Raw genomic sequence first — 144,179 nt, forward strand, 5'->3', positions numbered from 1 at the left:
AAATTGATTGTACTATGCAGTAATAGAGAATCAAGTACATTAACTTATATTTATTGTGAACAGAAATGTACAGAAAAATGAACAAGAAATTGTCATGAACATCTTAAATAATATTTAGTTTAAAACTAAACACATTGTGTCAAATAAAGTAATCAAGATGCATAGACAGATTGGTACGGGGTGGCTTAATGCCTCCGTGTCCATTGGCCTTTACAGAGCTGTTGTGGTGTGTGTGTGTGTGTGTATTTGTGTGTTCATTTTTTTCCCTTCATCAGCCAGCATGCAATGTGTAACAAGGCATACATAATGCAACTTGTTTAAAAAAGATAATTCATTTTTTTGGGAAGTTATCATTGTACATAGACTTCCACCAACATGCACAGATACATATACTGACACCAATATAAAACACACTGTTCTCGATTTTTTGAACATCATAGAATCAGAAGTTGAACTTAACTTCGATAGCAAATATTTGATCCCATAGCCAAACTTCTATTTACATGAAAATAAAATTACTAACCTTTCGAAAAGAAAATTACAAATATTCTGTTATTGTCTAAGCCTTAAATCTCCAAAGGAGTAAACACTTGATATGGATTCACTTTTAACCTTTCTTAAATAATACCATCTGAACAGTTTTGAGATTATGCTTAGCCACTGATTTACACATCTTGCTCAAATATTTCTGGTTTAAATTAAATATATTTTAAAATTGTATTATGACAGTGGAAATTTGTAAAGAAAGGACCTACTACTTTAATTAAATGAGTTAAAGGAATTAACAGCTTAATAGATGATATATTTTCTAACTTAAGTTAGGGTTAAGGTGACAGTATGAAAATTCTTTTGACAGAAATTACTGTATAGCTTTACATCTTGCCTGAAGAAGGGGCCTGAGTTGCCTCGAAAGCTTGCATATTGTAATCTTTTTAGTTAGCCAATAAAAGGTGTCATTTTGCTTGGCTTTTCTCTACATTCATAATGGCTAACACGTACAACAACCTAGTATAGCTTTACGTCATTTTGAGTCTGATTTTTCAATATCTTCATTTGGCAGTTTTCATCTATGATTCTTTGCAGATTGTTTTGTAGGCAGTTGAAGGTTAATGTTAAGACATAGAACTTTAAACAATAAGGCTTCTGATTCAACTACCACCACTAATTCATTAATAAAGTTAAAGGCCATGTCAGATTTCTTGACTTTTCCAGTGATTTTCAGTTGTAGACTTCATTACATAATCTTAGTTAATCAGGGGCTGTCATTATACCCTCTTGTGACCTTCAGTCAGTGAGTATGATATACCCGGTGACTCAGCCGAACTAGTCTGCAACTGGACTTGAGAAGAGCAAACAGGTTTAATTTGGTAATAAGTCATAGGAGCAGCTCTATACTCATGAGAAATGACAACCCACAAGCACTTACCTGGAAGTACAATCCAGATAATGCAGTGACAAGGAATAAGCAATGCAGGTGTTTTGTCTGTCTAATCTCTCATGTTGTATGTACCACAATAGAATGGAAAAAAGAAAAAAAAAATGTTGAGAGTGCAGCTGAACTTACCATAACTTTCAACCCTTTAGATGCCCTCCAGCTCTGACAGGCAGCATGATATTGCCTGTCAGAAAAAAAGTATGAGCTTGAGATACTTTGAAAATGCGAAACTGTGCTGGAAGTCACCACACAGTTGTATATTTTGACATACTTTGCAATTATTAGTAAGGTAAATTGACATACTCGGGTGACAAGATCAGCAAATCCAGTATTCAAGTTTGCCATCTACTCCAGCTAGAAGTTGTGCAATGTGACATCAGCTTTACTTAACCTGTCTGTACTCTATCTATAATAAAATTTGTAATTATAAGATATTATATGTTAAACATGTGCACTGCTCTGGCAAAGTTACAATTGTTCTTTATATAAAAAGTAATATTACTTTTGTGGTATATCCACTAGACTTTCTGTATTTGATAGACTAATACCTCCACAGGCCAAAGGAGAAGGTAGTATTGGTAGGTGTTGATTGGTAAAGCAATTAAATGTTGTTGGCATTTTGTATTTTCATGTTAAAAGGATGAAGAATACTTCTAGTTTCAGTCATGGGAATGTGCTGTAAACACATGTTGAGGAACAAAAGATTAAAAAGGTAACAATGTACCTAGCTGGAATGGTGTCTGCTGCCATACCTGGAGTACTTGCTCGGACTGTAGACTCTCAGTCTGGCTTTCACTTGCCAGTCTTTTGTATGCATTGCATCTTTGAAGTACTGCACTTTACAGGTACTCCTATTCAACTGACAATACCATTGTAGTTCTATCAGTTGCTTATTCAGTTCTTCATTAATTCTATGAACTAGGTCCTTCTTGCCCAGTTGTTCGTTTTAAAAGGCATTTTACAGAAAAAAGGTTTTTGTGATTCGATTTACTTTTCATATCCTGATGGTAAACTTGCCTAAGATCTTTGTTTCCTTGTAATTTTATCATCCTCTTTGGCCATTATATTTAAATGAATTCTCTTGACACATCTGTTAACCGCTTATTAGAATGCAAATAAGTGTATTTCTTTTAGAATAATGTGAGCTTGTTCAAGTAATGACTTACTCACTTTTTAAATGACAATTAATGCTTGATGTAACTGATTCCTGTTAGGACTGGAAATATCAACATAGTAGATTTGATAAAAACTTATCAACTTGTGATGTTTTTGTTTTTTGTAAGTACTGTACTTGTTTATTTTGGTACTTTTTAAATGTTAATTTGCCTCTTGAGCTTTGACTATACAACTGATAACACCAGAAACAAAATTTATTAGCAATATTTCAGAGGAAAAAATACTGTAGCATTTGATAATATAGGAGAAAAACATTTTGAATGTGCAAAAAGAGTGGAGGTTCTGTGGGAAAGTATTGTGTTTCAAGTAAATCTATACTTATCCAGTGGCTACTGGTAACAATGGCTGAAAAAAATGGTGGTTTTCTCAAATCCATCCATCTAATGAAGAAGGCCTTGCAATGAAACTTGATAATAACTGTCATCCCTTTTAATGGCTAAATAGCTTTAATATGTAAATTGCTAGGTACTGCACAGATTGGCTGCTTCCAACAATTCACAGTAATTCTCTATGAATGCATTAACAGCCCTGTCAGTATTTTAACCTCTTTGGATTTGTTTTGTGTAAAAGAGTATTTTAGGCCCTTTGAATGTACAGTTTTAATAGTTTGTTCAAAATTAAGGTTTCAGATCACTTTGCAGACACCACTGTGCTCCTTGGTTATCAGTCTTATTACAGCCAATAGTAGGCTGGAATGTTTTTGATATTCAAGCAATACAGTTTTAAAATAAACTGTATATGATATATGCAGTTACCTGATTGTTTTGCTGTCATATCATAATGTCTGTTCTGATTAAATTCCACAATCTAGTTTGATATTAGCAATTTATGTAATGATTTTTATATGGTATTAGAACTTGTTAATCAGTACTGGCTTTCAGAATTTAGAGCTGGTACCAAACAGCAAATAACGGATAACTCCAAGTTCTGATCTTGTTGACGTAATAAGGGAGGGCAGTTCCCACTGTGAAGTCTCAATCTTGAATGTGTCAAAGCCTGTGGTTTTGTTTTGTGAAGTCTACAGAATGAACGTATTTCTACCTATGCAATTAAGAGGAAAGCTGATGTTTACTTCCAATACCCTAAACCCCAAAATGCTGGTACCACATTTTAAAATGTGGGTTTTGGTACTTTTCCAGTACTGGTATACTGTGCAACCCTGGCACCATTACTGAAGTTTAATGTGCTACAGTGCAAGAACCTTACCACACCTTCCCAAGCCTTTTTGTGTGTATCTTTTACTGTATTTTTAATGATAGTAGGTATTCCAAAGAAAGCAAATTGTTCATGATCTTTGATGTATACTTAAGCACCTCAGATTCCACTATAATTATTATTATTATTTTGCAGGAGGTAGAAGTTATATCAGGAGAATATGGAAAAAGGAAATTATGTATTCAACATGTGTCATCCCAAGAAAGTTACAATATTATTATAGTAAGTATAAAATCATTAAGTCAGAAATGTACAATGCAATTTGCTGGTATCAAGATGGGTTTCATTTTGCAGTTATTTCTGTCAAGTTAGTCTTAACTCCTGGCAAACTTGGAATTTAATGAGAAAGTTAAAAAATACAGATGAAGATGATATTGTGCATATCAAGCATATGCATGATTATTTACATGAAAAGGTATTTGTTTGGCATTTCTTTTTTGTATATTTAAATCTGTTTGTTCAATTGTTTTAGAGTTTACCTCTTATTGTAGTCAAAGATGAAATAGTCCTTGAGAATTGCTAGAGCAATTTTCAGCTAATTTAAAATGCAGAGCAAAGATCACTGCCACCAAAATACTTTGGTTTTTCCCCAAACAATTTCAAAATAGTTTTCCTGGAAATGTGTTTCTGGAACAGCTACATAATAATTTAGTTCTTAAACTTACTTTGTGCAGTTTAAATATTATATGACATTTTTCATTAAATGGCTTTTCTTTTATTTTGGTGTGCATGTTTATTTAAAGTATGGATGTTAATTTGTGTATCTACAATAATCTTATTGATATCAAACAATTAAGTTACTATAGAAAACAGGAACAAAATTTGAATATCTGAAGCAGCCAAACAACATTGATGGCATTTGCCAAAATGTATCAGCTTTTGTTTGTGTCTACTAGTATAATTGTGTAGCAGCCAACACTATGTCTTCCTTTCTTTCATGGACTCACCAAGGCATCAGCATGCTTGGAGATGTTTTTGACATGTGGATGATTGTTGCTGAGGTCTAGTTTCTGTGTTACCTTTTCTTTCTTCTTTTATCTCTGACACGGGTCAGTCATTAAAACGTTAAGAGTTCTGTTATCTTCCCCTTATCTTTCCCTCAATCTTTTTATCTCTCTTATTTCCTGTATCTGCATGTGAAGCCAGTCTCCAGTCTGTGCTGCAATACATAAGCCAACATATTCAGTTTCAATGGTTCCACAAACTATTTTGTACACTCCATAAACATTATGGCTACTGACACTTACTGACACTTTTTCTTTTTTGTTCCCCTGGGACTTCTCTCCATATGTTTTGGAACTGTCCCTTGTCTCCTTATTGTAGTCATTTTCTCAATCTTCCTTCTGGTGATTGCATTCCAACCAGGCAACTTTCTCCTCCTAGATTCCCTCTGTTCTTCCTCTCAATTCTGTGTACAGTATGATTTGGGCATAATAGCTGTTAACTTGGCACTGTCCCTTGCTGGAAATCCCATGGTTTTCTTTTTCCATTTTAAATGGTCCTGTTGGAAATCTCTGTGTCTTATGTGTTAGATTAATATGCTTTTCTGTTCTAATATCAGGAGGTTGTCATCTGTTGCCAGGTTGGTTGGGAGCTGAGCTGCCATTGCTCAGTGGTATAGAAATCTATTATTCCTTTCACCATTTCCCATATTTCTTTAGTTTCTGGCTCTTTGGTTGGGTTGCAGTATAATTCAATTGTACTGATTAAATGACAATAAAGGCTTTCTATTCTATTCTCTCATTTAGCTGTCTTGATACTTCTCTCTTCCCTTTTTCACACAGGGCTAAATTGATCTAGAAAGGACAACAGTGGGGTGTTTCTATTTAATCTGTTTGTTTTAAAATTACATGAAATTATTCACTTACTATACACAGTAAAAACTGATTTCACCTTCTGTAATTCCGTCACAGACTAGCCTCTCCATATGATTGTTTTTCATTTGTTATTTTTTTAAAGTTCTTAATTTACCTTTCTACTGGCTCCTTTACTTTGCAGTGAAAAGAACATATAGTTATTTCCGAATATTTCTGTTTCTTATTCACTATAAATGTGTATTAAGGACTGACATTTGACCATGTTAGGAATTACTACAGTCAAAAACACCAGAAAATATTAACGTTTTTATTGCTGAAATTGTCTCACAAGAGCAATTACTGAAAGATGGAAGAAACGTTACACTTAATATTGTGCATGACAAATATTTATACTTCATCCTGGACATATGATGTTCATTAATTATTGATTGAATAAATGTAAACTTAAATTGACAAGAAGAGGTTTGTAGACTTTGTGCATTACAAAAAAAGTAAATTGCAGGTTTTTTTTAGCTTGCGAAATGGCTATGTTCAAAGGATCTTATACTGTACATATGCTTAGGAATGAAACAAACCTCTTCATTAAATGAAAAAGATAACACACACTATATCAAACAAAAATGTTTTCTTTGCTATTTAAGGCAAACTTTAATACTCTACACTGTTGGGATTTGTTTTGTAAGTCATTAAAGTGCTTTAGCATAAAATTATTTAAGCAAAACGACATGCATTCATTAATTTATCATAGTTACTGAAGGGCTTTGATAATGTAGAGAAAAGAGGCCATGTTCTGAATCTCTCCTTGAGTCTTTATATTATTAATGGCACTATAGGAGGTGATTCCCTAGGTGGATATAGTTTTCCTACAATGGTTTTGCAGAAAAAAAAAACAGATGTCAGGGAAGCACACACTATTTCACAATAGTTAATGCGAGTCTGAAAAACATATACTTACCTTTCTTTTTAAAAAAAAGTGCATAAGTAATGTATATCTGTCAGTAGATTAATTAACAAAGCATACAAAGAGTATTTCATTCCAAAAATTAAACAGTCACTGGAGTTTATAAATCTCCTGAAGGTGCAAAGGAATGAAGTAAGCAGAGCTTGAAGAGAGAATGCTGAGCAATTATTTATCTTTCACTATGCCTAAACAACAGATTACAGATGGACCAGACCCTTTCAATTTCCTGGCATGAAACATTCTTTTAATATAAATGAATTTACAATAAATTTTAAAGATGATTGTTAAACTAAGTATGTTAAAGAAAATGTTCAAAAATGGAATTGTATCAGACCATAAGGACCAAATATAAAGATTATAGGCCTCGGTGACTGTTATTTGATTGAGTTTGGGCTGTGTGCATTGGTGAGCCATTCCATTGACTATCCTTCTGTCTGAAGTATATTCCATCATTTTGTTCAAGGCTGTTGGATAGCCTCCACCATTTCTTTGTGTTTCTAAGCCTGGTAAATGTGGATTGAAAGATGCATGGATAGAATCTACACCATTAATATCTGGTTGTATTATTGGAGCTGAGTAATATAGTCCAGTGAGATAGGATTAATCATTTGACAGTAAACATTAACTTAGTTACTTCTCTGTAGTAGTTTTCACAAAATTATTTGTCTCTGTTAATGTTGAAGTCTAAGAAGTCTACCATCGACCGCATCCTGGCACTGAGGGTTCTCATGGAGCGCAAATGCGAATATCGGCAGAGTTTCTTTGCAGCGTTTGTCGATATTCAGTAAAGCGCCCGACTCAGTTGATCGAACTGCCCTGTGGGACATCCTGATGGTTTGCGGAATCCCCTCGAGGTTGCTGAGTTTCCTGGCCAGCCTATACACTGGTACTGTGAGTGCTGTGCAGAGTAGAGGTAGAACCTTTGTGTTTTTCCCAGTTGATTCTGGGGTTCGTCAGGGGTGTGTTCTTGCTCCTACTCTGTTCAATGCTTGTATGAACTGGGTGTTGGGCAAGGTCATGGGGTCCAGCGGCTGTGGGGCATATGTCGGTGAAGAAAGATTCACGGATCTTGACTTTGCTGATGATGCTGTGATCTTCAATGGAGGCTTTGAGTGAGGAGTCTGAATGCCTGGGCTGCGAATGTCCTGGATAAAACCAAGATCCAGGCCTTTAATGACCTCTTGGGCACAGCAATCAGCAGTGTGTCTGTCTGCGGAGAGAGTGTTGACCTTGTCGAGAGGTTTACTTACCTTGGCAGTGACATTCATGTCTTTGGTGACTCTTCCTATGAAGTCAGTAGACGGTGTCACACACGCAGTGTGTTTAGGAGACAACTAAAGGGCTCGAATACATGTGATTCCACGCTGGACCAGCAGGTGGCGAAGTGCACTAATTTTCCCTCTCGATCTTTTGCAGACCATTCTAGGGAAATCCCGGGGGCTCTGGGGCAGCCAATGACGTCACTTCTGGTTCCAGTCCTGATGACATCACTTCCTCCACTGACCTTTAAAGCTGCCATCTTGTGTTTAGAGAGGCAGTTCTGTTTTGGACTCGATCTTATGCATTAAAATATGTTTTTGCAACTGTTTTGCAGCTAGGAAAAATGATACGGGTGGCTGCCCCAAACCATCGCAATGTCTAATGGTCATTCTTATTACAATGGATTGGGAGAGCATGGGGGGGTCATAAGGTCGCTGGAAAGGGATGTGGCGCTCCGATATCTATGCAAAAGGACGAAGGTCCAAGTCTTTAGAGTCCTGGTGCTTCCTGTCTTGCTGTATGGTTGCAGACCTGGGCGCTATCCAGTGACCTGAGATGAAGACTGGACTCCTTTGGTACTGTGTCTCTCCGGAAAATCCTTGGGTATCATTGGTGTGACTTTGTGTCGAATGAGCGTTTGTTCACAGAGTCCCGAATGAGGCACATTACCTGCGTTGTGAGGGAGCGTCAGTTACGGCACTACGGCCATGTGGCGCATTTCCCCAAGGGTGTAAAAATCCTTATTGTTGGGGACCCGAGTGGCTAGACCAGGCCAAGGGGTGCGCCCACATAACACCTGGCTGCGCCAGATAGAGGATCATTTCAGAGGGTGGGACTGGACCGCGTTTCTGCCTTGGGGTTGCCAACTGGGATCCTGAGTTGTTTCAGTTGTGTAGTGGAGTGCGGCAACACACTGTACCAGTGCATGCTCCCCATCTTGACTTGTTAATGTTGCTCTAAATGTGGTATAAGTATCACTGATTATTCCAAAATTACCATATACTTGAAACAACAGTGTCCTTGACCCAACATTATCTGGAACTGATTTTAGATTTTGCTGTCATTTGCTCAAGGCCACTGATGGCAGCTACATGTTAGTAAAAGAGGTGCACCTATGTGCCAAACTGTATTGGGGAAAGAAAAGAGCTTTGAGAAAAAAGAATGCAAAAATCAGTTTCACTTTATACTAGAGATACATGCATTGAATGAGCAGAGATCAACATCAGTTTTGTTTTTTCTAAGTATACATTATGTTTATACCTTTATGATTTGCTTTTTTATTTTTAGAAAGGCAGCCAGTGGTTTTCTGTGACTACAGGCTATACTCCAAATCAGTTTTTTAGTCATATTTAAATTATATGAAATCTATGTATATCTGTGGTGGGCTGGTGCCCTGCCTGGGGTTTGTTTCCTGCCTTGCACCCTGTGTTGGCTGGGATTGGCTCCAGAAGACCCCATGACCCTGTAGTTAGGATATAGCGGGTTAGATAATGGATGGATGGATGGATGGAAATCTATGTACATCAAGCTCCTGTAAAATATTATTTGGTTTCTATTGTCCTGCAATACATCTGGCCAATCAACTTTAAAGTTTCTGTCATTAGACAGGAATAATGTCAAAAGCACACAATTGCAAATTTTAAACAAAATTTAGAAAACTGGTTTGCTTAATAATTTAAAACTCTAAAGAGATTTTTCATGCTTAAAAGATATTCTATGTACCTGTATGAATGCTAATAAAAGGGTCTTTTTATTTTTGGACATCCTTGTATCCAAGCAGCCTGTTAAGTGCGTGAGTTAAAAAAAACAAAAAATCGTATTTCTCATGTTGCTGAGACAACATATTGGGCTCAGGAGATAGTTTAACATGCACATGAAAATGTTTTGTGCTCACTATACATTTTGTGTGGGCAGGATAAAGTTTGAGGTGAATAATTTTCTTAGAAAATCAGAAATTGACAATATCATACCAACAGTCTGAAAATGGCAGGTAATGTTAATGTTAAAAAATGCATGCAAGAATTCAGAATGAAAGTAAGTAGTTCATTCCAGGTTTCTTACTTTGATTTCATAGTTCACACCTTATAGTTAACAAGGAGATAATTAAATAATTCACTCCATGTTCGCTTTATCAATCATAAACAGAACAAAAGGTGCACTTAGAGAAAAAAAATGGTGCTCAGGCACTGTCAAACTTCTGCCCACATGTGTCTAGTGTTCAACTCTGAATTCTGCTCCATTAAAATGTCAGCCATAAATGCAGTTGTTCTACATTTGTGCTTTCTGTTGGTTCATCAATGGCTGGGAATGTATACAACCAATCTGACTGACTACTGATACCAATGTGTACTTGTTTCACAGATTCAAAAACTTTATCCATCAATTTATCACTAGTAAACACCGGAAAAATGCTTATAACACATTTATTTTAGTATCTTTACATCAGTGAAGGCTTTTTGTGCATTACCAGTGCTTTTTGTGCTAGCAGCTATTTCACTTTAGATCAGACAGATCTTTTGCTTTTAACTGAATTTCCACCTTCATTGTGAAAGCTGTTTCCCAGTTTCTGCCTTTTTATGTCAAACCGAAAATTACAAAATGGTTTTTCTAAATTTTGATTGGAATGTAATAAACATTTTTACATTATACTGAGGTGAGTTTATTTATTTATTTTACTTTTTAATAATTTACTTATTCTTAATGTTGAGGTTATGTTGAAGCCTTATCTTACTAATTAGCACACAAATGAACATAACACAGAAGTAGCTGCCGTCCTTTTGCTTTGTCATTTGCATCTGAGTGTGTACCCCTTGTCACTAATAAAGTACTGTACATATGTAAATACAATAAAGGAACATATTCATCAGAAAAAGGTGAAATAAAAATAAGGTAGAAGAATGTTAAAAATTTAAACTTGTGACAATAAATACAAATTTGAACAAAGACACAGAGTAGATGACAAACTAGAATGTCATAAAAAATGTAAAAACGTTGGCGAGATACACATGCATAGCAGGTTAGAGATAACGAAAGTACTAAAATTCTCAAAAAATAATAGTAAAGATAGCATTAGTGCAAACAAATGGAAATTATTAAATTATTACTTTCGGTGAAATAACAGAACAGTGAAAAGAGATCGAATATATTGTTCAGATTTAATCTTTAAGTCGGAGACTTGTAGATCGTCTAATTCGTGTTGCGATCAAGGAAAAGTAGTGTTTCTTCCCAATGAAGAGGCGTATCTGCGAGAATTAAAAGAGTTGTCGTTTGGTGAAAGTGAAATCCACATATGCAAGTGGCAGAGGCGTGAAGTGGCTGGTGTGTAGCACCGCGGGGTTGATGAGCAAAGCGAGCAGGGGCCAAAGCTCCCTAGTAACAGAAAATGTCAAGATAGATTAATCTTAATACAACACTAAAACACTTTACCCCACTGTGGATTTTCAGTTAAAAAATAATATGAATTTAAATGATTGAGTTTAATTGTTTGGAATAATAATACCAGAATGAATTCGGTTCAAACATATCATAGATAATTCCATATCTTCTGTAGTTAGAAGTATGCTTTTAACTGACTTAAATTGTGTGTACTGCGGTGGGTTGGCACACTGCCCGGGGTTTGTTCCTGCCTTGCCCTGTGTTGGCTGGGATTGGCTCCAGCAGACCCCCGTGACCCTGTAGCTAGGATATAGCGGGTTGGATAATGGATGGATGAATGAATTAAAGTGTGGGTATGTTTGTGAGTAATGTAGTAAGATAGTTAAAATATCCTAGAGTGAATGAGGGTGTGCATCTTGTTAAATTATGTGAAGTATGAAAACACGCCCCTGCCCAGCCTAAAATATTTGCTCTGAAAATGTTTTGCTTCCAGGTCATTGGCCTCTGATGTATGAGAATGTTGTCCTAGCTATCTGTTTTACCCGGTATCAGTAGGCTAATAAAATGTCTGTTGTGTGGAAACGACAAATAAAAGAAGACCTCAGCAACATTTGACTTAAACTTGACTGCATGTTCTTTCTGCCTATCAAATTTCACTGGATCCTGTGCACATGACAATACTACTACTACTGCTGCTGCCTTTTCTTGTAACAACACATAATGTAGCTCAAAATGGCTCTAATTATGTACAACATACGAAAAAACAACAAAATCATCACTACCTCAACTACTCTTCAACACATTATTTTCAAAGAAAATGGAAGTATAACAGATATCGCCAAAATAAAGTGATACAATGGGGACCCTTTTAAATGTGAGATTTACTAATTGCCAGTAGTTCAAAGATCCTGTCTTTTATATTCCTACGTTTGTTAATTTGTGCACAATGTAACTGCATTTACAGAGTTTACCCAAAGTGGTGATTTAGAAGTGTATTGTAGTGGGAAGTCAAAATGTCACAAGGTGGGTGACACAAAAAGGGAGACAGTTTTGACCAGGAAGGAAAGCATGGTGAAACACAGATGCTATTTTCCCTTCTCAGAACACTGGCTGAGCCCCAACTATAGCTCAACCATCTACAATTAAAGAGTTTAGTATGAATATGCGGCGTTAGCGATATAAGGCACCGACAATCAGAAATCCTGAAGGCTGACTTCGCAGCTTTGATTAAAGACACGAAGGAGAGTACCCCATCGGCAAAGATCTTCGTTTCAGGTCCACTACCTGTCGTCAGACGATCCAGCGAGTACTACAGGCGTCTGCTAGGTTTGAACAACTGGCTACAGGGTTTCTGCAAGAAGAAGGATGTCGGTTTCATCAACAATTGGAATCTCTTTTTGGAAAGGCCGCGTTTCTTCAAGCGTGATGGCCTGCATCCGAACAGTTTGTCGCCCGGGTCCTCTGCGAAAACATATCGAAGGTAATTCGTTTATCTTGACTATCTATCTCTGCTCTTAACCCCTTCGAAATAATACTGTTGTGCCAGGACATGATGAATGTTTAATAGAGTCTTCCGTTAAAGTGCACACATTAATACTGTAATAAGCAATCTCAATGCACGTAGAAAACCTAGGAAATACGGCATAAACTCCAATAATCTAATTATAATCTAATTATTTTAGAGGAACAATGTATTGAAACTATAAAAACAGATCACAGATTAAACAAAAATACACACAGAGCGGGCTAATAAAATAATTTAGTTCCTATTCCAAATATCAATAGCACATAGTATTCATCTCTGCACCTCGAAACATTAAATATGGCACTATTAAATGTTAGAGCTTTAACTAACAAAACGTTTTTATCAACGATCTTATTAGTGATAAAAATAGATTTTATTGCACTAAATGAAACGTGGCTTCAACTCAGATGCGCAGTTTTAATCGAATCTGCCTCGGATTACAGTTTTACTCATGCAGACCGCCAGGAAAAGGGGCGGGATTGGCTAACATTTACTCGAGCATTAAAATGTAAAGATGTCAGTTTTGGTAAGTTCAAGTCCTTTGAGTATCTCACGTTGTTATTCATGGAGATTCTCAAGTTCTAGTACTATCCGTGTATAGGCCTCCTAAATATAACACGTCGTTTTTGAGGAATTCTCTGACTTAATGTCAATTTTAATTACTATGACACACTCCTAATAGTTGGCGACTTTAATTTTCATATAGATAATCAGTGTGATCTAAAAGTAAAAGAATTTATGAACCTCCTGGATTCTTTTGATTTGAGACAACTCATAAATCAGCCTACACATAAAGCAGGTCATACGTTAGACTTAGTGATTACTAAAGGACTGAAAGTTGATATAAAACAGATCATTGATATTGGTCTATCAGACCATTTTCTTCTACTTTTTAATATAGAAATAATGATAAAAAACACTCATGAGAAGCATATTGTTAAAAAACGCTTCTTTGACTCAGCAGCAGCTTTAAAACTTACAAACATTTTAAGCAATCAGTCCGTTTATAGTGCCAGCTATAATAGCGAGGATAATGTAAATAGTAAGGTGGAAAGATTTAATACTAAAGTGAGAGCTGCTGTTGACATAGTTGCACCTGAAAAGACAGTGAAAAATCTTCTAGCATTGTTATACCATGGAAGACCCAAAGAGTGTCTGATTTAAAGAGAACATGCGAGAGCTGAGCGTCAATGGAGGAAGACTAAACTTACTATCCACCATGAAATATTAAAAGTCAAAATAACAGAATACAATAACACTGTCCGTCTTGAGAGACGCTGCTATTTCTCCAAGATTATAAATAACAATGCTAGTAATCCCAGAGTCTTATTTTCTACAATTGATCGCCTACTAAACCCAGGTAGCTCAAAGGAATGCCTCCTAAGTGCTTCCAGTGAAACCTGTGAGGCTATCGCTGTATTTTTCAATCAAAAAATTAATGATATTAGAAATAACATAGTATATCCCTCCAACACTAAGGATCCTCCTAAACCCCAGCATCCTGTTATAAACAAATTAAACTCTTTCACTAGGATAGATTTACCTGATTTACAAAAAATAATATCTCAATTAAAACCTCCACCTGGCCCTTGACCCAATACCAACAAGGTTTTTCAAAGAAGTATCAGTGCTAATTGATAATGTTCTTGACATAGTAAATTGTCATTAGATACGGGGGTCTTCCCAGACTGTCTTAAGACTGCTGTAGTTAAACCCCTACTTAAGAAACATAATCTTGACCCTCGCTCTTGAAAATTTTAGACCCATCTCTAACCTGCCTTTCTTAAGTAAAGTTCTGGAGAAGGCAGTCATTATGCAGTTAAATGACCACCTAAATAAACATGCTATTCTTGATAAATTTCAGTCGGGTTTTAGAACAAATCACAGCACAGAAACTGCACTCGTTAAAGTAGTAAATGACTTTGGTAAATGTAGACAGAGGCCATTTATCTGTTCTCATCCTCTTAGATCTGAGTGCTGCATTTGACACCATTGATCACAATATTCTTAGAAATCGCCTTAGTCAATGGGTGGGCCTCTCTGGCAGTGTCTTAAATTGGTTTGAATCCTACCTGACAGGGAGAAATATTTTGTTAGTTGTGGTAATTACAACTCAAGACACATGATATCCATATGGTGTTCCACAAGGCTCTATCCTGGGTCGCTGTTTCTCAATCTACATGCTTCCGTTAGGTCAGATTATCTCAGGGCACAACGTGAGCTACCACAGCTATGAAAGTGTATTATAAAGCAGATGAATTTTATTATACCAAATCTGATTATCCTAAATGATATAGAACTTTTCTAAAAAAGGGAAATGAATCTTATATCATAATGGAAAATAGGCTTTAGAATAAAATGTACATTAGATAAAAAAGATAGGAAAGTTAGGGAATTGTTGATTAACTGAAAAATCGCAATTACGGGATCACTGCACTTTTTCATTAGAACTAAAATTGCCTTTTATATAAGGCTAAATATTCACCATTTTTTTAGCTCACAATTAGTAACCCTCCCAATAACCAAAAAAAAAAACTTAAAAATGTGAGATTCTGCTAGACTAACTGGAAAGCTGAAAATTATCAGTTTTATCATACACTTAACCGTACAATTACTTTAAATTGCTTTTTAAACTTAATAACTAATTTAATTAATTCTACCTTATTTCAATTCCTACCAAATTACTCCTTAAATCCAAGACCTGACCCCGCCCTTTTTCCTGGGGTTTCTTTCTGTCCCACCTTTTTGGCCCCCAAAATTTTTGGATTCTCTTACGGTGGCTTAAATGTGACCCCCCCCCTTTTTTTTTTTTTTTTCCACCTCCACCCCTAAAAGCTTAATGATGCTCTAACAATGATGGATGGATTAAAGGCAGAAATCTCGACCATCATCATCAAGCCCTTCATGTGCTGCTGGATTATGTGAATTTCCCCTTGGGATTAATAAAGTATCTATCTATCTATCTATCTATCTATCTATCTATCTATCTATCTATCTATCTATCTATCTATCTATCTAACTTTTCAAGACTCTAAGATGAATTAATCTGGTTAAAAAGGGAATTGGTAGATTGTAGAAATAAAACCAGAAATATTTTAAGATATTAAGAATGGCATTATAGGAAGCACCTCTTTTATACCACCTGCTGCAGCCAAAAAAGGATGCAATCCGATCAAATGGTTCCTTTTTCACAACCCTTCCTCTTTTCCATATACAGTAATTTCTGCTAAAGAATGTTCTGTGTGAAGGTTATATGCATGTGAATTAGAAAATTAAGGGTTACAATATGTTTTGCTGGGAGCAAATCTTTGCTTTGCTTTCCTTAAAATTTACAAAACAAAATGAGAGACAGCTGTTGGGTTTTGCATTAAATTTTCTTTGATACTAGGGATGAGAGGATTTGCCAGGTATGAAAAGTTAACATAGGACAGATATAGAATCTCAGATCTCAGAATGGACAGGTCTTTCTGTATAACCTATCATGTGCCAGAATGGTCCTCACGCGTAATTTGAATAAACCTGGAGGCTTATGAAGGTTTAATTATCTGTACATAAAAGCACACGGAGGGAATCTACTTTCATATGTAAAAAAAAATTTTTTTTGATTTTATTTTTATTAAAATTAGCATTAACCGTAAAGTTTTTAGCAAAATTGGTCCCAATATTTATGGAAGGAATATTAAAAAATGTAACATATGCAATGTTGTCAACTTCTCTATTATGTCAGGAACAAAACTCTAAATTTGAGAGGATCATTGCTGGTTGAGCTGTTTCAAGGAATCAGAGCTCACCTTGTGTTCTTATGGGAAGTTGTACACTTGGAAACAGTACCACTGGTAGAAACTCCAAACCACGGTGGTGAAAATATCCATGCAAGTATCGGAAATAAGTGCAGAGCAGGAGGCTCACTCTTTCTTGGACCACCAGTATTAAAGACTGAAATATCAAACGATGGTAAATGCTAATGTCTTTGAGACTATACGTAGGATGGAAGAGACCCAGAAAGAAATAAGTTTTGGCTGTGGAAAACTCATTTATTGTTGGATTTGACATCTGAATAGGCTGCTGAGCAGAGTTGAGAGGAACCAGCTTCCATTACATGTATTGGAGCAAATGACATAGGTAAAGGTAGGCTGTCAATTCTGTAAAACCACATTTAAAGAGCTTAGTGAAAACCTCAGGGGCAGAACTGACAAGGTGGTCTTTTTCTGAAGGTTTACTTGTGCCACTCACTAATCCAGGTAGAATTAAGGAGATCCAAAGGTTAAACACATGAATGAAATTTATGTGTAAATTAGAGGGGATAAGGTTTATAGGTTTTTTTGGAACAGGTAGGGCCAGATGGGTAGGTACCAATTTACAGAAAATGTGTACACACCAATAATTTGAAAGTAAGAAGTTGGAGGTTAGGCAAGGTTTTTAAGATTTAAGAGTATGACAAGTCCTAGAAAGTGTTATTATTAAATTAATATGTACACATCCAGAAACCTCATGGCATATTGGAATATAATAACCAGCAGGGAAAATACATAAGAAACATACTTTTTTTTAATAATGAGTAAAATGTAGTTTTTCATAATAGGAATGAGTATAATATTAAAATAATTAACAAAAGACAGGTAGGAAATGGAAGAGTATAAGTTAAATGTATACATAAAGCATACACATCTGTAAATATATGAAAAAGGTACTAAAGTGAGATTATTTTGCACATGTCAGATGAACTAGCTTAAACATGCTAAACTGGACCATAGATCTCATATTCATTTTTTAAATTGAAAGTTAATTTCGCCTCATTAAGGATATACTAAAAAACAAAATCCAATTTTTTTTTCCCCATTAAGAAAAAAAATATATACAGGACCAAGGTTTCAACAGTTTTCCTCTTGTCACCAATATATAAGACTACCTAACCTGCATGTCTATGGACTGTGGGAGGAGACCACAGCACCCGGAGGAAACCCACGCAGACACAGGGAGTACATGTAGACTCCACACAGGGAGGACCTGGGAAGTGAACCCTGGTCTCCATACTGTGAGGCAGCAGCTCTACCACTGCTCCACCTTGCCGCCCACTAATTGTAAATCAATTCTTATTATTATGCTTGGATATGCAATGTACTGCACACTGTTAAATATAACACACTGAATTAACCCAAAGAATCAGTATGGAGGTCTTCCAAGTAAATTTCACTTGATACAATAGGACATTACTAAAAATTGATTGTACTATGCAGTAATAGAGAATCAAGTACATTAACTTATATTTATTGTGAACAGAAATGTACAGAAAAATGAACAAGAAATTGTCATGAACATCTTAAATAATATTTAGTTTAAAACTAAACACATTGTGTCAAATAAAGTAATCAAGATGCATAGACAGATTGGTACGGGGTGGCTTAATGCCTCCGTGTCCATTGGCCTTTACAGAGCTGTTGTGGTGTGTGTGTGTGTGTGTATTTGTGTGTTCATTTTTTTCCCTTCATCAGCCAGCATGCAATGTGTAACAAGGCATACATAATGCAACTTGTTTAAAAAAGATAATTCATTTTTTTGGGAAGTTATCATTGTACATAGACTTCCACCAACATGCACAGATACATATACTGACACCAATATAAAACACACTGTTCTCGATTTTTTGAACATCATAGAATCAGAAGTTGAACTTAACTCGATAGCAAATATTTGATCCCATAGCCAAACTTCTATTTACATGAAAATAAAATTACTAACCTTTCGAAAAGAAAATTACAAATATTCTGTTATTGTCTAAGCCTTAAATCTCCAAAGGAGTAAACACTTGATATGGATTCACTTTTAACCTTTCTTAAATAATACCATCTGAACAGTTTTGAGATTATGCTTAGCCACTGATTTACACATCTTGCTCAAATATTTCTGGTTTAAATTAAATATATTTTAAAATTGTATTATGACAGTGGAAATTTGTAAAGAAAGGACCTACTACTTTAATTAAATGAGTTAAAGGAATTAACAGCTTAATAGATGATATATTTTTCTAACTTAAGTTAGGGTTAAGGTGACAGTATGAAAATTCTTTTGACAGAAATTACTGTATAGCTTTACATCTTGCCTGAAGAAGGGGCCTGAGTTGCCTCGAAAGCTTGCATATTGTAATCTTTTTAGTTAGCCAATAAAAGGTGTCATTTTGCTTGGCTTTTCTCTACATTCATAATGGCTAACACGGTACAACAACCTAGTATAGCTTTACGTCATTTTGAGTCTGATTTTTCAATATCTTCATTTGGCAGTTTTCATCTATGATTCTTTGCAGATTGTTTTGTAGGCAGTTGAAGGTTAATGTTAAGACATAGAACTTTAAACAATAAGGCTTCTGATTCAACTACCACCACTAATTCATTAATAAAGTTAAGGCCATGTCAGATTTCTTGACTTTTCCAGTGATTTTCAGTTGTAGACTTCATTACATAATCTTAGTTAATCAGGGGCTGTCATTATACCCTCTTGTGACCTTCAGTCAGTGAGTATGATATACCCGGTGACTCAGCCGAACTAGTCTGCAACTGGACTTGAGAAGAGCAAACAGGTTTAATTTGGTAATAAGTCATAGGAGCAGCTCTATACTCATGAGAAATGACAACCCACAAGCACTTACCTGGAAGTACAATCCAGATAATGCAGTGACAAGGAATAAGCAATGCAGGTGTTTTGTCTGTCTAATCTCTCATGTTGTATGTACCACAATAGAATGGAAAAAAGAAAAAAAAAATGTTGAGAGTGCAGCTGAACTTACCATAACTTTCAACCCTTTAGATGCCCTCCAGCTCTGACAGGCAGCATGATATTGCCTGTCAGAAAAAAAGTATGAGCTTGAGATACTTTGAAAATGCGAAACTGTGCTGGAAGTCACCACACAGTTGTATATTTTGACATACTTTGCAATTATTAGTAAGGTAAATTGACATACTCGGGTGACAAGATCAGCAAATCCAGTATTCAAGTTTGCCATCTACTCCAGCTAGAAGTTGTGCAATGTGACATCAGCTTTACTTAACCTGTCTGTACTCTATCTATAATAAAATTTGTAATTATAAGATATTATATGTTAAACATGTGCACTGCTCTGGCAAAGTTACAATTGTTCTTTATATAAAAAGTAATATTACTTTTGTGGTATATCCACTAGACTTTCTGTATTTGATAGACTAATACCTCCACAGGCCAAAGGAGAAGGTAGTATTGGTAGGTGTTGATTGGTAAAGCAATTAAATGTTGTTGGCATTTTGTATTTTCATGTTAAAAGGATGAAGAATACTTCTAGTTTCAGTCATGGGAATGTGCTGTAAACACATGTTGAGGAACAAAAGATTAAAAAGGTAACAATGTACCTAGCTGGAATGGTGTCTGCTGCCATACCTGGAGTACTTGCTCGGACTGTAGACTCTCAGTCTGGCTTTCACTTGCCAGTCTTTTGTATGCATTGCATCTTTGAAGTACTGCACTTTACAGGTACTCCTATTCAACTGACAATACCATTGTAGTTCTATCAGTTGCTTATTCAGTTCTTCATTAATTCTATGAACTAGGTCCTTCTTGCCCAGTTGTTCGTTTTAAAAGGCATTTTACAGAAAAAGGTTTTGTGATTCGATTTACTTTTCATATCCTGATGGTAAACTTGCCTAAGATCTTTGTTTCCTTGTAATTTTATCATCCTCTTTGGCCATTATATTTAAATGAATTCTCTTGACACATCTGTTAACCGCTTATTAGAATGCAAATAAGTGTATTTCTTTTAGAATAATGTGAGCTTGTTCAAGTAATGACTTACTCACTTTTAAATGACAATTAATGCTTGATGTAACTGATTCCTGTTAGGACTGGAAATATCAACATAGTAGATTTGATAAAAACTTATCAACTTGTGATGTTTTTGTTTTTTGTAAGTACTGTACTTGTTTATTTTGGTACTTTTTAAATGTTAATTTGCCTCTTGAGCTTTGACTATACAACTGATAACACCAGAAACAAAATTTATTAGCAATATTTCAGAGGAAAAAATACTGTAGCATTTGATAATATAGGAGAAAAACATTTTGAATGTGCAAAAGAGTGGAGGTTCTGTGGGAAAGTATTGTGTTTCAAGTAAATCTATACTTATCCAGTGGCTACTGGTAACAATGGCTGAAAAAAATGGTGGTTTTCTCAAATCCATCCATCTAATGAAGAAGGCCTTGCAATGAAACTTGATAATAACTGTCATCCCTTTTAATGGCTAAATAGCTTTAATATGTAAATTGCTAGGTACTGCACAGATTGGCTGCTTCCAACAATTCACAGTAATTCTCTATGAATGCATTAACAGCCCTGTCAGTATTTTAACCTCTTTGGATTTGTTTTGTGTAAAGAGTATTTTAGGCCCTTTGAATGTACAGTTTTAATAGTTTGTTCAAAATTAAGGTTTCAGATCACTTTGCAGACACCACTGTGCTCCTTGGTTATCAGTCTTATTACAGCCAATAGTAGGCTGGAATGTTTTTGATATTCAAGCAATACAGTTTTAAAATAAACTGTATATGATATATGCAGTTACCTGATTGTTTTGCTGTCATATCATAATGTCTGTTCTGATTAAATTCCACAATCTAGTTTGATATTAGCAATTTATGTAATGATTTTTATATGGTATTAGAACTTGTTAATCAGTACTGGCTTTCAGAATTTAGAGCTGGTACCAAACAGCAAATAACGGATAACTCCAAGTTCTGATCTTGTTGACGTAATAAGGGAGGGCAGTTCCCACTGTGAAGTCTCAATCTTGAATGTGTCAAAGCCTGTGGTTTTGTTTTGTGAAGTCTACAGAATGAACGTATTTCTACCTATGCAATTAAGAGGAAAGCTGATGTTTACTTCCAATACCCTAAACCCCAAAATGCTGGTACCGTACCATTTTAAAATGTGGGTTTTTTGGTACTTTTCCAGTACTGGTATACTGTGCAACCCTGGCACCATTACTGAAGTTTAATGTGCTACAGTGCAAGAACCTTACCACACCTTCCCAAGCCTTTTTGTGTGTATCTTTTACTGTATTTTTAATGATAGTAGGTATTCCAAAGAAAGCAAATTGTTCATGATCTTTGATGTATACTTAAGCACCTCAGATTCCACTATAATTATTATTATTATTTTGCAGGAGGTAGAAGTTATATCAGGAGAATATGGAAAAGGAAATTATGTATTCAACATGTGTCATCCCAAGAAAGTTACAATATTATTATAGTAAGTATAAAATCATTAAGTCAGAAATGTACAATGCAATTTGCTGGTATCAAGATGGGTTTTCATTTTGCAGTTATTTCTGTCAAGTTAGTCTTAACTCCTGGCAAACTTGGAATTTAATGAGAAAGTTAAAAAATACAGATGAAGATGATATTGTGCATATCAAGCATATGCATGATTATTTACATGAAAAGGTATTTGTTTGGCATTTCTTTTGTATATTTAAATCTGTTTGTTCAATTGTTTTAGAGTTTACCTCTTATTGTAGTCAAAGATGAAATAGTCCTTGAGAATTGCTAGAGCAATTTTCAGCTAATTTAAAATGCAGAGCAAAGATCACTGCCACCAAAATACTTTGGTTTTTCCCCAAACAATTTCAAAATAGTTTTCCTGGAAATGTGTTTCTGGAACAGCTACATAATAATTTAGTTCTTAAACTTACTTTGTGCAGTTTAAATATTATATGACATTTTTCATTAAATGGCTTTTCTTTTATTTTGGTGTGCATGTTTATTTAAAGTATGGATGTTAATTTGTGTATCTACAATAATCTTATTGATATCAAACAATTAAGTTACTATAGAAAACAGGAACAAAATTTGAATATCTGAAGCAGCCAAACAACATTGATGGCATTTGCCAAAATGTATCAGCTTTTGTTTGTGTCTACTAGTATAATTGTGTAGCAGCCAACACTATGTCTTCCTTTCTTTCATGGACTCACCAAGGCATCAGCATGCTTGGAGATGTTTTTGACATGTGGATGATTGTTGCTGAGGTCTAGTTTCTGTGTTACCTTTTCTTTCTTCTTTTATCTCTGACACGGGTCAGTCATTAAAACGTTAAGAGTTCTGTTATCTTCCCCTTATCTTTCCCTCAATCTTTTTATCTCTCTTATTTCCTGTATCTGCATGTGAAGCCAGTCTCCAGTCTGTGCTGCAATACATAAGCCAACATATTCAGTTTCAATGGTTCCACAAACTATTTTGTACACTCCATAAACATTATGGCTACTGACACTTACTGACACTTTTTCTTTTTGTTCCCTGGGACTTCTCTCCATATGTTTTGGAACTGTCCCTTGTCTCCTTATTGTAGTCATTTTCTCAATCTTCCTTCTGGTGATTGCATTCCAACCAGGCAACTTTCTCCTCCTAGATTCCCTCTGTTCTTCCTCTCAATTCTGTGTACAGTATGATTTGGGCATAATAGCTGTTAACTTGGCACTGTCCCTTGCTGGAAATCCCATGGTTTTCTTTTTCCATTTTAAATGGTCCTGTTGGAAATCTCTGTGTCTTATGTGTTAGATTAATATGCTTTTCTGTTCTAATATCAGGAGGTTGTCATCTGTTGCCAGGTTGGTTGGGAGCTGAGCTGCCATTGCTCAGTGGTATAGAAATCTATTATTCCTTTCACCATTTCCCATATTTCTTTAGTTTCTGGCTCTTTGGTTGGGTTGCAGTATAATTCAATTGTACTGATTAAATGACAATAAAGGCTTTCTATTCTATTCTCTCATTTAGCTGTCTTGATACTTCTCTCTTTTCCCTTTTTCACACAGGGCTAAATTGATCTAGAAAGGACAACAGTGGGGTGTTTCTATTTAATCTGTTTGTTTTAAAATTACATGAAATTATTCACTTACTATACACAGTAAAAACTGATTTCACCTTCTGTAATTCCGTCACAGACTAGCCTCTCCATATGATTGTTTTTCATTTGTTATTTTTTTAAAGTTCTTAATTTACCTTTCTACTGGCTCCTTTACTTTGCAGTGAAAAGAACATATAGTTATTTCCGAATATTTCTGTTTCTTATTCACTATAAATGTGTATTAAGGACTGACATTTGACCATGTTAGGAATTACTACAGTCAAAAACACCAGAAAATATTAACGTTTTTATTGCTGAAATTGTCTCACAAGAGCAATTACTGAAAGATGGAAGAAACGTTACACTTAATATTGTGCATGACAAATATTTATACTTCATCCTGGACATATGATGTTCATTAATTATTGATTGAATAAATGTAAACTTAAATTGACAAGAAGAGGTTTGTAGACTTTGTGCATTACAAAAAAAGTAAATTGCAGGTTTTTTTTAGCTTGCTTAAAATGGCTATGTTCAAAGGATCTTATACTGTACATATGCTTAGGAATGAAACAAACCTCTTCATTAAATGAAAAGATAACACACACTATATCAAACAAAAATGTTTTCTTTGCTATTTAAGGCAAACTTTAATACTCTACACTGTTGGGATTTGTTTTGTAAGTCATTAAAGTGCTTTAGCATAAAATTATTTAAGCAAAACGACATGCATTCATTAATTTATCATAGTTACTGAAGGGCTTTGATAATGTAGAGAAAAGAGGCCATGTTCTGAATCTCTCCTTGAGTCTTTATATTATTAATGGCACTATAGGAGGTGATTCCCTAGGTGGATATAGTTTTCCTACAATGGTTTTGCAGAAAAAAAAAACAGATGTCAGGGAAGCACACACTATTTCACAATAGTTAATGCGAGTCTGAAAAACATATACTTACCTTTCTTTTTAAAAAAAAGTGCATAAGTAATGTATATCTGTCAGTAGATTAATTAACAAAGCATACAAAGAGTATTTCATTCCAAAAAAATTAAACAGTCACTGGAGTTTATAAATCTCCTGAAGGTGCAAAGGAATGAAGTAAGCAGAGCTTGAAGAGAGAATGCTGAGCAATTATTTATCTTTCACTATGCCTAAACAACAGATTACAGATGGACCAGACCCTTTCAATTTCCTGGCATGAAACATTCTTTTTAATATAAATGAATTTACAATAAATTTTAAAGATGATTGTTAAACTAAGTATGTTAAAGAAAATGTTCAAAATGGAATTGTATCAGACCATAAGGACCAAATATAAAGATTATAGGCCTCGGTGACTGTTATTTGATTGAGTTTGGGCTGTGTGCATTGGTGAGCCATTCCATTGACTATCCTTCTGTCTGAAGTATATTCCATCATTTTGTTCAAGGCTGTTGGATAGCCTCCACCATTTCTTTGTGTTTCTAAGCCTGGTAAATGTGGATTGAAAGATGCATGGATAGAATCTACACCATTAATATCTGGTTGTATTATTGGAGCTGAGTAATATAGTCCAGTGAGATAGGATTAATCATTTGACAGTAAACATTAACTTAGTTACTTCTCTGTAGTAGTTTTCACAAAATTATTTGTCTCTGTTAATGTTGAAGTCTAAGAAGTCTACCATCGACCGCATCCTGGCACTGAGGGTTCTCATGGAGCGCAAATGCGAATATCGGCAGAGTTTCTTTGCAGCGTTTGTCGATATTCGTAAAGCGTTCGACTCAGTTGATCGAACTGCCCTGTGGGACATCCTGATGGTTTGCGGAATCCCCTCGAGGTTGCTGAGTTTCCTGGCCAGCCTATACACTGGTACTGTGAGTGCTGTGCAGAGTAGAGGTAGAACCTTTGTGTTTTTCCCAGTTGATTCTGGGGTTCGTCAGGGGTGTGTTCTTGCTCCTACTCTGTTCAATGCTTGTATGAACTGGGTGTTGGGCAAGGTCATGGGGTCCAGCGGCTGTGGGGCATATGTCGGTGAAGAAAGATTCACGGATCTTGACTTTGCTGATGATGCTGTGATCTTCAATGGAGGCTTTGAGTGAGGAGTCTGAATGCCTGGGCTTGCGAATGTCCTGGATAAAAACCAAGATCCAGGCCTTTAATGACCTCTTGGGCACAGCAATCAGCAGTGTGTCTGTCTGCGGAGAGAGTGTTGACCTTGTCGAGAGGTTTACTTACCTTGGCAGTGACATTCATGTCTTTGGTGACTCTTCCTATGAAGTCAGTAGACGGTGTCACACACGTGTGTTTAGGAGACAACTAAAGGGCTCGAATACATGTGATTCCACGCTGGACCAGCAGGTGGCGAAGTGCACTAATTTTCCCTCTCGATCTTTTGCAGACCATTCTAGGGAAATCCCGCCGGGCTCTGGGGCAGCCAATGACGTCACTTCTGGTTCCAGTCCTGATGACATCACTTCCTCCACTGACCTTTAAAGCTGCCATCTTGTGTTTAGAGAGGCAGTTCTGTTTTGGACTCGATCTTATGCATTAAAATATGTTTTTGCAACTGTTTTGCAGCTAGGAAAAATGATACGGGTGGCTGCCCCAAACCATCGCAATGTCTAATGGTCATTCTTATTACAATGGATTGGGAGAGCATGGGGGGGTCATAAGGTCGCTGGAAAGGGATGTGTGGCGCTCCCGATATCTATGCAAAAGGACGAAGGTCCAAGTCTTTAGAGTCCTGGTGCTTCCTGTCTTGCTGTATGGTTGCGAGACCTGGACGCTATCCAGTGACCTGAGATGAAGACTGGACTCCTTTGGTACTGTGTCTCTCCGGAAAATCCTTGGGTATCATTGGTGTGACTTTGTGTCGAATGAGCGTTTGTTCACAGAGTCCCGAATGAGGCACATTACCTGCGTTGTGAGGGAGCGTCAGTTACGCACTACGGCCATGTGGCGCATTTCCCCAAGGGTGTAAAAATCCTTATTGTTGGGGACCCGAGTGGCTAGACCAGGCCAAGGGGTCGCCCACATAACACCTGGCTGCGCCAGATAGAGGATCATTTCCAGAGGGTGGGACTGGACCACGTTTCTGCCTTGGGGGTTGCCAACTGGGATCCTGAGTTGTTTCGTTGTGTAGTGGGTGCGGCAACACACTGTACCAGTGCATGCTCCCCATCTTGACTTGTTAATGTTGCTCTAAATGTGGTATAAGTATCACTGATTATTCCAAAATTACCATATACTTGAAACAACAGTGTCCTTGACCCAACATTATCTGGAACTGATTTTAGATTTTGCTGTCATTTGCTCAAGGCCACTGATGGCAGCTACATGTTAGTAAAAGAGGTGCACCTATGTGCCAAACTGTATTGGGGAAAGAAAAGAGCTTTGAGAAAAAAGAATGCAAAAATCAGTTTCACTTTATACTAGAGATACATGCATTGAATGAGCAGAGATCAACATCAGTTTTGTTTTTTCTAAGTATACATTATGTTTATACCTTTATGATTTGCTTTTTTATTTTTAGAAAGGCAGCCAGTGGTTTTCTGTGACTACAGGCTATACTCCAAATCAGTTTTTTAGTCATATTTAAATTATATGAAATCTATGTATATCTGTGGTGGGCTGGTGCCCTGCCTGGGGTTTGTTTCCTGCCTTGCACCCTGTGTTGGCTGGGATTGGCTCCAGAAGACCCCATGACCCTGTAGTTAGGATATAGCGGGTTAGATAATGGATGGATGGATGGATGGAAATCTATGTACATCAAGCTCCTGTAAAATATTATTTGGTTTCTATTGTCCTGCAATACATCTGGCCAATCAACTTTAAAGTTTCTGTCATTAGACAGGAATAATGGTCAAAAGCACACAATTGCAAATTTTTAAACAAAATTTAGAAAACTGGTTTGCTTAATAATTTAAAACTCTAAAGAGATTTTTTTCATGCTTAAAAGATATTCTATGTACCTGTATGAATGCTAATAAAAGGGTCTTTTTATTTTTGGACATCCTTGTATCCAAGCAGCCTGTTAAGTGCGTGAGTTAAAAAAAACAAAAAATCGTATTTCTCATGTTGCTGAGACAACATATTGGGCTCAGGAGATAGTTTAACATGCACATGAAAATGTTTTGTGTGCTCACTATACATTTTTGTGTGGGCAGGATAAAGTTTGAGGTGAATAATTTTCTTAGAAAATCAGAAATTGACAATATCATACCAACAGTCTGAAAATGGCAGGTAATGTTAATGTTAAAAAATGCATGCAAGAATTCAGAATGAAAGTAAGTAGTTCATTCCAGGTTTCTTACTTTGATTTCATAGTTCACACCTTATAGTTAACAAGGAGATAATTAAATAATTCACTCCATGTTCGCTTTATCAATCATAAACAGAACAAAAGGTGCACTTAGAGAAAAAAAATGGTGCTCAGGCACTGTCAAACTTCTGCCCACATGTGTCTAGTGTTCAACTCTGAATTCTGCTCCATTAAAATGTCAGCCATAAATGCAGTTGTTCTACATTTGTGCTTTCTGTTGGTTCATCAATGGCTGGGAATGTATACAACCAATCTGACTGACTACTGATACCAATGTGTACTTGTTTCACAGATTCAAAAACTTTATCCATCAATTTATCACTAGTAAACACCGGAAAAATGCTTATAACACATTTATTTTAGTATCTTTACATCAGTGAAGGCTTTATTGTGCATGACCAGTGCTTTTTGTGCTAGCAGCTATTTCACTTTAGATCAGACAGATCTTTTGCTTTTAACTGAATTTCCACCTTCATTGTGAAAGCTGTTTCCCAGTTTCTGCCTTTTTATGTCAAACCGAAAATTACAAAATGGTTTTTCTAAATTTTGATTGGAATGTAATAAACATTTTTACATTATACTGAGGTGAGTTTATTTATTTATTTTACTTTTTAATAATTTACTTATTCTTAATGTTGAGGTTATGTTGAAGCCTTATCTTACTAATTAGCACACAAATGAACATAACACAGAAGTAGCTGCCGTCCTTTTGCTTTGTCATTTGCATCTGAGTGTGTACCCCTTGTCACTAATAAAGTACTGTACATATGTAAATACAATAAAGGAACATATTCATCAGAAAAAGGTGAAATAAAAATAAGGTAGAAGAATGTTAAAAATTTAAACTTGTGACAATAAATACAAATTTGAACAAAGACACAGAGTAGATGACAAACTAGAATGTCATAAAAAATGTAAAAACGTTGGCGAGATACACATGCATAGCAGGTTAGAGATAACGAAAGTACTAAAATTCTCAAAAAAATAATAGTAAAGATCGCATTAGTGCAAACAAATGGAAATTATTAAATTATTACTCGGTGAAATAACAGAACAGTGAAAAGAGATCGAATATATTGTTCAGATTTAATCTTTAAGTCGGAGACTTGTAGATCGTCTAATTCGTGTTGCGATCAAGGAAAAGTAGTGTTTCTTCCCAATGAAGAGGCGTATCTGCGAGAATTAAAAGAGTTGTCGTTTGGTGAAAGTGAAATCCACATATGCAAGTGGCAGAGACGTGAAGTGGCTGGTGTGTAGCACACGCCGGGGGGTTGATGAGCAAAGCGAGCAGGGGCCAAAGCTCCCTAGTAACAGAAAATGTCAAGATAGATTAATCTTAATACAACACTAAAACACTTTACCCCACTGTGGATTTTCAGTTAAAAAATAATATGAATTTAAATGATTGAGTTTAATTGTTTGGAATAATAATACCAGAATGAATTCGGTTCAAACATATCATAGATAATTCCATATCTTCTGTAGTTAGAAGTATGCTTTTAACTGACTTAAATTGTGTGTACTGCGGTGGGTTGGCACACTGCCCGGGGTTTGTTTCCTGCCTTGCGCCCTGTGTTGGCTGGGATTGGCTCCAGCAGACCCCCGTGACCCTGTAGCTAGGATATAGCGGGTTGGATAATGGATGGATGAATGAATTAAAGTGTGGGTATGTTTGTGAGTAATGTGAGTAAGATAGTTAAAATATCCTAGAGTGAATGAGGGTGTGCATCTTGTTAAATTATGTGAAGTATGAAAACACGGCCCTGCCCAGCCTAAAAATATTTGCTCTGAAAATGTTTTGCTTCCAGGTCATTGGCCTCTGATGTATGAGAATGTTGTCCTAGCTATCTGTTTTACCCGGTATCAGTAGGCTAATAAAATGTCTGTTGTGTGGAAACGACAAATAAAAGAAGACCTCAGCAACATTTGACTTAAACTTGACTGCATGTTCGCTTTCTGCCTATCAAATTTCACTGGATCCTGTGCACATGACAATACTACTACTACTGCTGCTGCCTTTTCTTGTAACAACACATAATGTAGCTCAAAATGGCTCTAATTATGTACAACATACGAAAAAACAACAAAATCATCACTACCTCAACTACTCTTCAACACATTATTTTCAAAGAAAATGGAAGTATAACAGATATCGTCAAAAATAAAGTGATACAATGGGGACCCTTTTAAATGTGAGATTTACTAATTGCCAGTAGTTCAAAGATCCTGTCTTTTATATTCCTACGTTTGTTAATTTGTGCACAATGTAACTGCATTTACAGAGTTTACCCAAAGTGGTGATTTAGAAGTGTATTGTAGTGGGAAGTCAAAATGTCACAAGGTGGGTGACACAAAAAGGGAGACAGTTTTGACCAGGAAGGAAAGCATGGTGAAACACAGATGCTATTTTCCCTTCTCAGAACACTGGCTGAGCCCCAACTATAGCTCAACCATCTACAATTAAAGAGTTTAGTATGAATATGCCGGCGTTAACGATATAAGGCACTGACAATCAGAAATCCTGAAGGCTGACTTCGCAGCTTTGATTAAAGACACGAAGAAGAGGACCCCATCGGCAAAGATCTTCGTTTCGGGTCCACTACCTCTCGTCAGACGATCCAACGAGTACTACAGTCGTCTGCTAGGATTGAACAACTGGCTATAGGGTTTCTGCAAGAAGAAGGATGTCGGTTTCATCAACAATTGGAATCTCTTTTGGAAAGGCGCGTTCTTCAAGCGTGATGGCCTGCATCCGAACAGTTTGCGCCGGGTCCTCTGCGAAAACATATCGAAGGTAATTCGTTTATCTTGACTATCTATCTCTGCTCTTAACCCCTTCCGAAATGATACTGTTGTGCTAGGACATGATAAGTGTTTAATAGAATCTTCCGTTAAAGTGCACAACATTAATACTGTAATAAGCAATCTCAATGCACGTAGAAAATCTAGGAAATACGGCATAAACTCCAATAATCTAATTAAAATCACTATTTTAGAGGAACAATGTATTAAAACTATAAAACAGATCACAGATTAAACAAAAATACACACAGAGCGCTAATAAAATAATTTAGTTCCTATTCCAAATATCAATAACGCATATAGTATTCATCTCTGCACCTCCAAACATTAAATATGGCACTATTAAATGTTAGAGCTTTAACTAACAAAACGTTTTTTATCAACGATCTTATTAGTGATAAAAAAATAGATTTTATTGCACTAAGTGAAACGTGGCTTAGCTCAGATGGCGCTGTTTTAATCGAATCTGCCCTCGGATTACAGTTTTACTCATGCAGACCGCCAGGAAAAAGGGGGCGGATTGGCTAACATTTACTCGAGCCATTAAAATGTAAAGATGTCAGTTTTGGTAAGTTCAAGTCCTTTGAGTATCTCACGTTGTTATCATGGAGATTCTCAAGTTCTAGTATTATCCGTGTATAGACCTCCTAAATATAACGCTTTTTGAGGAATTCTCTGACTTAATGTCAATTTTAATTACTATGACACACTCCTAATAGTTGGCGACTTTAATTTTCATATAGATAATCAGTGTGATCTAAAAGTAAAAGAATTTATGAACCTCCTGGATTCTTTTGATTTGAGACAACTCATAAATCAGCCTACACATAAAGCAGGTCATACATTAGACTTAGTGATTACTAAAGGACTGAAAGTTGATATAAAACAGATCATTGATATTGGTCTATCAGACCATTTTCTTCTACTTTTAATATAGAAATAATGATAAAAACACTCATGAGAAGCATATTGTTAAAAACGCTTCTTTGACTCGCAGCAGCTTTAAAACTTACAAACATTTTAAGCAATCAGTCCGTTTATAGTGCCAGCTATAATAGCGAGGATAATGTAAATAGTAAGGTGGAAAGATTTAATACTAAAGTGAGAGCTGCTGTTGACATAGTTGCACCTGAAAAGACAGTGAAAAAATCTTCTAGCATTGTTATACCATGGAAGACCCAAAGAGTGTCTGATTTAAAGAGAACATGCGCAGAGCTGAGCGTCAATGGAGGAAGACTAAACTTACTATCCACTATGAAATATTAAAAGTCAAAATAACAGAATACAATAACACTGTCCGTCTTGAGAGCTGCTATTTCTCAAGATTATAAATAACAATGCTAGTAATCCCAGAGTCTTATTTTCTACAATTGATCGCCTACTAAACCCAGGTAACTCAAAGGAATGCCTCCTAAGTGCTTCCAGTGAAACCTGTGAGGCTATCGCTGTATTTTCAATCAAAAATTAATGATATTAGAAATAACATAGTATATCCCTCCAACACTAAGGATCCTCCTAAACCCCAGCATCCTGTTATAAACAAATTAAACTCTTTCACTAGGATAGGTTTACCTGATTTACAAAAATAATATCTCAATTAAAACCTCCACCTGTCCTTGACCCAATACCAACAAGGTTTTTCAAAGAAGTATCAGGCGTGCTAATTGATAATGTTCTGACATAGTAAATTGTCATTAGATACGGGGTCTTCCCAGACTGTCTTAAGACTGCTGTAGTTAAACCCCTACTTAAGAAACATAATCTTGACCCTCGCTCTTGAAAATTTTAGACCCATCTCTAACCTGCCTTTCTTAAGTAAAGTTCTGGAGAAGGCAGTCATTATGCAGTTAAATGACCACCTAAATAAACATGCTATTCTTGATAAATTTCAGTCGGGTTTTAGAACAAATCACAGCACAGAAACTGCACTCGTTAAAGTAGTAAATGATTTGCGTAAATGCAGACAGAGGCCATTTATCTGTTCTCATCCTCTTAGATCTGAGTGCTGCATTTGACACCATTGATCATAATATTCTTAGAAATCGCCTTAGTCAATGGGTGGGCCTCTCTGGCAGTGTCTTAAATTGGTTTGAATCCTACCTGACAGGGAGAAAATATTTTGTTAGTTGTGGAATTACAACTCAAGACACATGATATCCATATGGTGTTCCACAAGGCTCTATCCTGGGTCCGCTGTTATTCTCAATCTACATGCTTCCGTTAGGTCAGATTATCTCAGGGCACAACGTGAGCTACCACAGCTATGCTGATGACACACAGCTGTACTTATCAATAGCACCTGATGACCCGATTCTATTGATTCACTAACACAATGTCTGACTGTATCTCAGAATGGATGAATAGTAATTTTCTCAAGTTAAATAAAGAAAACTGAAATCTTAGTGATCAGCAATAATGGATACAATGAGGCTATTAGAAATAAACTGGATACATTAGGATTAAAAGTCAAGACGGAGGTAAAAAGCTTAGGGGTAATTGTTGACTGTAATCTGAATTTTAAATCACATATTAATCAGATCATTAGGACAGCATATTTTCACTTAAGAAACATAAGTAAAGTTAGACCTCTTATATCACTGAAAGATGCTGAGAAATTAGTTCACGCTTTGTTTTCAGTCGACTAGATTACTGTAACGCACTCCTCTCAGGACTACCCAAAAAGACATAAATCGTTTGCAACTAGTGCAGAATGCAGCTGCTAGAATCCTAACTAGGAAAAGAAAATCGAACACATTACTCCAGTTTTGATGTCACTACACTGGTTACCTGTGTCATTCAGGATTGACTTTAAAATTCTGCTTATGGTTTATAAAGCCTTAAATAATCTCCCCATCTTATATATCGGAATGTCTGACACCTTATATTCCAAATCGTAACCTCAGATCCTCAAATGAGTGTCTCCTTAGAATTCCAAGAACAAAACTTAAAAGAAGTGGTGAGGCGGCCTTCTGCTGCTATGCACCTAAAATCTGGAATAGCCTGCCAATAGGAATTCGCCAGGCTGATACAGTAGAGCACTTTAAAACACTGCTGAAAACACATTACTTTAACATGGCCTTTTATAACTTCATTTTAACTTAATTTAACTTAATCCTGATACTCTGTATGTTCAATTCATCATAATAACTATTCATGGTGGCACTAAAATCGGTACTGACCCCTACTCTCTTTTCTGTTTCTTTTTCCGGTTTCTTTGTGGTGGTGGCCTGTGCCACCTCCACCTACTCAAAGCTTCATGATGCTCCAACAATGATGGATGGATTAAAAGGCAGAAGTCTACGTGACCATCATCATCAAGCCCTTCCATGAGAACCCTAAATCCAAAGAGGACTGTTTCATTTATGTTAGGTAGAATGCCCAGAGAGGACTGGGCGGTCTCATGGTCTGGAATCCCTACAGATTTTATTTTTTTTCTCCAGCCGTCTGGAGTTTTTTGTTTTTCTGTCCCCTGGCCATTGGACCTTACTCTTATTCGATGTTAATTAATGTTGATTTATTTTGTTTTCTTATTGTGTCTTTTATTTTTCTATTCTTTATTATGTAAAGCACTTTGAGCTACTTTTTGTATGAAAATGTGCTATATAAATAAATGTTGTTGTTGTTGAATTAATTTTGGTTTATTAAGATAATTACAGTAGGTTTACTTAATAGTTCATTTTGCATGTAAGGCACATTTTAAAATGCTGTACTGTTTATATGTGATCTTTCAAACTTACAGTATATCCATAATAGTTAATTAGACCATGGAATCATTTAAATCATTCATTGGTTACTTATGATTGGGATGTCTCCTGAAATCCATAAGCACATTCCTATTCCTAAGCACAGACCTATCTGATCGAAATAAACTGAAATACAATTAACAAAATATTTATTTACAGATATTTCATGCCATATTTCTGCAGTATGTTGTTATTATCTAAAGATATAAAATTGTTTTGTATTTAATTCTGTAGGGGCCATACTACCTTTCTTTTTCTAAAAACTAAATGATGGATAGTTGGCTGATGGGCTAAAGATATAATTCACTTTTTACAATGCTTTCACAAATAATTATATTTATTTAAAATGCACCCTGCACAGACTTCATATTCTCATAGAGTTCTGAACCATAACATTTTTGCTGAATCTACTCGATCTTGCAAAGACTGTCATTGCAAGTACAGCTTGGAAGATATATAATTTTTACCATTATATCTAAGAAAAGAAAGGATAGTCAGTCTTAAAACACACATAAATATAAAACACTAAATGTGTACATATGTTTGCAAAACACAAAAGTTTGGAAGGATTTGTTACAGAATTAATAGCATCTCGCTATGTAAAAGAATTACAGCATTTTATTCTTAGATTCTTAGATATATGCATACTGTATATTTCCAATGTAAAAATAATTCTGGCAATAAAAAGTGAAATTAAAAATTATATAAAACTTAATTAACTAAGACAGAAAAAATGTTTTAATTAGGATTTGGTCTTAACTTTGTTTACCACATTCTAGCAATGACAGTAGATGAGAACAGTGGCTATTAACATTCCAGAAATGACATGGTGACCAGAGATGGGTTGTCTAACATATCATCATACTGGCAAGCTTTTTAGTATATAATTGGACATTTTGTGATGTTTTATTATCTGAGAAGAGAATGCTGAACACAGCTGAGGGCAAGAATTGGTAACTAGTGTCAGGATGAGTGGTCCAGTAACTATGAAAGTGGACTGCAAACCAAATAATATTTGGTTTTGTCTGCGTATTGAGTGACACTGAGTAGTTTAACCAGCTAGTGCCTGTGATGTAGAAGTATGCAAGGAATTATATTATGTATTGTGATTTTCTAGTTTTTTAAATATGTAAATCAATTATGTTCAGAAGAAATGAGGTCTGCTAAATACAAATTGATCATATTGAAGATAATTATGAAACAATAACAACTTCATCAATTTAATCATTGCAGTTTAAATACTATTTCTCTTAAACATTTTGTTTTTCTTCAAAACAGATTGGTAATACAGAACTTCAAGAAAAACAAGAAGTAATAGATGTGATTGCAAATTCAAGTATGACATTATTGTACCCAGTGGTCCTAATCCTGGTAAGATTTTGTTTTAATGCTAACCATATATACACATATAATTATAGACTGTGCCATAATATTATTAGTCATTAGCCTGGAATGGAAAAATAGTATTATAGTTTTAACAGAGAATCTTGTTTAACGTCTTTTGCAGCTATGTGTGCTAAAGTCACAAATTGCAAGTTAAACCAAAACAGTTGTATACCTGCTCTAAGCTTGTTGAATGCTATTAACAATGAAATTATTCTGTTTCAGTCAAATATCATTTTGAGTAAGGAACACATGCACAACCCATTTAGACAGTGACCTAACCAATAATGAAATCAACAGTGCATCCGGAAAGTACTCACATCGCATCACTTTTTCGACATTTTGTTATGTTACAGCCTTATTCCAAAATGGATTAAATTCATTTTTTTCCTCCGAATTCTACACACAACACCCCATAATGACAACGTGAAAAAAGTTTACTTGAGATTATTGCAAATTTATTAAAAATAAAAAAAATTGAGAAAGCACATGTGCGTAAGTATTTACAGCCTTTGCCATGAAGCTTAAAATTGAGCTCAGGTGCATCCTGTTTCCCCTGATCATCCTTGAGATGTTTTAATTGGAGTCCACCTGTAGTAAATTCAGTTGATTGAACATGATTTGGAAAGGCACACACCTGTCTATATAAGGTCCCACAGTTGACAGTCCATGTCAGAGCACAAACCAAGCATGAAGTCAAAGGAATTGTCTGTAGACCTCTGAGACAGGATTGTCTCGAGGCACAAATCTGGGGAAGATTACAGAAAAATTTCTGCTGCTTTGAAGGTCCCAATGAGCACAGTGGCCTCCATCATCCATAAGTGGAAGAAGTTCGAAACCACCAGGACTCTTCCTAGAGCTGGTCGGCCATCTAAACTGAGCGATCGGGGGAGAAGGGCCTTAGTCAGGGAGGTGACCAAGAACCCGATGGTCACTCTGTCAGAGCTCCAGAGGTCCACTGTAGGGAGAGGAGAACCGTCCAGAAGGACAACCATCTCTGCAGCAATCCACCAATTAGGCATGTATGGTAGAATGGCCAGACGGAAGCTACTCCTTAGTAAAAGTCACATGGCAGCCAGTCTGGAGTTTGCCAGAAGGCACCTGAAGGACTCTCCAAAGACCATGAGAAACAAAATTCTCTGGTCTGATGAGACAAAGATTGAACTCTTTGGTGTGAATGCCATGCGTCCCGTTTGGAGGAAACCAGGCACCACTCATGACCAGGCCAATACCATCCCTACAGTGAAGCATGGTGGTGGCAGCATCATGTTGTGGGGATGTTTTTCAGCGGCAGGAACTGGGAGATTAGTCAGGATAAAGGGAAAGATGACTGCAGCAACGTACAGAGACATCCTGGATGAAAACCTGCTCCAGAGCGCTCTTGATCTCAGACTGGGGTGACGGTTCATCTTTCAGCAGGACAACGACCCTAAGCACACAGCCAAAGTATCAAAGGAGTGGCTTCAGGACAACTCTGTGAATGTCCTTGAGTGGCCCAGCCAGAGCCCAGACTTGAATCCGATTGAACATCTCTGGAGGGAGATGCTTCCCATCCAACCTGATGGAGCTTGAGAGGTGCTGCAAAGAGGAATGGGCGAAACTGGCCAAGGATAGTTGTGCCAAGCTTGTGGCATCATATTTGAAAAGACTTGAGGCTGTAATTGCTGCCAAAGGTGTATTGACAAAGTATTGAGCAAAGGCTGTGAATACTTATGTACATGTGATTGTTCCGTTTTTTTATTTTTAATAAATTTACAAAAACCTCAAGTAAACTTTTTTCACGTTGTCATTATGGGGTGTTGTGTGTAGAATTCTGAGGAAAAAATGAATTTAATCCATTTTGGAATAAGGCTGTAACATAATAAAATGTGGAAAAAGTGATGTGTTGTGAATACTTTCTGGATGCACTGTATGGCTCCTGCATTTGGTCGTGGTGTGGAATTTCACAACATTTGGTAAAATAATGTATTTCTCTGCATTTTCTGATACATAGGAATGGAAAAATATTTTTATGACATTACATCTTAAACCCCCTCATAAAATGTCTTTTAACTTTTATAGCACGTTTTTAATGAAACCTCTTGTAATGATTTGATAATGAAATTAAACATGATTATTGTGTATATAATAAATTTGCTGGTCAGTAAACTCTAGTTTGTCATGGAGGCTCTTAGCTCTTAATGACTCTAAGTTTCTGTGTATGAAGAGTCCAGTTAAATAGCATTAGTATTAATATTCAGATTATTCATGAAACCCAAAATTGACAATTGTTATTTTTATTTGAACTTGTACTTCTAGGTCAATTACCTGTTTTTAATGTGTAGACTGTTCCAGACTGCGATTTTAGACTTCTTTCAATGATCTTATTTTAGCCTTTGCGGTTTTCTTTTGTAACATGCTCTGTTATAGTAAGGGATTTGTACTTGTTGAACAATAAATATACCTGTTTCAGACAAAAGTCACAAAATAAACTCTTCATACACCCAATTTATGGTGATGACCATAGTCTTACTTTAGTTCTTCTTATGCACTTCTGTCTGCTACTGATGAACAAAACATACTAAAACATTCCTTAATTCACTCCCCACATTGGTATCTGTAAATTTAACAGTGGTGTCTCCATATTAATTATGCCAGGTAGTAAGAGGCAAAGAGATATTTTAAGAAAGAACCAGGAGAAGAGACAAGTCATTTATCAAAGCCAGAAATCTAACCCATCAATCAGTCATATCTTTCGCCAAAAACCAAAACATTAATCTAAAATCACATTCAGGAAAACAAATAACAATCTCGGTTATTTATGGTCAATATTGAAGCAAAACACAGACTAAAAAAATTAGGTTTTATTTGCAATCTCAGATAACAAAGAAGTGCACAACACTGACCGTAATAACATTACACACCATACACTTCCAGACATCTGTGCACACTGTAGCCACATCAGAGCATTTTCAGGGCAATGGACACAAAATGGTGGTGTTCATATAATAACAAATGTGGTGGCATAATAAAACGTGAGAATATTTAACAGTCTTAAGTAATTTTCTTACATGAAAATAAATGACAAAATGAATTCTGTATATCAATAAAGTCTAAAGAGAGAAATCAAAGCTAGAAATAAAATCAGAAAAAAATTAAAGCAAATTTAGACCATAACATAGCCCTGTATTCTAAGGTACAGTTCCTAAATGCCCCCATAGAGACCGAGAGTGTTTGTATTAAACAATGAAAATAAAGAAAGAGGAAGTTTTTTGTATGGTTTGTCTCTGGCCTCTGTTTAGCATTTATGTGAAGAGATTGCAGACAGAACCATGGTAAGGCTTCCATAAAATTGAGTGTGTCTCCCTCCCAGTGGCAAAAACCTTTGTGGCTGTTTTAAAATTTCAAGGAAGAACATATTGACATCCATATTGTCACAAACTTGACTCAGAGTCATAGAAAGTTTTGGGGCAGCCACCCGTATATTTGGTATCCTGGCTGCAAAGTTGCAAAAATGTATACAGCACTGATGTGCACAAAACCGAGTCCAAAACAGAACTGAGGGAATAGGGAAAAGGTGGAGGCTTTTAAAGAGAAAGACAGGAAGTGAGGTCAAAGGGGTCTGGCTCATAAGGGTCTTCAACCATAGGCTCGAGCCCGGACGTGACATCACAAGAGCTGGAGCCGGAAAGGTCCTCTTCCATAGGCTCAGACCCAAAGTGATGTCAAGAGGGCCAGGTGAAATCTCCCGTGAAAGGTCTGCAGAAAAAGGGAAAAAAAGAGGCAGTGCACTCTGCCACATCCAGGTCAGATTCGGAATTGCCCTTACTCAGTCCCTTTAGCTGCCTGCCATGCACACGTGTGTGACACTATATATATATATATATATATATATATATATATATATATATATATATATATATATATATATATATGTAAACCATTATCCTAGTTCTATAAGATTCATGAATATTTCACTAGATGATAATGCATAAAATATGGGTGGTTCCTATAACCCCCATGAATAGAATTGGGTTGGTATTTTTCTGCCATTTCTAACAGCTTTAACTAAAACAATAATCTTCAGTTAGTGACAGCTTTGCCTTGTGTAAGGAATGGAAGGCTTATGGTTTCAAACCGTGCCTGGGCACATTCCTATGTGCCAATCGCCTTACGGGCCTTTTGAGTATGTGAAGTAAATATGTAAGAAAATAGCACTTAATTCACGTGCTGTGCCATATTCTTAAAGCATACAGAAGAAGAATCTAAGAATCTTTAAGTATATAAGAATTTAAGAATTTTTAAGTAGAGAAGAAAAGGTAAAGAACTTTTAAGTACAGAAATAACTAAAGTTTCTCAAGAAAAGCTAAGTTTAAGAAAGATAAATTGTTCCCTTTTTTTGCCTTTTATGTGTGTAACTATTTTTTCTTATATTCTTGTGTGGGTTATTTGCTTTTAACTTTCACTAAATATTTTCAAAACGAACTTTTGGACTGTGAGATTTCTTTAGACACGCGTTTTACCCGTGCTTGACCATACCTTATTTCGGCAGCTACATACACACACATATATATATATATATATATATATATATATATATATATATATATATATATATATATATATATATATATATATATATATATATATATATATATATATATATATATATATATATACATATACTAATAAAAGGCAAAGCCCTCACTCACTCACTAATTCTCCAACTTCCCGTGTAGGTAGAAGGCTGAAATTTGGCAGTACATAGAAAAGAAGATAGAGCTCCCAAAGAGCGCTGAAGAAAAACGCCGAATACTTTATTCGCAAGATACAAGTCTAATGAGAAGACACAAGGTATAAACGAGACTTTGGATCACTTTGTAACGGAGTTAAAATTGTTGTAGCGAGAAACTTTTAAATGTCGGGTCTTAGCTAACATTAAATAAAGCCGTGAACATCGCAACATCACACAAGAGAGCAGCTCACATGAACTGACTGAACGCAGTACGAGTGATCATTTCCATGCTTCAAACCTGTTCAAAAAACGCATTACACAATTCACAAGGTGGGAAAAGAATATGCTCCGAGTTGAGCTCCACAGCTAACGCGGTCTTGTGGAAGCAACTTCGTCACGCTGCCACCAAATACTCACAGTAAAATCCACAAGTTAATACACACGCTGTCTCTAGAGTTTCTCCACACTCAATGTATTCCTCGCATCCCCGTTACACCCTCTTATCTCCCATTTCAATTCAGATGCCTCCAATTTCCAGTAAGGCTCTGCTTCGCGATGAGAAGTAAGAAGTCTCAGGGACAGATCCAACAAAAGGTTGCCATTGATTTCAGGCAAGATTGCTTTTCTCCTGTTTCTCTATACGTTTCTTTCTCACAAGTGGATATTCAATTAGTATTGTAAGGGATGAGTACAATATTTTAAGTACATTGATCAAGGCAAAACTAAAGTAAATATATGCAATATTTTTAAATACATTGATTTTAACTTACCAAAAACATTGTACTTATTACTTGCAAAACTAATTGAGTGCAATCATATTCTTAAAAATCATTTTTTTCAAACTATGAATTCATTATTGATAATAGTTCTGAAGCTCAATTCAGGGTTATGGGGGATGGAGCATATCCCATCTGCACTGGGCAGGAAACAGTAATGAAAAGGGTGCCAGTCCCTTGCTTCAAGATGGTTATGATTATAATTATTAAAAAGAGATAACTTTATGATTACTTTAGGCTAATCGGCTGTTTGATCTACTCCAAACTGAGAGCTATTTAACTTATAGTTCTTCTGTTTAAAGTTAAAGTTAGATTTTATGAAGATTATTTCTTTCATGTTCACTTCATTTCTCAGGTTCACATTTATCGTGCAGCTAATAAAATAATACATCTTTTGTTATTTTTTAAATCAGATGTAATTTTTTGTGCAATTTTTATGTAATATATCTTCTCTGTTTTACAGAAGATTGTATGTTAGAAAAGACATATCCTTATTTTTAAAAAAAGTAATTCTTTTCTGTCACTTTTAACAGTCTGAGTATTTTGAAGCTCTGATGTAACTAAATAGCTAGATAATCCTATGATTATCCATTATCTATGACCCCTTTTAGCTTCAGGCTACAGGTAGTAGATTTTTCTTTTCTTTTTTGTATGAAATTTGGGAGTGTTTTTGTTTAAATACAGCTAATAACTTTTTGTTTCCAAATATAAGCTGTGCATGTATGTGCACGTAAATTACTTCCGGAATGCTTCCGGGTTTCAAGAACTGTAGACAGCCACAAAACTAAAAAATGTGAAATTAGAGTTATTTTATTGCTCCTATTAGTGAATGCAGGTTTTCAGAAGTTAAAGGTATGCATTGATATAAGTCAGAGAAAGATTTTTATATGACATAATGCAGCTCCTTCCGACTTTAATATTTTGGCTTCCTCAAAGAGATTCTCTGTTCGTTTTTTATCAAGAATTCAGAAGTATATTTTTCTGACGGGTGTTAGATTTTAATCAAATGTAATGACTGTGATAAACAGGGAATTTTTTTAAAAAAAAAAGGTTTATTGATCAAGAGGTGCATTATTGTACTGATATTTAACAGATATTGGATACCAGTAATAGTAGTCTAAATGAAAACTCATCTGCGGTGGTCTGGCACCCTGCCCGGGGTTTGTTTCCTGCCTTGTACCCTGTGTTGGCTGGGATTGGCTCCAGCAGACCCCCGTGACCCTGTGTTAGGATATAGCGGGTTGGAAAATGGATGGATGGATAATGGATGGATGAAAACTCATTTTTTACAATAAGAAGCTAGATTGATATTCTTAAACAACAGGTAACTTTAAGGGTCCTTTAACTTTTTTTTTTACTTTCTTTTGTTTTCAAGACATTTTCATGAAGTGCTTTGCTGTGGTGTTACAATATTCCAACCTTTAGTTTGGTGGTTCAGTACTCTGCTATGAGTATGTGAGTTGCTACCAAGTGTTGAACATGGCTGTGTGTCTATCAGTTTGCATCAAAAAAAGTGCAGGCAAGTGTTACTTGAGTATTTATACAGAAGGAGACAAGCTGAAATTCACACTGATTTGTACATTAAGTATTGGTGTCATTTTTCAGCTAGGGTATCTCCCTAAGAGGTGGGACCACCTTCCAATCACCATCAGGAGCGACCCTCTATCCTCTAAATATGGAGGGTCCCCCATAGTTCCTGGTGGTTCGTTTCAAATGTGTTAAGGGGTGGAGTGTTTCCTTGTGTTTTACTGTGCTTGGTAGCTTTTTCAATTACTACTTTTTTAACCTGTGCTCTGTGTTTGACTTTGATTTGGATACTGTATTGGGACTGTGTTTGCCTTGGATTGCCTTTGTTCTATGTGTTCCACAAAGCTTCTTGTGTTAAAGAGCATTTTTGTTTAAATTAAGTATTTTATTTTATAAAGATTCTTTGAGACCCTTTTGTGTCTAGCTGGGTTTTGTCATTAAATCCTACCCCTGTGGGCAATTTTGACATTATTTTTGGAACTTATGTGCTATTGGGACTCCCAGTTCATAACAGTTGAAATAATGGTTTACATCTCTAAGGTTTGGAGAATGGTTGGAAATGTTTAAAAGTGAAAAAGGTTGACCAATTTAGAATGCTCAAAATGTCCATTACCATCAACTACTGAAGTGAAGCAGGCACAAACAAGGGTAATCATTCTTATTGAGAGAAGTGTAACATTAGGGTAAATTGCATTACAACTATTGGTTGTGTCATTGATTTGTAGGTAATAATAGTGATTAACTGACTCACCTTTCATTAAAAAAAAGTTTTTTTTTCCTAAAGTCATTCAGGAAGATGCTGTTTTAAGTATACAAAGAACACAGGAGGCTCTACACAGGTTCTTGTGCTTCAAAATAACATCAGACAGTCAAACACTTATGTCACCTGTCATTACAATGTTCTTTGGGATAATGTACTTTTTTAAAGATGCTTTAAAATTTACTGTAGGGATTGTTTGAACAAGTATATGATATGTATTCTTTCCACTTTGCTGTAAATATGGCATCCTGTTATTTGAAATTAACATAACTTTCTCAAACCTGCTTAATCCAGTCTAGGGTCATGTTTGGCTAAAGCTGATCCTGTCAGCATTGGGGGCCAACCTTCAACAGGATGCTAGTTCATCACTGGGCCATTCAAAACAAACAAACACAAATATTCATGCACAGCAAATTTACAATATCAAATAAGCCTTAACAGTGTCATTTTTGGCATGAAGTTTCTGGAGCGGCCATACTACAATAGAATAAGCGTGCACACTTAGGTAGAATTAACATTAACATTAATATTAACTTACCTAGCTAATAACATCTGTCACCCTTTCATTCAGTGAGTAGTGAGATGTGCAAGATTATGCATCATTTGTATCACAAAAATCATTCAATCTGTTGTTGGTGCCGTCTATCTCGATTGGATCATTTTGATACTATCTGAAATGTAATCATCTGATAAACAACAGCAATATAGATTTAAATGTTAAGTAAAACGAGCACCTCATATCCACCCACAGCCCAGAAAAATATATTGGCTATGAGCAGCCTAAATTGAAACAGCCATACCTCAAGTTCAGAATCAAACAACTTTGAAGTGAACAAAAAGAAGCCACAATAACACAGAAAGAATGTACTGAAAGCACCTATTGCTCAAGCACAAAACTATGGGATTGTCCAGTAGCAGAACTAACCACTGTGCAGCCAGGTGTTTGCTGGGCAGCAGGAGACTGCCAGACAAGTAAAAGAATTCGTTTTTGGATACCTGTCCTTTCTGGTCTGGAACTCAGTGCCTCCTTAGAACAGGGGGGCATCATAATGCTGGTTTAATTTCCACAATTAATGAAGCAGCACACACAAGGTTTCCTAGGTGGCTTTTTCAAATTAAGTACCTGCAGGAAGTCCTTCTCAGTGGAGAGTGAAAATCAAGATGCTGCTTAGTCCCATTCTGAACAGTGTAATGTTTTGTGTTTTATACATTCTTGGTACTGCTCTACATTTTTTTCTATTTTCAAAATGACCACAGTAAATGTTCATTGATGTATTGTTTTTCCTTTGTTTTTTTTATTGATTTTGAAGAATATTGTTGTATCTGTTGTTTTGAGTGAGCTGTGTGCTGTTCTACTATTTTGTTTTTTGAATAAATTAAAAGTACTTTGATCGAATAACTGAAAATCGGAAAAAGTGCTGAAGAAAACAAAGGTGAAGATTCTTATAAACTTTTACTAATAACAAGCTAAATTGCTGAAGGAAGCTTATTACTTATATTAAATATGTTTTTCAAAATAAGCACTACATTATTAATTAATGCTGGAATTCAATCTTAATGTATCACAGTAAATATTTTAATGTAATACTTACAAGTGTGTAAGATCTTTCTTTATTGTGAAGTGTTACCTAATGTATATGGAATGAATTTGTCTAGTTAAACAACAGATACTGTAGTTAACTTGTCAGCCTCTTTGTTAAGTTTAGTTAATTGATTGTGTTTAGTAGCATACACATTGTAGTGTGTCAGATCAGGTCACTAAATAGAATGAGACATTCTTCTCCCAAAATATACACCAAAGACATTCAGTTTCAGAAAAAAGACTAAACAGATGTTATCATGCAACATTTTTAGTATAAACATAACAAAAGCTACCTTACCCTCAATGGCATGAGGTATATAAAGTACAAACAGTGTTTATTTTTGCTACAGTATTTGAACATTATTCTTTATTTACCTTTAATTCTATTCTATGTGTACATTTTTTGTTCTCCGTTATATAACTATATTCTATTTTTTTTTATAGGTTCATATCAGCTTGCCAGAAAGTACACCTTTCAGCAAAAAACTAGATGAGCCAAGTGCCATCAGGCGACTTGCAAAGGAAGCAAAACATAGAAATATTTTGGTTTATGGTCTCCTGGTTAATTATACAAAGGTATGCATTTCCTTTACACTTAAAGGCCAAATATATATGCATTTTACAATCCATTTTAATTGTAAGGGCACAATGGAATGCCTTTTTTTATTTGAGGTGGAGGCAAATAAATGAAAAATGTTCTTGCTTTTCAAATCAATGGCTTTTTTGGTGCAAATCTTCCTTAAGGCAGTTAGTATATTATCCATGTCGGTTTGGAAAAATAATATTTCTGAAAAGATTTCAATGGTATACTTATAAATATATTTAACTTTTTATGGTTATCACTTTATTTATACATTTTGGATACATGTTTATCCAGGATGTATGGAATTGCATTTCATATTGTGTATTGCATTCAAGATCATGCTTTAATTTTGACAAAATTACATGTGATGAATAACCATCAGAATGTGGGGAAAGGAGCGTCAACAGTTGGGGAAAGAGGTATTCCAATTACGCGTGTGTTGTACTTGGAAAGAAAGTGAGTTGATGAGGCAGGGGACATGCCAACAAATGTTGTTGATGCTAACAAGTGTAATTATATAAAACCTCTATCAACCCACACCTCGAAAATGTAACCGCACTACTTAATTTAACATGTATAAACTTTTTCAGCAAGATCTAAAACAGTTTTCACAATTTCAGTTAACCAGTCCATATTGCCTACATTTGTGCTCACCACTAGAATACAGAATACACCTTTTCCCTTATTTGTTGGTACCTCTTACCCCACCTTTTACTGCTGGTCATTTCGTTACATTTTGTTTTCAGTTTTGGCACAATTCAAGCATGGTCTTGACCAAAATGCAGTACACACTGAGCAAAATGCAATGCATCTTCTTTTCTTTTAGTTTTGAAATATGATCTATGAACATTAATTAAAATGCAATTCACTTTTGTATTGCATTTTAAATTGACAGTAAAATTGTGTGATGTAGTGAAAAGCAATCAATCATTTGGTTGATGCATTTTTATTTATGACACAATAAAATCATGCCAAAATTAAATATCCCACTTGCATGTGTAGTTTCAACATAATTAACATGTTAGATTGCATGTAATTTTGGCGCAAATAATATTTCATAATTGAGGGAACATTTTGTGGAACCTCTTTTGCCTTTGATTATATATAGCATTATGTCTGTTGCATAAGTGTCTATCAACTTAGGTCACCTGCAATGAGGAATGACATATTACTTTTCCTAAATATTGTGGAAGATGTCGATATCAGGTTTTCTCATACTAAATACACAAAGTGCTGAGGTTACACCCCCATTTTGCTCCTAGGCACTGATGATAAGGTTTTGGTTAAAGCACTTGCTGACCATCCGGAAAAGTACAGTACTTTCTTCTACTAAGCAGAGTTTAGCACCAATATAGACAGAAAGTTACGTCTGTTCCATTATTCTTGATTGCACATGCAAAATCAAATTGTAATTTCTGCCTTTTGTGAATTACCCAACATTTAGTTTGTGGTACATATCAAGATATTAACAGAATATAAAAAAACAATTTTTCCGTAATTCTGGAAACATTTTGATACTGCAAAAACAACCTGCTACAAAAACATTTCTTTCATTACTTGTAAGGTTAAGCTTCTCATAATGATATACCTCAGTTTCCTAAACTATCACTTTTAACTGTGGTATAGTCACTTATATTAAAATATCCCATGGACAGAAGGAGTGCTCTCTGAATTATATCAAAACCTATGGAACAAAGAATAAATTATTTGTCTGTTTGTGCAATACAGTTCAGATGTACAGTATATACATCTATCCATTATCAAATATCAACTAAATCAAACCTAGGAGAGCTGCCCCCAAGCACTAGACTTCTATGGACGCATGTTTTAGTTTTGCTCTTAGTTTAAGCCTTTACTAGACTGTTTGAAGCCTATTGAAGTTTAACAGGTCCTAATTCAGTAATTACCCTTTGTTGCATTGCATTGCAGATGGAGCATACATCCTCAAAGACTACTCTAATGAGCTAACTTTTGCCTCATTGCTAACATGCAGACTAATTTTGCTGAATTCCATGAATTCTATACAACTCTTAAGTTCACAATTTCGGTGTCATTCAATGGGGAAAACTGAAAGGAAAGGAAAATGTATGAATAAGGGAAAATACTACTGTATAATTTTCTCTCTTTCTATATGAAAATCATATAAAAATTAAGTTAAATTCTAAAGTGTTCAAAACCTTTGCATCTTCTCTTGTGTCCATGTAGGCTTCCTCTGAGTGCACTGTTTTCATTACCCATAAAATATGTGTTTCATATAACAAAAAACTAAAACAATAAAAAAGATGTCCTGGACAGCACTATTCCAAGATTGATTTTATTCGCCAATTTTAATGGCAAATTCAATGGTTTAACAACTACCTTTGTATATTTGTTTGTTTTATCCAATAATTCCACTCATCAGGCTTGGCCTAGTTTTACTAGAAATATTTTGACAGCAATTTTTTTAACAGTGGTATTTTGGTAGCAAGATCAGTTATAGTTACTTTGTTTTAATGTCTACTTTTTTATTTTTATTTTTTTTATTTTATAATATTCTTTTACATTGTGTAGTATATTCAATGCTGTGTTGTGTGTTGTGTTTCCTTTATGTGTCACCACTTGTGGATGCCACCATAACTATATCTGATAAGTACAGCAATTTTTTCACTTTGGGATTAGTTTTGTTCACTGTGGGTAGTTTTGTTTGTTCAAGTCTGTTCTGTATGTTTTTATATGTAAAATATAGTGTGTTTTATTTGCATTGAAATCATGCATGTCCCCCTCTCCTCTTGAAAACCCAGTATTCTCCTACTAAATTTGTTCAGCAATCTTACTATATCTGTTAGGCCAACATTAAAATGACACTGTTTAAGAGAAAGTGTGTGTCTGTGTGTGCAAGGCACACTTGCCCACCAATCTCAGATGGTTTTCTCTTTATAAGAATTGCTGCCAGTAAAGGGTTCACTGTGAATCTATTTTAGTAACTGGAAGTATAAACCTGAATTATTGACATTTTGACGTCAGTTGTAGCTTCTATTTGCAAGATAAATCAGTAATTCTGACTTACCTTATGATCAAATTTCTATTAGCTATTCACTGTGAATGCTTAAATACTGTACCTGTACAAAGTCTCTTCTGTTGTGCCAAAGCAAATGTAGAATTAGCCTGAGTGAACTGAAGTAACTTGCCTTTACATGAGACACTACGTCAGTGAATAAACTGACATTGTACAGAAATATATTCTGGCTTCTATTCTTTGACTGCAACCATAGCCTGAAGGCGTCACACCTGCCAAAGCTCATACTTACCCATCTAATGTGTGGTTGATTTTTTTTTTTTTTTTGTACAATGTTAGGGAAAAAAATAAATGTTACCTTTAACAGATGTTTTGTATTCACATTATTCAATTTTCTTTCCTGTTTTCATTTTATGTATTAAGTAAAGCCTGTGTTTATTTTTTATAGCAACAGAGTAACCATATATTTGAAGAATTTATCACAATATATAAAAGTCAAAAAATAAAAAGTTTTTTTTTGTTATAGAATTAAACCCTAATGATTGTTCAGGTGTTGTATAGTTATGTTAGATTAACAATGCAACAGGTTAGTTACAGGCATAAATCAATAGGTAAAATACACTAGATTAACAGATCATTGAATCCCTATACTCAAAATTCATGAACAAAATTTCCACAATAATACCATGAATATTTTTATTAAACAATAAGCCTTCTAGAAAATGCAGTAATCAGAAAAAAACATAATTAAAATTAATATTTGTTGTGACCACCATGTGTATTAAACGCAGCAAAATAGTTTTTTTTATAATGTTGTCAATGTGCTTGGGGTCATTGTCACATGCTGCAAAATGGGACTAATCAGATGGTTCCTATTGGTATTGTATAACAGGCTGTCAGGTCAACAAGAATGCATAAATATCTTCCTGTACTGATTAGTAGTGAGAGGCCCTTGTATTTTAATCAAATCACCAACTGCATTTGCGGAAATACTGTTCCAAACCTTCTGGGAACCGCCACCGCTTCACTGTTGCTATCGTACATTTATCCATTCACTTTTCTGTAGCACTTTGCTGGATTAACAAGTTTTCTTTTAGAGCCAGAAATTGAAAGTTTTCATTTATCAGTCATAAGCACCTTCCAATTTTCTCCATCCCAGTCCTTGTGCTTCCATGTGCAGGTGAGTAATTTGGCTTTATTTGAACCTTCGAACAATGTTTTTTTTGGGCACAATACTTACATGAAGACAACATTTAATAAAACTTCTTTGGGCTTTAAAAGGGAGTACCAGGATCCAACTGGTTTCTGAGATTTCAAAAGAAAGTAAGTTTGATGCATTTGGACCACACATCTGGAAACACCTGTTTGCCATAAATTTTCAGATTGGGTAAGACTTTGATGATGCAGGATGACTGCCTTGTTGTGTCTTGTTGGAATGCTGACTTTTGCTGTCATGTAGGATTTGCAGGATAAACCACAACATCTATCACAACCGTACCTTTTTTTAATATGATTGTCCCTTGCCACATTTTATACAATGAACTGTCTAAGACAAATATTTTTGTAAACTATTTAAGACTTTTGCATAAAATTGTATATACAGGTGCTGGTCATAAAATTAGAATATCATGACAAAGTTGATTTATTTCAGTAATTACATTCAAAAAGTGAAACTTGTATATTAGATTAATTCATTACACACAGACTGATGTATTTCAAATGTTTATTTCTTTTAATTTTGATGATTATAACTGACAACTAATGAAAGACCCAAATTCATTATCTCGGAAAATTAGAATATTGTGAAAAGGTTCAATATTGAAGACACCTGATGCCACACTCTAATCAGCTAATTAACTCAAAATACCTGCAAAAGCCTTCAAATGGTCTCTCAGTCTAGCTCTGTAGGCTACACAATCATGGGGAAGACTGCTGACTTGACAGTTGTCCAAAAGACGACCATTGACACCTTGCACAAGGAGGGCAAGACACACAAAGTCATTGCTAAAGAGGCTGGCTGTTCACAGAGCTCTGTGTCCAAGCACATTAATAGAGAGGCAAAGGGAAGGGCAAGATGTGGTAGAAAAAAGTGTACAAGCAATAGGGATAACCACACCCTGGAGAGGATTGTGAAACAAAACCCATTCAAAACTGTGGGGGAGATTCACAAAGAGTGGACTGCAGCTGGAGTCAGTGCTTCAAGAACCACCACGCACAGACGTATGCAGGACATGGGTTTCAGCTGTCAAATTCCTTGTGTCAAGCCACTCTTGAACAGGAGACAGCGTCAGAAGCGTCTCGACTGGACTGCTGCTGTGTGGTCCAAAGTTATGTTCTCTGTTGAAAGTAAATTTTGCATTTCCTTTGGAAATCAATGTCACAGAGTCTGGAGGAAGAGAGGAGAGGCACAGAATCCACGTTGCTTGAGGTCCAGTGTAAAATTTCCACAGTGAGTGATGGTTTGGGTTGCCATGTCATCTGCTGGTGTTGGTCCATTGTGTTTTCTGAGGTCCAAGGTCAATGCAGCCATCTACCAGGAAGTTTTAGAGCACTTCATGCTTCCTGCTGCCGACAAACTTTATGGAGATGCAGATTTCATTTTCCAACAGGACCTGGCACCTGCACAAAGTGCCAAAACTACCAGTACCTGGTTTAAGGACCATGGTATCCCTATACTTGATTGGCCAGCAAACTCGCCTGACCTTAACCCCATAGAAAATCTATGGGGTATTGTGAAGAGGAAGATGCAATACGCCAGACCCAACAATTCAGAAGAGCTGAAGGCCACTATCACAGCAACATGGGTTCTCATAACACCTGAGCAGTGCCACAGACTGATCAACTCCATGCCACGCCACATTGCTGCAGTAATTCTGGAAAAAGGAGCCCCAACTAAATATTGAGTGCTGTACATGATCATACTTTTCATATTTATACCTTTCAGTTGGCCAACATTTCAAAAAATCCTTTTTTTGCATTTTTTCTTAATTTATATTCTAATTTTCCGAGATACTGAATTTGGCACTTTCATTAGTTGTCAGTTATAATCATCAAAATTAAAAGAAATAAACATTTGAAATGCATCAGTCTGTGTGTAATGAATGAATCTAATATACAAGTTTCACTTTTTGAATGGAATTACTAAAATAAATCAACTTTGTCATTATATGCTAATTTTATGACCAGCACCTGTACAGCACTCAATCACTGGAGTTTAGCACATGTGAAACTGTGTTGGCTAACTCCGTAGCCTTACCACCAATATTAATTTGGGTATGGTACTTTATAATATTGAACTGGTAGCCTAAGATATACAATGGAATACCTTAGTCTTTCAGATACTGATCTAACATATCTAAATTACTGAAGAGATTAATTTAAATAACATGATTGTATACAGGTTACAGATAAAAACCTTAAAATGTGTCATTGCAGTTGCATCCAGAGGACAATACAGAAATAAAACCTAGATTTTAGAAAATCTTCAAAAATATTTATAGAATATTTAATAGTTTTTCAAAAATAAATGTTTACATTTATTTTTTGGTAAATACTGCTTGGTTTCAAATTTCTCATCTAGAACTATAAACAGTGTTTAAGTAGAATTTCTGTTGCTTTGGGTTAAACAATTAGTTATAAAGCCATATAGGACTGGGGATAAAATAATTCCTTGGGTGGATTATTTAATCAGGCTATGTACTGTATGTATTTAAAGGCATCATCAACTGAGATGATTCCTAGTTTCTTCAGCCACCACCTTTGATACATGCTTGTTAGGTTATTCACATCAATTCCTATCATTTTAGCTCCTCTCATGACATAAACCATTTTTTTAATTTACCATTATTAGGCCACTTAACCAGGCATCAGAGTTAAAGGTTAGTGACACAATGAATCATGCTACAATAAATTGAGAGCATGATGTTACTTGGAGCAACTCAGAACTTGTTAAAGAGAAATAAGTGCTGATTACAATAAATAGATATTTTTATAGCAATATCCGCATTTAAGGGAGATAATTTTTTATTGCAATATTCTATGTAAGAGTTGATATTTATATTCCACCACTATTGATGTTTCCCAGAATGGTGAGAAATAAATATACCTTATATCTCTGAAAGTGAATTATATACTAAATTCATTTAGTTTTCTTTGACATTGGGAGAAAGAAAATAGTCCTTAGATAAGCATCCTATCACAATAGAACTATGCTCATTGTTTTTAAATGGCAGTATCAACTTAATCAGACAGGTGATTTAGAAAGAATTCAGACCCCTTCACTTTCTGCACTATAATTTCTACCAAAGGATCTTCTACAAAGTACTGAATTAAAGATCTGAATGAGACATTTCAGTTTTTGATATTTAAGAAATTTGCCAACTTTGGAAAAACATATTTTCACATTGTCATTATTGGTTATTGAACGCCGATGTATGAGCAAAACAAACAAAAAAATAAAAGCAGTTTTATCCATTTAAACTTAAATCTTGTCCTAGATTTGATGTTAAACTGCATCCGGCCCTGGAAGCTGTCCTCCAACTTGCAAGGAAATCATGGGGGTTGGTGGCAGGATTGGCACTCCAGCCACCATAAAAAAAAAAACTTCATGTAGCTCTGAGATGACAGGCAGGACTCCTTTCTGTTCTCTGCGAGAATAGCTCTGCTGCAGCCGCCTATAGGATGGTTATATCATAAAGGGGATGGGGAAAAGCCCTCAGGACCCCCATTGCTGAAAGAGTCAAAACTGTCAGAGAGCCAATGGGGTCAAGCCTGTCAGGAATCAGAACTGGCGTTGTGCTGAGGCATCACCCGCTGCATGGCAGTACTCGGGTCCCAGTTTGAGGCAGCCCATCCGGGTAGGCGTGTGGAGCATCTTGCCTCTCTGGCATGATGATCACCTTCTCTCTGGTTTGTACTGGGAACTGAGAAGGATGGCTGCAAGGGCTCTGAGGGCAGAGATAAGGAGGAGTTTGTTCGATGAATCTGTGAGCAAGTGATACACCATCTATGGTCTAGTTACTCACGTTATACTTACAGAGGCATCGAAGCACTACGCACATCTAAATCTGTTTCTCTGAGAGTCGCAGTCAGGGTTAGGTTGGAATTGTCCTTATGGATGACACTGCAGTTGTGACCTGCTGGGCTGACTACTTGAGCAGCTGTTTAAAGCTGATCCTCCTGCTAGGACGTTTGATATCTCTGGGTCCACGGTTCTTGAGACTGATCCTCCAATTAGCTGTGAACCACTCAATCTCACAGAAAATGTACAGGTCAGCATTGTGTCTGTCTGCGGAGAGAGTGTTGACCTTGTCAAGAGGTTTACTTACCTCGGCAGTGACATTTATGATGACTCTTCCTATGAAGTCAGCAGATGAACTGGGAGAGCTTCGGGGCGTCCTGAGGTCTCTGGAAAGGGGTGTGTGGCACACCTGATATCTATGCAAAAGGACAAAGGTCCAAGTCTTTAGAGTTCTGGTGCTTCCTGTCTTGCTATGTAGTTGCAAGACATGGATGATATCCTGAGACGAAGAATGGACTCCATCAGTACTGTGTCTCTTCGGAGAGTCCTTGGGAATTGCTGGTTTTACTATGTATCGAATGAGCAATTGCTCACGGAGTCCTGATTGAGGCTCATTACCTGTATTGTAAGGGAACGTCAGTTACGGCACTACTGCCATATGGCGAGATTCCCCGAGGGTGATCCGGCATGCAGGATTCTCATTGATAAGGACCTGAGTGGCCGGACCAGGCCAAGGGGGTGCCACGTAACACTTGGCTGAGGCAGATAGAGGGTCATTTCCAGAGGGTGGGACTGGACTGCGTATCTGCCTGGGGGGTATCCAACCATGATCCCAAGATGTTTTGTCATGTGGTAGTTCCGACAATGCACTGTACCAGTGCATGCTCACAATCACAATAAAGTGTGTACTTAAATGAAGGGGTCTGAATACTTTCTGAATCAGATTTATAAATATGTATTACTTTATTTTGTGTTATGCATTTTTGCTTACATGTCTGTACAAATGAGTTATCCGTTTTCATTGAAATACCATGTAAATCTATGTGGGTGTGTGTTTCACACTCAAAAATGCAGTACACATGCACATAACTCTATCTATCTATCTATCTATCTATCTATCTATCTATCTATCTATCTATCTATCTATCTATCTATCTATCTATCTATCTATCTATCTAAATTTGTGTGATTACACCTTGCAAACAAAGAATGAATTTTGGGAAATATTTCCTTTAATACCACATATATCTTTATATTTTGATCTGTAACTTTGATGCTTCATAATTCATAGCTGGCTAAATTCAGACTCACTGGCTCATTACATTATTTGGCTTTTTGCCAGTCAATCTTAATTGTTGTTTTCACTCACAGGACTTAATCCTGCTATAGATTCTAAGCAATTCACATGGCGCCAGAAGACACTGCACTTTTTTTTTTTGCCTTTCATTCTTTCATTTTAACTATTTGAAAGGTACTACACCATGTCAACTCCTAAAATTATTGGTATTTCAGTAGAACCAACAGTGTTTGTTTTATAAATCGTGCTTCTAAGGGAACCGTTTGTTATTTACTGATTTTTAAAATGTTAAACCCTGTACATTTTTGGCATATTTTTAAAAGTTTATGATCACTGTCATAAATTTTTTTTCATTTTTTTTAATAAACAATTAAATATGTTTGATAGCAAACCAAGCATCTAATTGATAGCTTCTTGTCATTTTGATTGATCTAATGTGGTATTTCCTGCAATATTGCCTTCAGCATGTACACTTGTAAAGAAAAATCTTAAATCAAAAGTCAATCTCTTCTTTTTCCTTAATAAAACTTGTCTCTAATCTGTAATGTAAACGTAAAAATATTTTAGAGTATGATGCATGTCAGTAAAATGTTGTACCCACAGTGCTGAAATGAGTGCTGCTGGCAGGAGTTCAGGAATTTTTATTCAGCACACTGCTTCAACTTGGGAGGTAAGGGTAAAGAATGCCAGCTCACCAAAAGTTCAATATCCTTGCAGCAAAGGCCTTATGACAGTAATTTATAAAAGATATCAAAGTCAAAAAATATTGAAAGTCACCTATACAATAATAATAAAATATCATGTTAAGTCAGGAGATCATTGTTTCTTTCATATGTATTTGACAACACAGTACACAAATAACATTGTCAGGAATCCTAGAGATTAGGAGTAGCCAGTTAGAATTGTGTTTGGCCTTTGTGGCTGAAGGCTGGCTTCCATGGAAATTAATGTAGTTTAGAATTCAGGTTAGGAAATGATTGACTTTTTATCATGTAACTATTTTTGTTATTTTCAGTTTAGTATAGTGAATAGTACAATGCTGTCACATAATTGCCTGCATGCTCAGGTTGTGTTAGGGCCTATTTTTTATAAGGCTGCCAACTTTAATTTTGAAGTACCTGTTAGTTTTTAAATACCCTTGTTGCTGCTTTGTAATTAAATAATCATTTTATACCTTCATTATGAAAAGGACAGCGTTTATTGCATACATATACAGTACCAAACAGCTGGCTTTATAAACCTGTTGATATAGGCTCTCTTACTTCCACAAATGACACTGAATCAGATTAAGCAGGCTCAATAATGATATTTTATAATATAAATGTTAAAAATGAACATCCATGCATATTGTTGCAACAGGTAATTAAATTGCTAAGCCAGAAAGTAAGTCTGAATACTGTAAATATACAGTTCTTTATTAATGATTTAGCAATCAATTTTTCTCGTCTTTTAGCCATTAAAAAAATGAGGTGATCGAAAATAAAAATTCCAGTCATTCTATTGTATTTTAAATTGGCTGCTAATATGTTTTCTACAAATGGCCAATAGGAAGAATACTTAAAAATAAACCATTTAGATTTTGAAAAAAATTGGTCTCTTAGAATTTTAAGGATTTCTTGTACTTTTTATGTATGGTTTTAAATGTTGGTACATTTTTCATGATACAGTACATTAGAGATAAACAAAAGCATTGTTGTTGTTTTGAAGACATAGCCACATACACTTTTTTAGAGATCTGAGGCAATACATTTTAATTGTTTTTATGTGCATTCTTTAAAACATGAGCTCATTTATACATATAAAAATATAAATACAGCTGGAAACAATCAGCAGTGCACAATCTTGACTAAAACATTTTTTGTTCTCTTTTGCCCAGATAAATGCTTCCTTCAAACTACAAGTTCAATTTAGTCTATTATTTTTAAATGATGAGAATTACCAAAATTATTTAAGACTGAGATCTTCTAAGATGTAGCATAAACATGATGTAAAATTTAATTATTCCATTTTCCAACCAGCCATCTATTTTTTAACTTTTTTTCTGTTGCAGCATTGTGCAACCATGGATGGACACTAGACCTTCACAGGGCACACACTCACAGCAAGACAGCATTGAGTCACCCTTTAACCTATTACTCATCTTTGAAATTTGAGAGAAAACAGTGAACATTTAATTTCTGTGAGTTTCTAATTATTCCTTTCTCTTTGTGAGAAAGGAATAGGTAAAGTAAGTGAATTAGTCTGTGAGATACCAGTTGTAGTAAGGAACACAATAATTTTCTGATGAGATATAAGTTTTAGCTGGGATCCACACTTTTAGCTGAGAAGAATACATTTGATATCGGGTATGATGGAAAAGAACTACAAGTTTTATTTCTTTGCAAAAAATGGTGAGAAAATGGTAGGGCAGAAAAGAAAAATCCTTTTCAAAAGTGATTAATTATGTAGTTTTTGTAATTTCTCTGTACACAATGTTAGATGTGTAATATTTTTCATTTATCAATTAAACCCAAGTTCCTCCACCACTTTCTTAAGTCTGTATTAAGTTCTGGCTGAATGAGCACATCACTGGTCTCCTAATCATGTTGCCTAATAGGTAATCAGACACCTTCTAGTGAGTCCAACTGTAGCTCCTCTTTGCTACTTTAACATAATGTACTTGTAACATGATATAACATTGTGAAAATCTCCTTAATCCCATCTAGGTGGTCAAAACTTGTCCTGGAATTGGTAAATTCTATTTGTACAGCCGCAGACTGTTATCAAAACTAGCATGCTTTTTAAGCTGCCGCAGTAATTAGCCTTTCACAACAACAACAGAAGACTGTTTTCACCCCTATTGACATACGGAAAGTACTGGAGACGCAACACAGAAAAGCTGTGGGCAACATCCAGAGATGGCTTTTATAAATAAATTATGTCACTTTCTAGCATGAAGGGCATAGATTGTTATGCATCATGGATTATCCCATATCAGAACAGTCTTATAAATAGAGATTTTTTAATATAACTCATAATACAAGTAATATTTTATGTTTTACTACCCTCAGTATTCTATTCTTAAATTCATATTCATCTTGATATACTAAAATTTGATGTGAATCTTACAGTCATTTACAGATGATTCTGTATGTTTACATTAGTACTGTATATATGGAGCACAATCATAGTTTTTCTTTTAATCCCTATTGCTTATTGTCAAATAATTTAGCCGTATAAAGATGTTAATTATATTTTGGGTTCATACTTCAGAAAATACTTAAGATTAAATAATTGTAAGAAGATTGGATACAGGAAACATGCCATTTGTTTATTGATTTATAAGTGACAGTTCTTCATTTGCAATTCTCTCATTCACCAAATGCCAGTAGAGATGACCCTGAACTAAAAAGAATGGCTTGTTTGAAAGAGTAACTGCTCAGTAGAACATATAAAGGATTACATGAGGGTAGTGGAAAAAAAGCAACAGCTGCAAACAATTGTAAGAGGATGTATTTAAAATGGTAAACTGTTTTTCTTATTCTTTCCTCTGGTAGTACTAAGAAGACAAAACTTTCATCAACTCCATTAGATGTGAATGTGCTTTGTCGCCGTTTCCTATTCACATGTGTGAACAAGAATTTAAAGGATGGCTCCCATCACTTTCAAGGAATGCAGTATAATAATATGAACTGGTGTGTTTTGAATGACCCGACAGATAGTGAATAAAAAATAATGAACTTTCAGTTATAGCCTAAATATGAAAGTTAACTTATAATTGCTTAGAATATTTATTATATTATTCTTACTAGTATGAAGCATACAAATGCAATTCTTTTCTTTAAAGATGTGAAAATGAAAGTCTTTTGTGTTTAATCATGAGCATGAAACCATAGTCTGGAATCAACTAAATTACTTGTAATGGCAGTAGGCAAAAAAGAAACTTTTGCATGCTAGAATGTTAATTATAGTGGAATTTAGAATTTATCTGTCAGGTGTGAATTGTTTACCCACTGGAGTATGAGATGTTCTTTGTGGTTCAAATATTCCTAATCCAAAGATTTAAAAGCTTATAGAGTGATTCACAAATGACCGAAACCTTGTCATTGAGAATAGCAGTGATTTTAAAATGCTAAAATGTATTTTGACTATTTAAATTCAATTATTATGATAAATTTCATACTGATATGTGCAAATTAAATACGATAATATTTAAATATGATATGTATAGCTTTTTAAATTAGAAAGATCCTCCTACTAAAACCTCCATGTGTAGTATGGTACAGTATGTGTGGATAATGTGGTAAGTGTAGTCAAGAAGTGTGAGTGGGGTGGACTACTTTTTACAGCAGTCAAAAAACTGGACACATCTTTTAGTTACTTAAAATAGAACAAAATAGTTTTTAACACTGAAAACTTCCTCTATTTACATTTATTTCAATGTAATTTTTTGTATAGGTACATTATTTAAAATGTCTTAGAATCTATCATTAATACTGCATCTTGTTAAAATTTTTTAGGTAAATCACTCTAATGTTTGGCATAAAAGCACACTAGAAAGGTGTGATATACATATGAATGTCTTTTGTTAATCTTAATCAGCCTTTTGCTTACATTTCCTTTCCACATGCTGCTTTGGAAATATAGGCTTGATATCATAATGTGTTTTATTTATAGCACAATTTGCCATATAAATATGTTTACCACATGCATTACATTTAATCAAGAGAGGAAGAAAAGATCAAATAAGGACAAAGAATAAAACTTGCAGTTTGTTATGTTTCAGCATATTTTCAAGATTCCATACATTTCATTAGTATCTAGTCACTGTGCAGTTGTATATTAAAGTATGGACACCATTAGTTCAGTTGCATAAGAATATAGTCTAGCTGCTGAGCTCTAGAGCTCCCCTGTGTTTAGGAGTCAGTCAGTTTGCAGACGTCCAATCATGTTTTTAGTCTTTGTGGTATACATCAGTGAAGTTCCACAATATGTCTTGTCATTTCTTAACATGCCCATTTCAAGAAGCACTTTGCAGTTCATTTTGTAAAACATACTTATACTTTAGATAGGGTTAGAATTGTGGAATTGTTATTTTGCCCAAGAGAAGTGATGACTATTGAGAAGGTGTGTCTTGGAGTGGTCATTTCACGTAGCAGGATAGTCTGTCAGGCAACAATAATGTTGTGTAGTGCTGTGAGTCACAACCAGACCCCAATGTGACATAAACTGGTTGTTGAGTGGAACACCTGAATTGCAGAGCACTGGAGGTCTGCAGCTAGACCCTTATCCAATACTTCATTGAAATCAATAGGTAAAAAGCAATAATATATGTAGGGTACAGACTTAAGCATGGTCAGTTTCTGTACAATTACAATTTATATTCTCATTTTAACAAAGAAAAAGAAAAGGTGCAAAAGCTTGGGCACCCGGTCAGTCTTCTAAGCATTACTTTATTCAAGGGTCTTTCAGTTCAGTTTTCCTTGCAGAAATCTTCAGTCTTAGAAATATTTAGGGTTCTTGTTACATGCTTTGTAAGAAAACATGGCTGATTTTGAAGATCTTTGTCTTGCTGAAAAAGTCCAACCCTTTTTAGCTTCTGTTTCCATGATGACTATAGGACATTTACTTCTTGGAATTGTTGATATTAAGTTCATTCTTTCTTACACCCACACACTATTTCCCACACCACTGATTTCCACAGAACCCCAAAGTTTAATTCACACCAAGTTTAACAGTTTGGCAGGGTGTTTATTTCTTCAGATACATCAGTTTTTTTATTTCAAAATAATTTTTTGTGGTTGCTGTTAAAATTTTTAATTTTTGTTTCAGCAGTTCACAGCCCTCTGTTGCAAAATGTTTCTGGCTTAAAAAAGAAATTGTTTTGCTTAATTTTGAAATTTGTTACATAAAGTTCCTTTCCGTGTGGACCTGTGGAACACTACCGCAATGTCAACATAACATTTGTTGTGGTCTTTTGCAGTGATATTTCGGATTTTGTTTTGCATGTCTGACCAATTTTCAAGGAGGTCTGTCAAAGATTTTTTCTGATTCTTGAGTTGACATCATTGGTTTCACACGCATCCTTAAAAATAAAGGTGCCAAAGTGGTTCTTCAGAGTGATGTATTAGGTATACCATTTTTGGTTCCAAAAAAAACACACCCACATAAAGTTTCCGGAAAGAACTTTCATTTATTTATATCAGTAACAAGTTTCATAAATAATCATGAATAGACTGTTGTTGTATGCAACAGGCAAAATTCAAGTTTTCTTGATTTGTTAGTATCTTGCTACGAGCTAGCCTACTATATATTAAATATTTCTGTTTTGTTCTTATATTAGAAACCCTTTTGAAACCCAGAGAATCAATTTCATATGCAAAGACACATTCCTAGAATGAAACAGTTCCTTGTTCAGCATTGATTCAATAAGGAACCACACAACCCAGTAAAGAGCCATTATAAAACAGTTATTTTTAAGAGTGTAGTTTCCATTTTTTAATGATGTTTTTGATGATAAAAGTTCAACAATAGACATTCAGATTTTTTGGACATTTAGCTTTTTATAGCCTGCTCTTGCTTTGTTAAACTTATTTAACTTTAGTTTCAAATCTTTCCCCATTTGCTTAGAGGAAGCTACAGTTGATGAGGGTAGGTACAGCATCATGAACAGTTAAAGCTGTGTGAGTATTTATTGAAATTAGGAATAGTCTTCAAATGAATTAGTGTAAATTAAATCTTAAAGTTTCTAAAAATATTATTAAAGTAGTACTATATTAGTGAATCAACTGGAAGGGTGCTGAAATATGTGAGCATGCCACATTCACTGTTTATATTTTCAGTCTGTTAAATTCAGAAAATAAATAGTAATTGCACATAGCAATGTGCTGAAATATAGTATGTTTATGTTTGTACTCTACAGAGTTTGAGTTAACTTTGTTTCACTTAGCAATTTAATGGAAAATGCACTTTAGTCAGGGCTGCACCATCTTTTACATACAACTGCAAATGTTTAGTTTTCTAGTTTAGCCATTTGGGCAATTTTACTAATCCATTGTGAAATCTGCTCCCCAGCTCATATATCCTTACAGAGCAAATAGCTTGTTAATCAGTACATTTGAAACTTCACTAATACATTATCATTTTAAATTCAGAATATTAACATTTCTTTAGTGTTTTAGATCAGTGTTTACGTTTATAAAAGCTAGCATTTAAATGGACAGCTTATAAATCAAAACCTGAAAGGGATTTTTTGTTTGTCATATTTATTAAAGGGTTACTATCGGGAATAGTTTAATTTACATTAATTTTAGCTGGTCTCATTCATCAAGGCTTTCACAGAAAAAAGATCTGCTTGGTGGTGTTAGTTTCAAGGGTTCTCTCAAGTCCCCTGTGACCCCTAAGGGGTCTGGGACACTCTATGAAAATTCCTGATATAAGACAATATCGTGTTCAATAAAGAATGCTTTGTATGCCTGGGAAACAATATGTATTTTCATTTGCTTGGAATAGAATTTATGATAAGCTGGAGACATCTACTACTTCCTGTCTGTTTTCACTTATTTGTGTTTATATTAATTTTTTTTAATTATGTATGTATTTATTTATGTATTTAATGTGATGGTGTATTGTAGTGTTTAGAAAATTACTTTTAAAGCCTTATTTTCAAATAATTTTGGAGACAGTGCCTTTAACTGATGTTCCTTTAATAGATAAACCTTCATGCTGTATGCTCAGTAGCTGTTCATTTATGTAACTTGATCTTTATTCCTTTTTAAAATTGAGATTTTATGTCTAATAACAGGTTTCTATGCTTGTGTGAAACTTGTCAGGAGAGTCATCTAATCCTTTAAAGTTTTACACTGCAGTCTGTCATTTCTGTGAAAGAAGTGTCATAGTGATACATGGGGGCTTTTAATCCTTATTTCTCTATGCCCGTATGTTTACTTGCAGTCTGTTTCCTCCCTTGTTACGGAAGTTATAAAGGGAATGGTACGCTTATGTTGAGAATTGCTGTTTAAAGAACCTTTACTCACATTAATCATCTGCCTCTGAATTCATTAAAATGATTTATTTTGATGCTCTTGTTGAAGTTATACACCATAAGGAAACAACTGTAGATAGATAAGAGTTGGTTAAAAATGTTTATCTTTTAAAATGAAAGGAATGTTTGTTGAAATGAATCCTTTATTTAATCATATTTTCCCTTTGTTCTAGTGCTCCTAAGTGTGTAAAGTTGTTAAAGGAACAATTTCTTGACTCTTCAACTTAAGGTTTGTTAGTCTCAGTTACGGAAAAGCACAAATAATAGGTTCACTGTAGATTTTAAATGAGCCCATATGAAAATATAATATACACTGTATGGCCAAAAGTATGTGGACACCCTTGCAAATTATTTAGTTCAAGTGCTACAAACAAACCCATGATTAACTAGTGCATAAAATCAAGCACATAGCCATGCAATCTCCATTGACAAACATTGACAACAAATTGGGTTTAATGAAGAGCACAGTGACTTTAATTGTGGCACTGTCAAAGGATGCTACATTTATCACAAGTCAGCACGTAAACTTTCCACTCTGATGGATCTGTCCTGGTCGACTGTAAGCACTATTACTGTAAAGTGTAAGCATCTACAACAGCTTACCTAAGAAGAGGTAGACCACACAAAGTGGGGCTGCAAAGTGCATAGTGTATGTAAATCGCCAGTGCTGTATTGTATCACTCACAACAAATTTGCAAATGGCCTCTGGAAGCAACATCAGCACAAGACCTTATGTCAGGAGCTTCATGAAATAAGTTTCTGTGGCCAGGCAGCTGCACACAAACCTAAGATCAGTATGCACAATGCCAAGCATTGGCTGTTACGGTGTAAAGCATGCCATCACTGGACTCTGCAGCAGTGGAAATTTGTTCTCTGGAATGATTACTTACTCTTCACTATCTGGCAGTCTGATGGATGAATCTGGGTTTGGCAGATGTCAGGAGAATGCTACCTTCCTGACTGCATTGTGCCTACTATATATTTTAGGGGCAGAGGGATAATGTTCTGTGGCTCTATTTAAGGAATTGGGCTAGGCCCCTTAGTTCCAGCGAAGAGTACTGTTAATGCTACAACATACAATGGCAATTATGCACATACAACTTTGTGACACAAGTTTGGGGAAGGTCCTTTTCTCTTCTAGCATGACTGTGCTCCTGTGCACCAAGCCAGGTCTTTAAAGGCATAGTTTTATGAGATGTTAAGGAACTTGAGTGGCCTGCACAGAGCCATGACCTCAACCCTATTGAACACCGTTGGGATAAATAGAAACACAGATTGCAAGCCAAGTCTTCTCATGCAACATCAATACCAGACTTCACAAATGTTCTTTTGACTAAATTGGCATACATTCCCATGGATACTCTCCAAAATCTTGTAGAAAGCCTTATCAGAAGAACTGAGGCTATTACAGTTATAAAGGGGAGCCAACTCTATGTTAATGACTGTGGTTTTGTAACAGAATGTCCAGCAAGCTCATATAATGTAGATGTGATGTTTAAGTGCCCACAAACCTTTTGTCATATAGTGTATATGCACTACAACAGGGTATGGTATATTCTCTTTTTCCACATACAACCTTATAATTTAATCAATGAAGAAAGGCCAATCAAAGTTTCTTAACATTTGCCTTAAAATATGCGTTCCCTTATTGTTATAAAAATGACACAGCTAACAAATCAACACAGAATCTTTCAAACAAAAAAGTGCTTTAAATATTTTTGCACCACAAATGCACTTATTTGTGGCATCACGTTTTAAACTTTGCATTTTATTTTGATTTGTGCAAATGAAACAAAATGGAAAAAAGTCCAAATCTAAACTACAGCACCCAACACTTCTTCAGTTCTCTGCGATGAAACAAGCCTGTTTCAGTTGTGTCACTATGTGACGAGCTCATGCAATCTTCAAGTGTCATTTCTGTTTTCTTGTTACTTGTTTTATTTTCTAGCATTACTCTCATTGGACTGTATACATCCAAAAATGTAATTAAGCCATTATATTAATGTTAATCATTTCATCTAGCTGAAGATGAAAAGAATGTTGAAAATCTTGAAACATTGTATGTAACAGTATTCTTTAAAATCTTGAGCTGAGACCTAATTTTAGGTCACAGCTTTTGTTAAAAGGGATATTGATCCACCATTGACCAGACTAATTATCTTCATTCTGTGTAAAGCATGGAGCTATTGATATTAATCTTAAAATTGTACAAACTACACACCAGTCTCAATTCAGAATATCTAAAATCTGTCCCAGACAGATTGCAAACAACGTTTGCAATTACTGTATCTACCTCAATAGATCATATGTAGTTTTAGACCCCAACTTTCTAACCATTAGCAGCAAAAACATTGAGATAGTGTTGGATTTACAATTACTTGCTTAGCAGATTTTTTTGGAGTAACAGTCTCTTATGATATTCCACACTACTGTACATTACTGACATGTCAACTTATCTTACTGGGCAAATACTATACAACACTAAATAACTCAACGAGAAAATAATGTTTTTGATTATTTAAAGCTAGAAAAAATTTGATTTCCCCTATGAGAAATAGTTCAAAACTTTTTAAGAATTTGGCAATAATTTGCTAATGTTCTAAAATACACATGCCAGGCATCTGCATAACTTCTTTGATGTTTCAGTACACATGAGGTACAACCTCATATTGATTTAATTTTAAATATAAATGTTCAGAATCTAATGTTAATTGTATTCTTTATTTTACGTATTGCAATTTGATTCTTAAGCTGTATAAAATTTAAAGGAAAGGATACTGATAGGCAGACAGACCCACAAAGTAACTACTCCAAGGTACGTGATCAATTATTCTGATTCTTTTTTTAGCTTCAGTCTTAAGTTGGTGTATTTGACAGGTCCCTTTACATTGGACAGTTTTTAACTGTCAGTTTTGATGGCATTGTAATGAATGTACAGTACAAAATAAACAGAAACTCATATGACATAGTTTAGCGCTTTCATCTAGTTGATGGATTGTGAGGACAGTTATCAGTTTATGATATGCCTGTATTATTTTTAACTCTTACTCATATCATTCCCCTACAAGGTAGCTCATGCTGGATGGAATGTTGATTTGGTATAGGTCATAGGTCCTTTTAATATCATATGCTCCATGTTTATGAAAAGTGTAGTAAAACAAGTAAGAATAAAAATTAACAAATATTTCTGACAATCAGATAGTCTTGGCTTATAAATGCTAATGGCATCTAATCGTTGCACGCAAGTCAGACCTATAAATGTACTGTAAATAGGTTATGAATCAGTCCATTAAATGAAGAAGTATTATTATTTTACAGAATTTTAAGTTTATAAAAATGTTCTCATGTAACACAGTTGCATTTATTTAGGAAAAAAACTAAAATATTCATAAGATACCTACATTGCTATTATTATTATTATTATTATTATTATTATTATTATTATTATTGTTTACCAGACACGCTTACCCAAACTGCATTACAGGATCAAAACACATTAATGTTATTTACATATATACAATTCCTTCCATAATTACTGGGGATGTGAAGTTAAAATTGCTATTTTTGCTATATACACAAGATATTTGGATTTAAGATGAAACAACAAAGCAAAAGTAAAAAATTATACCCTTTATTTCTAAAACATTAAGTAATATATACATGGTATAATCTGTAACATCCTTTAATTTCACCCTTATCTTCTTAGAGTAGCACAGTGGTTAAGTGGGAGTGCTACAGCCCCACAGATTCAGTGTCCTGTGTTTTTTCCCCTGATAATGTGGAACTGGGTATTTCAGATTGATCCATTGTGATTGTGCTTGTGTGTGTGATTGGTCTCAGTGATTAACAGGTGCCCTATCAAGCCTGTTTCCTACCTTGCATGTTGCTGGTATGTTGCTGCCCATGGCTCTGAATTGGATTGAGTGGAGTTGAGCATATTATGTTATGCTCATCCTCTTATATCGAAGAAGTTATTTATTTTAATACTATTACTGTTTTAAGTACAAATGGAGACTACTTTGTGTGTATATCTTTAATATCTGAAATAGGTATTTATTTTTCTGCACATCTTTTTAAGTTATTTAGTTACAGTTGTTGTAAGAACATTCACTGGGATTATTGATGTTAACATAGGGGTCTGGGGACCTCTTGTGGACTAAGAGGGTGTACTGTTGGTCTTTTAAAAGTCAGAGAGTATTTTGTATTATAAGAAAAAAACAATGTTTTGCTTTATATATACAGTTTATCATTTTTAATGTCGGGTATCAAGAGGGTATTAACTTTTAATGATTTTTGTTTGGTGTCAAATGATTTAAATTGTTCTTCATTCATTTTGTATATTAAGATTCAAATTAAATTAGGTTTTTGAAATTATCATCATTTATAGATTTTAAATGTATAAGTATGGTTTTAAAGAAGACATTACATAGGTAACATAAAGGAGCATTTGGTTGCAGAGAGTTTACCAAGAGCAAAGTTATCACAAACAAGAAGGTAGGGGTAACAATGCAAAAGAGAGAATTGCGGCCTAAGCAAAAACATGTCTCTCAGGTGTCCAGAGGGCAGGCAACCCATCAAGTGCCAAAGATAGTTGTCTCTTTACATATGTCTATTGGGCTGTAGAACATACTCCCAGGTCAAGAATGATAGAATTAGACTACATTACCATTTAAAGGTCTATACTGGCAAGAGGTCTGTTATAAACCCACAGTCCATTAAATTGCAGCACGCAGGCAAAGACTGAAAAAAGTGAAACTGTGTTGGCTTTTATGACAGACAACCTATATACTGTCTGAGGGACGTGGTCCTATAAGGATTACTGAAGAAATCCAAGATGCAGCAATGTCGGCAGCCACTAGGAGGTGATCTAGCCTGGCATCTCTATAACAAAAGAAGGGCTGTTCTTATCCCCTTAAGTGATTGTATCATTTGAACTAAAGTGGTCCTGGAAAGAAGTTTAAAGCTGCCTGGAGTCAAAGATATTGGGATGAAAGTTTAGGGTGTAGGTTCATTGGCACAAGAGAGAGAGGCCAGGAGGAGGGATATTTGGTACTTGCTATGTAGACAAATGGTCAAGCCACCCCACATAACAGATAGAGCTGAAGATATTTTAATGGAGGCCTAGTGAATCATTAAGGTTTTGTTTGATATAATTTTGATGCATTTGTTATATACATGGTAACAGGAACAATGAAGATTGCTAAGCAGTTAACTTTATTCTCGAATGGATGTCACCTTGGTGCTGTGGTTAGTACTACTGCCTTACTGCTCAGTCTACCTTGCATGGTTTTTCTCATAGTACTCTTGATTTCCTCTCTTATCTCTGGTTATATTAATTGGTAACTTTAAATTGGCCCTTTATAAGTGAGTGTGTTCCACTGTGGGCTGTTGAGTTGTAATATAATGGATTTAATGGAGCAAAACCCACTAAATGATAAACATTATCAGCTTACTAATCTATGGTGGCTATATTTTTAAAATTACTACAAATCAAGGAATTGTTTTTGCAGAACTTCTTCTCAGGGTAATTTCTTTCTATCTGTATCTCTGACTTTAACTTATCCTGTTAGAGGACACATGTTTTTATAGCTCTGAGAAACATATTAAGGTTAACAAAAATGAAAATTTAACATGACATGGCTTTAGTTCAGCATTGCATGACTGCATCATATAGTATGGAACTGGCCTGTCTGAGTGTCCCATTTTGCTTCTTTGCATAGGGGATGCATCTCTTGCATGCTATGCTTTATACACAGTGTATGTTCTGTGGCAATACTGCAAATAATTTTTTTTTAAACCGTCATATGTAGTGTGTGCGTGCAGCTGTTTTTATCAGTTTTGTGCTCTGAGGAAATGTCATTAGAGCAATTTTAGATTTTCCAAAATGGGTGTGGTGCTTTTATGACGTGTCATAAAGTTAGAAGTTATTGGCAATCCATTACCTATCTATCCTTAATAATATCCAGAAAGTTTCCCATATTAGTTAACATGGCTGATGATCCTTGCAAACTACAATATGACCTTGAACTTTTCAAAAAGCATATCTATAACTGTAAAATTTCATGACACTTCCTTGACCTGTCTGAGTTAATAGATTGATGGAAAAACAAACACTGTACAGTGAGTGGTGATTTTCCACAGAGGAAGTAGAGAAAGCACCTAAGATTAATTGGAAATGGTTTAATAAGAGAAAGGTATTCTGATATACAATTTAATTTACATTTGGGACTGTAAATTAGTTTTATGTCCAAGTACACTGACCACACCAGGGTGAAAGAATTGCTAGAATGATAATATTTCAAGCTATTTTCTAATATGGAAATTACAACAGATGCTGTATTTAGGTCTCATGAAGTACTTAAATAATAATTTTTTTTATGAAAATCAACATATACATGGACCTGTATATAATGCAAAGCAATATAATTACATTTTCTATACTTTATGACAGTTGTGACAGTAGCCAAATGAGTTTTATGACTTTATTTTTTTTAATTTTATTAATAGGCTGCAAAATATAATTGTTGATTGCATGATCTCACCTTGCTTTTTGTTTTCAACTGAAATCTATAATTTCATTTTTCAAGTGCAATTACATACGGCACAGTATTTCTGAGTTCTTTGATAGCTCTCAGTAAATGTGTTGTGGGTGTGCTTCAGATGCATATCTGATATTTATAGTGATACACACCCGATCCCTTTCCCTTTGGATAGAGTCATCCATTTTGTCAACTTCCTCTTGGCATCACTTGTTGAACTGGCCTCTCTTTCAGTTGAACTGTTTTGCTGGGAAATGATTGCTAAAACATTTGCCTGATTTAGTGACTCTTGCCTAGTTGTGTTTGGGCTTTAGTTTCCTGAAATGCAAATTGATTTACCATTATTTTCTCACATCCATTGTCCACCCCATGATGTTATCAATCATTAGCATTACAGCTATAAACCTCATTCACGTGGCTTGAATGGGTGCAAGAATGTTACTACTACACTGCTGTTGCTGGCATAGGTCAGACAACAGAGTGGACTGATTAGACCAATTTTTAGAAACCATTATTTGATATTTGTATTATCAGTTTTGATGTTCTTGAAACTTCTTCTACATGTTTTGCCTACTTTTTAATTTTTGTTCCTAATGCTAGCAACCAAACAGACTCAAAGATATTGAGACACTTGTCCACTTGTTAAGGTAAATATTTTCATATTTATGCACAGTTAGGTTTGTATGTGTACAAACATCCTTCCATCCCTCTTCCTAATCCACTTATATAGGGCAGGGTGAAAGGGAAGGACAAACATACAAGCAAAAGTAATTTAGCTTGTACATTGAAAATTAGAGGCTATAAAATGGTATAAAACAAGGCTGTTTTAAAACCTAAGCATCCAATGATAAAGCAGCAAACAAGATTAGAAATTAAGGTCAGGTACCGAATCTTTCATATGGCTAACAACTGGTTGAATATTTATTGCTAAACATAGAAAAAGTTGGAATAAGAGGAGTTTATATAGTTATATTGTGTTTGTTGGACTCATTTTCGTAATACTTACATTAGATAATAAGAATGCATTTTTTCAGTTCTCATACTCTTTTCAAGTGATTTTACATCACAGTACTTTAGTTTAGAACTTTTGTCTAAAAAAAGACCAGATTCACAAACAAGAAACATACTCATGTTCCTATTTTGCCAAGAACTCCTGTTTTATGATATTGATATGCTGCTTTTATTTCATTTTGCTCCAAAAAGTTCATTCAGCTTTTAAAGTCAATTTTCTCCCCCCAGTATAAGGTGTTTGTGGGTGTGATCCTGGGCTAAATTTAGGCCACAGAGTAAAAGAAAACATTTTTCAGGAACCATGTGTCCTCTTCAAAATACAGTTACCCCTTAGGTGCAATGTACAGATTGTTGCTATCCCTCCATTATACCATTTATCTGGGTATTAGATAAAAGAAACAATGCATTTGATTTTAAAAGGAATGTTTGTGAGAACAATAGTTATTTTAAGAAAGCTGATAATTTCTTAGTAGTACTATAAGAATAGGCAATTGAAATACAAACCAACATTCTACTTTACATTTTAAATCATTTATGTTCTCCAATAAATACAGATTGTCAGGATCCATTCTGGACTTTACTCCATCCCTCTTCTCTCTTACCGCTTACTTTTGTACTTGCAAATCATGCTGTATAGCTTGGTAGCACCTGTTATGTGGCAGTCAAGTGATAAACAGTTGGGAAATAAAAGAGCACTTCTTAGTGCATGCTCTGGAGTTCTGCTTAATCAACCTCTGAGGAAACTGCATTATGGTCCAGTGCTTTTGGCCTAAGGTTTTAAATTCTCTGAATTTTGGTATTTTTGACGGATTTATTGTCTTTGTATAGAATTTTTGGATTACAGTTTTATTTTGCTACCTGCTGCGTCTTGACCATCTGCTTGTTTCTGGCCTTTTTCATGAACAATAAAATATCATATTTTATTGTTTTACTTATATTCTGGCTCAAAATCTCTGTTTCACCTTGGCTCTGGTCTCTGCTGTTGCTCTTGAAAATTACACAAATTACTCAAATCTGATAACAACCTTAGTCTTGTGTAAACAATTATGCTTCCTGCACTGCTAATATGCTCACCATCCTTAGTTTATCTGTTTTGTAGAAAGAAGTCCTAGAGTGCCACGACGTACAGTTGATACACCTGGACAAGTTAAAACCCTTAGAGAATTATCTATGGTTTTTTTATGTTCTGGGCAAGTAACTGTAATAGTAAAATATAAAGCAGAGTTAAAAAATGTATAAGGAATTCACATGCAAGTGCACAATCATCCATCCATCCATTATCCAACCCGCTATATCTTAATTACAGGGTCGCGGGGGTCTGCTGGAACCAATCCCAGCCAACACAGGGCGCAAGGGAGGAAACAAACCCTGGGCGCACACACACACACACACACACACACACACCTCTACACCAAGCACACACTAGGGACAATTTAGAATCACCAATGCACCTAACCTGCATGTCTTTGGACTGTGGGAGGAAACCAGAGTACCCAGAGGAAAACCACACAGACACGCGGAGAACATGCAAACTCCATGCAGGGAGGACCCGGGAAGCTAACTGTGCGGCAGCAGCGCTTCTTTCAGACATTAATCCAGTAAATGAGTGAGTATATTTGTATTCAATTTGGCCGTGATCTCACAAATGTATACGTTGCTTTGTGTGTAAATAATTTGCTCAATCCAATATAAGGCGAGTCTCTCCAGTTTTCATCAGACTTGTTTCAAAGTAAATACATTGGATTCAGGAAGTATTCAGACCCCTGCACTTTCTGCACATTATTCTTTGTGTTGTAGATTTAACTTTAAATCGATAATTTCCCATTTTTCATTTAATTTCCAATTTTTGCCCCTCAATTTACACTCAGTATCACATAATGACAAAGTGAAAACATGTTTTCAAAAAGGTTTGAACATTTATTAAAAATCAAAAACGGAAATTACTTTAAAATTTAATGTACAACACAATACAGTGAAGGGGTCTGAATACTTTCTGAATCCACTGCATCTTTAAGAAAAAGGTAATACATAAAAAACAAATGCTAATTTGTAAGAGTCAAGAAAATATTATAAGAAACCCCAAAGATAGAGAATTTGCAAGTGAGGAAAACAAGTCATTTAACAGAAATTTAGATTATTTACTGTATCTGTTGATACTATTCAATTAGCACTAAAATAACCATAACACATGCTAATGGAATATAACTACAGTATATTTCATCCTCGAACTTGGAGCAGTGCATGGTTTTGTGCACCAGGTATCATTTTGGCTACCAGTGGCATATTATTTGGAAATTATTAAGATCATAGTCAAAGTCAAAGTCAACTTTATTGTCATCTCTGCTATACACTGTACAGGTACATAGAGAGACGAGACGACGTGGCTCCAGGTTTTTCAGTGCAGACAAACATAGAACAGCATAACAGAGAATATAGAATAAATAGGCATATGAAATAGACAATAAATAAGTGACACATTTTAAACTAGAGAATGTGCAATATGCATTTAAACTAGACAGAGTTTTAAATAAAGTTAGAACTAGAAAAAGACGAAGAGGTAGAAATCAAGTCAGAATGCCGTATTCTTAAACAGTTGAGATTGACAATATGTTACATTATGACAGAAACTGTACCCTGGTTATTTTCATCTACCAGTTCAACATGAGTGCAAATATGCAAAAACAGGTGCAAAATGACATTATGCATTGGATGTGCAAAAGGTAGAAGGTTATAATGTAACAGGTTTCTATATACAGGTACTATATAATACTATTTACAGGTTATTTATGTGTACAATGTTTACATAAACATGTGCAAGCATTTATACGGCAGCGTATAATCTTAGTCCAATGGGTGTTGGCAGCAGTGCAGTCATACTACAGGAGATATTGTGCATCAAGTGACATGATGCGTATAAAGTGCAGTTGTGCAACATAGTTCTTTCACAGTCCAGGTGTGTGTGTGGGGGGAAGTGTGATGGCTGGGAGTGAGTTCAAGAGTCTTATGGCTTGTGGGAAGAAGCTATCACGCATCCTGGAAGACCGAGACCTGATGCTGCGGAAGCGTCTGCCAGAAGGAAGGAGCTTGAAAAGTCCGTGTGAAGGATGAGAGGGGTCGAGCACGATGCAGGAGGCCCTTTTGATGCAGCGTCTGTGGAAGATGTCCTGCAGTGGCGGAAGAGACGTTCCGATGATGTTTCCAGCTGCTTTGATGATCCTTTCAAGCCGCCTGATATTAGCAACAGTACTGTTTCCGAACCAGGTGGAGATGCAGCTGGTTAGGACGCTCTCTATGGTGCCCCTGTAGAACATAGTAAGGGTGGGAGGGGGCAGGTTGGCTCGCTTCAGTCGTCTCAGGAAGTGTAGACGCTGCTGGGCCTTTTTGGTGATGGAGGTGGTGTTGGTGGTCCAGGTGAGATCGTCTGAGATGTGAACTCCCAGGAACTTGGTGTTTTTTACAGTCTCAACTGTGGAACCGTGGATGCTAAGTGGTGTGTGGGTGGAGCGAGCTTTCCTGAAGTCGATGACCATTTCTTTAGTTTTGTCCACATTCAGCGACAGGTTGTTGTCACTGCACCAGGCAGCCAGCTGCTTCACCTCATCTCTGTACGCAGACTCATCGTTGTTGCTGATGAGCCCCACCACGGTCGTGTCGTCGGCGAATTTGATGATGTGGTTTGAGCTGTGCAGGGCAGTGCAGTCCTGAGTCAGGAGTGTAAACAAAAGTGGACTGAGAACGCAGCCCTGAGGAGCTCCGGTACTCAGCCTGATGGTGCTGGAAACAGTGTCACCGATTCGGACAGACTGAGGTCTCTCTGACAGGAAATCAAGTATCCAATTGCAGAGTGAGGTGCTTAGTCCCAACTTGCTCAGTTTCACACAGAGTCTATGGGGAATGATGGTGTTGAACGCTGAACTGAAGTCTATGAATAGCAATCTAACATAAGAGTCTTTATTGTCCAAGTGAGAGAGGGAAAGGTGAAGTGCAGTGGATATGGCGTCCTCAGTTGACCTGTTTGTGCGATAGGCGAACTGCATAGGGTCCAGTGAGTGGGGGAGGTTGCTCTTCACTCGTGCCATGACAAGCCTCTCAAGGCACTTCATGGTGATGGGGGTCAGTGCGATGGGCCGGTAGTCATTCAGGCAGGAAACTGAAGATTTCTTTGGCACTGGGACGATGGTGGTGGACTTGAAGCATGTCGGGACGATCATCTGGCTCAGCGAAGTGTTAAAGATGTCTGTGAACACCTCGGCGAGCTGATCAGCACAGTCTCTCAGCACTCGACCTGGAATGTTGTCCGGACCGGCAGCTTTACGTGGGTTGATCTTGGAGAAAGTTCTCCTCACGTCAGCTGCAGGCAGAGAGATGGTCTGGTCGGTGATGAGAGGTGTCGCTTTCGTCGGCGGCATGTTGTTCAGTGCGTCAAACCGTGCGTAGAACTTGTTCAGTTCCTCAGGGAGTGTGGCATCTCCCTCACAGCTGCTTGATGCTGGCTTGTACTGGGTGACAGCCTGGATGCCCTGCCATAGACTGCGGGAGTCTTTTGCGTCTTTGAAGTGGTGCTGGATCTTTTTGCCATACGCTCGCTTTGCTTGGCGGATAGAGCGAGAGAGGTTTGCCCTGGCTGTTCTGAGGGCAGCTGTACTCCCGGACCGGAACGCAGCATCTCTCTCTCTCAGCAGCGCGCGCACCTGTGCTGTGAACCAGGGTTTCTCATTGGCTCTAGTGGTGATGTTCTTCAGGACGGTAACATCCTCTGTGCACTTGGTGATGTAGCAAGTCACAGATTCTGCAAACTCGTCCAGGTTAACACAGCTGTCATACGTCGCCGCTATACGTCGCCGCCTCTCTAAAAACATTCCAGTCCGTACATTCAAAACAGTCCTGGAGTGCTGAGACCGCTCCACTGGGCCAGACTCGGATGGTTTTCCTGGCAGGTCTCGTGCGTTTCAGCAGCGTCGAGTATGCGGGTCGCAGCATCACTGTAGCGTGGTCGGAAGAGCCGATGTTTGGGCGCAGTGCTGCTTTGTAGGCATAGGAAGATCTGCTATAAAAAGTAATATTTTACTCAAGAATTGGGAGATCTAACCCCCACATTATCCTTTGAAACACATCAGATTGCTTTGTTATAATTTCTTAATATTTACATGAAAATATTTTTCAACAAAATCTCTACCATGTCATGTAGAGATTTTCTTCCATGCTTAATATTTGTTAACACATTTTAAAAACTGTGAGATCATACCTTAAGTCAAAAACCATAAAATTTATTTTAAACGAGGATTGTAACTATAAAGATAATATCATGTATTTTGTTTTCAATTTGATTGAAAAAATATGAAAGCTTATACTGTAGGTACCATTGTATAGGCATAAATACATATGGATTTAATTATAATATTAAAATGTCCCCCCTTTAGAAATTCATAAAATGTTTTGATTAGATTTAGCAATAGCACTGAATTCACATAATTTTCATGTACCACAGTACATGCAGACCTGTAATATAATACTGTGTTTACCATGAAGATGTTGTAACAGTGTACAAATTAATGAGAGTGCACAGGATTATGGAAAAAGGAAATCTGACACTTGCATTAAACAGGTGCCAAACTGAACCATGATAAATAAAATCATTCTAACACACTTGTTTTCAAAGCTAAACACCACTACACAGCAGTCTATCTAATATTTGTAATCTCTAATATTTAAGAAACAATGCACTGCACACTTTGGTTTGCATTGTTAAATGCTATTTCTGTCTTTTAGGAGTAGTTTAATTCATCTTCTTAATAATTTTTAATTATTTAGGGTAAATGTTTACTTAGAACTCATAACTATCTTCCCTTCTGTATTCATATAAGGAATTTATTGAACAACAAACAAGATGCTGGAGAAGCTTACGTAGGATGAATATTCTCTTCTTGCCTTATTTTTCTTACAGTATGTCCTGCTTTATATGTGGAGACTAAGGCCAGCATATTACTATAACACATATTTAAAGATAAACTTGTTTTCTCAAAATTCAAAACACAACAATGGATACTATAGCATACTACCAAAAACAAATCTGAAGGAATCAGTTTCTGGAGATTATTATGGTCATTTGTAGAGATTTACAAGGAGTTACATATACTGTATACAGTATACTATAATAGATTTTTGTCTATAATGGGTTGTTTCCTGTTTTGTGCTCAATCCTTGTGTGACAGGCTATATCATATTGTGTTGCAGAACTGAATTTTGATTTGATTATGGATAAATTTAAGGAACTACATTATTTGTATAGCTACAGTATAAACAGCAATATCTTGTTTGTTCATTATTTTGTTTATGTTCAAGCCACAGACCTAAAATTTGGCAGAGGTACTTTTCACCATAATGTAAATCAGGTTTTTAAAATATAATTTTTAGCTTTTCCCACCTGTATATTAATGGAATGTTCAGTGAGGGAGGCTGGTAAGTGATTGACAAGAAATCTTATAGTGTAATCTATCAGTGGTGGCACGATGAATAGCCTGCTTGTCTTTCAAATAAGAAATCTGGGTTTGACTCTTACCCTTTACATATATCTTTTTCTTTAAGCAGTTTTCAAGCATTTCCCTCACTATCTGTGTTATGTTCCTAAGACACCCTGGGTAGGCTGATATTATCTATAGAGTTATTTATTGAATTATTGGGTTTCTTTGTACCAGAAGGAAAAACTATGCATATTGTATATGTAATGAAGTTTTCCAACTCTAAAAGTATTTGTGTACTAAATGCAGCATGTTTAAAGGAAATAATGATGGCAATATATAATTTGTAAATACTTTCTAACTTTCCACTTTCTCACCTAGGCAACACAAAGTAACTCATCTAGTATATTATATAGAATAATTAGTACTTAATTACTCAATCTTATATTATTCCATTATAGATGTTCATTTTGATTTTGACAATAAATGCAATTACAGTGTTATATTTATTCTGCCACAGAGGAAGAAAAGAATATTTCTGTATTAATTATTTATAGCAAAATGACTTTTTAAGAAGAAACACTCAGTTTTACTAAACAAAATGAAGTAAGATGGATTGCTTGACATATTTTTTCTCTTACTTCTTGCTGATTTAATTCATAAGCCATCAGTAGGTGCTTGACAATTTGTTTACTTACTTTTAATGTATTCTATGAATTGCTTCAGGGCACAAGGCAGAAATAACAAGTCATTTAATTTATCATACCTGCTTACATCTTTTGTCACCATTTACACAGATAGGTAGTATGCAGTAAAGAAAATGGTGAAATTTATACCATGAGGACAATAGTCTGCAAACTCCATACTCACAGGAACTTCAGCAGTATGAGCGTATCTGCATCTGGGCCAAAAAGTGAGATACTGTATAGGTATTTGCATCTCAGTAGTAATCACAGTTATTATTGAAAATTTTAAAACATTTAGAGATAAAAAATCTGTTATGTAATTCTTAGAGAGAAGCTAAGGTGACAAGAAAGTAGATGGTGAAATCTGTTCATTGTACAGTATTTTACTGTATAAACAAAGTCCAATGCATGTACTATAAAAGGAACTGTTTAAAGGTAATATGTTCTATTTATTGCTGCTATACAGCCTAATTTAGTGGGTTGTGGTATGTACAGTACATAACATTACATTTTCTTTGATAGAAAATGACATGCAGTTTATTGTGTTTTAAACATTTATCTAATATTCTTGAAACTTGTGAATAATACCATTGTGTTTATAAGAATGTAAGTGTGTCAGGTTCAATTTATTACCAAATACTATTTATTAAAATTAATTAAAATATCAGCACTTAAACAAGCTTAATATTTTCAGCATATTATCAAATATTATAGTTAGCATAGTTATAGTACACAGTACTTGGATATTTGTCACTTGATTGTTTAAACAATTTTACTGTAATTTTTAATCAGCCTTGATGGATAGAATATTTCTGTATTTTAAACACAGCAAATCTCTGCAACCATGATTTTATAATATTGTTAAAAGCTTGACAGTTCAGTGGCTACCCTGACAACCTCAGATCATATCATTTTGTTCATAATTCACTGTAACTTGATAATAGACCAATATCAAGTATACAAATCCACAGCACCTGCCTTCTTGTCTTTTTTATACATTGTGTTCAGTGTGCTTAATCTTTAGTTACAGTGTTCTTGTGAAATCATAAAAGATATTAAGTCTGCATCATTTTAAAATTTTGATTAAATAATGATACACTGTACTTGCAATTATCCAGTGAATTTTTAGAGTTTGCAGTTAGATTTTTTTGAGTTTACAGTTAATAAAGACACATTTTGAATAGATTAATAAGTTTAAGGCCCAATAAATGAGAGTCTGTTTTTAATTATTTTATTAGGAGTTAGAATAATGTATAAACTGTATAGTACCTTAATTTTTTATATTAAGAATAACGTCCAATAAACGTTTATAATTATTGTGTAAATTGTATTGTTAGTCAACATCAGGCTGCACACCATATATAATATGTACTACAATATATGCAACTTAATGCTGTTAAAACTCCTGCTGGCAAATTAAACTTTAACCTTTTATTAGGTCAACATCTCTGACTCTCTGTGTCCCTACCCTGGTCATGCTTCATTGTAAACATCAATATGAGTATTGCTAAAGAAAAGAAAATATTTATGTAGAAACAAATAATTTCAAAAATGAAATCATAAACATTTGTGTTATGTGTATATATATATATATACATCTGCCACAACCACTCATTTGTGAGGAGCAGATCATATACATTATATATAGCACCTGCCAAATAATATAAAGTGTACACAACCATGTCTTTCACCCAAATTGGGGTTCATCATGTTTATGCACTTTTGTTTCCCCTTGTGGGGATCTAACGGCAAAGCAAACCCATCAAACAGCTTATTGACACAATGTTATTTGTATCAAAGTCAGTCTAGTCACCCACTAGGGTACCACAACTACGGGAAACACTGGATTATTAGATGGATTTCTATTTACATTAAATAAACTCTCCACGAGAATTAAAAAAACTTTTAGACAATGATGCTTGTACTTTAGATAAGTGCATTGAGTTCACTCCAGTTTCCTCTGATACTACTTTTGCACCTTTCAAAAAAAAACTTTCATAGTCAGTGATTTGTGTATGTCTGGTAAAATTATTCCCATAAGATTTTTTAGCAATAGTATCAATAGGTGGATTCAAGCAATTTTAATGTCCCGATCCTATCCAATTCAAAATCCACTAAGCTTTTCCTCAGCCTCATCTGTCCCACATGGTCATGGAAATGTTCTGCGAATTACTTTCACGGATGTTGTCCCAACAACACAGGTGTTATCTGTAGGTGAAATCAACAGCTTGACTCTCCACATCTATTTAGTCCTTTTCCACCCTCCTCCAGCAACAAGTAAAGCACACTGATCCTCAACCAGTGCATACTATCTCAAAATAAATTAAGGATAGCGTCTTGTATCTTCTGGACAACCTTTAAGGTATGTGTATCAGGGCAGGATTTAGACAATTACTAGAGGCCACAATGTTCCTAGTAACCAACACCTTGTCTCTATGTGATATCTGGGGAATAGTCCACTGCCATCTCATCAGCAGAGTTTATATATTTTGTAGTTGTCCAACCCAGTTCTTTTTCACAAATAGTCCATTTCCAAGATACAGTGATCCTTTAGACCCCCTTCAAGATTAGATGAACTAAATCCAACCCAGTTTCTCAGTAATGGGGCATTACTTTTAATCCAGTTTATTTTAGCCAATGAAGTTTTTTCATAGGTTCTTTCACAGCCTATCAAGATCCTGGTGATTTCTGATAACCACAATAATATCATTAGTATAGTCTGTGACTTTGACAGGCTTCATTATTAAATTTGGGATGGAGAGACCACTAAGTGTCCTTCTTTACCCCACCCAGAATAGCTGTAAAGCAAGGGCATAAAGCACTCTAGATGAACAGCCTTACACGACTACCCTTTGAACAGAAAGAGAAAGCACACAGGTCTCCATTTAATTTTACTACACTAGAAATGTCATGGTATAAAAGCTGAGTACAGTATATTTGACACATTTTTCTCCAAATCAAAAGCCTTCAATATATTACACAAAAAGGAATGACAAACCTGATCAAATGCTTTCTTTTTTCAATCTGATGAAATAAGACTAGAAAATAAGATGGTTTGAGTCAACTAGATTCTGAAATTGAGAAAATATTGTTAAAATGTCTCTGTTAGGTACACAGTAACTTTGATCTGGATGCACCTCTTCCTTGAGAATAGTTTGAAGCCTGTTGGCCAATGCTTTGAATAATTTTTTAGTCTAATCTGTTCTTATAATCTAGTTAAGGCTTGACAAAAAATCAAAAAGACAAATATAAAGTTTTAGCAATCGGTCACAGACAGGAAAAGCACGCAGTTAAACTCTTTAGTGGAATATTCAATCAGATTTGCAAATTTTATAGCACTGTCCTAGTTAATGTGTAAAATACACATACACACACACACACATATATATATATATATATATATATGCTTTATAGAAATATAGACACAGATCGAAAGTTACTTAAAGAAAGCATGAACAAAAAAACAACAAAACCTAACAAAACATAATTCAACCCCAACTATAGTGAATGTATGTGCAGTAAGGACAGATAATGTGAAGAAACTTAAGATGTTTCATATTATAGCTTTTAAAAACATCTAAATAAAAAGTTAAACAAATACTTTTTAATGCACTTTTTGATAGAATAATGTAATTTTTGGCAGTTGGCACTTTAAGTTAAAAAACAAAAAGTGTCGTATGAATGCTGCTTCAGTTTGCACTGATATGACACAGAATGCATTTCTTGGTGCATGCATAACAGTTTTATTTTCAGCCAAGTTCTTACGGAAATTATTTTTGTACTATGGCAGAAACACAAAGTACACATCTGTTCAGCTGAATCAATTAAGGTGATGAATATATCCACTTCATGCTTGATGTGAGGCTTTCTTTTCATTCTTGTACATCAGCCAAAGATACAAAAAAGTCTGAAATGGAAAAATGAGTCCTGAATTAATTATATGACTTTTAAAATTAGACCATATCTGAGAAATGACTATTTCTGCAGTATGTTAAGCAATTCAGTTAATGTAAAGACTGTGCTGTTAATTTGATAATCTTACGATTTCTGCAAAAATGTACTCTTGTTAATTTCAAGATATTTTGTGTCAATATAAGGATCTGTAAATTTAAGAAAGCAAAAAACTTTAATAAACTTTTAAAATACATAGGATGATAAACTGATTGTTACATTTTATGCTATTTGCAACTATATCCGTAGAGTGTTTATTTGATACAGATTACAGCGCTTCATTGTTTAACATACCATATATCAGGAGATGGAGTCACCAACCCGCCTTTTTCACAAATACATTTTTAAAAATACAGTGTCATCTCCACAACATACTATATCTTGTGTACCAAGAAATCATAGCCACTAATTGTTACATAATGTTATATGTTATATATAATATAATGCTATATATATTATAGTTGGTTTTGGGAATATTATTTTCAGTTTTACGTCATACATCCCTTTAATATTTTGATTCAAATTATTATTGCTATTATTTTATTTTGATTTTAGCAATGCTGTTTTGTGGCCCCACTGTCACCACTGTTAGCATTGTGGGGGGATGCATTATGGGAGGAGTTTGCATATGAGAGTGCCCTGTGATGGATTGGTATCCCATTCAAGGTTTATCTGTGACTTGTGCTCAGTGTTAGTGGAATAGGTTTTAATCTCTATGACATACTGGTAAGGATAGTGGATGACTGAATTGATTTTACAGCTATGTACTATACATAGCTAAGCAAACTATTGAACACAAGTAATAAAAGATATAACTTATTTATTTAGCATCTTATTATTATTTACACACTATTTTCTATATTAAGTGTATGCTATATTTGCCTCTAACCCAGCTGAGCTATACAAAGTTTGAGGTAAAATAATTGAAGCATCAGTCATAATATTCTTTTAAAGCAAGAGTTAGTAAAAATCTATTAAAATAAAAAATGACAAAGAATGTTTTCAGTATTTCATTTTCTACAGTGCCTAATTCACGCGTCTGTCCTGTATTTTTAGGCTTCATTCTAGCTAAATTGAGAAGATAGTCATTATATGACAGTACAAGATTGTTAAGAGGATTGAAAACATTTATGATTATTTGAAAATAATTTCGAAATGATACTGGAAGCCAATGAAAGTTTGGGTAAAACTAATGTTATATGTTCTGATATTTGTTTTCTGGTGAGTGAGCACTCTTGTTGTTGCATTTTGAACAAGCTGTATCCTGTTTATTTCTTTCATTGGCAGTTCTGCTAAAAGTGCATCACAGCAATCCAGTCAGCTGAAAACAAAAGCATGTGTCAACATCTCAGCTCCTTTCATTGACAGTAAAGTTTGAACTTAAATATAAAAGTGTTGTGCCTTGGGTAATTTTAGATATAAAGCTTGAATTGAAATCAGTGATGATGCTTACAATAAATTGTTTACCTCGAATTTGTCTGTTAACCTAGAAGATTGTGTTTTCTTACCAGATTCCCTTTTATTTCAGAACAGCCAATCATTACAATTTGTTTTTTTGTATTATATTTGGGAAAATTACTGCTCATCAGCTCTGTTATGCCACACAGCCATTCAGTCATCATAGTTAATGTATTTACATTAAAACAATAGTAATTAGTTAAAAGCAATCTTGTTTGCATTGGTTATCCCTAAGAAATATACTGTGTAAATCTTCTTCATTGATGTTTTTGTGAACTAAATACAAAAGATTGATTTATCATGGAGTTCATACAAATCTTAACACTTAAGGACTTAAACTCTATGAAAGATATAGAAATAGAAAAGTGTGTTATGGGCAGAAGAATAAAAATAATGAGAAGTAATGGAAACTGGGCATCTATGATCAAAGCTGCATGAGAAAAAATAGTATTGTGGGTAGCAATTGAAAACATTATGATACACAAAACAGCTGGAGTAGATAAAATAATCCAAAGACTCATCATGACTGGAGGGGGAAAGCCCTAGTAATGGCATTAGAGATTTTCTAACATGTGTGGCAAATAAGATTTCAGAGTACTGGCAAATACTGTAAATCACAATTCGCTCTGTTCATTAGATTATAATAATTGGAAAAAAACAGGGATGAGTTGTAAAGGCAGGAAACAAAAAAAGACACAAAATTATATAATTTGCTCAATGAAGTGAAAAAGAAACTTGCGCTGAGTGGAAACAATTTTTATGACTTCCTGGATATGCCGTATAAGCTTCTTTTGATGTTTTCCAGAGATCAAAATATGGAAAATAATAGAAAAGAGTTTAATTGAAAGAGAGCTGAAATGTTTGAGTGCCAGTAGCAAATTTAGGGTAGTTTCTTTGCTTAACCTGCTAAAAGTTGTGCAGTATGAGTTTTCTAGTTTAAGTTTAGTGACTGGTGTATTGAATATGGAAGAGTATTTTTTAAATTTACTTTTCAGCATCCTTTATATTTGCAGCATTTTCCAGAAGAGAGATTTAGTTAATTAAATGTATCCGATTTAAATTAGAGTTCACGAAAGAACATGCCTTTTTTCTAAACAAATAAATGTGTAGCTAATGTTAGTTTAAGATCATCTGGGTATAAAGCAAAACTTCTTGAATCATCCATTCACTGTGTTCTGGATGAATGACTCAGATTAGCTGGAATTCCAGGCATTATTTTTGTCTCGAACCATAAAGTGTCTTAGCAAAGAAGATCATAAAATACACATCAATTCTAAAACACCAAGGTAGAATAGTGGTTTCTATGCTGTTTTAAGTTCTAGGCATCTTGTTTTCATTGATTTCTCTGTTAGTTCCACATTGTACTATCTTCAGTACAATATGAGACCATCTGTCAACAAGCTAAAGATGAACCAAGGATGAATTCCAATAGAGTAATGCTAAAAAACACTATAGAATGTCCAAGAAAGCAAAACAATACAATGAAATAAGTTTATTCAAAATACCATCATGCAATATTTTCTGTGAAATTAAGCCATCTTAATGTATTCATTGCTTTGAAATATGGCTCAGATTTCTATACATCCATGCTTTTAGGGGGTGTACTGTATAAACAGTAAAGGTGTGATTCCTTGGAAGAGTGAACAGTTGCAGTCAGTTATCTTAAGGCTAAAAGCATAAAAGTAAAAATCAGAAAATAGTAGTATGTGTAACAGAAGCACACGTTCAGTTAAAAGCATAAATTGACATTTCACTCAATAATTCACTGGAACCGAACTAGAGTCGGAAGACACAGTGTATGGCTTTAGTGATGAACTGGGCCATTTTAACCATCAACTATAGTATCTTAAAGTTTGTAGGAATGCAGGGGCCATATTTCCAGAATCACAGACTGGCATCCATCTGTCATTTCATGCATGGAGTGCACTGTTGAGCCTTGCACCAAGGTAGGTAGTATTATTTGTGTTGAGATATCCTCAGTAATGTGAATTGCTAAGAACGTAAAGCTGTTCACTGTTTCAGCAGCTAGCCTATTGATGTCAGTATAAGCATGAAGTGAATAATCAAATTTTGAAGAACAAATTATTATTATCACATTGTACTCTTTACTTTTACTTTCTTTGAAAATATTCTCATATTGAATGAGATTCTAAAATGAAGCTAAATGAACAGCTTGCTTATGTAAGTGTTCCTTTTGTCAAGGTCTAGAAACTGTAAACACTTTGAAATGATTTTTGAAATGATTTGGAAGATAAGCAGGATGAATTGAGTTCAATGAGTCTGGTATGCAGGACTTAATATAATATAATGACAGACTGCTTAAAACACTTCACAATGAAGGGTGAATCTTTAGGCAGGTAGCTCAGACATGTGACTTTAGAATTTTTGGCACATAAAGAAAATGAGGTCTATAGCCATAGCAAAGTTAAGTGGGAGAAGGGAAGGGTTGATATTTTCATCTTTAAGTCACAAAAGATCAAATATAATTATGACCAATTATTTGTGATTTAATAACTGGAATAATCACTTTTTGCAAATAAAAGCTCTTTATTTTTTGACAAGAGCATTGAATCTCTGATGAAGGTCATTCCTTTACTTGCTCAAAATAGCTCTTTGCATGGTGCTCTTGAGTCTTTTATAGTAAAATTATGCCAACTTTGCACACACCGTATTTCTCAGGACTATCAAAATCTTCAAGATGTTGGCACCCTTAGCAAACCACAGGTACAAAATATCGAGAGAATGGCAAAAACAGAGACATTACAAAAAAACAGTCAATCAAAATCAATTAGCGACACAATTCTGACAGCAGGCATCTCTGTTTAAAACTAAAGATGTTTAATTTCTCTCTCTTTTGTACCATGCTCCTCTGCCTTTTCCGTAGTCTGAGTATAATTTCCCTCATTTCATCATACCAATTATCATTGTATTTGCATTTTGAATTGTTTTTTATATTGCATTTTACATTTTGTGTCTAGTTTGAGAATGTTGTATCAAAATCAAATCCCTGGACCCTTTTCAGAGGTTGCTTCCTATTAAAAAATATTACCTAACTTGTTTTTATCATTAAAATTATTTTGCCTTTGTGTAGTCTTTTTGGGTTGTTTTAGCAATTCCTTAAAATTTTAGTGTAATCAGCAAATTTGAGGAGTTTAATATTTATAGTAGAATCTGGTGAGATCCCATCAGCTATGGGGTTTTACTAATCTTGAACACACCCAGAGTCTGAAGCACATATGACTCTTATTGTTTACAATCTATAAATTCACAGCTTGTTTATAATTCTGCCTGAGGAATTCTATTTGTTTATTGTTTTAAAAATGCTTGGGTAAAATATTTGTTTACTGTTTGACTGTTCCTATTATTATTTTACTGGAACAGTGTTGGAAAAATATTGTTTTGCTTTATTTTTGGTTTCAGTAGTACTTATTTTTAATTTTAGTTTAATCATTTTCATTTTTTATACCTTGCTGCTTAATTTTTTATAGAACGATCTTTTCAGTATTCTGTTTTTAATGATATGCTTTCTTCAGTCTTTTAAGTTTGTTGGTTTTTCAAATATATGTTTATTGTCAGCCCAGAGAAGCTTCTCATTCCATTTTTTTACACATTTTTCTTATTTGATTACTAGTTTACTAGATTACTTGTCTAGCTTACTTACTAGTTTAACTAATAGTAATTGACATGTTATTTTCTTCTGTTTGAAACTTTTGAGCCTTTTTTTCACATATTGTGTCACAACTCCTGCAATCCTACCTGGTTTGTCTTCCCTGAAGGAAGTGTAGTTACTGATATTATTTTCTACTCCATCACTTTCAGTTAGATTCTTACAATATCATAGTCCAAAGCCAATTTAAATTTCTAGTTCATGTGCTTTTTTTCTAATGCTCCACAAATAAAATAATTAAATATGTTTAACGAATGATTAAAAACAATATGCAATATGTTTTGCATTATTAATTTTATTTAGTTGGTTTCTCCTGCCCTATGCAATCTAGTTTAAATGTTTATACACTTCTCTAAAGATCTTCGGCCCATTTTATACCTTTCTCTTTTAGATTTCCTTTATTCAGGGATATCTATGCTTTTTCTCTTCCTCTCACTCTAAAAATAAAAATAAAAATAAAAACTTACATTGTATCAAATTTTTGCTACATGGCAATGGGATATTCTATTTTATGAGAGTTTTAGTCTGGGGGTACATATATGTGTATATATATTAAAGTACTTAAATTATTAATGGATTCCAAGTAAATTGCTAATTTTAAAATGTATGAGCAAAAAGTGTATGAGCATTACTGAAAATATCATTACTTTTACATATGGGAACGTTTTTAATAGTGGAAGTAAGCAAAGCAAATTAACAAAGATACATAGTAAAAAGTACATACAATTCCAAAGTATAGGCCAAAAATAAATTTAAAATCCAAGAACAGTTTGTTCTTTTAAACCACTTTATGTTGTAGTGGTGCCACACCTTTTGATGATTTATTCAGTTCTGGTTGACATTGTTTTAATAAAAGTGTACATGATATATTTAACAAGTAGGTATAAAAGTAAAGTTCAAGGACTGTGACTGAAGCAAATGGCTTATTAATATTTTTAATGCTCTAGGGAAAAAGCAGAGATAATTGAAAACATTAATAAGACGTTTTGACAAGAGCAAAGTTTCCATCTATCTTAGTGCAATGCTTTAAAAGCACAAAGTGCATGTTGTATAAAATCTCTTACACAAAAGAATATGCAGAACTTCTATTAAAATAATTCTTATTTTTACTTTTTGTAAAAAGTGATTGTTTTGCATGGAATGATTGCAATAAAATGAATAAAAATGTAAAAAAAAATATAATAATAACCACTGCCTTGCTAAAGTTCTCACGCCTTGGGCCATTGAGAATGCTCACCTTTTGCTAAAATAATTATGACAAAGATTTTCTAAATTTTTATGTCACCCACAACCATTCACTCCCCCTTTCTCTCAACTTGCTTTAATATCAGTAGTGAAACGCAGTTGTCTACCTATGCTCTAGATTCCCAGTGACATGATTTACCTAAGTAACTTTGGGTCTTTGCTTTGGATTGTTGTTCTTTTGTGCATTTGCATTTTGGTCATCAAAGAGTAGAATTAATCATTGAAATCATCAGGTCACAGGACACCTCTGGCTTGTGTATAAGTTTCCTCTGGCTGCAATCCATCCTCCAAAAGAGTTTTTTAGTAGTATAATTGTGTAGAATTAGGCATGTGCAGAATGATATAATAGGATTTCTTTTGTTCCTGGAACATCTTTAGGGAATCAGCCTTGAAGCTACACTCTAACATCAGATGTCTACAGTATGCTCAGATAATTTTGCCCACATTTTTGTGAATGAGGCTAGAAGGGTCTTTTTATTTCCACATTTTTTATGCATCTCCAAGTTTCTGATATTGGACACTGAATGTAAAGCTGATTTGTTGAAGGTTAATTATTTTCCTGGAATAACAATCTCAATATTGTTTCAGAAACAATAGGAACTAACAATATCTGATTCAACCATGCAGTCAGTTTGAGAAGGACAGGTACAGTACTCATGTTAACAAGAGAGAGAATTCTTAATGAAATAATTCATTCCATGTCTGCCACACTGAATGCAGTGCCTAATAAATAATCATTAAACATTTGCTGCTTAGATTATTAAGTTAGTCTTAGAAGCGGAATGCTCTCCTTTCAAAACAAGGTCAAAAAAAAGGTCAAAAGCAGTATCTGCAGCACCTAGAGCAAAAAGAAAATGTGCCCAGACTCTCTTAACCCTCCGGACTGATCAAAATACTCAGATATAAACACACAGTTGCGCCATATCTGTGTTGTCTGTTGACTGACATTATCCTCCACTTGACTTTGGATATTCTTTGCCAAGACATGAACATAACATGCTTCTGTTGCAGATGACAGAGGTGCTAGTTTCACAGAATCAGTAACATTATTCATCAATTTATTACTGGTGTGTATGAGAGCATGTGCTGATTACAGCATGTTCTTTAACGGTGGCTGGCAAGCTGCAATAACATTTCTATAAAACATTCTTTTAATAGCCCTACACTGGTGAAGACTGTACTGTGCTTACCTAATATCCATGTACCTTGGAGAGAAGTACTTGTTGCTCATTGTTTTTGAGTCAGTAAATGGTGAACATTTTCCTGCAGTCAATAAAAGCTTGCTTTCAAGGTCTTGATTTTCTCCACCAGATCTCAGACTGTGGTGGATTTGATTGATTGAAAGTGTAATGTCTTTGATGGTAGTAGTGCCTTGCATTCTTCTCTTTTATGATAGCAACATTTTCATTGCAGATGAGATGGATCAGCTGAGCAAGCAAGAATGATAGTATTATGAAGATGAACGTTTCGGTTCATTTATCATTAACATGACAATTCTCAGTATGTTTTCCTTAAGAGATATTTGGACAGTCACATTCTTGATAGCTAACTTGTTTTGAATGCTAATTTGCAACATGAATTCTATATGTTACTTCATATCTAATCAGTTAAAATTATGTGTGTGTTTGTGTATGGGTTTATGAATATGGAGGTGAGGAGAGGGACAGCGGGCCAGGCCCCAACCTGGCTCAAATAGTTGATTGTGAGAAATAGACCTGGGTCATATTTATTTAATAAGTCTTTCTTTTTTCTAAATCTGAACCCTTTTCATATTAATTGTATAAGGTGTGATGGAAATTGGGGTGTCAACAGCCCAAACCCTAACACGAACACACAAGCACAGTCCCATGTTCAAATAAAGGTTGGCTTATTAACCAAATCACCTTAAACACTTTACAATAAGCACAAAATACAGGTTTTCTCGCCTCACAATAATTCTTTCACCACCGCACTGCCTTCCTACAGTCAAGTGTTGCCTCTCTACCTCCCAGTTCTGACTCAACTGGATAAAGGAGTGTAGTCCCTTTTATTACAGACCTGGGAGTACTTCCAGTGGCAGGGCAATTGCCCAATGGTGCACTTCCGGGTCACATGGAAGTCCATTATAACAGGGAGCTTGTCTCCCTGAAGCACCCTCTCGCGGCACCCAGTGACCCAGGGCATGCCGGGAAATGTAGTCCGGCAGGGCAGCCCTGCTGGCTTCCCACTGGGCACGGATATCCTGTACTGCTGCCATCTAGAGTGCTGGGGGAGTAAAAACTCCCCAGCAATATCTTTTTTTTCCATTGGCTGTCCATCCATCTTTTTTGATCCTTTCTTCTGGGTCTGCTTCTTGTTTCCTCCCCGGCCGGGATGCCCATCCAGCCCGTGTGGCATCTACAAAGGTAAAGACCTTTTATATTTTTTTCCATTTACTAAAATAGTTACTAATTACTTTTAAGTGAAATATCTATGACAGATCACCAGGATCTTTCTAGATTTCTGTACATATCAACTAAAGTACAAATTCTTCACCTAAGTTTCTTGATTTGTTTAAACTTTTTAAAAACTGAAAATCATATAATTTAATGAAATTCCAGAGTGCCAGGCATTTTGACATTTTGGCATTTAAGTATAGAAACAATGCCTTACTTGCTTAGCTCCTCCTGGGCTGGTGCTGTTTGGATAGCAATGAATAATTATATGATATTGTTGTAATAACAAAGGATTGGCTTCCCTTTACAGCATCTTGTTAAAATAATCGCCTAAATCAAATTTTGGTAAAGGGTTTTTAGGTTGCAGTCATGTCCGATTCCATAATTTTGGAAGATTTAATTTATATGACATCAGTGTTGGCACTCCACTTTTTAGGGTATTTTTATGCCTAAACCACAGTGACAGAGATTAAAAATACAGTGTTTACAGTTCAACACATATTTTGCTGATGTGTGCTGGACATCAAGGGTAAAGGTTTGGCCAAAGAGCACACAATTAAATGCCGCTGCCTACTCTTTTGTCAAAGCAAATATGAAGTATTCACAGGGCGATTTGTCTGGTTTAATTGCAGTGTTGCAAATATTGTGGTAGATATTCAAAATTAATTCTTCCATTGTACCAAAAATATTACGAAGTTGAGCAACAAGAACCATTTCTGTCCAAGTTGTCATCTCCTACTTTCATCAGTCTGAAAGAAATATCTTTGGCTGTTTTACAGAATTTAAATAGCCATTGTACAAGGTTAGACAAGCCAATAAATACCATAATTCTTCCAGAACTTTCAGCATGGTGTTGTTTTAAGCAGACAGGCAAACATTTAGTCTCAAATTTTTTATTTTTTTTTTGCTCAATATAATTTTTTTTTTACCTGCAATCCCAAATGCTTCAGCCACTTTTATTAGTTCACTTGTTCAAATTGCTATAAAATGCTAGATGATATTCATTTTCTCAAACTTAAATTCTATTCTAGCTGAATCATATGATAATAAATCTGTAAAAATCATTCCCATCTTGCAACCACTGTCACAGTAGGAATTAGGACAAAGAAAAATAAGCTAGGAGTGCTCCCAAATTCAATAAATATTGTTCCTGTTGATGAGCTTACAGTACAATGGAATCAAACCTTTTTAGAAAAACTGCATACTTCATCCTCCAGTATGCTCTTCATTGCTTTGCACTGAGAAGGAAAGTTTGGATTCAGCAGCAGGTCAACAAGTACAGAAGCTTCAGAGTAGATTTTTGTACTTTTATTTTATGTATGAAAATTAACCATAGTTACAGTGCATAGTGTAGTGCAGTGCTTCCCAATCATGGACCCACTGTGGCTGCAGGGTTTTGCTCCAACCAGCTTCTGTTTTTAATTGGACTCCTGGGCTAATTAAGTGTAACTGTTATTTCCAGAGCTCTGTGTTTTGGGAACATTTTCTACTTTTCCAGGTGTTCTATTTGTTTAATTAATCCATTGTTTACTAATTAGTGGGTCTGACGCTAAAGTCGTTACAGCCTTTGAGTATTCCGTGTTGTTTGCCTGGGTGTCTGCTCTGCTCGTTTTTTAATTGTCATTAATAAGATACAACGAAGGGGGAAAACTGCACATAGAAAGGGCAAAATATAATACTATAATCTATAGCAAAACTCGTGTTGTTGTGCTTTTCTGAATGTAGAAGAAGATTAAAAAAATACCAGCTAATTAAACGAGATCAATGTTATCAGGTGTTGTCACTGATTATGAATTTGGTTGGAACAAAAGCCTGCAGCTACAGTGGGTCCCCAGGATCGAGTTTGGGAAGCAGTGGTGTAGTGATTTCAAAGATACAATTCTTTTGTATATTGAGATGTTGAACATGGAAACAGCTACTTGTTGTTATTCTGCTGAAAGCATATTACAACAGAGTAGTAAAGAACCCTAACAGAGCTTAGAATAGAATGTGAAAAAATCATGAGCAGTTTAGTTGTTATACTTCAAATTTAGTTCAGGGCTTTGCTGGCATATGTGAGCCATTAAATTTATAGTACACATTTTTATTTTTCAAAAGTTTTATTGTGCACTTGAAGGCTATTATTTAAATGTTGCAAGCCCACCTTGTTTTGTCTGTCTGCAGTTTTAACCTAACCTTACATTATTATTCCTTTAGTCATACTGATATTTAATTTAAAGTTCTTTTGCAGACTACTTTAAATTTAAAATGAAGTTTATTTGAAGGTAATTTTGTGCTTTTATTCTATTTTTTATATTGTATTTTTATCTTATACGATTTCTAGTCTTTTTGTAGAACATTTGCTTTATTTTGTGACATTCTGTATTTAAATATGATGATAATTATCAATTTTCTTTCAAAATAACTCATAAGACATAGACAAACACCTTAAAAATATTTAGCTTCCTGTTTTGAATTTATGAAATTCCAAAATCCTCTTTATTCACTGTAACAAAAACGGAAATTTGTTTAGATGCTTTAAATGTTCCTTTTCATTGTACCTTGACTGATTAAACATTAATGAATGCAACTGTGTAAATGAAAGCATTACAATTGTTCATTATCAACAGATCACAGGTTAGACTTGCCAAGAAGATAAAGTAATTCATAGATATACAAAAGCAGTAGGCAGAAAGGCATGAAGCTAATCCATATTTAAATAAACCCGAGCCTTTTCAAAAAATATGTTGAATAGAAATGACAAAGCAATCAAATAACACAGACAACCAGGCACCATGTTTTACTAAAGTGTCTTTATATATTTAGCTGATAGTTGGGTCTATTTTAAAGGATTGCTTTTCTTTAAAATAATCAAAATATATAAAATGCTTTATGTAAATTGTCACAGCTTATAAATAAAGTTTTAATAGATCCAAAATTAAAGTAGGTGATCCTTTAAAAATGGTAAATAATATTTTCTTTATTTTTTCAAAACATGTGAGTTTAGACAGGGACCTATGTTTATTCTACCTTGAACACTTGCTTCCATCTACTTTATAAAGTGATAGAATTAAAACTTTTATACAGCCAGCCTGATTGTATCTATGCCCTCATGATAATGACCCTCTAATATTATTTGAGATGCACCTGGATCATTCTAAAGTGTTTCACCTACTTTGTGTGTGATATCATCTTTTTCAGATATTTTGCTTTCAATGAAGCAAGTTTCTGCAAACATTTCAATGTTTTACCTCGTGACTATGCACTCTCCAGTTTAACATAATGTCTAGTTTCTGAACCACATATCAAAGTAGTCCATATTATCTATTCTTTGTTCTGATGTGTTTACTTAAGTTGTGCTGAGCTAGCCCCTATCCCAGCAATATCAAGCATTAACCCAACCTTAAACAGTATCTCATGGATAACATTGACCATAAGTGTTTATATAAAATTAAATGCTAATGTCATGTTTCATTTTTCATCCACACATTGTCCTCTGCTATTTCTACTGGATGCATGCTGATGAGGTGGATTTTCAAACAAATTCCATTACATTATCTTTTAAAAGCCAACTCATAACTGATATTCCTAAGTGATTTAATTGCAGGTTACTGCTGCCCAACCCAAAAATCACAGGGTTAAAAGCTGCTCAATCACATACACACACCCCCACTAAGAGACTCATTCATCAATTTATAAGTAGAATCACCAATCAGCCTAACACATATGTCATGCAAGTCTTCATTAAGGAAAGGAGTTTAGTCAGTAGCCAAAGGTCAGTCAAAAAAGGAAGCCACCAAAGCCAAAAATTAGTTTCAAGTGAGTTATTTTGTGAAGTTTGTATATTGTTATTTTTTGGAGTTTATTTTTTGGTTATTTATCTATGGTAATTTTTGTTAAGTGCTGTTATTTTTTTTCATATTATGTGTTTTGACTTTCAAATTATTGTTATTTTAATTCCATTAGTTGTTTTCCTAGTTCTTTGTATGTTGAACAGAAAGGGATGGAGGCCCCTGATGTTGTCACTGTGGCTGTATGTAGCCTATTTAAAGCCAAAGATGCCTCAAGCATTTACTGAGGCATTAACTCCTATTTCTTGTTTTTGATTCATTTTGTTTTGTTCTGCATTGGATTTCTATATTTAATAATAATAATTAATTAATAATAATTCTTTGCATTTATATAGCCCTTTTCTATTTGCATTCGCTTTTGAACGTTGTTCTCTTCTGTTTTTTGCAGCAGGGACATATATAGTTTCCCTTTCCTATTTTGAAATTTATGGACCTTTTTTTGTTTGTGCTGGCAGCAGACCTGATTTTTGAGTTTGTGGGCCAGGTCTACTTTGAGTTTTTAGACTGGTTTTGCCATTTTGTGTGCTTAAGTAATTGACGGGTCAAGCCAACAGCACCACTAATCCATTAGGGTGGACAGATGACTCAAGAAGTGGTAGTGCCCCGGACAGGCAAAACAAAAGACGCAATCACATTTGGCATGTACAATCAGGTGTGTAATGAAAGGAGAAAGGTGGGAGAAGATCAAAGAAGATACAAAGACATGTTTTTCAATGACAATCTACAAAAGCCAACTCAAAGCAGAAATTGATCTAATGCAATTGTATTTCAAGAGTAAGTAGCTCCAATAATACTACGTATTATTTGACTGACACCTTCATCCAAGGTGACTCACAACATTTGAGATAAAATTGGTGACGTTTCTTTTGTTTTTCCAGTTCCAGTTGAAGTACAGGCAGTTGAAGTGAAATTCTTATGGTCACACAATTCCAGTAGCAGGATTTGAACCCACAACATCACTCTTGGTCACACAATGCCAGTAGCAAGATTTGAACCCACAACATCAGGGTTTGATGTTCTGTGTCCAAAGCCTTAACCACAACACTAGACTGCCTGCCAATAACATTAATCATTGATAAAACAAACTACAAACATCATATACAGAAAAGTGCTTAACTAGTTACATAATACTTCTGATGCAACCAATTAACCGATGGTACTTTAACAAAGGCCCATTGTCTTTTCCTGGGTGAGGCTGGGTCACACAGCTAGTAATAAATGAAAAGTAATGCCAAATGAGAGAAAATTACTTTAAAATGAGTATACAATATATTGCGCCACATTAGCTAATATTGCTAATATACAGTTCATGAATTCTGTTTTCATAACTCTATTTGAATTGCTTAAGTATGAAGTCTTTACATTCTCCATTCATTTGCATTAGAGTTTCATTAGTTATAATGGGCTTTTCATTTTTTAGGTAGAGCATTTCAGAATTCTTTTTATGAAGTCACATTGGCTGGCATGATTTGATGTCCAATTTAAATGTCTTTGAATGGAGTTGGTATTTTTTTTTTTTGCAGCACTCCACAGATATACTGTTATGGCAATTGGTTGGAAATTTTAATTTATCATGGTGAAAGTGAGTGCAGTTTGTGTAGTAATGTGACCTGCAGAGAAATGCCCTATCCATAGCTTGTTCTTTTTTATGTTCACACATTCCTACTGGTGCACCCTGACCCTATACTAAAAAAGAGACTTTAGAATACGGATAAATGTATTTTATCACAGTTATAAAATGTCCATTACGATGTACCTCATCCCACTCTTGAATTTATAGTAGAAATTATAACTTTAAAGCAAACTAATTTTACCTTTTTGGATAAAGCTTGTGTTATTAGTTTATATTTTGTTGCCATGATTACGATCTGCCAAATGATAGGTTTGAAAGTTGTAGTTACAGGATCCTGGCATGAACAAAATTATGATGCTATTAAAACACCATAAATTGTGCAATTTCACGCTGAGTGAATATACATTTTAAGAATTTTTTTTAAATGTCTTTGAGGGGAAATCAACAGCAGAATTTGTCAGTTAAAGTGCCATTAATATTTCAATTGAGTTTACTTTTCTGGACAAGTTAAAGCTGTGAATCTTAAAAGTAAATTTAAGCTAAAGAATTTTATTTTATGATTTATTTTTGAAAATAATTTAATGGATGACTGTAAAAAGTGGGCAACTTAAGGAAAAAAAAGAACTTGGAAGAAATCTATTATATCTACACACATTTCTAAAGAAATTTAGATATTGTAGAGTAAAATGCAAATTAATTATGAAATGCATAAAAATAGTTGCACCAAGGAGCAGATGTCAAATTTGTTTGAAAATGAAAATAAAAAAACAGGTAAAATGTGAGCAAGAAATAACTTCTAAGCCAGAGAAATTGAATAATATAGCAAAGAATAGGACTACTGTACATGTCTGCTTAGTTTTTATTATTAGTACCACAATGGTTGATGAGTCATTCCTCATGGCATGTAATTGTACAATTGCTTACATCAAGCCAGGTATTGTACGATTGTACTTCTAGTGAGGCAGAGGTCCATAAAGGAGTAGGGTGAGCTGTAGCTAGTATAGCTAGTTGCAAAATAACTATATCACTTCAGCTTTGTCTAGTGATGACACCCAAGCACATTTGGATGTTTTCCTGTTGAGAAATGGTATTTTACATTTTCTGCTAAGACAATTTGTAAAACAGGTGGCAAAGATGATGGCACCAACAACGTGACGTCTACTGTTCTGGTGATGTTTGTCAATAAAAAGGTGTCTTGATCATATCATTGTTTACATCATCATCAGAATCCATGGAAAATCCAGTGAGCATTAGTTCCAGTAAGAAATGGTGACCTTTTCCACAGGTCACACTACACAAGTTAACAACAGCCAGTGATGGTGTGCAGTAAATGTCAGACATGACAACAGATGTGAAAGAAAGAAAGAAAGAAAGAAAGAAATAACTTTATTTGTTCCCAGGATGAAATCTGGCTTTTTACAGAAAATAAATATATGTAAAAACACACCAGAATGACTAAAAAGGAAGAAAAGAGAAGAAAAACTTCCGACTTGGCAGTTTCAGTCCCAGTGAGACATTATGCAGGCATATTGCTGTCGGTATAAAGAAGTGTTTCTTAACCCACTTCTGTTGAATAAGTCGTTGGCTGAAAGTTCTCTGTTAGTTTGTCGCAGAGAGGAGGTGCAGCATTGTTCAAAATGGCACTTGTTTTTGTTATGAACCTGATGTCATTGTCAGTGCCATTTTATATGATTATTTTTCATTGATTGCTTCCATAGTATGCTTTTGTTTGTTTGGGCTCCTGTCATTTTGTTTTCCTGGTTTTTTTGGCACCACTATTTTGTGTGTCTAGGCATGTGATACATATGTCGTGTGACCCATAACTTTGTAGCAGTATATAGTTATAGAAAAGAAAATTCATTTTAGAGGACACTTCTCATTTGGAGTGCATTGGTGAAGACTGATATGGTTAGCAACTATTAATTTAGTGATGTCCCTTAAAGTCATTGCAAATTATTTCCCTTTAAAATTTCAACATTGCTGCAGTTTTGTAATGTCCCTAATTCTCTGCCACTCAGTTTAAAGTTTAGTGTTCAGGGCTTTTTATTTAAACTCCTGGTTGTCGCAACACATGGTGATTGCAGCATTTCATTCCAACCTGTTTTTTAATAAGAAACCTGATTACTGTCTTTGCATCTTATCTTAATTGGCTTTGGGGGTGCTGAAATAAAAACATCTTTTCAAAAGATATTTTGGTTAACTTGAGGGACTGGTAACAAGTTAAGAAATTAACTGAATGAAAACCTGCAGTAATCCCAGCATTAAAGTATTAGAGCCCCATTGAGTGTAAGCGGGTCAGCTTTACGGGGCTCAGAGGTGTTCAGCGTTTAGGAGGGTGCAAGTGCCATGCTTTGAGCATCAGTAAAATATTTATAAGCTTAGTATGATCTCCTGCACAAGTTAAGGGAGATGACATTCAGGTGGTCACTGAATCTGTCTCTGGCTTAACTGTGCATAGAAGCTTACAGAGTGAATACAGGTGGTCTGCTAATTATAAGAAGCTGCTGGCAGCTCAGAAACAGCTATGCCTCTCTGGACCAGTAAATGTTTTAGACAGGACTCAGTTAGGTGTTTTGTTTGGAAAGCATTAGGTGACTGCATTGCAGAGCAGTCACTTTTTAGAATAAACTGAAATTTCACATGTAAACTAATAAAAGCGCAAAGGGACAATCAAAAATTAAGAAACGAGTCCCACCACTATAAACTGTAGAATAAACTATGTGGAGAAAGTGGTAGTCATGTTGTAAAATAAATTTCACATGCTATACTCATTTAATTTTAGCTCTGGACAGCTGTGGCATATTTCAGAGAACTGGATGACCTGCTGTTATACCTATGGTGTAGCAAGCAGACAGAAAGTTTTTCACTCGTAAGGACTGTATTATAGAGGTCTTGGCTGTTCACTTTGTTTGTTAGCTGTTACTCAATAAATTAGACTTGTCAATATACAATGCCTGCAAAATATAAAGTTAAAGTGCCCTATTGATAAAGAGTGGCAGTGCTTTGTTTACACATAAACACTTTTTCTTTTCATTTTTGCCTTTGAGGTAATGGACAAGAGGCAGTAGTTGTGCATTTTAATGCAAATAAATAAGCTGAGATGGGCTGCTGAAGGAAACTGAGGCATCTTCAAAAAGGCAGAAGGCCAGTATTCAGTTGACCCAAAACAGGAGTAAGTAATAATGTAGTCAGGTGTAATACAAGCATCAAATTAATAATTTGAGCAACAACATGAAAAATGGAATGAGGTGAAAATCTTTATATAACCAACCTTAAAACCTCTATGGAAATAGTCCAAAGACAGGAGGACAAGAAATAAGATTTGGCAGTTAAATAACAAGTGCCTAGTAAGTGTCAGGAGCTTGCATAAATGGTAAAGTAATTAGGCACAAATGAGCTTCAGATGACTGCCAAGTAACTGCAGTTTAACAAGAAGCACGACAGAAAGATTGCCTTTTATAGAAAAGGACAACATCTCACATTTTTAATTCTCTTAAATAGCAGTATCAGAGGAATTTCTCCACTAGCCAAATGAACAAAGACTTACTTTTAAAATAAAGCTGAACAATTACAGAGTGGCTGAAACAAACTTATTGTATTTCACTGTACTGTTTAAAACTAAGCACCTTTAAATACAAACTATTACTGTTTTATTTTATTACAGTGAATCTTTTACTTACATTAAATGAATTCAACATCATACTCCTACTGTTTTCTCAAGTATTCTTAAATCGGCTTTTATTGCCATGCTTAGTGAAATTGTAGACCTACAGGCAACATTCATTGATCATACAGTATGTGTGTCTATTCTGAGCATTTTCTGTATTTGGAAAAGATAATATGGACTAGTATTATCAGAGTGTTAATTTGTAGGCCAAGACGATATAATAAGTAGTTGATGTTGGATGAAGAATTCCTATAGTGTTATGTTTTTATTGTCATGACAACTGTCTAGTTCACAAACGGATTTACAAAAGACACAGTAATTAAAAACAGTCTTTCAAGAAGAAGCTTTCTGATAATACCAGAAACCTAATTGGGTATAACAGGAATGCAAGTAAGACATACTTTATATAGTCTAATCATATGCTCATTGAAAATTATGACACCACATTTGGAACTCTACTTTGATGTACTGTATTTCTTTGAGGCTCCCTTTAGTTTCAACATTCAAATGCAGAGTTTCTGTATTACATTCTGAAATTATGTTTGTTTAAGCTGTGGTACGACACATTTTTCTTCTCATGTGCTCCTACCATTCATTTTTTACTGCTCTTGTTTTGAATTTTCATTATTTTGGTATATTCATCTACTCTAACATTGATACCTTGTAATAAATTTGTGACAGTGCAAACTGTTAAAGGTAATGAATAAAAATAAAGACCGATTTGTTGATGTTTTGCTTAGAACAATTGCATTCCATTTGCTTGTATTCATTTTCTATACTGGCATTTTCCATTTCAGGCTTGCAGCAGCCCAGAGCCTGCAGCAATGACAGGACCAAGACAAACCTTTATCCTTCACAGGGAACACATAGGCACACAACCAAAATGGGAGCAAATCTCCTTTAAAATGTTTAAGAAAAATGTTTTAAAACATCCTAAATATGTTATTACTTTCTGAAGATTTCAATAAAATTGTATAACTTTTTAGTATGATTTTATGTCGATATTTAGTTTTTACTCATAAACTGGTTGAATATCACAGATATCAGATACTTTTTTAGTTAGAGGAAATGCATGGACCCTGTTGTCTTCAAAGCAATTTCTCTTCATATTTTCCTTCCCTGCATTTAATGCCTTTATACTTGAAATTAAATAGTGACCATCTAGGCATTAAAAACAGTTTTTCATTTTTCTGTTTTGTTTTTCTGTTGGAAACGTATGACAACCACATCTAACATGTAAACACATGACTCCATCAGCCCTCAGTGAGCATGCTAGGCATAATGAGTGCGTCAAATGCTAAAGAATCAATACCACCTAAAAGGGTGAGTTTAAATGACTGGACAAACCAGTCTATGAAACCTCAGCATATCTTACTATGAAACTACCTAGAACAGGGGTCTTCAATCACCTTTCTGGAGGGCCACAGTGGCTACAGTTTTTCATTCCAGCTAGTTTCCTGATTAGAACTAAGTCCTTGCTGGTTATGAGACTTGGTATTTTAAGTATATGCCTTGCTAGCACTTTGATTCAACAGATGCAAATTTTAGTTACATTGTAGGTCAGAGATCCTCAATTAAAGTCCTAGAGGTCTGTAGTTTCTACAGGTTTTCACTTCAACCAATTTCTTAATTAGAAGCCATTTATTTACTAATAAAGCAATATGTTTATTTGGGCTGAATTTTAGTTATCTTGCATGTTTCAATTCAGAACTCTTATTTGCCTATTATACTTTTTAGCGCTGTATTTAAGTTTTAATTGTTGCCTGTTTTCTTAGCCAGAAATTAGTTATTACATCCTGAGTGTGATTTTAAACTGCATACAGCCCTGCAAGCGGTCCTTCAACTTACAGGGAAATCTTGGGGTTTGGTGGCAGAATTGGCACTCCAGCCACTGTAAAAACTTCATGCAGTTTGAAGACGGCAGACATGACTCCTTTCTGCTCTCCACGGGAGTAACTCTGTTGCAACTCTCTACAGGAAGGCTACTTGCATTATGAAGGGGATTGGGGAAAGCCCTCTGGAACCTCATCCCCAGAGGAGTCAAAACCTTTGGAGAGCCAATGGGGTCAGGCCTACTGGGGATCGGAACTGGTGTAGTGCTGAGGCATCGGCGACTGCATGTCAGGACTCAGGTCCCAGTTTGAGATGGCCAATCCAGGTAGATATGTGATGATCACCTTGCTCTTCTGTTGGAGTAGCTTTGTAAACTCTGCATTTCAGTAATGGCACCCCCGGAGGTGTGTAGACCTGGGACTGGCCAAATCTCTGTAAGTGGGTACACTTTATTGGTCTTGTCGCTCTGATCGCTATCATACTCAGGGAGCAGACTTGTTGCTACTCTGAAGATCCAGCTTAGATCCAGTAGGCTACCACCTACTAGGAAAATGAGTCTGGATCAGGCTGTTTCTAATGAGTTTGCACACAGTTTGTGTAAGGAACTTGCCTACTTGGGTGCAGCTCCTAACCCCATTGTGATGTGGGAAACCTTCCATGACAAGACCCTGAACGTTGCAGAGGGCTGTGTTCATGTTGCTGGTGTTCCCATAAGGAGGTTTCATCTTACAATGTACCCTGGATATCATCGAGAGGTGTCACAGCGCACAGCTTGATGGCAACTCTGGTCTGTACCGGGAACTGAGAAGGACGGCTGAAAGTGCTCTGAGGGCAGATAAGGAGGTGTTTGTTAGAGGAATCTGTGAGTAAGTGAAACACCATCTATGGTCTAGTGACCCATGTCATGGTTACAGTAGAACTGAAGCATTATGCACTTTCGAATCTGTTCCTCGGAGAGTTGCAGTCAGGGCATGTGATAGAACGGTCCTTACAGATGATGTTGCAATTTTGCCCCTCTGAGCTAGCTGCTTTTAACAACTGTTTTTTAAATCTGATCCTCTGGCTAGGATGTTAGACATCTCTAGGTCCACAGTTCTTGAGACTGATCCTCCAATTAGTTGTGAACCACCCAATCTCACTAAGATTGCATAGGTAGTGAATCAGCTGAGTGTAGGGAAGGGTGCAGGGATCTGTGGTATCCAGGGTGAACTTATCCAGGCTGGTGGTAAGGCTGTCCTCCTTCAATTGTAGGAAATCTTTGCTTCTGTTTGGGAGATGGGCATCATAGCCACTGGCTGGAAATCAGGACTTGTCGTCCCTATCTGGAAAGGGAAGGGTAATCGCCTGGATTGAGTCAAATACAGGGGGATAACACTGCTCTCGATACCAGGCAAGGTCCTTGCTGGGGTTATCCTCAATAGGAGCAGTCTGGTTTTACACCTAAAAAGTCTACAATTGACTGCATCCTGGCGCTGAAGGTTGTCATGAAGCGCAAACGCGAGTATTGGCAGAGTTTCTTTACAGCATTTCAAATTTCTTAAACCATTCAGTTCAGTTGATTGAGTTGCCCTGTGGGACATCCTTAGACTTCGCAGGTCGTCTGGATATCATGGCCAGCCTGAACACTGATACTCTGAGTGCTGTGCAGAGTGAAGGCAGAACACCTGTATTTTTCCCAGTTGATTCTGGGGTTCATCAGGGATGCATTGTTGCTCCTAATCTGTTCCATACTTGCATGGACTAGGTGTTGGGCATGATCATGGGGTCCAGCACCTGTGGAGCATCTTTTGGTGGGGAAAGATTCACTGATCAACAATGCTGTGATTTTTGTGGCGTCAATGGCGGCTCTGATCGGGGCTGTTGAGTAACAGAGCAAGGAGTCTGAGTGTCTGGGCTTGCAAGTGCCCTGGATTAAAGACAAGATTAAGGCCTTTAATGACATCTTGGGCACAGCCATCAGCAGTGTGTCTATCTACGAAGAGTGTCGACCTTTTTTTAGAGGTTTACTTACCTCAGCAGTGACATTCATGTCTCTGGTGACTCTTCCTACGAAGTCAGTTGATGAACTGGGAGACCATGGAGGAGTAATGAGGTCAATGGAAAGGGGTGTGTGGCACTCCGAATATCTTTGCAAAAGGATGAAGGTCCAAATCTTTAGAGTCTTAGTGCTTCCTGTTTTTCTGAATGGTTGCAAGATGTGGACGCTATCCAGTGACTTCAGGTGAAGGCTGGACTCCTACGGTACTGTGTCCCTTTGAAGAATCCTTGGGTACTGCTAGTTTAACTTTGTGTCGAACAAGTGGTTGCTAACAGAGTCCTGAATGAGGCACATTACCTGCATTGTGAGGGAGTGTCAATTACGGCACTATGACCATGTGGCACAATTCCTTGATGGTATTCCAGCTCACAGGATCCTCATTATTGAGGACCTGGGCGGCTGGACCAGGCCAAGGGGACGCCCACATAACACCTGGCTGCGGCATACAGATGGTCATTTCTGGGAAATGGTACTGGACACCATGTTTGCCTTGGGGGTTGCCAACTTTGATCCTGAGCTGTTTTGTTGTGTGGTGGATGTGGCAATGCACTGTACTAGTGCATGGTCCCCAACCTCACCTGATCTGACATTAGTTAATAATGAAATTCAGATAACCAATAAACCACCAACTTTCCAGCTAACATGCTTCCTTTTAAATCTGTGCATATGCACCATGAAGTATCTGTGTTAAAAAAAAATATTTAAAAATAAATGAGAGGGGAATTGGAAGGACCATTAAGTTTTAATCTGTTCTGGCCCACAAAACACATGGACAGTTTTCTCAGAGAAGGAAACTCTTCAGTGAAATTAAAATTTCTCTTGTATGAACAAAAGCACTAACAAGTCAAATACAGTGGTACTTCATAACTGAACTCTGAATTGTTCGAAGTCTGAATCAGTTTTCCCCACTAGAAATAATGGAAAGTGAATGAATCCATTCCCAGACCCTAAACAATACCCATTTCGATAAACTTAAACATATAAACTTAAACATCAAATACACATCATTTAAGGTAAAAATGGCACAATTATTTAATCTTGCCCCTACGTACATCTCAGAATTCCTGTTTCCTTATGTACCAAATTGTAATCTTAGATCTGCAAATTCTGGTTTGGTTATTATTCCAAGATCAAAATATAAAAGAACAGGTGAGGCAGCATTCTGTTCTTATGCACCTAAATTTTGGAATAATTTACCAATAGAAATATGTCAGGCTAAATCTGTGGAACATTTCAAAGCACTGCTAAAACGCTTTTTTTAAGCTGGCTTTCCAGTAATATTATCATAATGTAGTGCTCTGAATCACAAGTTTAGCTCTTTGTTGTGTTAATAATTACCTGACATTAATCCATTGCTTTTTTGTGCCACCCACACCTGCTCAAAGCACACTGTTACCATCACACCTACTATTTGATTTGCTCATTCCTGTCTTCTGCCCTCAAGAGGTTTTATTTTTCTCCTATGGCCATCATAGGTTTTTTTTTGTTTTCCTCTCCTTTGTTTATATATATTAGAACATTAGAACACTCTAGACGAGAACAGGCCATTCAGCCCAACAAACCTCGCCAGTCCTATCCACTTATTTCTTCCAAAAAAACATTGAGTCGAGTTTTGAAAGTCCCAAACGTCTTACTGTCTACCACACTACTTGGTAGCTTATTCCTAGTGTCTATGGTTCTTTGTGTACAGAAAAACTTCCTAATGTTTGTTCGAAATTTACCCTTAACAAGTTTCCAACTGTGTCCCCGTGTTCTTGATGAACTCATTTTAAAATAACAGTCTCGATGCACTGTACTAATTCCCTTCCTAATTTTAAACACTTCAATCATGTCACCTCTTAATCTTCTTTTGTTTAAACTGTATAGGCTCAGCTCTTTTAATCTTTCCTCATAATTCAACCCCTGTAGTCCTGGAATCATCCTAGTCGCTCTTCTCTGGACCTTTTCTAGTGCTGCCATGTCCTTTTTGTAGCCTGGAGCCCAAAACTGCACACAATACTCAAGATGAGGTCTCACCAGTGCATTATAAAGGTTGAGCATAACCTCCTTGGACTTGTACTCCACACATCGTGCTATATAACCTAACATTCTATTAGATTTCTTAATGGGTTCTGAGCACTATCAGTAAGTCGAAAGCTTAGAGTCCACTGTGACTCCTAAATCCTTCTCATAAGGTGTACTCTCGATTTTCCGACTGCCCATTGTGTATTCTGTGTCATCTGGTCAAACATTCACATTCAGGAATCAAGAACTTCATCTACATCCTAAGTCAACTGAAACCGCTATGGACTGTTTTATTTGTTTTTGTATTTTTTCATTAACTTTAATAACATCAAACTATTTCTACTAAATGGGTTGCCAAAGTAAAATGTAGATACATATATATATATATATATATATATATATATATATATATATATATTAGATGCTGCGGTGGGTTGGCACCCTGCCCAGGATTGGTTCCTGCCTTGTGCCCTGTGTTGGCTGGGATTGGCTCCGGCAGACCCCGTGACCCTGTATTCGGATTCAGCAGGTTAGAAAATGGATGGATGGATGGATATATTAGATGTGGTTGTTTTATTGTCAACCTTAATGTATAAATATTTTAATTAGAAAGCCAGTTAAGATTTATAATAATCATTAAAATATAAACAAGAGAGCACAGGGAGAAATATTTTATAAAGAGATGGTGCTTACATACTAGTAATCATTTTGTATGATTACTACACTTCTACATCTACACTTCTTAGGAAAGTCCCCCTACAGCCTACCCACTCCCTTACTATTTGTGTCCTAAAGAAGCCACTCATTTCCACCTTTCCATCTTCTGCACTGCATATGGATGTTGGAGCCAAAAGAAAGATACAAAATTCTGAAATATTTTACTTTTAGTTTGATTATTTAAAAAAAAACTATCATTACTATTATTTGAATGACATCTATCCAAGGCAACATACAAGTTCAGAACGCTATTTACAGATATTTCTTGGATCGCAAGTAGGTTCAGTGATTTGCTTGAGGCCATAAGGTGAAACAGCGGTGGAAACCTAAGCCACTACAGTCACTGTCTGGTGCTGTGTCATTAAGAGAAATTAATCATTAAACTGACATTTCACTACTATTGAATATTTTGTAATTACTTATTTGTTAATCTGGTTAGTTTTTGATCAGTACCATGTTTCTTAATGTCAAGCTGGCCTTCACTCATCTCCGTGGCTCCAACTTTTTAATATTTTTCACGTGGACATGTTTGTGAAGCTCCATGAGTGGTTTCATTCAGGCCAGATTTATAATTTCACCTTATCTCTCTTGCAATTCAATTTTCCACAACTATGATTATTCTCTAATTTGAATCTTTTGTATCAGCAGTACTAATTATATTTTTACTGCACTGTCATTTCTTACAGTCAGTCTAATTATCTATACTATATGTTAATTTTTATTTTGAAGATCCTGCATACTTTATTGTCTTATAATTTATCATGTATTGAATGATCTTGATCTTTATCATGTTGCTTTAATCTCTACCTTAGTTAATTTTGTAAAAAGCCTTCTCAAAGTGTATTTTGTAAATTCAGCCATACAAAATAAGATTTAACGATTGGCTGATTATTCTATCTTCCTGCCTTTCTTGTAAGAAGATTTACCTGGCTAAAAAGATATTCCAGATGCAGAAGCACTCTCAGAATAGAACAGGGCATGGTAAAAGCTGATATAAATCTCATACAAGTAAGAGAGAATATCAAAATGATAGAAGGTGTCCTGTCAGCATAGGAAGGTGTGTGTTTTCTTTGAAGCAGTAGCCTCTTTCAGACCCCTTAATAGAGACATATTGAAACCAGGAATATTTGACAAGAAGCCTCAGGTCTTTTTGACCAACACACTATTTCAACAATACATTGAAAAAAGAACACTGAATGGTATACTCCCAAATAGTGTTTTCTTGGTACAATTACATACTTAAAAAGGACAACATCAGTCTGCACAGTGCTACTATAAAGTGAACATTTGGTTTATAACTCTTGATGCCCTTGTTTCTTCTATTAGTGAGTGGACATTTTCAGTCACTTTCTTTCAAATGAGACTCTCTACAAAGCGAACCTTCTTGTAATCTTTAAATCTAATGTGCATATAATGCGCACTTGAACATTACATTTTTCTCTCATTTCTTGCAGCACTAACTTTTAAAATAAAGTTATTTAATGGATGTGTTATCTACAAAGGGAAATGAATTTGTTCACCCCCTGCCAAGTATGACATTATATTTCTCTGGTGTATATAAAGTAAAGTATTTTTCATGAATCATTTTTCTGTACATATTAGATTACAGTTTATAAATGCTGTGGTAATAGCACACTCAGTGACAGCCAAAGGTTTGCAGTAAGACAGAGCCTATCTTGGCAGAGTTGGTCATATGGCATAAACCAAGCATGGGTCAACTGCCATTCTGTCTCAGAGCATACTAACATGCACACTCACCTTCACTCATACTGAGACAATTTTGAGTCACTTATCAAGCTAAAATGTACATCTTTGGGATATTGGAGGATGCAATACATGTCAACACATGTAGTGTTTAGGCAAAATAGAGACCTAAGGATTGTGTCATTGTGCCAACCATCACCATACATGCTGTTGGTTTCTTTAGATTTATCAGTATTTTGATTTTTTTTAAGTTTTGGTGATACATTACTTTTTCATATATAATGATATTTTGTTTATCCATTTCTTTTTTTAAATTTTATTTGAAGAAAATAATATTAAACACAATCAAGTCAAATGTATACATCGAAGAAAATAACATTGCATACTGTACAATTAAGTTGAACTTCATAGTCAAACAAGAGCACATGTGTTCAGTGGCCCTCTTACAAAAAAAGAAGTGTGTGCACCTCTAATGATGTACCATATTTTAATTTATTAATTGCTGTAAATTGTAACTGTGAATACTCCAAGGAAAAATTCAGCAGTTATAGACTGACTTGCAACAAATGGAGGGGACGAACAGGTAAGTTGTTTTTAACAATTAAAATTGAACTAAGAATCTTTCAACTGTAATTTCAATGTTAGAGTAATGCAGCAAGGTTCTGAAAATCCACTTTGCATATTAAAATCACCACATAAGAACAAATAGTCACATCTACCAAAACATTAATAAACAAGCTTAATAACTTGCATTTTGTAAAAATGTAAGTATGACTTAACAGACAACTGTCTTCTGGTAGAGCCATGTTTAGACCAGGAAGTACCATGGCTAAAGGTTTTCTTTTTCTTTTATGATTAATTCGTACTTTTCTATTATAACCCTGAAGTAAGCATGCTCAAGATCACTTATATTTTAATGTGAATAAGACACAAATGTGACTGTGTAAATCAGAGGCCTGAATGAAGTAAAACCTGGTAAATATAAAAGGTACATTTCTTAGATATGAGAAGTCAGTTGATTGAGCTGCCCTGTGGGACATCCTGAGACTTCACGGAATCCCCCCAAAGTTGCTGGTTATCATGGCTGGCCTGTATACTGGTGCTGTGAGTTCTGTGCAGAGTGGAGGCAGAACCTCTGCATTTTTCCCAGTTGATTCTGAGGTTTGTCGAGGGTGTGTTCCTGCTCCTAATCTGTTCAGTGCTTGCATGGACTTCGTTTTGGGCAGGGTTGTGGGGTCCAGCAGCTGTGGGACATCTGTTGGTGAAGAAAGATTCATTGATTTTGACTTTGTTGACGGTGCTATGATCTTTACCGAGTTAATGGAGGCTCTAATCGAGGCTCTTGAAAAACTGAGCGAGGAGTCTGAGTGTCTTGGCTTGAGAGTGTCCTGGAAAAAAGCCAAGATCCAGGCCTTTAATGACCTCTTATGTTCAGCCATCAGCAGTGTGTCTGTCTGCTGAGAAAGTGTCAGCCTTGTCGAGAACTTTACTTACCTCAGCAGCAACATTCATGTTTCTGATGACTCCTGCTATGAAGTCAGTAGATGGATTCTTAAGAGTATGGGGGGTCATGAGGTCACTGGAAAGGGGTGTATGGCGCTCCCGATATCTTTGTAAAAGGACAAAGGCCCAAGTCTTTAGAGTCCTGGTGCTTCCTGTCTTGCTTTATGTTTGCAAGACATGGACATTCTCCTGTGCCTTAGACAAAGACTGGACTCCTTCGGTACTGGGTCTCTTCGGGGAATCGTTGGGTACTGCTAGTTTGACTTTGTGTCAAACGAGTGGCTGCTCACAGAGTCCCGAATGAGGCACATTGCCTGCATTGTGAGGGAGCATCAGTTACAGCAGTACGGCCACATGGCGTGTTTTCTCCACCTTGTTCTATTGCTTCATCTGTCATTTCATTTTGAGTAATTTCCAGTGTTTCTGTCTCATGAGAGCAGTGAGAAGTGCATTAGCTGAACCATGACAGAAGGAAACCCTTTCAGCAGGTATTTTTTGAGAAAGTGATTACTGCTGTTTCATGAGATTTAGTAATGAATAAATCAATTTGTCAGAAAGAGAACTGTGTTAGATGACCAGTGAGTTCATTTGCCTAAGTTATCATAAAGGTAATATTGGTATCTGTGCTGCAGGTAATGTTTTGCAGTTTTAGAAAGAGAAACTCTTCTTATTCGATCAGAAAAATATGTATTTAAACCCATACAAGTACAAATAACAGTACATTTCTGTTGACTTTTCACAGATGTATTGGATTTATACCAGTCCTTGAATTTTTTTAATTAGCGAAAGAAACACTATATCATTTTGAAAGAAAACAGAAAATCTTTATCCTTTGATGTTTTGCAACTTGAGCCAAATGTAAACAAAACGTTATTTCAGTCAGTGCCCAAATAACATATTTTGGAGCCTGTTCAAAGCTGTTAGTTTTTGTTGCTTTCAAGTTAGTGTGTTACTTTAATCAATAAATGGCTGTTCATCTAACTTTATTTTCTAAACAATACAAGACACAAAGGAAATGTTTTGCGTGGAAGCAACATTTTATTAGATTTTACTTGGAGACAGACTTCCCCTTTCCAATTTCTAATCAAAGTATCTTTTTAGGTTTGTTATGGGTAAAAGATTTTGCTCTCAATATTTGATAATGTAAACAGATAGATAATGTTTGCACTTGTATTCCTACTAAGAACATATTTATGATATGATTGCAAGTAGTGTTTGACACAATGGCACACTTATTAGTGCTACTGCTTCAGGGTTTGATTCCCAGCTCTGGTACTGTCTGTAAGGAGTTTGCACTTTTTTAACCTTGTCTGTCTAACTACCACCACCTGATCAAAGCACCGTGATGATGTCCTTACATTGATGGATTAAAGGCCAGAAGTCCACATGACCATCATCAGCATGTTTTTCCATGTGAACCCTGAATACAAAGAGGACTGATTGAGGTAATTTATGTTCGGTAGAATGCCTAGTCTTATGGTGGTCTCATGGCCTAGGAATCCCTGCAGATTTTATTTTTTTCTTCAGAGTTTCTTTTTGTTTTTTCTGTCCTCCCTGTCCATTGGGCCTTACTTTTACTCTATGTTAATTAGTGTTCCCTAATTCTATTTTCTTATTTATTTTGTCTTTTTATCTCTTTTTTCATTATGTAAAGCACTTTGAGCTACATCATTTGTATGAAAATATGCCATATAAATAAATGTTGTTTTTGTTGTTGTACTGCAGTTTCTTTCCTACATTCCAAAGACATGCATGTTAGATTAAATTGTATATTGCATGCTAAAATAGATTAGTGGTCAATCCAGGATTTATTTCTGTCATTTGCTTAATAGCAAATAAATGATGGATGTATGGGGCGATTTCAGCAATGGTACTTTAATTGAGTATATATCATGGTGCTGCTTGTCCTTCATTTGCATCATTGTCTATAATATTCAGATCAAATTAAATTGCAGTAATTATTTGGGCAGCTTTCTGCATATCATTATTGATTCATAATTTACTCGGGTCTCGTACAAGAGTGACGTTTACAATCCATAAACATTGCAAACTTCATTTTATGCAAAATAAGATAGCCGTCAGCATGAAACCATTACAAGAAAAAACAGTATTAGGGTGTTGTACCGTGTTGGCCATTATGAATGTAGTGAGAAGTCAAGCAAAATGACACCTTTTATTGGCTCACTAAAAAGATTACAATATGCAAGCTTTCGAGGCAATTCAGGCTCCTCCTTCAGGCAAGATTCTTCACTGATTACATCTCGGTATAGGCTCCAATACCTCAGCTGGATCAAATGGGATTGATAGTGGATGATTGAGTGGATATGGCATTCTTCATTGTGAAAGCATTATTCTCACAGAACCCTCTCAGAGTGTATACTGGTTGTCCTTTTTTCAGTCCTTTATTTTTGGCCTTTTTCAGCTTTAGAATTATTTCCTAATGTTATGTTGCCTCACATCCTGCTGAACAACAACTCAACCTTTGTCTTAAAAGTCTTTCTTAAAGATTACAAATGTTTCTCTTGTAATTCCAAATACTCAACCTATATGTTTTATCTTAGAGAAACAGGAGTAGATTTTATAAGAAGGTGTCAGAGATAGAGACGTGGTCAAAATAACATGGCAGAGTGAAATACTAAAAAGGCATAACTTACGCTTCATCAGTCCTAATCACTAAACAGAAAGAGTTCTAAACAAACAAAGATTTAGAATCCAGAAAACAACAAACAAAAATATCTTGACTATTTCCATTCATATCCAGATCTTGGATAACAAAGAATCTAGTGTGACAATCTAAATACTCTTGCATTGATGGCGCAAGTAGAACATGAGAGCGCTGTCATAGTGTCAAGCATGCTAAATCCTTAAAGATGATGGCGAAAGTAAACAAACAAAATGATGTCACAGGAAAACATGACAACTTTTTATCTTCAAAGATTAACTCCACAAATTATATTTAATCAGAACTTTCTAGTGTAAAAACTCGAGAAGGAATGTGTTTTATCTCCAAAAAGATTTCAGAATGCTGACACAAAGAGAAAAGGAAGAAACCAGTCATAACACTATATAGTAATCTACCCCTGTGATCCCTAGGTAAATTGCTGTTTATTATTTGTAACACAGAGTTATGGTTGAATAAAATTAAGAAATAATAGCTAAATGTTCACTTTAAAAGGTAATAATACTTAACAAACAAGCATACAATTAAATAATTATAATTGTTTAAGGTTTTGCTATTACAACTAATCTTGTTACTTACAATGCCAGGTGTCATTGGCCATGAAATGGCAGCTAAATTTTAAGACGTGCCAGAATAGGCATACATGTAGTTTAATATGGGCCATGCAGCTGAAAAATATTTGGTTTTAACATTTTTAATAGGCAAAACCTAAATGCATAGAGGACTGCATACAAAAATGGCAACATCTGGTCTTACAGTATATGTTTCACTATCGAGTTATCCATTTGCTGTTGAGAATGAAGCTGTTAATGGAATACAGATAATATCCACATTAGTGGTTTTGAAATTTTCAATATCGTGTAATGTGATCTTGAAAATTCAGTTTCAGAACATTATACACCTGCATAGGCCACAGTTTTCATTTTGATGGGATAATGTGATGCTTGATAAACAGTTACAGTACTTGGTGTATTTTGAAATAGTGTCACATTATGTGTAAATGCATGTCTATTTGCAGAATGCTGGTGGAAATGCTGGCCAAACACCCACTGGCTATAAATACAAATTAATGTTAGAAAACCTCATGAAAGCATTTAGCAGCACCGAGACGACAACTGGTATTGCTTATTTTAATTACTAAGCTGACCAAACTAGAAAGAAAAGATTCTGTATTGTGCTTAGCTGTTAAACAAAAAATGCCTGAAAATGCATTTTAAATAAGGAGAACTATATTCAACGCCAATGCACTAAAATTATGTCATTATTAACATACATACTGTACATACATATATCCTAATAAATGCAGTACTTTATCCATGAATTATATACTTATTACATGTTTATCCCATCTTCTTTTAGATATATTTTACATGACAAAGCATTGTTCTTTGAGGTCAGTTTTCATTATAATGATTTAACTTTTGCTAAAAACTCTATTTATCTAGTGACACTTTTCAGACAGCCATATTTCTAATTTTCATTTTTTTGTCTGAAGGTTACCTGTTTCATAATGAAAGTAGCTTACATTAAAGGATAAGTTTTGTGATCAAGCTTTTGATTTAAATTTTTTCTAAGTGTTCCTTCAACATTTAAAATGATCAGAGTATATTTTCTGGGGTTTTGATGGTCAAAGAATCCAATGGTTATAAAGTATTTATTTTTTATTGTATTTTATTTTTAATGTTTTCCCTAAATAAGAATGAATTGTTCTCCAGCATCCTCAATGACATGCCGGTTAGGTGAAATGGAGTTTCTAGTGGGAGTAGCAGTGTGGACAGTGGTGTGTTTGACTGGGTATTCTATGATAATTCATTTGTCTAGATTCTGCGAAACAATCTTACTGTAAGCTAGGATTAATGTTTACATGGGGCAACATCCACAATATTTTCAATTCAGAATAAATGTGCCAGAGAGTGCATACACAACAGACTACAACAAACAGAACTTACCCAGAGGTTCAATAACACTGTAGATTAGATTTGTTGCACAACAAGACAAAGGCAATTGGAGGGGATATGTGTCATATATGTTTTAGGTAGCACCTGCACATATGTAGACTCACACTTACAACACAGCACTGAAAATTAATCCTTAGCCACTCACTGCATACAGCTAATAAGGCTACTACAATAATGCTGTTGATGCATTGTTATCTTAATATTTAGCTAACAAAAGACTTACTGTACCAAGGCTAATGCATGGCATTGTTAGGATAAAACACAAATATACAAAGGGAGATGTGAAATCATTGAACTCACCATTAGGAGAGTTAAAGTTGATTTGTCCGGGAACTAAATCACTGCAACAGTGGTGATGAAAATCAAAGTCCACTGCTATCCAGGAAAAATGGTACATTTTTTGCCAAATGGTAATTTTTTTATGTAGTTTATTTTTATAATGCAAAGCACATGCATGTAAAATGTATACCATAAGCACTCAAATAATTTTCAAAAGCAACAATAACCATAGCATTTACAAAATTTCCTTCTGGAAATTAGATTCCGGAGTAAAAAGGTTGCTGCAAAGGGAGACAGGTAATAAGTTAAAGTGCTCAGATAGCCTTCATTTAAAATGGCAGAATCTCATAAATATTAAGTGAATTTCACCATACCCAGTGCAAGACCAAACTACATATGTTAGAGAACATAACTTTGCCAGCAACAATCAGGTGTGAAAAATATTTTTGAAAACTAAAAGGCAGAAAAAGAGAAAATCCTGTATGAAATGAGAAGTAGGTACATTTTTTTAAAACTAATATTCACAAAAGTGTTTTCTAATTTTCTGTTTTAACCTTGAGACCCTCATTTCTAATGCAACAATACTTAACTCCACTGTGCTATTTATCAACAATTGTCATACTTTCAACTTACTGCTTTTGTTTGTGTGTTACCAGTTCATTATTACTTCATTAGGTTTCTGCCCATTTTTGTTTCCATGTGGTTAATCTTGAATTTTATTTTCTTCTATTATGATTTTGAATTGTGTTACTTTTTTACATTGCAAAGCATTATGTGTACTCAGTTAAAGGTGGTGTATACAGTATAATCCAATTTATTGGTTCGTTTTGCACATAATTAATAAATGATGGAAATATCTATAGTTTCTTTTTTTATATTTTCAGCGGGCTTTATAGTATTTTATTTCAAACCCACTTTATACATTTTCCAAAATGTCCAATATGCTGTAGTTTTTGATTTATGAACACTGCCTCCCTGTAGCTCAAAAAGACCTGTGTTTGGATGCTGACCAGGTCACTGCCTGTGAACAGTTTAACATTTTAATTTTCCCAATGTAGAATTTTGGTCATGGTATGCCAGTTTGCCCACACTTTCCTAAAATATGCATTATAAATTAATTGGTTTCTCTTTTTTGTGATGGTGTGAGCGACTGTCATTATTTCGTATTTTTATTTCAATTTTGGCTATGATGTATTTTGATTATATCACCATGCTACCATTTTGCTAATTAAGTTGGACCATGCACAGGCACCATTATTATTGTTGTCAGTGCCATCTTGCTGCCATCCAATAGTTGCTGGACATTCAGTCCCTAAGTACATGACATGTGACCTGATCACTACGGTACTGTTTAAGCCACTGGATACTCAAAATAAAACACATGCATTCTAAAGTGTTTCTTCCATTATTTAGGGCTCCAAATATTTTCTAGTTTACTGACATCTCTGTTTTGTGTACTGGTCCTTGGTATTTTGGCTGGTTGGTTTTCTGGTTTTGACCAAATTGTATAATATTTTATACTTGTTTCATCTCCTGTTGCCTCATGTATAACACCATGCGTAGAACTCGCACTATAACATGGCGTAAGCACAAAAGCCGAAATGTGCTTACGCACAGAAAAATCCAGATGCAGGAATCTGTGCGTACTCCAACTTCCACGTTCTTCCGCTACATAAATCCCGATCAGCGTGAAAACTAACGCTCGTGCACGCGCTTTATGTAACGCCCCAACTCCTCCCAGAATTACGCGTCTTTGAATATGCAAATCAATATAAATCGCCCTTAAGCGCAGCCTTCTGTGAAAAGACAATGGGAAAAGCACGGGGGAAAATATAAGAATTTCAGTGAATACCAAGTGGAGGCAAAGGAAAAACATACTATTTGTTCAAATAAACCGTGGTATAATCATCAAAAGGAAGTTGATCGAGTGACATAGCGTGTTGGAGAAACTTGAATGCTCACATTCACAAATCGCACAGTGCCGGAAATAAAAAAGAAGTCACATATCAAAGTCGCCGTGAAAAGCCGAGTTGTAAGCCCACTGTCTGAGTGTCATATGAAAGCTTATTAGGGTACAGAGAAAAAAGGCACACAGTGGGGAAAAAGCACAAAATGTCAACTTCAATCTCGCCATTTCCATTTTAATCACGTAGGCCTAGTTTATTTTGTCATTAAAGTAGAACATCATAAACTTCATCTTAAAATCGTTTAATTAACCAGTTTCTCAAATCACATCGTAATTAAAGTAGCACGTTAAATGCTTTGTTTTGTATTTGATCTTCTATGTGCTCTATGTGTGTGAATCACTATGTGCTTCTTAAACCAGCTCTCTTCCTCCAACTGGACAAAGAATCCATTACATTTGTGATATTACAGCTCTCTGAATAACTAAAATACTGAGATGTATACGTGATGTAATTTTCATGATGATAGGAGTTAAAGCACGTTATTAAACATGTGTTTCACTTCGATTAAATAATTTATTGCAGCAGTACTCAGGGGCGGCTCTAGGCTTGCGGTGGCACTGGGCAGAGGAAGAATCGGTGGCTCCTTTGCCCGCCCGTCAGTAAGGTAGCTTATGCACAGTGGATGGCCATGTCCGTTGCAGACACTGCATAGCCGCCTCGTGCTCATGACACAAGCATTTAACTTTTGCCGAAATTTGTCGCTGCGTTTTTAGCTGTGTTGTTATTTTCTCTTTCTGTTTTATATTCAATATATATTGGCGTAGCCGTCACTGCAGTCAGTGCTTTTCTTTCCCCAAGTAACCGATCGCCATACAATCAGCTCTGTAATAGACGTCAAGCCATCTGTAAGCTTAGCGCCGATTCTTCAAAACGTTTAAAGAACATTGAAATATCTTCGTAGTACATGTTTAATTATTCTATCCTTAACAACACTCCCAGTGACGAATATAGATTATTTAAATGAAGTTAAAGTTTTATCTGTATAATTTAATAAACATATTTTGCTGCATTTCACCTTAAAAATGATATCGTCATCATATGTAAATACGCGCTTTATAAAGTGGCTCAGGTTGTGCGATATTATAACTGTAGTGCAAGTTTACAGTGGGGTGATTGTACTTATAAGTACAAACAGTTCTACAAGGTGCAATTGATTGAATGCATTGAAAGTTCTTGGGATGAAACTGTTTCTGAACCGTGAGGTCCGTACAGGAAAGACTTTAAAACATTTTGCCGTGGCTGAGACAGCGTGTACTTGAAGCTGTATACCGATAATTCCCTTTCCGATCAGCTGCTGCTGTGATTCAGACTCAGATACAATGATATAAATACTCCGAGTGGTGCAGTGAGAGAAATATGGAAAAAGATGATCCGCTGTGGCAACTCCTAACGGGAGGAGCTGAAAGAAGAAGAAGTGAGAGTAACAACGCCAAAGCAGTTATGGTATTTGGAATACTATGGCTGTTCCCTGGACCATTATATTGTTACAAGTTAATTACAATCAGAAGCATTACACTAATAAACAATATGCGGTTAGTTTCGGTGTATTTATAAAGCCGTGTCAGGAAAATAAGGTGTAACCACACAGGAACAGTAGCACTGCTTTGACGCTGAGTGCCGCCAGTCTGCAAAACCGAGCGGAGAACTTGCGTACGACAAGGTATGAGGTACCGTGGAAAAGTGCGTGGCTTTACGCCAAGTGTAGGTTTTATACATCGCGATTTGAATGTGGAAAAGTTCTTACGCAACATTTCTGTGCGTACGCACCGTTTATACATGAGGCCCCTGATCCTTTGGAAATTCTGTTTTCCTGGAGCTTGTGCTATTTATTATCTTTAGCACAACAATCATAGGTGTAATTTTAATTACAACTTACAGTATATACACACTTTAAAAATTTGATCACAAAAAACTTACGTATATACAAACATTAATTGCAGCTGGATTTTGGAAAGCTGAGAAACCCTGTTTAAATACAGCAATTTTTTCCGGAGTAGCTGGCATAGTGTGTGGACTCCATAAAAAGCAATCCAGGCTATCTTAAATTGCTAATAAAAACATAACCAAGTATGCATAATATAAATAGCAAATCAAAAGAAATTTTCAATTGTGAAAACGTGACAACGAAGAAATTAGGGTTTCAGTTTAATTCAGATGGACATGAATAATCTTCTATGTTGATGCAGTCTCTGCTCTGATCATTTTTTTTACTGTTAAAGACACAGTGTTCTCAAAGAACAATTACTTAATTTGCCCTTTAGATACTGTATACTGTAGGACATTAATAATTCTGTTTGTCTTTTTCAGGACTCAGAAGAGCTAAACGAATCATTAGAAAATATGTGCTTCATTTCAAAGGCACTTATAAAGGACAGAAATTCAGCCTTAACTGGCCAACTGCTTGTTGTGTAAGAGTGAAAGAGCTGAGGACAACATTTTGTTCACCGTAAAGTTTAAGAGCACCATAAAATATTGTATAAGCATGATATGCAGTCATTTTAAAATGGAAAATAGAGAAAAAAAACTACGTTTCATTGTGTGTTTTTTGAAAGTGAGGAATACACATTAAGCTTTGTACTGTGTTTTTAGTTGCTTACTGATAAAGGAAATAAATATATATTTATAACATTTCTAAATTATGGTCTTTTATACATATTTTTTTAATATTTACATCTCTAAATAAATATAGACCTATGTGGCAGTGGTATGGTTTTCATCATCTTTACTCTCCTGTACTTTTTGAAATTTATTTGCCCATTTGTCTTTTGTTGTGTAAAAGAAAGAAGCTTCTTGAAACAATTTAAAAAGGACTTTTCCAAAGATGCTTTTTTTATTTTCTATGCTAAATCAACTTGTTTTTTAACTTGACTACTAAAAATATACATTTTCTGTTTACATTGCTGTATTTAGGCAAACATTACTTGACTTTTTTGATAATTAGTTTAAGTAGAAAGTGTGCTTCAGTACAGGTCATCCACCTGACACTAAGCATGTTCAGGCCCAGCTTGCATTTGGATGGAGGACCATCTAGGAAAAGCTTGGGTTGCTGCTGGAAGAGGTATTGGTGAGGCCAACAGGGGGCACATACCCTGTGGTCTGTTTAGGAATCCCAATACCTCAGTTCAGTAACGGGGAACCTGTGCTGAAGAAATGGTGCCATCCTTCGGCTGAGACATAAAACCGAGGTCCTGACTCTCTGTCATCATTAAAGATCCTTAAGCATCTTTTGTAAAGAGTAGGGTTTATCCCAATGTCCTGGCTAATGCCCATCATGGCCCTGTCCATTCTAGCCCCATAATTATCCACTGTCTCAAATTGGCTGCCTCTCTCACCCCTTCACCACCTAATAGCTAGCATGTGATGTGATGTGATCATCCAGATGAGTGCTACACAGTGGTAGCGGCTGAAGTGGTTCTCCTCTGTCTGAGCGCTTTGAGTAGTGAGAAAAGCATTATATAAATGTAATTTCTTGTTATTATTATTATTGTTATTATTATTATTGGGTATTATTATTGTTATTATTATTAGTATTAAGAAGCTCTCTGATAACCAGTTTAAATCAAATTCTATGCTATACAAGCATAGTGTGCAATCTCATTTTGGAAACAGGATTTTAATTTTATTAACTCTATATAAAGGCAAAGTTACCTTAGAAATACGCCCATATGTAAGTATAGTTATATAGTATTAGATCAGAAAAATTAGTTGATTAGAGAGAAGAGGAGGGAGGAGTAAGTCAAACTGAGAATGCTTTGAGTCACTACCAAAATATCATGTTACAGTAACACAAACAAGAATAGAGATGTCCAGAGGAAGAAGAAGACCACTGCCAGGTCATATAATAATGGTTTGCCACACTCTTTGCTTTTGTTTATATCATTAGCTATTTGAATAATACTTAAAGAAAATAATTTATTAAATCTGTTGCTCTGTATGCATTTTCCTCTGTTTACACTCAGTAGATGGGAATCAAGTTTCTTTCATAGTTTAGGTAAATCAGGGGTGAAGAGGGACATTTCTAAGAGATAGGAAAATGGAGGGAGTACTGCATGATTCGATGGTAAGTGGCATTAACCAAGGTGAGTCACCCTGAAAGTTATATTCTAGGGTACCCATGTGTTGTTCATGATAAAGCTATTGAGCACATATGTGGAGTATTGTGGCGTGATAGGCTTTACAGCCATCACTCATAAACAGTGTTTAAATGAATAGGACCTGTGAATGTTTGTATTAAGGTTAGGAAGTGAGGGCAGGTCAACCCAAAATGAACTTCACAATAATACATCAAGCATTAATGTCAGCAATAGATAATTTGCTGTGCCAGTGGAAGTGTTATTTAAATGATCCTAAGTTGGATTTAACAAGTAAAAAATAAGTGAATAAACAAGGTGATATTAAAAACAGTTTACAATTACAAGAAAGTTGAAACTTAAAGTTTTGGTGGCAACAGTGAATGTTGTTTTTCCAGCATCTTTCTGTAGGTTATTCAGTTTTTATGCAATTTCTAGTTTGTGTTGGTGTGTTATTAGGGCATACTTTGTTAAAGACACTGACATGGAGAAATTGAGGAATGTAATAGGGGACCTTTTTCACACCAGTACAGTTGAAAAAGCACTTTCTATACATCTGTTAAAGAATTTAGGCAGCAGCTGAGAAAAGGCAGTTACCAGAATGCTGTAAGTGGGAGTCATATAACAGACTTATCTCTAGGGATAGTTCTGTCTAATTTTATTGTGATAACAGACTCTTTTTTTAAAAAAAAAAGGTTTCTTGACTGTTTGCTTTAATCTTTGGAAGGAATGATTTAAAGAAAGCAAAGTGTAAGTAGAATTTCTCAGGATTCCGTGCTAAAAATGCATGTATGTGCACCTTTCTCCTTAATAGCGCTGTTTATTTCTAGTTATTTCAGTGAGTGCCATAGCAGCATTGGTAAATTTGGCCTTTTGCTCTTATTGGATAAAAACAGTCTACTGTATATCATGGGTGGCACGGTGGCACAGTGGGTAGCGCTGCTGCCTCGCAGTTAGGAGACCCGGGTTTGCTTCCTGGGTCCTCCCTGCATAGAGTTTGCATGTTCTCCCCGTGTCTCCGTGGGTTTCGTCCGGGTACTCCGGTTTCCTCACACAGTCCAAAGACATGCAGGTTAGGTGCATTGGCGATTCTAAATTGTCTATAGTGTGTGCTTGGTGTGTGTGTGTGTGTTCGCGCCCTGCAGTGGGCTGGCACCCTGCCCAGAGTTTGTTTCCTGCCTTGCGCACTGTGTTGGCTGGGATTGGCTCCAGCAGACCCTTGTGACCCTGTAGTTAGGATATAGCGGGTTGGATAATGGATGGATGGATGTACCGTATATCATTCATGTGGCCCGTAAACAGTTGACACACTACTGTCCGCTTTGTCCTGCTCTATTTTAGTACTTAAAATAATAAATGGTTCATAACGGTACATAGCATGTGTGTGTTTCCTCATAGCTGCAATGCTGTGCAACCACATGGATGTTTTGAATACCTCATACAGAATTTGTTGGCTTGTTTCACAAGAACAAGTCCTGAAATTCTCTATAATGCATAATCCACTGAGTGTAAAGTTCCACTTGTTCTGTAGTTTGTGATTGAATGAGAGCAAATATCACATTCTGAAATCTCAAAAGTGCACCATATGATAACCGTATTATTCTACGAGTAAACATTGTGAGCTTTTGAATTTACAATACAAATACAACTGTGTGCATAAGTAATGCAGATAATGGAGTAAATGCATTCTCAAAATCATAAGCATTGTGGACGAAGACTTCGGACCAGACAGCAGGTGGAATTATAAAGCAGCTTTATTTTTCAGTGTCACAGTGAGAAAAGTTTCAGAAAAGCAGACAATCAATATACATGACAGCATCAGGGCCCTTCTGAACCCCGTCTGTTGGGTGGGGTCCAGATTTATACCCCTAGAATGCGTGATTTAATATCATTATAAAATGCAACAGTCAACACATTTATTATACACAATCCTTGAGCCCCTTCAACGCCCCTTGTAAAACTTGATTTCTTGGCTGCTTTTGTTATGACGTTCAAATGTTAGCTAAGGGACAACGTGATAAGGCAGACTCATGTGTGGAATGCATAGACCTTGAGTCCTTTGCACAAATATTTTTGTTTGCTAAAAACAAAGCATGCTTTTACATGGTTTTGTAAAGCTTACTTCTCAGACATGAATTAGTACAAGGGAACGAAGAGAACATTCGTCTTCCACAGCATGACAACATAGCTCTGTTTGAAAAGTTTCTTCTTGCAAATTGATCCGTTTTACCTTTCATTAAAATTCCACTCATTCTCATGCATTCTGTCTGGCGTGTTCATGTGTTTTAGTTTGGGCCACTTTAGACTATTGACTATTGTATTTAGCACGTCAGCACCAGAATGTGGCATACATGAATACTTGCGCGTCTTCATAGCTAACCTCATACATCTTTTTTTTCCTAAATGTGTAGTACATCACTGAACACATCAACCTTTATATTGTATGAATACAGAATATGCTCTCTGATTAGTCCTTTTCAAATAAATCAACTACTCTGGCTGTTGTAATATGAAAGCTGTAAACTTAGCAAGCCAAACACACAAAATATCATTAACATTTATGTTAAATGTGCCAGCATTAATACAAAAGACTCAATCATAAGAATCTTAGGCAATGATGCATATCAATTTGTAAGTTACTTAAGGCTTTTTTCACCCAAGGACAGGACTTAAATGTTTTTGTTTGGTTTTGTTTTGCAAAGTTAGTAATTTGAATAAAAATCTGGAAAGTAGGTGGACTCTAAAGTTCCTTAACATCAGAGTCGTGGAGGGCATGCATATGGAATATTCAAGAACAGATAGATATGTGGTAGAATACAGCCAAATTTTAGAGGTCTGGAAAGTCAGTTGTGTAGTGGGTGCAAATGCTTAGGATTGAGCAAACTGAAAACTCATTGGATGCTGGTGGTTGTGCCATCCCCATAAGACTAAATTAATGACTCTTAATGAATTCATATCAATGTACTCAGTTGTATGTGAGAAATTGACTATAAATGACTTCAGGAAAGTGCAAATAATTATAAATGATTCTAAAGGAATGTGCTGTTTGTCATAATAACTAACATTTCCAATGTTAAACAGCTCTCTGAACCCAGAGGTACGTTTCAAGTCCTTTTACAGACACATGCTGACAAAACGCAGTGTGCTGTTGCTTCACCGGCCTAATTACACCTGTTTTATATCTCATTGTACCATTTGCTTGTGTCAAATATTCTCACCTTTTGAACTTAGATACATAATTTACAGTCATTTTAATCTACACATCAAAGTAATGAGCAATCAGAAAATCGTAAGCAAATACGAAAGTTCTAAATTTGATATTTTTGAAGAAGAATGTTTATTCCTATATGGCAATTTCAGAGTTGTTTCAAATAGAATTTTGGTCTAAAATGTTCATTTACTTTAATGATTCTTTTTATATCCTTGCTTCAGGAAATTGCTTTTGAATCACATATGTATTTTCAATATCTTGATTTCCATTACTTGTCAGCTGTTACATTCTACACATTCCCAAGAGAGTAGCTGAACTTTCATAAGTGGATTAAGGAACATACTTTGTAGCAAAGCCATCCAGAAAAATGTCACATATGACAGAGCTTTCTATTGCAATGTGATAAATAATGTAATCAATTACATTTTTTTCTTTGAATATATTTTACATACTTTCTGTGCATAAAATAAATAAAAAATGCAGACAGCACACAATACTTTGAACAAAAGCAGATTAAAAAGAACATTTTCTTAACAAGTCATGAAGTAGGCATTCTTATTTCAAGACTGACAACAGAAGAACTGAACATAAATACATTTAATTTTGGAATGTTAAAGTTCTTTTTAAAAAATGTTGAAAAAAAAATGGTCTGTTAGCTGCTACAACAGTTAAAATCTCCACTTCTAGTTTACCACTTCGCTCAACTAGGCAACTGTTTCCAGTTAATATTGTTTGTGTTCTTGTTAGGAGGATTTTCACTTTATCCTGAAATTAGGCAGAAGCAGGCAAGCTGGGGTCGGCTGAAGGTTACGCGCTTATATCACTGGGTTACATTGATGAAACGTCTTTGGTCACATGATTGAAATCCAGCCCTAACATTTGTTAAAGTGCGATACTTTTTCTCGTTTTCTATTATTCTGTTTTGAGCTCTGTGAAAATAATGCTTAACCTTCAATCTTATTTATTCCTCCTTGTTTTAATTTTTCTTTTAATTAATATAATTTTTTTCTGTGCTTTTAAAAATCCCACCTCAGCAGTTCAGTAAGTTTTTAGGATTTGCGCTAGATTTCACTTTAAAGGTGTCATCAGCTCAAAGTCTCAGCCTTCTCCGTTTCTCATCCTTACATAGAGAGGCTGGCCATGAACCCTGTTGCTTCCAAATTAGTAAAGAAGTGCTTATCCCATTTCGCTAACAGTTATTTCCCTTATTCGGCCTCTTGTTTTCTACTGCATTGAGTAGGCTATCATTTTATACAGTGCAGGCCTTGTATACTGTTAGTTTCAGTGGCCTCCATCCTTTTATGGAGTGCACCGTCTCCTGAGCTATAAACGACAGCTCTAAATTCAAAGTAACAAAACAGTCATACGCTAACGCTCACTAGGTCAGTTCAGAAATGCCAGTTACCTAAAATGTACCTTTTTTGTATATGTAAGGAATCTTGGAGAAAATCCTTAGGAACTTATTAAGAACGTCCACAGAGACAGTTTGCAGGCTCCTAGAGTTGTAAATTGCAAGTGTGAACCAGTTGTGCTCCTGTGGCACTCCATTATAGCTGCTGTTTGTTATTTACTGTATATTCATTTAATAATAGAGATTCAGATACAGTGCATCCGGAAAGTATTCACAGCACATCACTTTTTCCACATTTTGTTATGTTACAGCCTTATTCCAAAATGGATTAAATTAATTTTTTTCCTCAGAGTTCTATACACAACACCCCATAATGACAACATGAAAAAAGTTTACTTGAGGTTTTTGCAAATTTATTAAAAAAAAAAAACTGAGAAATCACATGTACATAAGTATTCACAGCCTTTGCTCAATACTTTGTCGATGCACCTTTGGCAGCAATTACAGCCTCAAGTCTTTTTGAATATGATGCCACAAGCCTGGCACACCTATCTTTGCCCAGTTTCGCCCATTCCTCTTTGCAGCACCTCTCAAGCTCCATCAGGTTGGATGGGAAGCGTCGGTGCACAGCCATTTTAAGATCTCTCCAGAGATGTTCAATTGGATTCAAGTCTGGGCTCTGGCTGGGCCACTCAAGGACATTCACAGAGTTGTCCTGAAGCCACTCCTTTGATATCTTGGCTGTGTGCTTAGGGTCGTTGTCCTGCTGAAAGATGAACCGTCACCCCAGTCTGAGGTCAAGAGCGCTCTGGAGCAGGTTTTCATCCAGGATATCTCTGTACATTGCTGCAGTCATCTTTCCCTTTATCCTGACTAATCTCCCAGTTCGTGCCACTGAAAAACATCCCCACAGCATGATGCTGCCACCACCATGCTTCACTATAGGGATGGTATTGGCCTGGTGATGAGCGGTGCCTGGTTTCCTCCAAACGTGACGCCTGGTATTCACACCAAAGAGTTCAATCTTTGTCTCATCAGACCAGAGGATTTTGTTTCTCATGGTCTGAGAGTCCTTTAGGTGCCTTTTGGCAAACTCCGGGCGGGCTGCCATGTGCCTTTTACTAAGGAGTGACTTTTGTCTGGCCACTCTACCATACAGGCCTGATTGGTGGATTGCTGCAGAGATGGTTGTCCTTCTGGAAGGTTCTCCTCTCTCCACAGAGGACCTCTGGAGCTCTGACAGAGTGACCATCGGGTTCTTGGTCACCTCCCTGACTAAGGCCCTTCTCCCCCGATCGCTCAGTTTAGATGGCCGACCAGCTCTAGGAAGAGTCCTGGTGGTTTCGAACTTCTTCCACTTATGGATGATGGAGGCCACGGTACTCATTGGGACCTTCAAAGCAGCAGAAATTTTTCTGTAACCTTCCCCAGATTTGTGCCTCGAGACAATCCTGTCTCGGAGGTCTACAGACAATTCCTTTGACTTCATGCTTGGTTTGTGCTCTGACATAAACTGTTAACTGTGGGGCCTTATATAGAGAGGTGTGTGCCTTTCCAAATCATGTCCAATCAACTGAATTTACCACAGGTGGACTCCAATTAAGCTGCAGAAACATCTCAAGGATGATCAGGGGAAACAGGATACACCTGAGCTCAATTTTGACCTTCATGGCAAAGGCTGTGAATACTTATGTACATGTGCCTTCTCAATTTTTTTATCTTTAATAAATTTGCAAAAATCTCAAGTAAACTTTTTTCACGTAGTCATTATGGGGTGTTGTGTGTAGAATTCTGAGAAAAATAATGAATTTAATCCATTTTGGAATAAAGCTGTAACATAACAAAATGTGGAAAAAGTGATGCGCTGTGAATACTTTCCGGGTGCACTGTATATCAGAAGATGGAGTCACCAACCCGCTTTTTTCACAAATACATTTTTTAAAATGCAGTGCCATCTCCACAACATACTACTGTATATCTTGTGTACCAAGAAATCATAGCCACTAATTGTTACATAATGTTATATTGCGCTGTGAATACTTTCGGATGCACTGTACGATAATGAAACATTTTGTTTAAATCTCACATACTGTTTTAGAAGTGACCATAATCTTTAAAATGGTATTACTTTACAGTAAGCATGTCCCCCAGACAAAGGCTAAGTCTTACATGAGTTATCGGGACTAAACTTATCTTGTCAGCAGTGATTTTAGAACACGTTGTCTACAGTAGACATTGAGAGGTTAATTTCCAAAAAGCAATTCATTTTAGTGATTAACACTAGAATTAGCAGAGCCTACGAAAAAAACTCGTAGATCCGTCACACCTTAAGTCGCTTCCCACCTCTCCATCAGCGTCTCTTGACCTTTAAATTTGTTGATAAGCAGCAAACAGCAAGCAGTCTGCTGTCACATCCCCCACCGGCACACAGTTTTCTCAGCTCAAGTCTGTTTACCTGTGTGTCAGTTGCTTGGAGTTGTATAGAGTGAGAAGTCAAGTAAAATGACACCTTTTATAAATACTATGTTATTTGGAACACATGCATTTCATGTGTGTTCCATGTCTACAACAATCTATGTACAGTAAACACTTTGTTAAAACAGAAACGTTTTTCATGTTTTAGTAATAATTGACATTATTTAAAATGTAGACATGAAGTGTATAATGTGTTAAGGTTGATTTCCAAATATCAAATAAATGCGTTCACAAAAGGTACAAATATAACAGAACAAGTGTGCAAATGTACGATACACACACAAGTTACTTTTTCTAAAAAATCCCTCTTAATTGGCTACTTTATGAGTGACGATAAAGTTCTACTTTAACACACTTCCAAAGTCCCCTAACAAAAAACATCATAGGTCAATTAAAAAACAACCCATAGACAATACTTTCAATATACAGTGATGTTTTTGGTCGTTTGTTGAGAAGAAATAACTTTGTGAAAAGTAATATGAAATAAAATTAACATCATAATTGAATAAACAATTAAAGCAAAGTGTATAATCAAGCACAGAATTGAACATGCATTGTTTCTGAGACAATTGCAAAAGAACTGCTAGACACCGACCATTATACAAAAACTCCACTTTTTTAAGAAGAGCTTGTGTTTTAGATGACAGCAGCGTGGCACAGCCTTTCCAACATTGAGAAAAAATTAAAATGAGATGAGAATAACTAGCAGCACATCAAAATTAACTTTAAATTCTTTTAGACACAGAGAAACCATCCAGATAATAATTTGTAATTTTTGTGCATATATTTAATTTATGGAATGTTATTTTTTCTGAACCTTTAAATGAAAATAATTGAATAAATTCCACTATGTATTTAAAATTTCCACACTCTCTCAGACAGTGCACACCGTGTTTATTTCTAAGACATACTGTAGATGGAATAAATCAAGCATCATGAAATGCATATAAACTCTCTTCATTTTAAACTAGAGAAGGAAACAGAATACAATATTATCTATGTAACAATTGGCAGTGATGGTGATCTGTGTAGTCTCCACACCTGCCTGATACACTCCCTCTCCTCTAGGATCAGGACTTTTGACATTTGCAACCTTCATCCCCTGTTTCTCTTCTTCACTAAGTAGAGGTATAGCTGCTGTAATAGCACTGCCGTGCAGGATAACACATAAAACAATCACAGCTCGGCATGCCTGAAGTGAAAACCTGATGTCACAGGTTGCCTTATGAAGATGGTGGATACACAATTTCTTTATAGCCATTCCTGTACTGATCCTTTGCGTTCCATCAGGTTCCGGATTTTGTTATGTCCTGCACTGTATTGTTATTTGGCCGCCATATTAGAGTTAATTTGACAATTAAACAGAAATGCATGAAGGGAGTACCCATTGCTACTCAGCAGTTGTCCACTACCAAACTGTTTCTTGCTTTTTGACACACTGCCAAATTGGTTTAGATGAAAACATCATGAGTATCTCCCAGCCACTTTTCTAAAATATCCATTAAAGTTCTTTACTGATTGCGAAATGATCTGAACACTTAATGCAGAAAACCTGAATTTGAAGGGCGATCATTCAGCCTATTGTCTAGGATATGCCCTGGTAGAAAGTTCATAAACATTTATTCACCAAGGGGCTGTAGATATTTTGAAATTTAAAAGACATGCCCAATAACTGACTTAATGTATGGCGATGTCATGTTATGTCGTTTTCTAACCCACTTAATCCAGAAGAGGGTCAAAAGGAGGAAAGGGGTCTAGAGCCAATCCTAGCCAGTATACGGTGCAAGGCAGGGACGATCTTCCAGACAGCGTGCCGGTTAATCACACTGATGTCAATGTGCATAATGATTTTGTTATATTGGTTTTCATTAACATTGTAAAAGTTGGAATGCTTGAAGAATGCATTTTTATTTTTTTAATCATCAAAAAATTACTAGAAACTAAACAGCCTTAGTTTCAATTTGAGCTGCCTGGCGGCTGAATGCTACTTCACAATATTCAGAGAAGCATGACAAAAGATAAAGTTGTTTGTTCCTGCAGTTACATAATTGCTTGATAATTTTAGACCATATTTTTAAGTTGTTGCTAATGATTACATTTTTCATATTTTGAAAAATCGATTCTCCACTTTCACAGTAAAGATGTGCCACTTTCTAAAGTTTTGTAAAGTGAATAGTTGGCACAACAGTGACACAAGGACATAAAATATTATGATGAAGTATGTATTTAGAAAAACTATTAAAAACTTTTCTTGTAAACTTTTTTATCTTAAAAAAAAAACTGTTTTACTCGTAAAAAAGATACAAGCTTGTTAACCAGTAATGGATCTTCTGGCCAGAATAGCTGCTGCCTATCCAGGTTGGGTTTTATATGTCGCACTCAGTGGTGGATCCACAATATTCCAAGTGGACCCCAAACACTGATGATCATCGGGGCATTGAAGAAGGAATGGATCTCAAAGACACTAAAAATGGCAAGATTGGGTTGTGATAAAAACAAATTTAAAAAACTTTGTACTATAGAATACACAACGTATATTTTATGCTATTATGGTTAACAAACTTTTTGCCACATGGAAAAGTAATCAGTGTAAGCTTGAAGGAGTTCCTCAGTTTTTGTCATGAAATGTGTAAGCATGCGGGGTTAGACACTGTTTTAAACTTACAGTTCATATTCTTGTGAGAGAGAGAGAGGAGAGGTTGGGAGCGTGTGCTGATTACAGCTTGTTGCTGCACCCACCAATGACATACCACCCGAACTGGGACTCAAGTGCAGCAGTTGATACCTCAGTACCACACTGGAACAGTGTGAGGTTTTTTACAGTGGCTGCAGTGACAACCCTGCCACCAACCCCCAAGTTTTCCTTGTAAATTAGCGGACCTGCTTGCCAGCCTAGATTCAGATTAACGTCATTCCCAGGATGAAGCAATTGCAGATTAAGGGTCTTGCTCAATGGGGTGACGGTGTAGAGTCACTTCTGGAGTTTACGGGATTTGAACCAGGACCTTCCAGTTCCTGGTGCAGATCCCTAGTCTCAGAGCCACCACAGCACATTTTTGGTATGAAAATAATTATTTAATCATATCACAGTTAATGTTAAGATGCACCTATTAATGTAAAATCCCAATAAATTAAGGGTTTCTCAGATTTTTTAAAGGAAGAGATTAAGGATATCCACTTGGGCCAAGCTTTTATTTTACAAAGTGTTGGCAGCAGAGTGTTCAGTACACTATTTAGCCAAAACTCAATATCCCTTTTCCAAAAGAGAGTATTTGTAACACTTTTTGAATAAATAAACAGGTTGTTAAACAATGACACATCCTAACAGGTGGTTTCCTTATCCAAGTTTGTACGTCACAGTTAAGTTGCATAGCTGCCACACAAGACCTGCTCCTCAACATGCTTATTTCTTTACAGTTTCATTATTAACAAGGAGCAGATGCAATGTTCCACTGAAAAGAGACCTGATGTGCTGTCTTCTATCAGCACAGTCTTGCACATTATCTCATTAGTTCTAGCTAAAAAAGTGTGGCACAGCTTTAGACTTAACATGGCATGTACTGTAGACTCTATCCTGTTGAAAGATACGGAATAGCAGATAGATACATATGTGCTGCTGCAGCATATAACACAAATATAACACTTTATGGATTACTGCTGCTACCAACATGACATCCATCCTCATCCTTCTAGATCTGACCCAGTCAATCATCAGATCCTCTTTGCCACCTTCTATGGCATCAGCATCACTGGGAATGCTTTTAGATGGTTTGAAGTCTACCTTTTGAGAAGATCCTACCATGTGTCCTAATGAGAAGAAATGTCTAAGGTGCCTCAGGCCAGCACAGCAGTGCACCAAGGATTGGTATCATCCATTCCCACAGTTTCTCATATCATTGCTATTCCAGTAATATGCAGATGTACCTGTCATTCCCTCCAGAGGAACACACAGTGTCATCTAGAGTCTCGGCATGTCCCATTAATAACTTAACCTGGATCAACTCCAGCTCAACCTGACAAAGACAATACCTCCTTGTTCTCCCAGCCAGCCTGTCTGTTCAACACCACATATCTGTTTAGCTCAGCTTATTGTCACTAACACCCACCAAGTCAGTTCACAACCTTGGTGTCAAGGACCAACTACCCTTGACTGATCACATTGCAGCTGTCTGTGGTTCTTGCACATTCACTCTGTATAACATCCTAAAAAATCAGTCAGAATCTGACAGAGTATGTAGTACAACTTCTAGATCAGACTTTGCTTTTGCCATGTCGGAACTGCTGCGTCTCACAGGAGAACCTGTATGTGCTACCAAGATGCTGCAGAAGAAACACAATGTAGCATCCCACATCACTCATCACTCCTCTTTTTAGGTTGCTACACTGGCTCTCCGTAGAAGCGCATATTAAGTTCAGATCCTTCACGTGTGGTGGGTGCAGCCATGTGATATTAGAGTATGCTCCTAACTTCATGCTTACCCACAGAGTAGCCATTGGGTCAGCGCCTATGTCTATGAGACATGTGTGAGGTTCTTTGCTCCTTCTCACCTACTCAAGTCTGCTAATGAATGATGTCTGGTGATGCCACCTCTGCATGGCGCCAAATCTTAGTCCAGACTCTCTTCATGTGTAGATCCTAGCTGGTGCAGTGAGCTGCCCACCTTCATCTGAACTGTTGACTCCCACAATGTGTTTAAGAGATGTTTGAAGACTCTCCTGTTCTGGAGATGCCTTTGATGTGATATTTTTAGTAGTTAGGAAAGAGTAACTAGTCCTGCACTCTCTTTGGTTTAGGGCTCTTCACATGTGATGGTCAATGTTGTAAGCTTGTCCTGCAAGACTTGCTTCAAAACAGTCACCAGACTGATGTCTACTCGATTATGATGACCTCTGTTGTATACTGCTGTAGATGAAAGCATCTGCTAAGCAAATAAATATAAATGTACATGTAGAATTGTCTCTCTTGATACCTTGGATCCATTTTCTTCTCTGTGTTTCATCAGTGGAAATGCTGCAAAGAAACTCTGGTAAGGATGTTTTTATTTACAATTGGAATATAAAGGGACACTACAGAAGCTCATCCGGAAGAGTGTTAACCTGTCAATGACACCGAAGTGTGGAAAGGGCCTATTGTCCGAGGTTTGCGTTCCTGAGCTCGCTGTTGCTGCCCCTTCCTGTTTTTACTGAAGAGTATCTCCATTGGGCTGCTGACAAGGCGTGACAAGCTTTGCACTCCAAGATGTCTCCTTTGACCCCCATTGTGCTCAGCATGGCTCTCTATCTGTAGCCCATCTGCTGCTCTGTGTCAGTGATATTAGCCTCCAAAGGAGCCATTCTTCACCAATCTGTTTCTGACTACAAGATTGCTGTCGGCTACATGTTTGTTGGATGGTAGCCCATTTCTGATACACCCATGACACTTTAATGAGTGAAAACCCAGCATGGCTGCTAGTCCTGATACATTCATGCTGGCTTGTTTGGCAGGAACTATCAAGCCACATTCCAAACAACTGACATCTTTGGCTTATCTTTAGACGTACCTAATAAAAGTGGAAACATAAACAATGTGATACATTTGAGTGTTTGCATTAATAATCCTGTTTATGGCCTCCGATACAAGGGTGAGTTGCATCATTCAATTCACTGAATTAGAGGTTACATGACGACCTGATGGTCTTCTCCCCAGCTTGAAGCTTAATAGCAGTTTTGTCAATATGCTCAAAACCCATAGGAGCTCAGAACAGATGCTTTATGTTCCCGTTTTGTAAAACCTCATGATGCTTGTACACACACACACACACAAATATATTCACTGTATATTACTTAGGCCCCCTAGATTTCTTATGTAAATGTTGCCTTAAGGCTCTGTCACATTACACAAGTCAGTGACTTCATTTATGTCATCTTAGCGAGTCTCAGCAGGCTCCTGTGATTGTCAGGCACGTAGTTTGACATATGGCCAGCAATTCCATCCAAGTAGTCCATGACTCGCCCCAACTAAATCCAACCAAGTCATGGGGTGGTCTCTGTGTGTGCAAAAGGTGAGAACAAATGAGTGTTAACAGTGAAGCGCAATGCATAACACGCAGCTACGGGCTTTTTAGGACTGCAGAAAAGAAAGAGAGACCCTTTTTTTTGATATCGCATGTTTTAAGTGCCATGAGAGAAAATAAATAAACAAATATATAAAGGAGGTTGAGATTGTGGTTGAACTTGCCATACCTATAAAGCGTTTGCACAGCACAATCTCTGATGGGTAATTACATATTGGAGGGCAGAAAAAAGTGGGCAAGCTTGAGAAATGTGGAGCAGTTATGTTGTCATCTAATTTCACATGCACTGCGATTATTAGTCATGTAACATGATATGCTCAGGCAAACAGTCGTCAAGTTTGACATCCCCACCAACTAGAAATCGTGTAATAGACGGTTAATTTTTGTATTCTGCATTGATGTGTCATTAGGAAGGAGCAAACTTCAGATTTCTGAACATTTATTTTCCAAAAAAATCAGAAGCTATGTATACCTATTTGCATTTTTTAAAGAAATTAACATGTTTAGTAAAAGTAAATTACTTTTCAGATTAAACCTTGATTACTTTATATGTCTGTAGTCCAGTGAAACACCACAAGCCTATAATGGAAAACCCCTTGATGGGTAAGTATACACCTTGAGCTGTTTTATGTACTTGAGAGCAAACTAATATGAGGGGCATTCAAATATAAACAGGAATTTATGAGCTACACTTATACAATGGAATGACTTACCTACTATTTTTCTATGTAATCTCCTGCCACTGCAGTACCCTTGTTCCAGCGTTCAGGAAGCTTCTCAATCCCAGAAGTCTTTTGACTGCATGTTGACCTATTCTTGCACAGCGTCAATAACCTCCTCATTCGACTTGAATTTCTTCCCTCCTAAAAATTCCTTAAGTGGACCGAAGAGATGAGAGTCCCTCTCATAATGACTTGCACCAATCATCCACTCAAGACTGAGAGAGACACTCATCCCCAAACTGATTTTTAAGTCTTGAATAAATCTGAGATGGAATGGCTCCTTCATTTGTCAAAGATGTAATAATAATTTGCTGTGCAACGCTACTGTGTACCTCCTGCTCCGACATGTTGATTACAACTGACAGAAAGGGTGAAGAGCAGGCAGCACAACTAATGACAATTTCAAACATGCAATGAGTCAGGTCTACCTTGTACTCTTTATAAGAACAGAGATTTAAAATTCCTGTTTATAATTGATCTCCACTCGTATTAAAATGTCATAATAATATGAGCTACGTCCAGCTTTATACATTCTGCCTGACAGCCTGCACCTTTGTGGGTAGCTCAGATTTGGGAAAGTGAGCAAATCCACCTTAATAAACGGATAAGCATCTGTGTGTTTGTCTGGTTGCAATGTCTCTGTCATTCATGTCAAACATTTTTAGTAATAAAATGCATTACATTTTTCATTCCAACTGATGGTGTATCACAAACACTACCACTGCTTTAACAAAACCCATATCAAATGGCATATAACAGAGACATGTGCATTGCATGGTGCGCTGTAAACGTTAACATAGTGGGCTGCATTGATTACTTAGATTTGAACCCGTCTTAGACAGAAAGCGCAGCTCGTCTCTTAATGAAATATTGTGGGACAGTGAAGCTCTAGCAAAATAAGCAAATGAGGATTGGTGCCCTCCTTGTGTCTGATTCTGTTGGGATTTGATTTTGAAATTGGATGGATGTAGAAATTTGCATTAGTAAGCTTTCAGGGCTCAGGTCAGAGGTAAAGTAAAGGGCCATTTCACAGAAATAAAATTCACAGTAGGTTGCCTGTTCCCTTATAGACTATCAAGGCATAAACTTGCTCTGCACCGAGGTGTGGGAAAGTTTTAAAATTATTTTGTGACTTAGACTTACACTGACATCTAGTGGTCACGGACCCAAAGTGTCAATGCAGTCATTACTCTGATTTATAAAAACAGATGGCTACTCATTAAATATTGTAACACCCTCTTGTTTCTGTTTGTTTTTTTTATTAAACCTGCTGTGTGACATTTAAAGTCCACTGTAGTAGAAGTCACCTTAATTTAAACTAACCCTGTGTGTTATTGCTGCTGCTGCTGCTTGGACTTTTTGGTTCACAAGCTGCTGGGCTAACTTGCCTTCATTTCTGAGTACTAGGGTGTTGTACCGTGTTAGCCATTATGAATGTAGTGAGAAGTCATTTCTTAGGAAATTCTGACATCTGGTGGCACAAAATGCCTCATTCTGTACAACTGCATTTTTTTTACTCATTTCCATTTGTTTTTTTTTCTTTTAAACCATGAGCTCATTCAAATGGAAAAAAGAAAATGGAATACTTGCAGTTCTTGTGGTCTTGGTAAGCTATAATATTTTAATAGCTCAGATCGGCACAGAAATGTACCGAGTACATATGAAAATTCAATATGTTGCCAATACACAGGGAAAATATGTTCATTTAGAGGTTTTTCCTTGCTTGTGGTTTTCCAGTTACACTCAGGTCTCCTTCTTGCTGTGATTACCATTAAGGGCAGGTAACGTAGCCAAACTGAACGCTGCCCTCATTAAATAAACAGAAGTCAAGGACAGTGTACAGCATTTCAAGTTAATAATTGTTGTAAACTTCGGACCCCAGATGGGTTAGTGTGGTCCGAATTCTACCAGTTTTGCTGCTCTACCCGCACGTTGTCTCTCATGTCCTCTGTTGTGTGGTGCCTTCAGGACGTATTCGGAGCCTTCATTTTTTTACACATTTTGCTATGTTGCAGCTTTCTACTAAAATTATTTAAATTAATTTTTCCCTCATCAAGCAATATACTCACTAACTCCAACAAGTGAAAACTGGATTTTAAGAATTTTTGCATATTTATTAAAAAATAAAAACTGAAATGTTACATTATCACAAGTATTTAGACCTTTAACTCAGTAGTAAAGTGAAGCCCCCTTGGCAGTGATTACTGCCAGGAGTCTTCTTGGATATGACGTGACAAGCTTTGCACACCTGGATTTATGGGTTTTCTGTAGAGCCTCTAGAGCTCTGTTGGGTTGTGTGGAGACCACCAGTGGACACCTATTTTTAGATCTCTCCAGAGATGTTTGATTGGTTTCAAGTCTGGGCTTTGGCTGAGCAACTCAAGAACATTCCCAGAGCTGTCCCTGACTTGTCTTTACTTTGTGCTCGGGTCATTGTCCTGATGAATGGTAAACCTTCGGCCTAGTCAGAGGTCCAGAGTTCTCTGGAGCAGGTCTTTATTAAGGGTATCCCTGTACTGTCCTTTGTTCAGCTGTCCCTCACCCCTGTCTAGTCTCCTAATCCATGCCGCAGAAAAACAACCCCACAGCATGATGTCACCACCACCATGCTTCACTGTTGGAATGCTATCGCACAGGTGATGAGCGGTCATTGGCTATCTCCAGATGTGATACTGAGACCAAACCGCTCAATCTCGGTTTCACCAGACTAGACTGTTTTGTTTCTCATAGTCTGAGAGACGTTTTGTTGGCTTTTTGCAAAATATACAGAACTGTGCAAAAGTTTTAGACAGGTGGGTGTGAAAAAGTGCTGTACACTAAGAATGTTTACAAAAATAGAAGTGTTAGTTTAATTTTATCAAATAACAATGCAAAGTGAATAAATAGAAGAGAAATCAAATTCAAAATCAATATTTGGTGTGACCACCCTTTGCCTGCAAAATAGCATCAGCTCTTCTAGGCACACTTTCACGCAGTTTTTGAAGGAACGTGGCAGGTAGGTTCTTCCAAACATCTTGTGGAACTAACCACAGATCTTCTGCGGATGTAGGCTGCTTGAGATCCTTCTGTCTCTCCATGTTATCCCAGACACACTCGATTGAGTTGAGATCAGGGCTCTGTCCTGGCCATACCATCAATTCCAGGACTCCTTGTTCTTCTTTACAGTGAAGATAGTTCTTAATGACATTGGCTGTGTGTTTGGGGTCCTTCTGCAGAATAAAGTTTGGGCTAATCAGACGCCTCCCAGATGGTATTGCATGATGGATAAGTATCTGCTTGCATTTCTCATCACTGAAGACACCACGGATCCTGACCAAATCCCCAACTCCATTTGCAGAAATGCAGCTCCAAACTTTCAAGGAACCTCCACCATGTTTCACCGTTGCCTGCAGACACTCATTATTGCACTGTTCTCCAGCCCTACGGCAAACAGACTGCCTTCTGCTACAGCCAAATATTTCAAATTTTGACTCATCAGTCCAGAGCACCTACCGCCATTTTTCTGCACCCCAGTTCTTATGTTTTCGTGCATGGTTGAGTCACTTGGTCTTGTTTCCACATTGCAGGTATGGCTTTTTGGCCGCAATTCTTCCATGAAAACCTCTTTTGGCAAGACTTCTCTGGACAGTAGATGGGGTACCTGGGTCCCACAGTTTTCTGCCAGTTCTGAGCTAATGGCTGTGCTGGACATCTTCTGATTTTGAAGGGAAGTAAGCATGATGTGTCATTCATCTGCCGCAATAAGTTTCCTTACCGACCACTGCATCTATGATCCTCAGCGCTGCCTGTTTCTTTCTCGAACAGCACATCTTGAAACCCCAGTCTGCTTTGAAATCTTTGCCTGGGAGAGACCTTGCTGATGTAGTAGCAACTACCTTGTGTCTTGCTGCTGTGCTCGGTGTGACCTGTGACATGAAACTGTCTTCCACAGTTTCACCTTGGTGGCAGAGTTTGGTTGTTCCTCGCCCAGTTTTAAGCCTTCTACTGTACACAGCTGTTTCTGTTTCAGTTAATGAACCTACATATGAAAATGATGATCATTAGCACCTGTTTGATATAATTGGTTAATCATACACCTGACTATAATTCTACAAAACCCCTGACTTTGTGGAAGTGTACCTATAAGAACTGATGCTGGTATGAAGGCAAAGGGTAGTCACGCCAAATGTTGATTTAATTTAGATTTCTCTTCTGTTCATTCACTTTGCATTGTTAATTGATAAAAATAAACTATTAACATTTCTATTTATATAAGCATTCTTAGTTTACAGTATATTTTCACACTTGCCTAAACATTTTGCACAGTACTGTAAGTGGACTTTCCTGTATTGTCTGTTCACTCTGCCATAAAGAAATAATTCATGGAGTGTTGCAGTGGTGGCTTTCTGCCATAAAGAGCTGGGATCCTTCTGGAAAATTTTGTCCATCTCCACACACATTCTCCATTGCCCAGCCAGAGTGACTATCAGGTTCTTGGTCACCTCTCTTGCCAAGGGCCTTTTCCCTTGATTGCTCAGTTTAGCCAAGTAACCAGCTCTATGGAGAGTCATGGTTGTTGCAGATTTAAGAATTATAGAAGCTGTTCTCCTCTTGGAAACCTTCAGTGCTGCAAGACTTTTTTGTAGCCTTTCCCAGTTCTGTGCCTCGACACAATGGATCCTGTCTGTAAGCTCTACAGGCAGTTCAGTTCCTTCAACCTCATTACTTGGTTTCTGCTCGGTAACCTGTGGGACCTTCTGTAGTGTTAGAAGAAAAGTCTTGACCCCTCATTCTACTTCAACATTCATACAGGTTCTTTAGACCCCAGTAATATGCAAGTATTAGAAAATTTATTTTAACAAAGATGTCTTTGGAGAACACCATACAAGAAATCAGGTTACGCTACTAATTTTTTGTTAGACAAAGCCTTTATTGTTTATGAATATTAATATACAAAAGAATATTTAACATGAAGCTGGTAACATGTTCATCTAATTTAAGTAGGTCCAGATATGGACATTAGGTTACACTGAGATACCGGATTTCTCCATCCGAAGGTCAGGAACCACCCAGAGGGACTGCAAACTTGGATGAACTCATCATACTTAGATCAGTTAGGTGATACAACTGAAAGGCTTGACAGACAAAAAGTGTCACAGAAAGGTTTTCTACTGCAATAGAGAAGTGTGTGTGTCTTTCCTAACCCTGTCTGAACTGAACCGACCACAGGCAGACTCCAAACAAGGTGTAGAAACATCTCAATAGAATGGGATGAACTTGAGCCAGATTTCCAATGTCAAAGCAAAGAGTCTGAATACTTGTGTCAATGTGCTATTTAGTTTTCTTAATTTTTAATAAATCTGCAAAAACATCCCAAAATCTCATTCTCGCTTTGTCATTCTCAGCTATTGAGTGTTGTTTGATGAGAGTAAAATAAAATGAATTTAAACAATTTTAGCACAAGGCTACAAACAACAAAAGGTGAAAAAAGTGAAGAAGTCTGAATATTGTACAGCATCAATTATAGCATTTACATTATTAAGAACACCTCCTCTGGATTTCTTCATGAAGTTGGGGTCTCTATCTTACAAAAACAGCACAGCACCAGCACAGAAAGTCCAGAGAGGTCCAGAAATGAGCGACCAGGAAAGGCAGAAAGAGCAGACCTTTCCAGTTTAAGTAAGCTTAGATTGAGAGGTGACATTAGGTTAGAGATCAGATACACTTTATTAATCCCAAGGGGAAATTTAGATGAAAACAGCCGCAGAAACATAAAAAAACAAGGATACAGAATCAAAGCACCAATAATACAACCAATCGATTCTGGAAGAAGCCATAGTTTGTCCCACACTGTGTCAGGATCACATCCCCTGCCCGGGGTACGTCTGTGCAATAAGTTGATGCTTCCACAATTAGCACACTTTATGTGTGGTCAGGGATTGACTTGTGAAAGTGTAAATTACAGTTTAATTACAGTAGTACCATGCAGAACGGAATCTGCAGAGCTTCTTCAACAGCTTCAGAAGTAAAATATATACAATATCATGCGATTATTTTGTATATGTATGACTTTTTATTTTTACTGGACACATTTCTTAAAATATGAAAACATTTTCCCTTATTTCATTTTAAATTTTGAGTATCAGGTTACCGTATGCATACGATATGTAACAAGTATGACGTGATGGTTAAATGCAACGAAAGCAGATCTTCTACCTCCTGCTCCTCTTGTCACATAGTCCTTGTAAACACATAAAACAGGCTTATGAAGACATGAAATGAAGCAGAATTCTGAAACTTCTGAGCACTCCACAAGGCCATGTTTTGAACACACACACACATACACACAAAAGTGGTGCTGGTACCAAAATTCTGCCTGCCTGAGGTCATTATTATTCTAATTTGTTATGTCTCAGGGAGGACTCTTAAAGTAACCAACGTCTGAGATGCAGTCAACCACACGCCATAACCTCTAGTGTTTTTATTACACTGCAGTTGTGGCGAAAGTAGAGTTTTGAACAAAATACTTGAACAGGGGTCTGTGCATGCTAGACACTGAAAATAAAGATTTTTATAAGCTGACCACAGATTTGTAATTGATTACGGCCTACAATTTGGGCCAGAAGCTGGACCAGTTAGATGCACTTTGGATAATTACTTTTAAACTGCACAAATATGTAGTTGTTCTCTCAAATGCTGCCCAGTTGCCACAAGTAATTATGAGAAGGACAAGTGCTAGAAAACGGAGATATACAGTATATTTATATTTGAGAACTGATTTAAGAGGGTTTGAGAAGGCCCTGTTCTGCTGTAATACAATTCACAGTGTTTTGGCAGAGTGTAGACGATAAAAAGTAAAACTCTTATGTTTAACTTTACTAAGGCAGATTGTAAACAGACAAGGCAAAGTCTAGAAAACAATAAACTGGGATACGTTTTTAAGTCTGGAGAAAGTCGAGGAGCTGTGATGCAGTACAAATTCGTCCCATAATTTGGAATTAGGAATAAATTAAAGAAACATCACCAGTGGATAAAACAGAAAAAAAGGAAAGGAAAAGGAAAAAAGAGATAAATAAGGCATAAAAGACTGATAACTCTAATGCTAACCACAAGGTGCATGAGAGCGTGAGAGCAACCATTAAGAAGGATATTAGGAAAGCTAAAAGGCAGTCAGAGAGAAATATTACAGAAAAGGCAAAAGACGACCCAAAGAGGTTCTTTCAGAATTTTAGTGGTAAAAGTACAGTCAAGGAGAAGGTGAAGAGTATCATTTCTAATGTTCTAATGTTATATAAACAGCAGTAGGCAGCACAGCACGTACAACAGTGGAGCTCAGTTTACCACAGTGATGGAAAGAATAACTTCATAAATACAACCGTTCTCAAATCACTTTAACGCAATTCAAGGTCATGTTGCAGGGTTATAGCTCATTTGGTTCAAGACAGGAAACAACTTTGGACAGGATATTAGTCCATCGCAGAGTCCAAACACATAATAATATGTCTACACGTCTACAAAGTACTTGCCACTTTTTGATAAACTAGAACAGTAAAGAAGCTGGCTTACAGGAGGCATACATCTGTGATTCAGGAGGTGACTGTGTGACGTTATTGCTGCTGCTGACTGAAATGGATTAATAACTTTGTTAAATATAACAGTCTAATAATCTGTGAGTTTAAACGTAAGAAGTTCCCCAAGTCTCTGTCCTCGGCCCTCTGTTCTTCTGTATCTATATGCTTCCTCTTGGTTATATTATTCATCACTTTGGACTGGATTTTCATTTACATTTGGATGATACTGAGATCTATTGCAGTGTTAAAAGTAAAGGTTCATCAGTGCTTTTCCAGCTCACAATTTGCCTCAGCGAAATTAAAATCTAAATGGAATAAAACTTTTTAAAATTAAACCGAAGTCATGCTAATTGGCACTAAAGCTCAACTTAAGAACATGAGTTCCTTCTCAGTCACCCTTCGTATTGATGCTATCAGATCTTCTCCTGCTTGGAATCTTGGAGTCGTTTTGGATTCCTCCCTTTCTTATTCTACTACACTTGTCATATTAAGAAACTTTCTTACTTCCACTTTCATAACATATCCTGTGTTCACTCATTTCTTTCCTTTTCCAATGTGGAGAAACTTGTCCACATGTTTATTACATCCCACATCGACCACTGGATCTCCCTATTGGCAGATGCCCCTTCAAATCTGTCATCACAGACCTGCAGCAACAAGCACATCACACCCATCCTGCTCCTCGTTCACTGGATCCCTGTGCAAACGCTGCTCTCTCATGATGTTGTTCTCCTATTCCAGGTTGACAACACAGTAAATTAAGTCAAGAGTACTGGATTCCTGTATGATCTGAAATACCTTTTATGGCCTACCTGGTAACCAAATTTAAACATCACTGAAGTTTTGTGAGACGCATTGGGGTACAAAGTAGATTTTCACCTGTTTTATCCTTCAAGGAGAAGGGGGCTTTTTTGTTCTTTTAAGAATGGTACATATCCCACTACACACAGTTCTGGACTTGAATGACAGTTTATGAAGGTGTTATGAAGGCAAAGTGCGGCCCTACTCCCTACAAGGTCCCTAATGTTAACATATTGTTAGGTGTTTGCCTGCCCTGTAGAGTGGCCTCATATTGGTGTATGTGGGAGTGACATGATGGATAGGTGTCCCGTACAGGGTCACTGCCTTGTGCTCCATGCTACTGAGGTGGGATTCACCTCCCTGAGATCTTAAATGGATTACAAGAGTCTGACAAATTTACGTTACCTCAGTTTTCCTTTTAAGGTTTGATTTGTACTTTGTGTACTTTCACAAAGGAAAAAGAATCATTAATACAGTGTTCACTGGACACCTTGGATTGAAAATTGAAAAAATACACAAACCTGGAAAAAATCTTTAGATTAACTTGATTTCATATTTTTCTTAAAATAAATGTTAAAAGCGTAAACAAGTATACATTACCTTTTTGCCCATATAAAACAAGCTACACAAAATAAACTTTGTAATAAAACATCGCCTGACGCTCAGTTAGAGCTCATCAACAGTAAAGCACCAGGGGTCCTTGTGGGGTGTTTTAGGTCTTTCAACATTTTACATCCTCAGCAGACGCCTCCTCTCCATTCACCCCAAGTAATCTGCAGACTCTTTCCATAACCTAACTGTTATTCGAGAGGAGCTTTCTCTTCCTCTCTTGTGATAGCAGGTTCAGTTTAGGTCTTGCAGAGTGTCTGTCCTGCAAAGTCTCTGCACTCTACCTCCACCAGCAGGCATCTAGCCTTCTAGCCTTGTTTATGGCAGTTGCTCATGAGATTGTCATACTTATACAATACAATACCATTTATTTTTGTCTAGCCCAAAATCTTACACAAGGAGTGCCACAATGGGCTTTAACTGGCCCTGCCTTTTGACAGCCCTCCAGCTTTGACTCTCTAAGAAGAAAAGGAAAAACTCCCATAAAAATCTTTGTAGTGAAAAAATGAAAGAAACCTTGGGAAAGGTAGTTCAAAGAAAGACCCGTTTCCATGCAGGTTGGGCGTGCAGTGGGTGTCAAAAAAGGGGGTAAATGCAATACAATACACAGAACAGAACACAAGTAATCCTCAATACAACATAATAGTGCAATAGAAATATTACAAGTATAGAGCAGAATTCAATAGTAGATGATATCACATAATACGAGTTGGATTATCTTATCTCTTATCTCTGTTCCACATGAACTCTCCCTCTATTTGTTCTTCCCATGGCACAGTAAGTTCCAGTATGACATTTACTCTTGTTGATTGTAACGCGATGACCACATCAGGTCAAGGAGTGGTTTTTATAATGTGCTGGGAGAATCTGAACCTTCCGCCCAAGAGCACCATAAGATGCTAGTCCTAACCAGCAGTCAATAGCCCAAGTGCTTGCTGATTTTATTATTTCATTTGGTTTTTACTCCAGCTCTGGTGAAGGTTCTGGAAGGATTCAGGAGTTTAGACATCTGGCAGTTATTTATCAA

General features: G+C 36.0%; 2 protein-coding genes across 6 annotated transcripts in view; both read left to right on the forward strand.

Moving 5' to 3' along the window:
• The window catches only part of LOC120515603 (D-ribitol-5-phosphate cytidylyltransferase-like), a 117,102-nt gene extending 109,062 nt beyond the window's left edge, over nt 1–8,040 (forward strand). For all 5 annotated transcript variants that reach the window (XM_039736716.1, XM_039736714.1, XM_039736712.1 and 2 more), the window contains 2 exons: nt 3,962–4,048; nt 8,021–8,040. The gene's annotated coding sequence lies outside the window, so the exon portion shown is untranslated. The remainder of the gene's footprint in view (nt 1–3,961; nt 4,049–8,020) is intronic.
• A 12,094-nt stretch (nt 8,041–20,134) lies between these two features.
• Nucleotides 20,135–118,938, forward strand: LOC120515491 (D-ribitol-5-phosphate cytidylyltransferase-like). Its single transcript, XM_039736552.1, has 5 exons — nt 20,135–20,261; nt 21,943–22,028; nt 35,747–35,839; nt 45,655–45,786; nt 118,618–118,938. The coding sequence occupies exons 1-5, from the start codon at nt 20,135–20,137 to the stop codon at nt 118,720–118,722; spliced, it is 543 nt and encodes a 180-aa protein (XP_039592486.1). The 3' UTR covers nt 118,723–118,938.
• Nucleotides 118,939–144,179: the final 25,241 nt, after the last annotated feature.

Source organism: Polypterus senegalus, chromosome 15 (genome assembly GCF_016835505.1).
Source record: "Polypterus senegalus isolate Bchr_013 chromosome 15, ASM1683550v1, whole genome shotgun sequence".
NCBI classification, from domain to species: Eukaryota; Metazoa; Chordata; class Cladistia; order Polypteriformes; family Polypteridae; genus Polypterus; species Polypterus senegalus.

Bases quoted from the DNA above. Each gene is read 5' to 3' on its own strand.
- LOC120515491 (XM_039736552.1), top strand. From the start codon at position 20,135: ATGTACCTAGCTGGAATGGTGTCTGCTGCCATACCTGGAGTACTTGCT. The intron at 20,262-21,942 runs GTACTCCTATTC...ATTATTTTGCAG, and splicing joins TGAAGTACTGCACTTTACAG to GAGGTAGAAGTTATATCAGG. The intron at 45,787-118,617 runs GTATGCATTTCC...TGTCTTTTTCAG, and splicing joins TCCTGGTTAATTATACAAAG to GACTCAGAAGAGCTAAACGA.